The sequence below is a fragment of the Zootoca vivipara genome, chromosome 3, assembly GCF_965207765.1.
Source record: "Zootoca vivipara chromosome 3, rZooViv2.hap1.1, whole genome shotgun sequence".
In the NCBI taxonomy this organism is placed as follows: Eukaryota; Metazoa; Chordata; class Lepidosauria; order Squamata; family Lacertidae; genus Zootoca; species Zootoca vivipara.
This window is the reverse complement of record NC_142586.1, coordinates 89,507,636-89,629,531: the sequence shown is the minus strand read 5'-3', so window position 1 is coordinate 89,629,531 and position 121,896 is coordinate 89,507,636. Positions and strand designations below refer to the sequence as shown.

The 121,896-nt window shown below is 41.5% G+C and overlaps 4 protein-coding genes across 9 annotated transcripts; 2 read left to right on the top strand and 2 right to left on the bottom strand.

Annotated features, from left to right (window-relative positions):
- The first annotated feature begins 273 nt into the window (after window positions 1-273).
- Window positions 274-7,452, top strand: DEGS1 (delta 4-desaturase, sphingolipid 1). Of its 2 annotated transcripts, XM_088667373.1 has the most exons (4): window positions 512-604; window positions 1,825-1,854; window positions 4,188-4,930; window positions 6,422-7,452. In XM_088667373.1, exons 3-4 carry the CDS (start codon window positions 4,214-4,216, stop codon window positions 6,566-6,568), a joined length of 864 nt encoding a protein of 287 aa, XP_088523499.1. In that variant the 5' UTR covers window positions 512-604; window positions 1,825-1,854; window positions 4,188-4,213; the 3' UTR covers window positions 6,569-7,452. The 2 variants fall into 2 exon arrangements, with proteins under 2 accessions (XP_034967317.2, XP_088523499.1); XM_035111426.3 differs by lacking the exon at window positions 1,825-1,854 and having other exon boundaries at window positions 274-604.
- Window positions 7,453-9,159: 1,707 nt separating this feature from the next.
- NVL (nuclear VCP like) lies at window positions 9,160-53,742 on the bottom strand. The gene is made up of 23 exons (XM_035111425.3): window positions 53,262-53,742; window positions 52,370-52,443; window positions 50,695-50,747; window positions 48,893-48,989; window positions 48,486-48,534; window positions 47,157-47,426; window positions 42,652-42,763; window positions 42,374-42,450; window positions 41,383-41,517; window positions 36,401-36,502; window positions 34,853-34,970; window positions 31,934-32,078; window positions 30,640-30,910; window positions 29,168-29,386; window positions 26,533-26,637; window positions 25,306-25,368; window positions 24,694-24,813; window positions 23,428-23,527; window positions 21,545-21,651; window positions 14,994-15,070; window positions 14,381-14,469; window positions 10,888-10,958; window positions 9,160-10,501 (listed from the first exon to the last, which is right to left on the bottom strand). Exons 1-23 carry the CDS (start codon window positions 53,322-53,324, stop codon window positions 10,457-10,459), a joined length of 2,562 nt encoding a protein of 853 aa, XP_034967316.1. The 5' UTR covers window positions 53,325-53,742; the 3' UTR covers window positions 9,160-10,456.
- A 205-nt stretch (window positions 53,743-53,947) lies between these two features.
- CNIH4 (cornichon family member 4) lies at window positions 53,948-64,762 on the top strand. 2 transcript variants are annotated; one of them, XM_035111427.3, is made up of 5 exons: window positions 53,948-54,050; window positions 56,816-56,884; window positions 60,161-60,273; window positions 63,421-63,561; window positions 64,586-64,762. In XM_035111427.3, exons 1-5 carry the CDS (start codon window positions 53,982-53,984, stop codon window positions 64,611-64,613), a joined length of 420 nt encoding a protein of 139 aa, XP_034967318.1. In that variant the 5' UTR covers window positions 53,948-53,981; the 3' UTR covers window positions 64,614-64,762. The 2 variants fall into 2 exon arrangements, with proteins under 2 accessions (XP_034967318.1, XP_060128958.1); XM_060272975.2 differs by lacking the exons at window positions 53,948-54,050; window positions 56,816-56,884 and adding an exon at window positions 59,270-59,385.
- Window positions 64,763-67,818: 3,056 nt separating this feature from the next.
- WDR26 (WD repeat domain 26) lies at window positions 67,819-106,656 on the bottom strand. Of its 4 annotated transcripts, none has more exons than XM_088667372.1 (14): window positions 105,537-106,656; window positions 103,606-103,705; window positions 103,334-103,390; window positions 86,872-87,053; window positions 85,648-85,745; window positions 84,872-85,028; window positions 82,883-83,021; window positions 80,831-80,971; window positions 79,554-79,673; window positions 78,502-78,647; window positions 78,142-78,220; window positions 77,509-77,638; window positions 74,599-74,784; window positions 67,819-72,303 (listed from the first exon to the last, which is right to left on the bottom strand). In XM_088667372.1, exons 1-14 carry the CDS (start codon window positions 105,917-105,919, stop codon window positions 72,278-72,280), a joined length of 1,944 nt encoding a protein of 647 aa, XP_088523498.1. In that variant the 5' UTR covers window positions 105,920-106,656; the 3' UTR covers window positions 67,819-72,277. The 4 variants fall into 4 exon arrangements, 2 of the variants coding, with proteins under 2 accessions (XP_088523498.1, XP_034967319.1); XM_035111428.3 differs by having other exon boundaries at window positions 86,872-87,008; XR_015949351.1 differs by having other exon boundaries at window positions 71,298-72,303; window positions 74,599-76,444.
- Window positions 106,657-121,896: the final 15,240 nt, after the last annotated feature.

Below are 121,896 nucleotides of genomic sequence, written 5' to 3'. Positions count from 1 at the left end.
GTACAGTATCATGTTAATGACAATTCATGGAATGAATAACAATTGTGAATACCGCTAACGTAATTTAACACCTGATAATTGAAAAGACACCTAATAGAAGTCGGGAGAGGGGGGATTGGGATTCATATATGCTTTGTGTGGTAATGATGTTTGTTTTGAATATGAAACTGTAAAATGTAATAAAAACTATAAGATAAGAAAAGACACCTAATATTATGCACCTCAAAAATGTTAACTCTTTCGAAATGAAGCCGTCCCCAACTTTTTGCCGGGGAGGCAGAAAAATGAAAGGCAAGGCGACGAGGGCAAGAAGCCGGCACATCCGAAAACTTTCGTTGCCTCAGGGCTGCTAATGGCTCCTTCGACGTCACCGTTCCCAGTAGTCAATGTTTTTTTGGGACGTGAGGGCGGTGGGCGGGAAACTATCCTCTCCTACCTGGCGAGCAGCGGCGGGCGCGAGTGTGTTGGGAAACGGCGCTGGCTTGGAAGGTCGTTGACGACGACGCCGGCGAGGAAAGAGCCATGGGGAACGCTGTGGCCCGAGAGGATTTCGAGTGGGTTTATACGGACCAGCCGCACGCGGACCGGCGCAAGGAGATCCTGAGTAAGCGCGCGCCTTCAGGCCCTCCCTGCACTTCGTGCTCTCCCTGCTCCCCTTTGGGGGTCTGGCCCCACACGATGCCTCGGTTGGCGAAGGCGCTCTCGAGCCCCCTTATCTCTCTCCACACATTGCTGCTGCCAGTGTACCCTGGACAAAATGGCTGAAGTAACATCCCCTCCCTGCTGAGGGTGGATGGGGCGACGTTTGCTTTTACTGTGTCATACAGCGGGGCTCTTAGTAAGAGTGCAAACTGGAATAAAATATTTTTTTGGGGGGAGGGGGAGAGCCCTGCCCACATAGGGCACACTATTTGAAGAGCAGTGTCCATCAACGTGGGGACGGACGGACAGACACTCAAATATTTTATTGGTTGGGGGGGGGGCAAAGGGACCTCACCTCAGCCCAGGGCCAGATTTAGGTTTGATGAGGCCCTAAGCTACTGAAGGTAATGGGGTCCTTTATAAGTCCAGCTTGTCACTGTTTTTTGTGTTGAATATATGCTATATGGTTAATAATAATAATAATTTATTATTTATACCCCGCCCATCTGGCTGGGTTTCCCCAGCCACTCTGGGCTGCTTCCAACTGAATATTAAAAACAATCTAGCATGACAGTATTAAATGACAATACAACAGAGAATTTATGGACCTAATAGGTATCTAAAGCCATTTGCACATAACAAAAAGGAGCCTACACAACACAAAACACTGTTGCTGTATGTAGGTTTTATTTTTTATTTATTTTTATCTTATATTTTGGAAATGTAGATCCAGGTTTTTTTTCCTTTTATTTTTTTTACGCCCCCCCCCAAGAGAGTGGGGCCCTAAGGTTGTTTAGCTTATACGTAAATTCGGCACTGTCTCAGCCCCTAGGAGTTGGTTCCAATGGCTCTTAGTTCCTTGGTCTTTCCAGTAGGATCACTCTCAGAAGTGAGGGGTGGGTGTAGGCCAGTGTGTTGGGCACACTTCGAAATGGTTTGCCAACAATCTGCCACAGGTGTAGTATCATAGACTCATACCGGTAGGATTGGAGAGCTGGAAGGGGTCACCAAGGATCATCTAGTCCAAGCCTCTGCAATGCTTTTAGTTAAACAGCATGCTTCTAGTTCTTGTGACTGCTGAGAAGCATCAGTAGGAGACAATGATCAAGTTTTTTTGCTGACAAATGCTATTCCCAATTACACATGTCTCTTTCCATTTTATCCTTCTCAAAATAAATTCAGAATCCTGGTCTATAAACTGAATAACCAACTGTGAGTATGCAAACTCAGTTTATTCTATCCAGCATGTGAATCTGAGTCTTATACAGAATCTCAATTTTTTTTCCTAGCGTTGAATAGAGAATCTCTAAGTTGCCTGCATCACTGTACTGTATACTTCTTGTTAGACACAGGGTGGTAGTCAACTACTTTTTACTAAGAGTGGACCTATTAACGAACATGACTAAAGTCCATTAAATTCAGTGGGTCTATTCTTCATGAAATTTAGATCCACCCCATGGGTGGAATTCAAAGTAGCACTAAGGAGATTGCTCTGTTAGTTCCATCAGGCAAGCAAAATGTGCTATCTCCCCTTTCTTCCTCCTGTGGTTCTTCTGACCCCAGAGCCAATTTGGGAGAGACAAAGGGGTAGGAGAGGTAGGAGAGCCTTATAGCATTAGTATGACTTGTTACTGGATCACACTACTAGAACAGTTTAATTGAATCTGGCCCAGAGAAAAGTTAAGAATTGAATGACCTCAAACTATATTAAAGCAGATCACCTTGGGACGGTTTTCTGTGTCTGCTTAGTTGACCATGCTGACTTTCATGTAAAAGTTAGGTCTGTGGGAAGTCTGCATATCTGATGCCATATTTGTTCATGTTCTTAGTCAAAGGCAGCTTGCTGGAAATGAAACTTAGTGAAATCATGGGAATAGATAGCATAGCATGGATTTCAGTGCTACTACTCTTGATGTGAATTATTAAAATCTCAAAGGAGTAAATAATTTTATTACAAAGTCATGTCAGTGGAAATTGCCCACACAGTGTTCCATTTACCACACAGAGGCAGCTTAAGGCCCAAAATAGTTCACTGTTACAAATGATAAGGCCTCAGTACAGTCATACCTCGGTTTAAGTATGCCTCGGTTTGAGTATTTTCAGTTTAAGTACTCCGCGGACCTGTCTGGAACTGATTAATCCACTTTCCATTACTTTCAATGGGAAAGTTCGCTTCAGGTTAAGTACGCTTCAGGTTAAGTACAGACTTCCGGAACCAATTGTGTTTGTAAACTGAGGTACCACTGTAATACAGTTCTGGGTGTTCATATATACATACAGTTTGCTGGCTTTGAAGATACAAGTAGGAAGTATTTCTGCTGCTCCAGCTATTCAAGACCTAACACAGACTCTGACTCACTGACTGACTAATAAGCTGACATGCCTTAATCATTTATATAGACAGCGCGAGGCCATTGCCATAGCAACTGGCTTGTCTGACCATGCACCTCTTGGCTTGTGGGGTTATTTATGCCCATGAAGGAACCGAACCCTTTCTTCCATGTTCACTTCCTCCAATAAGTCGCATCTTAGTTACAGACCCAAAACTGTTTTTAAAAATACCTGTCTTGCATATACCTCCTTAGTGAAGTACATGTCAACATGTAGCTTAACTGACTGTGTATTTACTGCCTTGTAGACCTGTCTCAAAAAGAGACTCACACAAGAGCATGTTACAGTAATCCAGTTATGAGTGGTGATGAAGCTGTCCTTTTCTAGGAAAGGCCATAATTAGTGTAACTGCTTCATGTTATGGAGGCTACCTGAGTCTCCACTGAAAGATGAATCTAAGATCACCCCAAACTATGTGGTGTGTAACTCTCCAGAACTGGTAATTTCTCAAGATCCCATACCTGGAAGCAATTTACCCACAAATTCAATTTCAGTTGGTTTGTCACTCAGCCCACCACCATCCAGAAATATCAAAACCCCCTCTGATTTGGATGTAACTGAGAAATAGAACTGCATGACATCAACATACTCTTAATGACCACTCCCAATAGCTTAATGATTGTAGATCTTAAATAGTACTGGGGACAAAAGCTGTCCTGTGACACAACAGCTTGTGGTGGACACACATATAATCTCCTAATGCTGTTCTCTGAATCCTGCTCTTTAATGAGTAGAACCAATGTGGAATTGTGCCCCAGCTCATGAAGATGATCCAAGAGAACAACATAGTTGATTGTACCAAAAGTCAGTGAGAGATCAACAGGGTCGCAGTCCCCCTGCCTGTCTCCCAAATATGGACCTCTGTCAGGGGAACTAAGGCTGATTCCATCCCCAAACCATTCCATCCCCTGAACCATTATGGTGGTGGTGCTGTTGTTGTGCCTGTATTTCATTCATGTGGATTTTACACTTGACTGCAGTGTTGCACTAAAGCATCCTGTATGTACGGTATGTATGCAAACTTTTAACATGTATATGGGCGTGTTTAGAAAGTAGAATCCAAATATAGGAGTCGATTGTGGCATAATCTTCAAAGAGCATTTGTCTATTGACAGCAGTTATTTTAAACTTTTTCTCTCTTTTTCTCCCAACAGGTAAACACCCAGAAATAAAAACCTTGATGAAACCAGATCATAACTTGATCTGGGTGGTTACACTGATGGTGCTTGCACAGCTAGTTGCTCTTTATCTAGTTAAAGATTTGGAGTGGAAATGGGTTATATTTTGGTCATATGTGTTTGGCAGTTGTCTTGATCATTCCATGAGTCTGGCTGGTCATGAGATTGCCCACAACAGTGCCTTTGGCAATTGTAAACCTCTGTGGAATCGATGGCTTGGAATGTTTGCCAATCTCGCACTTGGCATCCCATACTCTGTATCCTTCAAGAGATATCACATGGATCACCATCGTTATCTTGGCGGTGAAGGAGCTGACGTGGACATTCCTCTTCCCATTGAAGGATGGTTTTTTTGTACCCGTTTTCAAAAGCTCATTTGGGTTATTCTCCAGCCCCTATTCTATGCTATCCGGCCTCTCTTTATTAATCCCAAACCAATCTCTCGACTTGAAATCATGAATTTGTCAATTCAATTTCTCTTTGATGTTATGGTATACTATGTCTTTGGAGTAAAAGCACTTGTCTACCTGATAACAGCAGCTCTGCTTGGGCTAGGCTTACACCCTATTTCAGGACACTTCATAGCCGAACATTACATGTTTTTAAAGGGACATGAAACATATTCCTACTACGGTCCACTTAATAAGCTTACATTCAACGTTGGCTACCATAATGAACACCATGACTTCCCTAATGTTCCTGGGAAAAACCTTCCTCTGGTGAGTACATTATAGTGTCCATTTACAACTAGCTACTTTCCTGGAGTGAAGCAACTCCCTTATAATTGAATGGATTGATATTATTCCACTTCTGTGCCGTCATTTGCTGATGTGGGTGGGGACATATATTAAGACTGCACTCTATGTCCTCAAATTTTAAGTTTGCTCCTATGTGGGGTAAACTAGTTATTTTCCTTGCTGATTGCCAGAATTCAATCCTGGGTTGCCATTGTGAGCTGCCAGTTTTTTGTAGACTTCTGCAAGAAAGTTGCCTTCAATTCAGTAGAGCTTCATCTTTGTGGTGCTTTAGGGATCAAAAGCACTACTATTACTCCTCCTCCTCCTACTATTTATACCCCACACAGGAATTGTACCTCATGCACATACCAGTTAGCTTTGCTTCATCTCTGTAGAGAGTGTTTTCCATTCCACATTGTTCAAGAGGCATTCCTGACCAATGTGCAAGTGAACAGCTTCTAAAACACATTATGAAACATTAACTAACTATGCCCAAGGAGCATGTCAATGTTCCAGAGATCCTGTTCTAGATTGTACTCATAAAGTTATAGTTCAGACCGGAAGAGGCTTTTAGGGTGTGGAGGAGTGGGTAGAAAATCTGCATCCCGTGAGCTTACCTTGGGAGCTAACCCTTTGTTTCTAGAAAACAGGGTCAGTAGCTGTCAGTGCTCTGTTCCTCCTCTGAGGCAGCATGCTTTGTGTACCTGCTGTCTGGTTAGGAAGTTGCAGACTGAGTGAATGCTGGGTATTTACTTGTATGACCGGCTCCTAGATGTTGATTCCTATCTTCCTCAGCAAGCATGGCCGATATTTAGGGGTGATGGGAGTTGTAGTAACATCCAGGGGGGCACATGATCCCAATCCCTAATTTAGACCTTTTAAAGTTCAAGAGGGATAATCATTTTACAATTCAAAATTTTGTGTTTATTTTACTTTAAAACACTTATATATTGCTTAATTATTTGCATTTCTAAACAGTGTAATTAAAAACAATCCACAGAAAATAGAACAATAAAATAATACTAACTACCATAAAAGCAAACACTATCCTAAAATTCCTGCTGAAACAAGAGTGCTTGTCTAATCTCAATTGGGGTAAAATTCCCAGGCTTGGGCCCACTACACTAAATGCATGGCTAATTATAGTTAGGGGCTGTGCATCTGAGCCATGGGGAAGCATCGAAGATTTCAGTGATCAGGCCAGGATATAAGGAAGCAGATGGTGTAGTTCTGTGCCTAGACATGCATACAATTAGTTCCTAAATCTGAGATGAAATTACTCACCACAACACTGGCTATTTAATGTTTAGGGAAGCTTTTAATATCTGAAGGACTATTGTATTTAATATTTTGTTGGAAGCCACCCAGAATGGCTGGGGAAACACAGCCAGATGGGTGGGGTATAAATAATAAATTGCTGTTGTTGTTGTTTTCTGCTGCCAAACTTTAATTTCTTTCTTTTTTTTATTATAGCTGAAGAAAATGGCCTCTGAATACTATGATCATCTGCCACAGTATAACTCCTGGGTAAAAGTGCTTTATGACTTTGTGATGGATGACACTATCAGCCCCTATTCGCGAGTGAAAAGGCATTTAAAAGGTGAAGTGATACTGGAGTGAAAAAAACAACCCACTTCCGTAAACACCAAGGACAGCCTGGTAGCTGGTGGAAGGTTTTGTTTGGTCAAGATGAATTTGCTTTGAATCTTGACCTGGTTTGAACTATGAATATATGAGTACAATCTAGAACAGGATCTTTGGAATTAAACGTTTTCATGTTCTTTTGCCATGTAACTATGTTTCATAATGTGTTTTAGTAGCTGTTCACTTGAACAATGGTTTAAAGCATTTTAAGCATTTTATCTTATGCTTTTAAGCATTTTATCTTACATGCAGTATGTACTTGTTCAGTTTTTTACATATGCTGCCCAGGACACTAGCTTTTGCTGACAAACCTTCCAAATTAACTTCTTTTAATACCGCAGAATTGTTTTAATTAGTGTAGTAGCTGAACAAAATGGCTGGCTGGAACTCCTCCTAGATTGAGTTGACCTAATTGATGGATTTACAACTGTCACTGTAAAGTATATACCCACTGAAGAAGGTTAGTGTTTGTGTAACTTCAAAATGGACATGGATATGATCTCCTGCAGCAGACCCATTTCCCCAAAACCAGATCTGCATTCCCTCTTGTATGCATCTGTACGTAAGAGCTATGCCCTGCCATCAAATTGATGCTTCTTTGGAAACAGACTAGATCTCCTGAAGTTTAGAAACAGAATAGTAGAGCCTATGTGTGTCCTGGTAACCATATTGTGCTCTCTTAGCTGGGGCAAGAGCTGGAGTGTCAGTTGTTGACAGCAGGTAGAAAGTTTATAAAAGGTATAAAACATCGACTGTGAGAATGCAAGTACCTCCTACAAAGGAGTATATGAAAGCTGGGTTTTTTTAAAATAAAAAACAACTCTTGGGCACTTGAATAAAGATGATATTAGTGAAGTTTATTTAACAAATGTGTGGAATGTTCTTGAGATCAAGGTTGAAATAATGAAGTAGGCATCACAATTCATTTTGGCCCCAAGACTTTAACGCGGCAGTCATTTTGGTATTGTTTTGTAAATCTCTTGAATAATTGCTAATAAAGGCCTAGTGTCAATAAGGTTTCTCATTGAATGTGGGGGCCTTAAGCCCACTCCCTTCCACTTTAAGACCACACCTTCAAACAGAAACTAGATTAGCAAGATGTGCTGTCAAAAATTAAAAGATAAACCAGTATTTTAGGCTACTGTTCATGCTCGCTTTTGGTTAGCAGAGTATTGAGAGGCTCATGAGATTATTTTAAAATAAGGCAATTTAAAATGGCAAGAGAAGACCCATTCAAATTTTAAATATGGTCCTTTGTTAGCTGATCTCAATCAAGGAGGCAGTTTAACCACATCCTTGTGTTGCACATGCTGAAAATTATCCATCAAAACAGGACAATATGGCATACCGTTTCTATGGAACTGGAATGGAATAATTGCCTATCAATGTGGCTCATGTTGGATCATTATTAATGAAAAATTAATTTAAAAATATTTTTTTAAAAAACTCCAGGAGCTCCACTTCACACCACTGGTGGTGGTGTGAAGTAAGATTTCATTGCTACATGAAGACCACCAATGGGGTTTTATATGTTCAGTCACATTGACCTTGTTAATTCATTGATACCCACTCCTCCAAGTACTAAGGGACTGACAATGGCTCTGACAATGTGCCAAATGCTTAGGAGCTGTTGTGGGGCCAGCTTGACTCCTTACCTCATTCCAGACAATAACTAGAGCTCCAGCAGGATTACCAGCCAGTCCTGCAGGAAATTCCCCAAACACCATCTGGAATTCAAATTTCGTTGGCTTTTGAAGAGAGTACTGAATCGGGTTCTTTACTCTTGCAGGTTAAATTTATAATCTGTCCATGACAAGTGTCACATATGGCTTCCACACCCAAATCACTATTTCAAAACAGAAGATGTGGCCTAAAGCCCAATGTGTACCCTAATACATGTGCTGGCCAAGATAAAATAAGAGAGACGTCCTTGGTTGGCTTGGAGGCCATAAACTGCTGAGCCACAGCAGACAAGACCACCATGGCATGCATGTCTTCTCACAGAGAACAACCCACTTTGGACTCCTCAGTCCACAGCTGTGATTGCTTCTATAAATTCAGGCAATGAGAATTGCTTACTGGGGTGGAAGTAATCCAATAGAATCCTATTCCCATCCTGGCACCCTAAACCAAGATACAGACACCAGAACACAACACTTGGATACCTGGTCAGGCGGAATCAAATCGCTAAAGACGTGTGGGGAACCATTGGATCTCCACTGGCCAAACTCTTTCCACTTCCTCTTCTAGTTCTATGTGCTTTCCAGGATCCACATGAGCAGAAGCAACTGACAAGGATGACAGGAAGAAAATGAAGTACCAAAGGTATCTTCCAGGAAATAAATATGATCTCTAAACAAATTATTCAACAAACTCAACAACTGGCCCTAATGATGGCTGATGATGCACTAAAAACACCAATACATAAGGAATTCATAACGTTCCTTCTAACAACAGCTAGCATTATACTAGAAACTGGAAGAATGTGAGGACAAATAACAGGAAGTATGGAATATAGCAATCATGGAAAAAACCTAAGCATAAAATTAAAGCAATGCAGAAGGGAGCAGTTTTTATGAAATGTGCTTTATTATGTACACAAATGCACTAAGATGAACACTGAACCTCTTTGAGGAAGACATTACAGATGGCTGTTTCTCTGTAATACAAGCTCTGTATTATTCTCGAGTTACTTTTTTTTGTTTTACTGTTTTGCTGATGCTTGAAAACAAATGCATTTTTTAAAAATCCGATCATATCTGACTTTCACACCAGACCACATGGAAAAGCAACGTCTGTGTGCTTTCTATGTGTGGGAAGCAGAGGATTTTGCAATAATAAAGCCATGTTCTTGGGACACCTATGCAACCGATTAATGGTTGCTATTTAAAAGTCCTTGTACACTGCTGTGAGGATCTCCTTTGCATTGTCTGGATTGGTCATGGGTGGATCAAATGACAGATCCTACAGACACTTGGCTTTAGTCTTGCTTCTTCAGCCACTGCACCCAAATTTTCCTAATATCCCCTTGTTTTAAGTCATACACATAAAACTAGTATGGGAAAGAATGTGGTATTTTTAAAGCAAACATGCAGAATTCTTTAAATAATGTGAAGCTTCCCCAGAGAGAAAAGGCTGTTTTTCCTTAAGTTTTCAATGTAGTTTTAAGGATATTTTTCTGCCAGTGAAAGCATTTCTGCTTGCCCAACAGCACAATTTCCCCTCTTCTCAGCTGGGCCCTGTTGTCCACTTTGTGTCCCCCTGCAGCCCAATGTTGGATTACAACTCCCATCATCTCTGAAAATTGGCCATGCTCTCTGGGGCTGATATCCCAACATCTAGAGCATCACAGGTCCCCCATCTGTGCTATCTGGGCTAGGCTGACTTGCTATTGTTTCTTTGTGTATTAACCGGTTCAGTTTACAGGCAGGACACTAACAAGATTAATCAAATGTCTCATAGCGCAAAGAAAAATGTAACATCTGAAGAGTGATGGGGAGACGCCCACGACAGCTGACAGCATATATTTAAAAACAACATTTACACCTTGCACTTTCTTCCATCATAGAATCCATGGCATATATGGGGTTTCTGACCAGATCCAGGGCTGCTTAGCTTCAGCCGGATGGCCACATCATGTATCTTCTGCCCATATCCTGGAGACCAGTTTGAAAGTGTGGCCAAATGTTAATTACTAAACAATGTGATAGAACTTCTCTCAGAAACGGAGTCCAGCAATGTTGAGATTGGCAGGCAAGCAAAACCAAGGTTAAGTCCAATCCATGAAGATGCCTCTAGAAAATAGTCCACCGGGAGAGCTTCTCAGGTTAAGCAACATGTTGGGTGTTAGGAATCATCCAGCTATCACCTGCTCAGTGACTTGCGCAGCTCTTCATACATTATTTGGTCCTAAGGATGCCAGTGAAGGGAGGAAAAACAGAAACAAACTCATTCAGTAAGGCTTTTGAGCTGACTGTACCATAAGGAAAACTTTTACCTAGTGGCAAAGATTGTGTTTCAACATTTACAAGAGAAACCTAAGGAAAGGCAAAGTGGCTAATTTACTGGCTTTTTAAAGATCCCAGCCGCTGAGGAGGCAGTGTCCACTTTCTTCTCCATGTGCCAGTAAGATTCCCTCCCACTAACACCAAGGCAGATGCGTGGTCTTCCCCCAGATCAGACTTGTTTGGGCAAGAGTGAAAGGGAAATTGGATGCCTCATATTCCTTTGTAGAATCCTTAGCATTCTGTGCCACTCTTAGCTTAAGTCACCACCTGGCCTAGAGCACTTCTCACCTTTCTTGATACAGAAGATTTAACTTTCTTGAAAGCAGCTTCAAAGTGTTTTCTGGCAATCTTGATTTCTCCTGCAAACAATACAGTGCAACAGGAGAAGGTTAACATGCTTCCACAGTATACATAATGAACTGTAATGAAATGAAAGTTAAGGCTATTAACATAATAAGTTGTGGGAAGAGGATAATTAAAGCATCAAACCGCCTTAGCAATGAAGATTGCCCAGGGATTGAGCTTCCCACTACTTACCCTCTAGGCACTTCCAAGCGCTCTGCTCAAATGGATAAAAAGGCTCCTAAGTTTCCTACTCTCAACAGTAGGAACAGATTGCTAAAATTTTAGAAACAAAGGGCTGGATTCAACTACCCTGCTCCTCTGACGGGAGCCAGAATAAGGGCTCCTGCTGGCATAATGGGATTTACGCCCTTCCCCCCATGGCTCCCCCAGATCTACTCTGGAGGGTCTGGAGAACCCCCAGAACAGCATTCCGGGGGCGGGGGCGGGGATGGACTGTCCCACCAGGTGAGCAGAAATGCTTGTCCAAAGGAACAATCTCCTTAGTGCTGTGTTGAAGCCCACCAAAAATCTGACTTCATTTTTACGGTTCTTCCTGGAGTAAGAAGATGACCCGCGCCTCTCTGGCAAAGCAGGGACAACTGGAAAAGACCATCAGGCTCATGAGAGAAATTGCCTCTGTTCAGCAAATGAACCAGCAAGAAACGGCACAGACTATCAAGGAGGAGGGAAAAGATAGAATCAGCTTGCCCTCAGACTATTAGCTGGATTTGAGAAGACAACCTAGGACAGCTTCCTTAGAGACAGATTCCCACAATGATAAACTGGGCAATAGATACTGTATCGGTCATAATATAGATATGGGAACAATTGTGGAATTTGGATATGAAATTTACAGCGTGTTATGGTTGAAGAGAAAATTATATGAAAATGATGTATCATTGGTATCTAACACCAAGTAAATTGGCCCACCCAGGTCTTCTTTAGAAATACGGTAGGTTTTTAAAATGAAGAATGGTCGAGCTCCACTATTCTGCTCACAGGAAGAACAGTTTTGTAAACCTACTGCCTTGAAACACTTATGTAACTAACTAATGGTCTACATCTCCGGAGCCATGCATCCAGCCACAAACTCTGTGTATGCGAGGATTTTCTCTGAACTGTCAACTTCACAGGCCACAGGGAGATCAAAGCACAAACCTTTTGGCTTGAGTTCTGCACTTCTAATTTACCAGTGTTATGCGACAGAAGGCATCATACAGCTTCACAATGCTATTTCAGCACCACCCTCAGCTAAAATGTGTGAACCGGGGCTTTGGTGTCCACTGAGGGGCATTTGCATTGCTCTCCTTTTTGGCTATCGGGCCAGAGGCTGCCAAGCCTAGAACTTCTCACCAGCATAGCCCCTGTCAGCTAATCATTGCTGAAGTGCAGACAGGGCTCGAAGAGTCAAAACAATTAACGGATCCTTATTGATTTATCTAATCTGACTCAGCTTTTCCAGCTACCATCTCCATTGCACGCCTTCTCTTGCAAAGCATTTGGAAGGTACAACAGAACCAGCTCCATGAGTAGTAGAACATCCCAAACTACCAATTAGTTGTAATTTGCTGTTCCTCATCAAACTCTGCCAAATCAGAGAGGGAAGCTGGCACTCGTAACATACTCCAAAAACATGCAGTAATTCATTTTGTTTCAGCTCCCAGCATAACATCTGACATATTTGCATCAGCACTGAAGGACTTCATTCTATATTTATGGGCAAGCACCAACCACAAATAAAGAAAAAAAACTATCCCTCCCACCTGCTTCCTGATAGTTCACTAACCTAATCTAAATGGTAGTTTTAACCTGAAATATTCATATTATTTTGAGAGCAAACTCCTGATGTAAACAAAGCATTTAGGTGAGGAGAGCAATAGCTGCCATTGATTCTTGGCTTCTCTACAAAGTCAGTGAACAAAGGCTACAATTACATTGCTGTGATGTGTCTCAGTCTCATTTCACAAATTCTCTAACCACATGCAGAGGAAAGGGCAGAGAATATTCGCTGCTCAATCGTGCACTGCCACTTGAAATAATTGTTACAGCTGCTTGAGTGTGAAGCAGCCTTTCTGTATGGACAAGGATAAAGCCACATGGATCAGCTGCTCTCCCAGGTAGCCCCTTCAGTATATTTAAATATCTTTTTTTATTAGTTTTCTATTCACTCCCCCCCCCCCCCGGTACCCTTTACATGGTTCCGTGTTAACATATTTTACAAAATATTCTTCTTCCATCATTAAAACAAATCTTATTTCATACATTGTATTTCATAAATCCATCCAGTTACACGTTTGTATCATCAAATCTTTCCTTTAGCTTCCATTCTTCCTTTGCTGTCTTTTTAGTTCGAGATTTTCTTGCGCCTTTTTCTTTTTACATATTCATATAATTTCCAAATATCAACACATTATACCATTTGTTTCCATTCTACTGACCTTATCTTGAGTTTCAAGTTAATTTCTCAATATACTCCATAAATTTTTTCCATTCCCTGTCGAATACTTTGTCTCCTTGATGCCTAATTTTCCCTGATAATCTTGCTATCTCTGCAAATTCTGTTATTTTTTTGCAGCCAATTTTCTATTAAGGGTATTTGGTGTTGTTTCCACACCTGGGCTAGCAACAATCTTGCCCCTGTTGTGGCATATAGAAAGAGTTTTTGGTCTTCCTTTTTACATCCTCCGCTACCATCCCCAGCAAAAAGGCTTCAGGTCTTTTCTTAAAAGTGTACTTAGATTTTCTTTAGTTTGTTATATATTTTATCCCAGAAATCCTTATCTTTTTTGCACCTCCACCACATGTGAAAAAAATTTCCTTCTTCTTTCCCACATTTCCAGCCGTTCTTATTGCCTGTTTTATACATTTTAAACAGCTTAGATGGTGTAAGGTACCATCTATACATCATCTTGTATAGATTTTCCTTTAGCAATGTGCATGCTGCAAATTTTATTCCAGAGGTCCATAATTTAGTCCACTTATCATACTCGATGTTGTACCCTATGTCTATTGCCCACTTGGTCATCACTGACTTAACCTCTTCATCTTTAGTGTGCCACTCTAATAGGAATTCATATATTTTTGATATAGCCCTTCAGTATAGTTGCTCAGTCAGTATAGACAGGAACCCCAAAAGAATCGGCATGCAGCAGAGGGAGTAGAGGTTATCCCGGATTCAGAGTTCTATATTATCACTCCCTCTCATAATAGCAAACACAGTGACAGTAATGGAGCTGCCAAAAGGGGAGAGCTTCTTTGTGACACAAGGTTTAAGATCTATCTTTCTCTTTCTCTTTTAGTTGGATTATTTTATTTAGTTTGTCTTATATTGTATTGTATGATGAAAAGTTTCAATAAGAAATTATGTCCAAAAAGAAAGAAAATCTTTCAACTTGCTCTCTCTTCAAGTCATTCTGTTTAATATCCTCTTCCTTACCTTTCCTGTTTGTGGCATTCAGCACTGCCATCTCCTCTTTCAGGGCACAGACAGAAGCCTCCCGCACTAGAGCTGAAAGATCTGCTCCCCTATAAAAACAACAAAAGGCCAATGAGTCATTTTAGGGAGCATTCTTTATCCCAAAGGAGAGTTGTAACAGCAGCAGCGGAACGAATATGGGCATTAAAATGTCTCTGAATAGACATTTAAAATAAAATTATTTCCATTCAGCAAGGTGTGCCGGTTAGTCTGAAGATGTGCTCTCTTTATATATTTGGGGGGCAAATTGGGATTAACGTGTTAATTTAGATTCTGTAAGCATATGCTGAAACCCTCCTTGACACATTTTACAGAAGTATACTTGCTTTCAAAATAAATGTAAACTAGGCACAGAGGTTTTTGCTATGCAGAACTTAATGCATTTCAGTGTCATAAACCGGAAGATTCAAAGAAATCTGGAACAATAGTCTAGGCAGATGTGTTAATGGAGATAAAAAGGCAGGAAGATGAGGATTTGATGTGTTTATTTTCTACTACTAATAAGGCGGTATCATAGAAGGACCAACACCACCTGCAAGTGGCAATGGAAGATAAAAGAGATAAATTTACTCACGTATAACTATCACAGCAGGGATTATGAGCAATTTCTTCAAGGTCCACATCAGTGTCAAGCGGGGGTCGGGTTCCATCCTATAAAAGGTGACAACCAGGAAATGTTTAGAGACATAGGGCATCAACTGCAACCACCCACCTAGCAATCGTTTCATCCTACAAGCAGGGATGGGGTACATTTCTCAGCCCAAGGACTGCATTATTCCATTCTGGGGACAGGGGTGGATACAGCAAGTGGTTGGTGGGGGCAGGAAGAACAGTGCAAAGAGAATGTGAATTTTGTGTTTGTATGGTAGGCTAGTCTCGACACATACTCCCATGCTCCTCCACCCAGGCAAGATCACACCTGGGGAGAAACACTCAAGGAGGATGCAAAGCAGGACTGGCAAAGGGTGTGGCCTGGCAAGATTGCTAAGTGCCAAATGGAGAAACCAAACTGTCAAGCAGAGGGTCGCTTTCCCAAGTCCTCCCTCCAAGCTACTAATCAATCACACAAACTATTCAGTAAGTTTCTCAGGAACACCAACGGCTGGCTTGGGGCACTCACAGGTTCTTAACCCGGGTTTCTTGATTCGATGCCAGCAAGATGTTACTATTTGCCCCCAGGGCTTTATGAGGTTCTAAAATTACTCACTGTCCTCAAGGATTTAAAATAGGAAATATACAACAGGAAAAACACTGAATCAAAAGCCTCACAAAGAAGTTAACAAGTCAATGATGTTGTTTTAAAAAATACAAACGCTAGTACCAAATGGCATGACTATAGAGAGAACTGTGTGAAATATTGTTTGGTTGTTTCCGCATAAAACAGAGAAAGAATGGGATTTTATTCAGCAGTGTTTCTCTGCTGATGGAAGGCACTTTGACCCAGTGGAGGCCACCACCAAGCTGTGTAACAGGGAGGAAGGCAAGTTCCTCTTCAGACCCTGAATCTGCTCCAGGGGGGTGGGGGGTGGGACACTTCAGAACAATGTGGCATGTGGTTCTGCAGAGGGTACGGTAGTATGAATTGGGGGGGGGGGAGATTGTCACCCTTTCTGTTCCACTGATGGAAGCGTCTGCTGGATCAAAGAGCCCTCTGTCAACATGCATGACATATCTAAATTTGCAGACATAAGGGCACTGGCTTAGGCAACAGCTAAAAATCCAAAAAGCAATGGGAAGAATACAATCACCAGACTTTCAATAAGGAAGGAAAAATTTGGTAGTCCTCAAACAAGTTTTACCCACCCAGGCACCAACTACTTGCGGTAAATGCTTATGCATCAGAAAGGCAGCTTGAGAAATTGTTTGGCAAATTGCCTGCCTGAGAAACATTTTTCAACGACTAAATTTCAAGACTGCATTTAGACATGTAGGAACAAGCCAAAACATGCTTTATTCCATTTACAGCAAGACAAGCATTGTCTTCTCCCACCTTGCACAGAACCAGCTTTGAATGCAGTTTTGCTAATTTCCTTAACACAACCTGAACTAAAGAGCAGCACACACATTCATTGACCCAATGCCTTCACTTTTTTCCAGCAAAACCTTTCATTAATCTCTACCAGTCTAAGTTTGGCTCTAGGCCAAACTTGGCTCAGTCCTAGAACCAAAACCTGCTTTAAAAAACACCATTCTGTACTCAGATACAGAACATACAAAACACACTCATTGTGTCAGCTCTGAAAGGGACAAATATGTGCACATTGTGTTTAAACAAACTGAGTTACTTGCAAAGTGGTGTTTAATCATTTTTCACTCACGACTTGAGAGCATTTTGAACAGAAAAGCAATTAATAGGGTTGCTAGCACAACACATAATGTTCCTTTACACAAGTACAAATTGCATCAGAGATTTGCTTTCTTCAAGTTTCCACAGAAGAAGTGATCCAAAGAAGTCCAGATCACAAACTGTTGAGATAATATGGCCACATGAAGTCATTCACTCCATTTGGACATGCTACGAAAACTCAAGCTTAACTATTAGTAGCTGTGAAATCCACTGAATTAAGTCTCAGCATAGCCTAGCTCACAGGGTTATTACAAGGATAAAATCAAGAGCAGAACCATGCATGCCACCTTGGATCTATTTGGAGGAAAAGTGGAATATATATGTAGCAATCAATCAATCAATCAATCAATCAATCAATTGATTCATTCAGATCACCTAATTTTATTCAATTCCCACCATTTGGTGGCTGCAGATAACCACTGGGAGCTAAATTCAACCTGGGCTGATTTTGAACATGTGTATCTTGACAGCAATTAAGGAAATGAATTCATCTTTAAATTTTGAAGTGTATCCCCTAAACAGATTACTTACAATATTTAAAGTTTGCTGATCCAGAATTTTGGGGAAGCGGGTGGTGCTGTCAGGGCCGGTGCTAGGGTTTTTTGCGCCCTAGGCGAGATCACCTTCTGCCCCCCCAATCATATTTCAAACACAGATGTATTTCACATCCAACCTGTTCCTTGTAACCATGATTTCTGCTACATGTTCCAAAGCAGTGGCAGTCCTGCTACCACAGAATAAGAGTGCAGGGTGGGGAGGGAGGGGGAAGAGAGAGAGAAGGAAGGAAGGAAGGAAGGAAGGAAGGAAGGAAGGAAGGAAGGAAGGAAGGAAGGAAGGAAGGAAGGAAGGAAAGAAAGAGAGGGGGGGAGGGAGAGGGAAGGAAGAGACAGAGAAGGAAGGAAGGGAGGGAGGAGGGGGTGAGAGGGAAAGAGAGAGGGGGGACTTTTTATTTTTGAAATATAAAGTGATTTATAAATCTCAGTTGCTTTTTGAAGAGATGATTTGGTTTGTCAATAGCTGATTAAAACACATTAACTTGATCAAATTCTTTTGCTGTAATGTATGCCTCTCCCACAGCTTTACAAAGCAAGCAATGCCTGAAACTGTGATTTGGCTGAAAAACACCTATCAGTTTGAATTCACATTTTTTTTTCTTTAATTTACTGGAGAAATAATTAAACAAGAAATTAGGATTAAATCTGAATTCCAGACCTTTTACAGTCAATAGTTTTAAGCAGGACCAAGTCAGATAATTGACCACTTCCACTAAGCATTTCATATAAACATACCTGCAACTACTTAATCTTTGTTTTAAAGCAACATGCATGATACTACATGATAATACATAATGAGAAGCGGTCACGAAATACGAAAACCAACCATGTCAACAATGTAACCTGGTTCACTGAACCCTATGGAAAGAAGATCATACTAGGAGAAGTTCCCTTTAAACTGTTATGCAAAAGCTTTGTGCAACCTTCCAAAGTTGCCATATGCAGAGTTGTTCTGCAATCTTACCCCTTCCACTTAATCATTTCCTTCTCTTAAAACATGACTAGTAGTGTGACAGGCAGAACTTGCTATACACAGATAACTCTTGGGGTTTTGTATTTTGGAGCCCTGACAAGCTGCATTAAGGATCATTCTCATCTTAAAGTGTTTAAAATGCTTCATCACAGGCTTGTTTCTGGAGCTCACTCTCACCTCAAAACACTTTAAAAGATGACAACTACCGGTATTTAGTTTTGAATATACACACTTGTTTTAGAATCTTATGGTGTCAACTGCACACTGCATATTAAATAACATTTCCATGAACAGCTAGGCTTTCAGGGCTTACTTGCAACTATTACACCATGTATGATTTTGAGATATGGGTTTTCCATAAAACTTGCATCTAGATGTTTTAAGATTACATATACTCTTGAATAGCTCCCTTGTCAGAGAAGAACACAGCTTCACTCTTGACAATATGTATTTAATTGCAACAAAAGAGGGAAAGCAATTCCCTACATTCCCCCACCAACCTATAATGTCCCTAAATTAATATTGGGGTCAACCCTCTATGCATGTTCATGCATATATCAGCCCTGCAAGCTACAGTGGTCTGACTCTAAACCAAATGCGTACGGCTGCCCAGTTCCCATAACCATGCCCAGAGTTTTTGGGCAGAAGCCGCGCTGTATGCGAATTAGTCTTTTAATAGAGTGTACAAGAGTACAGTAGGCAACACTCCTTACTTCATGTTATTCGGGGGGGAAACCAAAAATTGACCATCTAAGAGTTTTTGGATGCCATGCTTCTGTGCTGGTGCCTAGGGCACAATGCAAGAAAGGTGATCCCAGATCTAAAGAAATGATTTTCTGTGGTTATCAAGCAAACACAAAAGGTTGGAGATTTGTAAATGTAGCAGGTAATCAAACCAAAATCACAATCAGCAGAAGTGCTGAATTTTGTGAACAAGATGGTTGGAATAGAATCCATGGAAATTCTGCCATACTATTTGATGTGTCAAATGAGAAAGATCAGACACAGGCCCCAGGGCGAGAATTAGTTCCAGAACAGGCTGAGGAATCTGAGGATGAGGGTGAGAAACCTTCTAGTTCACCCAAGTTAGTAAAGTCAGAATCAGAAAGTCCTTCAACTGCTAGTGACAAACAGGTGACGACCAGTGATTCTGGGTCAGAGGGGGCAACTGATGGAGCATCGCAGGAGCTGCCAAGGCGTTCCAAGCGTACCAACAAAGGAAAACCTCCAGAAAGGTATCAAGGCATTAGTGTTTGGGTAGGATTGGCGAATTGCGAACCTGAAAGTTTTGAGGAGGTTGAGCAATTACCCCATGAGGAGGCCAGAAAGTGGTGCGAGGTCATCAAGAAGAAGTTGAATTTTATGAAGGTACTTGGTGTGTTTTTCATCTGTATATGGGGTTATATTCAACAATGTCTTAAATTAGCACAGAATGGTCAGTTTAAAGGTCGTACAAAACATTTGGATATCCGCTTTCAAAATATTTGTCAAACAGTGAGAGCAGGAATTGTTAAATTAAGTTACTGTCCCAGTCATGAAAATTTAGCTGATGGATTTACAAAACCGCTTGGGTTTCAGCGTCATGAAGAATTTTGTGAAGAATTGGGTCTGAAATAATTTTGTAGAACTGTTTATTTTTTGCCAGTGAGAGGGGGTGTTAGGACTTTAAACCTAAGACGCTGGCAAATTAGCAAGATCATGTGATTTAAGTCGTTAAGTTGTTAAGATGCTCAGTATATATAGAGCGTTTGTTTTGTTTGCCTGTGGGGTGTGGAGCAGTCATGTCTGAAAGCTCTGGAGGTGTTTCTGTTATTTTTCTGCAATAAAACTGTCTTCGAAAGTTGGGCTTCCATGGGTCGTTTCTGCTGCAAAGCCAGAAGGATTTTACCACAACAAGAATCCAGCCGCTGTGCTTAATGCTCTGCAAAGAGAACTGTTCCTGGTCTGTACAGCGCAGCTGAAGCGTTTTACTGGATCAGTGCAGAAAACCTCTTATATACTGCCATTTTTGCCAGGTGTTATTTCTTCATCTTTTAACCCCATCTTTCCACCACCAATTTTATCTAGGCAGCAACCTTGTAAAGCAGGTTAGGCTGAAAGAGTTTCAGAGCTAAACAGGGCTAAATCCTTCAGTGGGAGTTTGCGGGAGAAACTGGCATGATGTTTCCCGGCACATCCTTCCATGTCAACATGCATAACTTTTCTACATAATTATCTATAAAAGGATTTGCCTACTGCCCTCTCATAAAATATCAGAGTAGTGGACAGCAATACAAAAACCATTAAAACTATTAAAAGCAGCACAAAAAATAATAATTAAAAGGACCGGCTAATCTAGAACATTTCAAACAACTGCATGGGCCTGTAGAAGACACCTGAAAGCAAGGATGTTTCTACTAAACGAGTCATCCACAGCATGCATGGGACTGGCAATACAAAATCCTCTTCTAGCTGAAGCCAGTTAGGCCTCTTTAATGCTGGGCACTGCTTTTCTGGAAAATCTCAGTGATCATGCTGGAAAATATGGACAAAGGCGGTCCTTAAAGTACAAATTGTTCAGGGCTTCTGGTTCAACTCTGCCTTAATGGAGGCAGCCCCCATGACAGCAGAAGACTGTTGACAAAGGAAAAACAAGGATGATTGAGGGCAATTATCCTTGCAAATTCCCCCCAGGGACGGGGGGTGGGGGCAGGTTTCACTTGCAGTTCGTCTCGGTACCTGGCTCTCGCTCTGGCATAGAATGCGGGGGGCAGGGAGGCGCCGAGTGTAAAAGCACTTCGCCTGGTGATTGCCTCCAATGCCGTCATTAAGAAATGGTATGAAATGTATTGGGGGGGGGAGAGAATATGGTGCTGCTTTTGCAATGCATCTCTTGGGAACCTGTGATCCTCCAGACATTGTTGGATTCAAACTCCTATCAGCTTAAGCCAAGATGGGCAATAGTCAGGGATAAGTTCATCAATATCTGGAGAGTCATAGGTTCCCCATCTCTACATTATGAGATGAAGAATGTCATGATCTTGTACCAGGTTCTGCACCATTGATTAAGGAGCAGTAGATAGTGGAAATTAAGATTAAGGAGTGTAAAAGATTTATTTATTTAGCAGTTGAACAATGCTATTCTTATGCATTCAGTTTAGGTTTAACTATTCTGAGTAAGGTAAAGCTCTAGTGAAAATTACTTTGTTTCATGCAACTTTCAAGGACATCGTTTTAAACACACACACTCTCTCTCTCACACACACACTTACTTTAGTAATAGTCTTTAGAATGGCAAGGCGATCCAAAGGTGGTGGCAAACCGACAAAGAGTGTTTTATCCAGTCTTCCTGGGCGCAAAATAGCTGGATCTAGAATATCTGATGGAGAAACGATAAAACCCTATTTAGACTCTGGATTCAAAATTGGAAGCACACAAGGAAAACACACCCCGAAGGCACCACCACAGGAAGCTTTTGAGAACAGAAAACTGTTTCTCAAAGTACCTTCCCTCTGGAAAGAAGGCACGCCATCATTTACCACAACTACATAGCTCTTCTTTACTGCGAAATTATGGGTTTATGCACTTATTATGTTGATTACCCAGAGGCAACTGGTGTGTTTACTTTAGGTAGCTGGCACATTTAACTCTTTAAAAAAGACTCTAGATCAGGCATAGGCAACCTTGACTCTCCAGTTGTTTTGGAACTACAACTCCCATGATCCCTAGCTAACAGGGCCAGTGGTCAGGGATCATGGGAATTGAAGTTCCAAAACATCTGGAGAGCCAAGGTTGCCTATGCCTGATCTAGATTAGTAGTAGACATCTGATGACTCAGAATCCTGACGTCAAAAGCAGGACACAGGAGGCTGACCACTCATTTCTGCCTTTCTAGATGTTAAAAGGAGTCCCCTCATAGCTTGGTAAAGATTAATATGGCATAAACACAGTGGCCCAGTTCTGTTGTAACAGGAAACAATTCCCCCCTAGGTATAAGACTCATGGTGAACCTTGGACTTGTTTGCTCCCCTACCTTCCCCTTTCATGCCCATGAGGATTTTCATTGATTTAATTCCATTTAGGAATAGCTGTTCTGCACAAACAAAAAGAGGAAAGGGTAGATTTTATATTAGAGAATATTGTGACCTTGAACAGCCTGGTTTCTTGACTGGGTCACATGAGTTAATCACAGTATAGCCTGTAGGTATATCCACTGAGTTGCTCCCTTGCCACTGCTTCCAGGTTAAACCTGCATAAGCTATGGAATTACTTTCTTTATATCTAGTCAGATCACTGAATTTCTGCTTTGAGCCGACTTCATTTTTACAGTTCTTCGTGGAATAAGAAGACGACCTGCGCCTCTCTGGCAAAGCAGGGACAACTGGAAAAGACCATCAGCCTTTTGAGAGAACTTGCCTCTGTTCAGCAAATGAACCAGCAAGAAATGGCGCAGACTATCAAAGAGGAGGGAAAAGATAGAATCAGCTTGCCCTCAGACTATTAGCTGGATTTGAGAAGACAACCTCGGACAGCTTCTCTAGAGACACCCCACCTCAGGGGTGGACCACCAACCCAAGAGGCCATGGGTACATCTAGCAATCTCCAGGCCTCCCTCCTGGCTGCACATGGAGTCTTTTTATGTGAGCCAGCAAACGACCCAGGAAACATTCCATTAACTATGGTTTCACATTTCATCCATGCTGAGAAGCTATGGTTAATGGTTTCAGAACAAGTCACAATATTAAGCTGTTGACTTTGTTCCAAAGCTGCTGACCATAGTTCAGACCCCAGCTTCTTAAGCAGGGGCACCAAAATTCAAATGCACACAGTGTGTTGCTTCTCAAACCCCTAAAATAACTGCTGCCTTACACACACAATTTTCCGGTGTTGGTGTGTATAAACCACGTACATTATTATTCTTTACTCTCATTATCATTCATTGAATTTATATACTGCCCTATACCCGGAGATCTCAGGGCACCTCACAGAACAAGATCAACATAAAAATCACAATATATATAATCAAAATAAAAACAACAACCCAATTAACATATGCCACACTTAAGCCGCTGATTCCAGACATGTGTACATGTGGCAGGACAGACACCCACACAAGGCTCCTAAGGAGGAGCTACAACTGCTTAACCATTCTTACCTGGCCTGTTGGTGGCTGCCATAATGAAAACCTGACGACGAGATTCCAGGCCATCCATCTCTGTTAGCAACTGGTTCACGACACGGACACTGGCACCTGACTAGGCAGTGAATTGAAAAGTTGACCAAGATGTTAAAAAGAAACTGATTGATGCTGACAGTGCATCTTAGCTGACTCACAGCACTGATCAGCTTAGGGGAACTGAGCTAGTCACAAGTCATAAAGGGGTGGCCCCACCCTGCTGTCAAACTTGGAAGGGGGGAGGTCGTAAGGATACAGTCCACCACCCACGTTCTAGGGTCAACCAGCATTTTCATAGCCTTGTTAATATTATTACTGGTACCAGTGTAAGATGTTCTGGGAGCTGTTTCAAGTGAACGATGGAGTAAAAATACTAAGCACTAGTTTAAGCTCTCGTTTGTCCCATGTAAACGAATGAATCCCCCCACAAATGAGCCCTTTTGTTTCTCTTAAATGCAGGTTGCTGTTTTTATCCAAACTGGGGATTCTGGTTTATAGTAACTATGGTTTAGTTTACACAACGGAGCTTCAAAACCAGTGGGTTAAAGTTAGCCTGCTTTGAGATTGAATGTGTTAAGCAGTTGCAGACCTCAGAATACACTGAGATGGCTGTGGAAGGTACAGTGTATAAAATTATTCCTGCCACTTCCCAGAGAAAAAGAGATGGGGTGGTGGTAGATGACTCCCTACTCAGGGGGCACAGAGGCAGCAGTTTGCAGAGGTAAAGGGATGTCCCGGAGGTCTGCTGTTTTCCTAGCGCAAAGAGTCACAATGTGACAGAGAACCTGGCAAGACTTATAAACAAGAGCGTCTTTGCTTGAGGCCATCAGGTCGGGATCGCACTTTTAGGCCTTCAGGTCACTAACTATGGTGAATATTTTGCATCTTGTGCGAGACCACTGGGCCGGAACTTTGGTTCCCATAGGATTTGTATTGGGATGTTACTTTGGCAAAGGGAAAATAAAAGAAGCTGCTGTTGTTTAAAAATTTAACAACTTTAAAGCAGGAGATGAATGAATCAGTGTGCAGGTGGGTTTAGGTTTAGGTGATGTAGCCTGAGGCCTCGACTGTGCCAGAAAGTAATTATGGTGGTCTGAGCAGGTTACTTGATTTCTTTTCTAGGAATAGTAGCCAGTTCATAGGATTATTGCGAAAGCAAATAAATCTGACAAAAGACACCTATTTACCTGTTCCCCCAATCCTCCTGTGGATCTAAGCTATTGGTGGAAGCGTTTTTAGGCTCACCTCACGGTCTGATCTCCGAGGACACAAAGCATCAACTTCGTCGAAGAATATGACACAAGGCGCCGAATTCCTTGCACGCTGGAAAACCTGACGTACAGCACGTTCGCTTTCCCCCACGTACTGGAAAAGGACAGAGGAAGGGGGGGAAATCACTGTAAGATCTTTAAGATAAGTAACATATGCCCAATCATTTGAACAGGCTTGCCAAAAGGGCCTGTTCAGATACTGCTTTACCCTCAAGATCAGTATTCTTCAACCTGGTGCCCTCTAGATATTTTGTGCTGTAATTTCCCTCAGCTTCAGTCATCTTAGCCATGCCAGCTGCAGCTGATGGAAGTTGCACAAGGCTGGGGAAGGATGCTCTAACCACAGTGCATGCAGAAAGCATCCTCCCACCCTAAACCGTTAGAGGTGCAGAGAATTAGGCTAGAATTAAACTACCAAATTCAATTTGTCATTTCACTTGCAGGCCAGCAGCTCTAACAGACCACTGTAAAAACACATTCTAATAGTATGAATCTGGCAAAGTCAAATTGGGCTAAGCATCAAAGCATTTCACGTTCTCTGCAAACCCCAAATTAGTGACAACTGAGCACAACAAATAGAACTTACCATATTCAACAGTTCAGGGCCTTTCACGGATATGAAATTCAGTCCAGACTCATTTGCCACAGCCTGGGGAAGGGGCAAGGAAATAAAGAGATGCATATACTAATTTTATCAACCTATTTTGCCCTCACTTTGCATACATGAAGACCCTTCCGGCATCTAACAATACACCGAACATTAAAAACGCACAAAAATATAACCCAGGAATACAGGGTGCTCCCTTATACAGAATCAGAACATTTGTCCATCTAGCTCAGTGTTATTAAGAATGATGGCAGTGGCTTCCAGGAATCTACGCCAGCCCTGTAGGAGGGGGATGTAAGGGATTGAACCTGGGATTGTCTCCATTAATGGAGCCGGAGTCCTTTCCCTGAACTATAATCTCCCTACAAAGAAAATGAGTAACGCAATTCAGAAAGAGGGGCAGCAAACCACTTATATGACTGAAAGCTCTGCAGACCGAGCTGGTTAAAAATTGTGTGACCTGGTACAACGACAGGATCATGAATCTTTCCAGGAGCAGTGGGACGGTATAGATTTGGAACAGTGGTTTGCAGAGGGACATAGTTCAGAAGACCAAAGTTGGGAAGAACTGGGTGGTGAACAGCTAGGAGAAAAAGAACTGGGAGAGAGAGAGTTAACTGACTCCCTTTTGCTGGAAAGCATCCATCCGCTCAGTCTGAAGTCAAGAGCAGATAAGTTGCAGCACAGAAAGCACAGTGGCTGTGAGATCAGGTTGCAAGACACGGAAGTGATGTGGGTGACGAGGGGGGCGGGGAAGTGTATGGAATCCTTAATTGGGTGCACACCTCCATTCCTAGAGATGGATTCTTTGTTCTCTCCCTATGATCATTAAAATGTCTAACTGGTAAGACACTCCTTTCGCTTTGTTCTGCTTATCTACTGCCAAAGGGGGGGGGGAAAGGAAGCCAAGTCCCCGAAGCCTGACAATACCCTTTCCAAGTCACATAAATTAGTGGCCACCAGTGTATCTTGTAGGAGTACTTCACACAACTACTTCGTAGCAATGTTGTACTTGCCTGATTGCGTTACGCTTGCAGCACAGAAACAAGTGCAAAATGAGCTTCAGGAGAGACCCACAAGTCCAAAGCACATTCAAGAGGCCCAAGCTGGTTCTGACGCAAGACACGCAGTGGGCCCCCGATGTGAGACACCCATTTAATGTGATTCCATATCCCTCAGTACAAGGTGATACTATATCAACATTACCTTAGCAAGTAGCGTTTTGCCGCAACCAGGAGGGCCAGCAAGCAGCACACCAGCTGGAGCCGAGAGGCCAAGGGCTCTGAATTGCTCAGGATTCCGCACGGGTGCCTGTAACAAGAGTCGTTGGTGGGTGAAAATGGAAGCACCAGCTATTTATAGAATCACAGAGTTGGAAGGGACCCAAGGGTCATTTGGTCGAATCCCCTGCAATGCAGGAATCTCAGCTAAAGCAACCATGACAGATGTCCATCCAACCTCTGCTTAAAAACCTCCAAGGAAGGACAGTCCACAACCTCCTGAGGGAGACCCTTCCACTGTTGAACAACTCCTACTGTCAATACAGCTCTTTCTGTTGGCAACTGACAGCACACCTTTGGTACAGATGAAAGATTCTGAAAAGTCTCAACAGGACATCAGGGCTGGGGAACCTCGGGTCAATCCTGGCCCACCAGAGTTCCAATTTTCTGAAGCCACACTCACCTGACAATCAGGTGGTATCACCTCAATGGGCAGGTGACGTCAGCTGATGGGCAGATTGGTTATGGCAGAAAGTAAGATTGATGCGACACCCCCCCCCCCCGCAGCTCATTCGCTGATTGTCCAGGGGTTCTACCCTGCTTGGTCACTACTTCCCCCCACATTAGGACCTCAGGTGATTGGCAGGTGAATGGTTCTGCCCAGCTGTCAAAGCTAGCCCATGGGTGTGGGAGAGAAAGATCTGGCCTGCTGGGCCAAAAAGATTCTCCACTCCTGCCCCTAGCCTGCAAATGATCATGCAGTGTGTTGTAAGATCTTCAAAGGAAATATCTTGGAAGGAACACTTTGAAAAGTCAACCTTCCATACTTTTGCTGCTGGGCCTCAGCACCATCAAACCAGCGTAAGTCAACACAGCATGCATACTCATACTACTCATACAAGTACAAGCAGCCAACTACCAGGCCAAAAACTGCGGCTACTCCAGAGATGGCATGGTGGAATGCCTACCTGGGGGTAGGGAAGAGGAGTCTGGGCTCTGACATTATCTATAAAGGATGCTTGCAAAGATGGCCAAGGCATGGGTGGAATGAATCAGCTTAATTATTAGTAATAATAGTAATAGCACCATCATCCTCATCATCCCTTTGCCATAAGGTCTGAGGGTAGGTAACAATTTAAAAGACAACATCAAAAGCAGTTTTAAAGAAATACAGTCACCACAGGGTGGGTCCTAAAAAAAATTATCTTGTGTGTCAAAGAGGTCTATCTTCAGCATGCAACATGTCAAGGCTTAAGGGCAAGGGGAGGTGGCAGCAAGTGCTGATGCAACTTGGGAGAAGTAGACTCTGCTCCAGCCTTGTCTAGGCCTGTCTGTCTGCTTTTTAAAAACTTCTTTACCCAGCTTTTTAGCTGAAAAAGGCTTCCAGGGTGGCATTCATAAGACAGTCCCTATCCACAGGCTTACAATCTGCAGAAAAAATATATATTGCGCAAAAGATTAAATAGGATTATAAGGTGAAGAGGAAAAAGAGATAAACTCAGACACTAATTTAATAGCAGTCCTTGTATAAATGAGCAGCTGGGACGAAAACAGCGCAGAGAGAGGAGAAGCCAAAGTAGAACTTTCTGGAATGGTCCTGCTTCCCAACTTGACTGTAGCCTTTGGAGGCGGCCACTCAAGATGAAAGAGGTTTCAAAACTTATACGATATATTTAGCTCTCAAAAGGCCCTCTCTAAGGCAGGGCAGCCTATACCAATAGTTGACGGAAGCACAACACAAGACACAAACACTCAGATAGATAGGAAGCCTGAATGGGGATATGGAAGGTCCTATAAAAACCACAGCAACCAAGCTATTGCAAAAGAAGAAAATCAAGCTGTCAGTTTTGCAGGGCTTTTTATTAGGAAGACAAGCGAGCTCCCAGCAGCTGCTGGTTCTCTGATGTGGTGCAACATGGCATCCCCAAGCCTGGTGACCAATTTGTAAACCATGGGATATAGGGAGCCAGCGTTACACCTACACGTCTCAAGCTTAAATTAAAAAGGGCCTGTTTGTTTTTATGTATTATCAACTCAGGGTGTGCCTGTCTTCCCCCCCCCCATGCAAATCTCTGATAACAGCTGTCTGCACACTGCAGTTACTCTTTATAGCACTTGTTTCTCCTTTAAAAAAAAGGAATAGTTCAGTCCTCAAGAGGACTATACTATAGACAAGTGATGGGGAGCCTGTGGCCTTCCAGCTGCTGCAGGACTATGGCTCCTGTCTCTCTGAACATTAGCAAGGCCTGGCCAAGACTCATTGGAGCTGGAGTCCGACAGAAAGAGTTACCCGGAACTGCAATGTCTCCTTTCTATGTACTGCTTCCTCTTACTGTTTCCTTAAACTACATTCTGACTTGACTGGAAAAGGAAGCTTCTGACTAATTTAGTCTATAAGCCTCCATTTCCAAGTGAAACCACTACACAATTTCTTGCTTCCTGCGAACTCAATAGGCCAAGATAAGGAATGCAGCTCGTTTCCTCTCGTATTCTTTCAAGCAAAAAACCCACAAAAATGCCCTGGGAACAGAACGGCTGGCAGAACCGCACAGCTTAACCTCCAGAAGCTATTTCAGCCTCACGTGCAATAACGGAACTTTGTAGAAGTGTCCAGCCCCTACCAGTATTGCCATGGTGAGCTCCTCCCGAATATCCTCCAGGGCGCCCACATCGGCCCACGTCACATCGGGGACTGTAACAAAGCCTTCTCTCTTGGCAGAGGGTTGCACCGATGAGAGCGCAACAATGAAATCATTCAACTCAATGCATAGCCTTTGTAGCTGATCCTCCCCAAGGGGGTCTGGTTCCTTTAGCAACTGGAGTAGCCTCTGCAATTCATCCTAAAGAAGAGAGATCAGGAGTAGCAGGAAATACAAGAACAGGTTAGAGGGAGAACCTTCTAAAGTTTAATCATATATGGATCAATAACAATGAAGGCGGGAGTTTGATTACAACCTGCTTGAAACTGGCCGAAGACTACTGTTACTTAACAGCTTCCTTTTGTAGTGAAAAGTTGGAGGCACATTGAGTTCAAGAGAAGCACAAACAATTAACTTTAGTAGGCAATTCACTGTCTTGCATTCCATTAATGTGTTTATGTATTCCAAGGGAATGTCAGAGATTCATGTCTTATTCCAAGATCTGTTCTGCACATTTTTGAGAATTACTTTTTATTCTGCGTAATAAGGAATTCTGGTGGATTTGATCATGGTTTTACTGCATGCGTAGCAACTGCTGTTTCCCCCTCCCCTTCTTTGGATGATGCCATGGCCTTTGGCTAGCCCAATAAAAGTTTATGGTTCTGGGTTTTTTTGCTTATGCATGACCCTTAGAAGCCAAGGCCCTTTTCTAAAAAAAATAAAAATGAAAAAATCTCTTTAATTGAACGTATTTGCACTGCTCCTTGCACTTTTAAGGTTTTGCCATTTATTCTTGCCCTTCATTTCAACACATCTTTATTCTTCCGAGAATAAATGTACATAATTGTACTTTTATATTATTGATTACTACTACTGCTTAGGTTTTTTTTTCAAAATAAAGTGACTCATAAATTCTTCCTAAATAAGTAAATCAAATAAGCAAATAAGTAAATAAAAGTTTATTCATCATCAACTGATCCCACCAGCCCTGAAAATTGTACACTACAAGGAGAGGGTTAAAGGAGTTTTTAAAAACTATTATTACTACATTTTAATCCCACGCTTGCTCCAATGAACTCAGGGAAGTATATCTGGTTCTCCCTCATCATTTTACTGAACATCCAGTCCAAGAATGAGTCCTGGAGAACTCAAAAGTTTGCTTGCTACTTTGTGATGTTATAGTTCAGGGCTGTGAAACCCTTGGCCCACCAAACGTTGTTGGACTACAACTCCCAGTAATCTTAACCTTTGGTCATGCTGGCTAGGGCTGATGGGAATTGTAGTTCAGCAACTTCTGGAGGACCACATGCATCTCCTAATAGACCACTGTCAGGCTTTTGCAATGTTTGCCCCAATGAAGGAAATACTTGCATGTATATACTATGTGGAAAATATTAAAAGTTATGGAAGAGTTATAGTATGATACAGGGAAAGGATACAAAGAAAATACATACCATAGTGGGAAGATCTGGCTCTTTGCTATCCTTTCTTACAAGCTCTTCAGTATCCTTTTCCATGTCTTGTCCAGATGACCTTTCGTTACTTCTTAGGACTTCGTGCTGCTCCATCTCCAGCTTAATGAGAACTCTATTCACAGTGCACATTGCGGCTTCACGGCACAGTGCCATGAGATCAGCACCGACGTAGCCTGGGGTCAAATGAGCCAAATGACCAAAGTCAAAAGATTCCTGCAATCTAAGTTTTCTACACAATGTCTTCAGAATTCTGGCAAAGGGAAGGAAAAGGAAGAAGTTACCACAATTTTAGTTTTTACGAAAGAAAGAAAGCAAGAAAGAATCATAAGTTCTTTGATTATTTGCCCCAGAGCGTATGAAAAGGGCGGAGATATTTATAATTTATTAAACTTTGGTGGATTTCTACATGATTTGCAGCAGATCCATAAGAATGCTCCATTTTTTCATTGCTTAAACTTTAAACAATACCAGAAACAAAATTACTGTTCTCCCACCCACTCCAGTACCCCAAATTAGACTGCTGAATAGATTTTTAGTCTGGAAGGCCTATGATCTCCATTCAGTTCTGTTACTCAAAGCAAGTTCCTGGGCTCAGAGTTCTTTAATTCTATTGTCTTTTGCACCAGGGTGAGTCTCGAGGTCCTAGTAAAAAGTGAAGTTGATCCCACAAGTCCTTAATCTGCTCACTCCTGTAATAGGTGAACCAAAACTAAAGCATCTGAATAGAAAATAAACAAATCTATGAGAAAACATAGCATGAAGGCATCAACTTCTCAAAAAATCCTAACAAGTCATGCTACTCTTTCCGTATTATTGCATTATTGGCCAAATGTCTGAATTGGGGTTACCAGGGAAGGCCTATGCTACAGGGAAAAATCTGACACAGACTTTTTTCTGCACTACAGCAGAAGAAGCAGCTATGTTTACTTATTCTTCTTTTAGTTAAAAGTATAGTCATTCCTTGGGTTACAGATGCTTCAGCTTGCGTCTTTTTGGGTTGCGCACCGTACGAACCTGGAAGTACCCGAACGGGTTACTTCTGGGTTTTGGCACTTGCGCATGCGCAGAAGCGCTAAATTGCACATTACGCATGAGCGCCAAATCGCAACCCGTGCATGCACAGACACAGCACTGAGGGTTGCGAACGTGCCTCCTGCACGGATCACATTCGCAACCCGAGCATCCACTGTATAAGAGAAACTTTTGGATTCAAGAGCTGGTAAGCCATAATTTGAACATAAAAAAAAACCACTTTAAAACAAAGCTCACACACTTCTCTCTGGCTGCTTCACCCGGAATCCCCAAACAAATCTCTCGATCAAATCTTCCTGCACGTCGCAGGGCTGGGTCCAGTGAGTCTGGTCTGTTGGTTGCCCCAATTACTAGGACCTGAGCAGCAGTAGCCAGATTATTCAAGTCTGAAAGATGAAGGAAAAACAATAAACTCACAGGGAACTGACAAAAGAACGTACGCTTTGCTGTTAGGAAAGCATTATTTGTGCTATATACCCTCAGTACACAACTCGGATGTGTACACAACTCAGATGTGTACCGCCAACTTTTACTAGCCATGATGCTACAGGGAATGCTGGGACCACAACAGCATGTCTGCTATAGCTCTTTGGCATTGATAATACTGGGCTAGAAGAGAAGAACACATAAAACAGGTAAGGAAACTCAGCAGGCTAGATCTCTATCAGGATTGGGCTTATAAGCCAAGTATGATGGGGGGCACCTGCCTGTCAACCACCCGATTTGACATTAAAAGTCCAAACACCAGGACTTTGAAGCACCTCTCACACAGTAAGGCATGCATCTCCCAAAAGCAGGTGATGGGCAAGAGATCCAAGCTTGCTTTCTGAAGAGTGTGGGGGCTCACCTTGCTCCCGGAGCAGAAAGCAGTTTCCATTAAAATGAAATGGGGCTGGGGGACCTTTAGCCAGGGTTTCAGTGCAAAACCCTTTCTGATCAGGATTGAACTCCCTGCCCATCAACTGATGCACAGATAATTCAATCCTGTTTCCTGCAAGCTACACCAGTCTGGGGAACAGGGCCTCAATGCAAGACGGCACGAGAACCACTTCTGCCCCGTGCCAAAGCTATAAATTTAGGGTCCCACTAGCACTGACACCAACTCACCTTCTACCATTTGTCATGTTGCGGTTTTGCTCATTATCTTGCTATGGACAAATGTCACTTGCCGAGGCTGGGAAGGAATTTTATGCTCTCCCAGTTGGTTTCACGAAGTGGACCTTTTGCCCTTCCCATAGCAACAGCATTTGTTGGGTTGTTATAGCTTTCTATAATTCATCACAACCGTTTGGACAGGTGCTGGAGGTATTGGGCTGGATTTACAACAGCGGTAATGGGGTGGGGTGGGTCCCAACTCCCTTTTCTCAAGAGTCTTGGGGTGGCAAGCTCAAGGCCCAACCAAGCTTAACATGGGCTGACCTGCTAGTCACACATCCAAGTTGACAGAAATAGTATCTGTCCATGTTGTGGTGTAGTGGCTAAGAGTGGTAGACTCGTAATCTGGGGAACCGGGAAAGGGAGGCGTCGAAGGTTACACCCAAGCTCTTGACAGAAGGCGCTGGCATTAATTGAGCTTAAACTATGCAAGCTAGATAAGTGTGTCTGGAACCCTGTGTTCGACTCCGATAACATTATGATTTGTCATAAAATAGACAATATATTGTTTTACACATTATGTGCTGCTTTCTCAAGCAACATGAGAAGAACAGGTAATGGGCTAAGTAGCTGTAGGAGCCAGTGTGGTGTAGTGGTTAAGAGTGGTAGACTCCTAATCTGGGGAACCGGGTTCGTGTCTCCGCTCCTCCACATGCAGCTGCTGGGTGACCTTGGGCTAGTCACACTTCTCTGAAGTCTCTCAGCCCCACCCACCTCACAGGGTGTCTGTTGTGGGGGAGGAGGGGAAAGGAGAATGTTAGCTGCTTTGAGACTCCTTCAGGTAGTGATAAAGTGGGATATCAAATCCAAATTCTTCTTCTTCTTCTTCTTCTTCTTCTTCTTCTTCTTCTTCTTCTTCTTCTTCTTCTTCTTCTTCTTCTTCTTCTTCTTCTTCTTCTTCTTCTTCTATCCCTTGGGCAGAGCAACTGTCTCTGTCAATAGCCCAGCTGTCAGAAAACTGGGTCCTTGCCCTGTATGATGTCAAACTCTGTAAGCTGTGGCCATTTCCTGTTGTGTGGGAACCCTTGCTCTTTGTGAGTAGAACAGTCGCTGGTAATGTATAAGAAGTCATAAGAGCAGTAAACACTTAAAAAGAGGGGCAGTTACAATCTGTCATGAGGATTGACATGCCTATAACTTGTTGCCCCTCTTTTAAGGATTTATCTGCACTATTGATCTGAGAACACCTACTTAAGTCTCGCAACAGCTTAGAAATTAACAAATCTTATTACTGCAAACACTTTTGTGGTCTCAGTTGTCAAGCAGACACACAGTTACAATTGGAGCGGGAAGAGAATATAAAGGAGGAAGTTTTGTGAAAAATATAACCAGTGTTTTTGTGTATGCAAAGTGACCCTTCAGAGCAGCAACGATAGTGTTAATTTACTCTGAAATGCTGATTGGTGGTAACACCTCTTACTGAGTTGCTCTTTCGAAAGTCATTACCAGGCTGACTAGTCCTTGTGCATTCAATTCACTGGATTCTGTACTCATCTGTGCTCTCTGCATAATACTGTGACACAACCAACTGTTGCCTTTTGCATTGCTTAACATTGTGGTCTCCTGGCACATTTTTCTATCTATACCAGAGATACAGATGTTGGTGAACTTCAGCTCTCAGCATGTCTGATCATGCTGGTTGTGGCTGATTGAATTTAGAGTCCTTCAACATGTGGAAGGTTAGAGGTTTAACATTGGACCTATTAGCATGTATAAGCACAGTTGTCATCTGAAAGTTATCTAATGCATCTGACAAAGTGAGTTCTGGCCCTTGAAAGCTCCTGCCACGACAGATCAATTAGTCTTTAAGGTGCCACAAGATACACACCCCACTTTTTTGTGCTTTCGGTAAAGATTGTCACAGCTACCCCTCTGTAATTTGCTGATATGGTACTTGGAAATCTGCAGCTGACATGATATTCAGCTGAAATTTCACCTAAAGAGCAAGGTCCAATTTAAAAAGCAGATCTGATAGAGCACTTTTACTACAATAAAAAGCCCTGACCGTCCATGCAAGTCAGAAGCTGCGCTACAATTCTCCGCTCCATGTCCTTTGAGGCAACTTCTCTCTTGGGTGTGATAGCATCAATTTCATCTATGAAGAGGATGCATGGAGCATTGGCCTAGAAATAATAATGATAAAAAAGAAATCAGTACAAACACAGAACACGATTAAGTAACTCTTAGCATATTATGATTTTTTGTTTTATAATTTCAAATTAATATTTGTTGGAGGAGCAGCAAGGTACCAACTATTAAAAAGTTAAAACAAAACTTTTCACCCAACCAAATACATATTAGCAAGTGCTCTGTGCTGGAAAGAGGTCTGCATAGGGTATCTACCACAATAAAAGTGAATTGGACATACACACATGAAAAGAAAGAGAGTCGGGGTGTGACAGAATGAATGAGAGTATCAGAATATGTCCCCACATTCTGCCTCCCCCAACACATTGAGCCACAATTAATAATTGCAGGTGCTTCCTTATTTTAATTTTTACCACATCCATTCAATAAACAGTTTTCCCCCTTATGCATGGACTAACAGCAGCACTAAGATAAAAATGCAAGATGCAGTATTGGTCAAATTCAATATCCCTCCCCCCCCAAAAAAGACACTGAGTTAATGGATTTGGACTGCACCCTTTTCTATGTGTATGTATAAGCCATCATTTTATTTCTATTACTACTGTATGGAGAAAAAAACTATTCAAAACCAGAATAGATTTTATCCTTTGCAGGAAAATACGGGTTTTAATAAGGTACATGATGGTGCAATGCTAAACTGGCATATGCACCACTTTTAGAGCTGCCTGACTGCGAATCGAGTCAATAAAAGGAAGTTGATTCTAATTACCAAAACACACCACTATGTTTGGACAATACAAAATGTCCAGCATTAAACTTTAAAGAGAAAGCGACCTTGAAACTCATAAGCACTGTGTATTGTCTGAATAGCTTCGAAAGAAGTTAATGTATTGCGAAAGAGCTAGAATATGACACACATTAAAACAACTTCCTCTAAAACTTTTGCATAACAGACTATATAAAGAAACAGGCACATCCTAATTCAAAGTAGAAAAGAACCTGGAGGAACTATAATCATAAAGATCTACATCCCTGCTGAATGCAGATCATTTGATTTTGGCAGCAATATTACTTAGCAAATAAGTTTCTTAAGAGATCATACTGGGGAAAAAATGTATAGTTGGAAGACAACCCTCATGGAATGTTAGAAAAACTAGACTTGGCAGCAAAGACAATATTTGGGTTTTAATTTTAATGTAGAAAAAGGTTTTTGATTCTATTCAGTGGAGATTTTTAATAGAAGCTGTAAAGAGGTTGGGTTTCAGCTATTATTATTTTTTAGAAAAATAAGTGGAACAATTTTACAGCCAACCCACAGCTAGTATTCTGATACATGGAAATTTGCCTTCCTGCCAGGATGTTAGATGAGGATGCACCTTTCTCCACCTTTAAATTTGTGTGTAGAAATTATTCAGAGTCAAGTGAATTAATAAAAGGCTTTAAGACTGTTTCCTGCTGGTCTTACCACAGCTTGCTCAAACAGTTCCCTTAGCTTCTGTTCCGATTCACCTGACACTCCCGACACAATCTCAGTAGCAGCTACTTTGAGTATTGGCAGTTCAAGCTCCTAGAAAAACAAACACAAAACAACATTATTGTAGGAAAGACACTTACCAAGGCTCAGGCATTTTACAGAAGCGTCTACCATGGAGGGCTGAATGGTGGAAGGGAGAGTAACACCACCCCTTGATTCAATGGGCAATGAACAAAACGACTTTAACAGATAACAGTGTCATGAGATCTTGCAGTTATCCAGGGTGTACTACACCCTTGTACAGTACCATTTAAAAGAGAAGTAAAGGCAAGCATTGAGGAGACCCTAGATTGCAGACCAATGACCTCCTGGGAGGCCTGGCCTGCAGGAACAGAAGAGAGAACATGTATATCAAAATTATTTCCCTTCTATTCAAAAAAAGTACTGAGCACCATAACATACAAAGCAGGAAGAGGCCCATGCAGCTTCAACGTTTTAAAGTGTTTTTCACAGTGCTTCCACTACTACTGTCATTCAAGATGTTACAGAAATGCTGTACAGAGGTTTGTTTTTTTGATGCAGATTTTGAGCTTCACCAGCTATTACCGTATTTTTCGTTCCATAAGATGCACTTTTTTCCTCCTAAAAAGTAAGAGGAAATGTCTGTGCGTCTTATGGAGCGAATGTGTGGTCCCTGGAGCCAAATTGCCCAGGGGCTAAAGGCAGATCGTGCTTTTTTAAAAAGAAAGAGCTAAAGGCTAACAAGAAAGAGAAAGGAACCGCTCAGCAGCTGATTGCAAGAGATCGGAGAGGGAGATAAGAGAGCTAGCTCTCTTTCTGGCCCCTCCAGGCCCCTCGCCTAGGCCTCAATTGTTGTCTGCAGAGGGAGATATGACTGGCTGATTAGATTATCTGTCTGGAAACTGTAGAAATGCAGAGAAGCTAGAGAAGCTGCAGAACTGTGGGTTGAACCCCATAAAAACTGGATTTTTTTCCCCTTTGCAAGGAAACTCAGCAACTTTGAGCTGATCCTAAAAAATGGAGCTTTCCCCCTTTGCAAAAAAGCTGCACAACTTTGAGCTGATCCTTAAAAAAGGTGGCGCTTTCCCCCTTTGCAAAATGTTGTTGTTGTTTAGTCGTTTAGTCGTGTCCGACTCTTCGTGACCCCATGGACCATAGCACGCCAGGCACTCCTGTCTTGCACTGCCTCCCGCAGTTTGGTCAAACTCATGTTGGTAGCTTCGAGAACACTGTCCAACCATCTTGTCCTCTGTCGTCCCCTTCTCCTAGTGCCCTCAATCTTTCCCAACATCAGGGTCTTTTCCAAGGATTCTTCTCTTCTCATGAGGTGGCCAAAGTATTGGAGCCTCAGCTTCACGATCTGTCCTTCCAGGGAGCACTCAGGGCTGATTTCCTTAAGAATGGATAGGTTTGATCTTCTTGCAGTCCATGGGACTCTCAAGAGTCTCCTCCAGCACCACAATTCAAAAGCATCAATTCTTCGGCGATCAGCCTTCTTTATGGTCCAGCTCTCACTTCCATACATCACTACTGGGAAAACCATAGCTTTAACTATACGGACCTTTGTCGGCAAGGTGATGTCTCTGCTTTTTAAGATGCTGTCTAGGTTTGTCATTGCTTTTCTCCCAAGAAGCAGGCGTCTTTTAATTTCGTGACTGCTGTCACCATCTGCAGTGATCAAGGAGCCCAAGAAGGTGAAATCTCTCACTGCCTCCATTTCTTCCCCTTCTATTTGCCAGGAGGTGATGGGACCAGTGGCCATGATCTTGGTTTTTTTGATGTTGAGCTTCAGACCATATTTTGCGCTCTCCTCTTTCACCCTCATTAAAAGGTTCTTTAATTCCTCCTCGCTTTCTGCCATCAAGGTTGTGTCATCTGCATATGAGATCATGGGAAGCAGACTGTCACAATTGCAGGAAAAGCATAAGAATAAGTTATTATTTCTCCACCTCCATCATTCTGCCCGGACACTGAGGTCCAGCACCGAGGGCCTTCTGGCGGTTCCCTCATTGCGAGAAGCCAAGTTGCAGGGAACAAGGCAGAGGGCCTTCTCAATGGTGGCGCCTGCCCTGTGGAACGCCCTCCCAACAGATGTCAAAGAGGAAAACAACTACCAGACTTTTAGAAGATATCTGAAGGCTGCCCTGTTCAGGGAGGCTTTTAATGTTTAATAGATTACTGTGTTTTATTTTTCTGTTGGAAGCCGCCCAGAGTGGCTGGGGAAACCCAGCCAGATGGGCGGGGTATAAATGATAAATTATTATTATTATTATTATTATATCTGAGATTGTTGATATTTCTTCCGGCAATCTTAATTCCGGCTTGGGATTCATCTAGTCCAGCCTTTCGCATGATGAATTCTGCATATAAGTTAAATAAGCAGGGAGACAATATACAGCCTTGTCGTACTCCTTTCCCAATTTTGAACCACTCAGTTGTTCCATATCCAGTTCTAACTGTAGCTTCTTGTCCCACATAGAGATTTCTCAGGAGACAGATGAGGTGATCAGGCACTCCCATTTCTTTAAGAACTTGCCATAGTTTGCTGTGGTCGACGCAGTCAAAGGCTTTTGCATAGTCAATGAAGCAGAAGTAGACGTTTTTCTGGAACTCTCTAGCTTTCTCCATAATCCAGCGCATGTTTGCTATTTGGTCTCTTGGTTCCTCTGCCCTTTCGAAATCCAGCTTGCACTTCTGGGAGTTCTCGATCCACATACTGCCTAAGCCTGCCTTGTAGAATTTTAAGCATAACCTTGCTAGCGTGTGAAATGAGCGCAATTGTGCGGTAGTTGGAGCATTCTTTGGCACTGCCCTTCTTTGGAATTGGGATGTAGACTGATCTTCTCCAATCCTCTGGCCATTGCTGAGTTTTCCAAACTTGCTGGCATATTGGGTGTAGCACCTTAACAGCATCATCTTTTAAAATTTTAAATAGTTCAGCTGGAATATCATCACTTCCACTGGCCTTGTTATTAGCAGTGCTTTCTAAGGCCCATTTGACTTCACTCTCCAAGATGTCTGGCTCAAGGTCAGCAACCACACTACCTGGGGTGTACGAGACCTCCATATCTTTCTGGTATAATTCCTCTGTGTATTCTTGCCACCTCTTCTTGATGTCTTCTGCTTCTGTTAGGTCCTTACCACTTTTGTCCTTGATTATGGTAATCTTTGTACGAAATGTTCCTTTCATGTCTCCAATTTTCTTGAACAGATCTCTGGTTTCCCCCATTCTATTGTTTTCCTCTATTTCTTTGCATTGCTCATTTAAGAAGACCCTCTTGTCTCTCCTTGCTGTTTTTTGGAAATCTGCATTCAGTTTCCTGTATCTTTCCCTTTCTCCCTTGCATTTTGCTTGCCTCCTCTCCTCCGCTATTTGTAAGGCCTCGTTGGACAGCCATTTTGCTTTCTTGCATTTCCTTTTCCTTGGGATGGTTTTCGTTGCTGCCTCCTGTATAATGTTACGAGCCTCCATCCATAGTTCTTCAGGCACTCTGTCCACCAAATCTAAATCCTTAAACCTGTTCCTCACTTCCACTGTGTATTCATAAGGGATTTGATTCAGATTGTATCTTACTGGCCCAGTGGTTTTTCCTACTTTCTTCAGTTTAAGCTGGAATTTTGCTATAAGAAGCTGATGATCTGAGTTACAGTCAGCTCCAGGTCTTGTTTTTGCTGACTGTATAGAGCTTCTCCATCTTTGGCTGCAGAGAATATAATCAATCTGATTTTGATGCTGCCCATTTGGTGATATCCATGTGTAGAGTCGTCTCTTGTGTTGTTGGAAGAGAGTGTTTGTGATGACCAGCTTGTTCTCTTGACAGAACTCTATTAGCCTTTGCCCTGCTTCATTTTGAACTCCCAGGCCAAACTTGCCAGTTGTTCCTTTTATCTCTTGATTCCCTACTTTAGCATTCCAATCCCCTGTAATGAGAAGAACATCCTTCTTTGGTGTCATTTCTAGAAGGTGTTGTAAGTCTTCATAGAACTGGTCAATTTCACTTTCTTCAGCACCGGTAGTTGGTGCATAAACTTGGATTACTGTGATGTTAAAAGGTCTGCCTTGGAGTCGTATCGAGATCATTCTGTCATTTTTGAGATTGCATCCCATTACAGCTTTTGCCACTCTTTTGTTGACTATGAGGGCCACTCCATTTCTACTACGGGATTCTTGCCCACAGTAGTAGATATGATAGTCACCCGAACTGAATTCGCCCATTCCCTTCCATTTTAGTTCACTGATGCCCAGGATGTCGATATTTATTCTTGTCATCTCATTTTTGACCACATCCAGCTTACCTCCATTCATGGTTCTTACATTCCAGGTTCCTATGCAATATTTTTCTTTACAGCATCGGACTTTCCTTTCGCTTCCAGGCATATCCGCAACTGAGTGTCCTTTCGGCTTTGGCCCAGCCACTTCATCAGCTCTGAATCTACTTGTACTTGTCCTCCGCTCTTCCTCAGTAGCATGTTGGACGCCTTCCGACCTGAGGGGCTCATCTTCCAGCGTCATAACTTTTATATGCCTATTGTCTTTGTCCATGGAGTTTTCTTGGCAGGGATACTGGAGTGGCTTGCCAGTTCCTTCTCCAGGTGAATCACGTTTAGTCAAAACTCTCCACTATGACCTGTCCATCTTGGGTGGCCCTGCATGGCATAGCTCATAGCTTCTCTGAGTTATTCAAGCCCCTTCGCCACGACAAGGCATTGATCCATGAAGGGGCTTTGCAAAATAACCTTCCTCAAATATTTAATTGGGGGGGGGCAAGGGCACCTAGACCTCTAGGAGTTGGCTGCTATGCCTAGGACACTTCCAGGTTTGGTGCGATGTGCACGTGCGCAGTCACATACATATCAGACATGCCTAAAACCATCTCTGCCTGCATTAAAAATACAAATACACCTGAGGTTTGAAGGCAGAGAAAGAAAAAAGTATACACCAATAGTCTCACCCCAGCGATTGCCTGAGCTAATAACGTCTTCCCACACCCTGGTGGTCCATGCAAGAGAAATCCTCGAGGTGGAACAGCTCCTAAATAGTTGTATACTTCAGGATGACAGATATGTATCAGCATCTTGCACACTTCCTACAGTGAAAATGGGGGGAAATTGTCCTCTCTTACTTTTTGTAACAGTTAACAGTTTCCACATGCATTCTAAATTTACTCCCAGAATTCTGTGTTCTCCTGCCCCGTCACCAAATGAGATCATACCCAAGGAGTGAATGGATTCCGACCGATGCAAATAAGTAAATTCTGCATTATCTCATCTTTGCAAATGTTATTAACAGCACTATGTGTCTTTATCACAAATGCAGAGATAGCACTTGGGTCACAGTGCACCTTTCATTTTAAGACACAGAAGTTTCTAACCCTGAAGATATGCTTGAAAGCCTGTGCACAATGCCTGGCGCAACTATAGCATTCCTAAGGTATCTAAGGCTAGTGCTTCAGTTTACCCTCCTACTGCTAGCAAAAGCAGAATCATGCAATAAAGCAAGTCTGTAGAATTTAGCTTTTTACAGCTAAACCGGGGTTAGCTCAGAATAGAGTTTTAATTTCTTTTACTGTGAGGCAAAGCACTCACAGTATTTGTGGATTACAGCTTTAAAAAATAGCCTTACACCTAAATAATGCTGCATGAAACAGCCCTCAGCAATATGTAGATGCTCATCTCTTTCATTGTTTAAGTGATTTTCTTGACAACTTTCATCCAGTCAGAATGAGGAATTCAATGTTGAGCTAAGGTGACTGTTCTGTTATGGCAAGCTTTTCAACTTGCCAGACACAGCAACCCCTCCTCCTATCCTGTGGGTTTCTCCTGAGCCACTCAAAGCCATTTCCGCGGAGTGCAGGGTTGAGGGAGAGCACTGTCCTTCTGCAGGGCTTCCACTGATGGGACTCATTAGTTGAAGCCCGCCCAGAGAGTTTAGTTAACTCTAACCTTCAGAGTCTCATCATTGCCTCCTATATCCTCAAACTTCACAGAAGAAGTTCTCAGCTCGAACCCTTTTTGTTTAACTGTAAGGAAAGATGGAGATGTTACTAGGACAGCGAGAACACAATCTGCGAGATATTCTCATCAAGTACATGGAAAGCACTGGGGGTGGGGGTGGGGAATTAAGAAAAGACTGGGCAGAACAATGTATAAAAGAGCCAGAGGAATAAGCAGTGGCTTTCTTGCTTCTTTCTTTAAATATTATTTAGTACAATGTCTCTTACTCTTCTGTTTTCTCAAAGCAGATTCTATTTCTTCATCTACTTCCTGAGACTCATTCCTCCTTTTATTTCTCTTCCTCTTGGGTTTCTCCAGAAAGGAAATGTCTTTTGAACCCTAGAGTACAAATAAGAGTTTCTAGTTATATAATAATAATAATAATAATAATAATAATAATAATAATTGTACCCCTCCCATCTGGCTGGGTTTCGCCAACCACTCTGGGCTGCTTCCAACAAAAAAATAAAATACATTAAAATGTCACACATTAAAAGCAGTATGATGGGAGTGGAGGTATACTGGGCCAAGGCCATTTAGGGCTTTAGGTCAACACCAACACTTTGAATTGTGCTCGGAAACGTACTAGGAGCCAATGTAGGTCTTTCAGGACCGGTGTTATATGGTCTCGGCGGCCGCTCCCAGTCACCACTCTAGCAGTCTAGCAAGCTTTAAAAAAGTATTCATTTAGACGTTCCTTTTCTAGCAAAAAAGATAGCGCACACAAGTCATTAGGGTTACCCCGACGGGGGGGGGGGGGGGAACGACACAAGCAGTAGTTTGGGTCTGACTAATCCCATTTTTAATAATATAGTACCATCAACATACGTTTCATCGGCTGCAATCTTAACCCCTGGGAAGAAAGCCTAATTGAATTCAGTACAACTTACTTCCAATAAGACATGGTTTGGATTGCACCAATAGTTGCACAGTATGAAGATTTGTGGATTTGCTGGTAACAACACATCTCAGCACATGCTATGTAACATAAATAGCCTACGTACAATCACATTATATAAGTGCATGATGGAGGCAGATATTACTTTTACTTAAGCATAATGTTCCTGTGACTGCCTCGCCTCCAAAAGGTTATTGCAGAGTTGGAAAAGGTTCAGAAAAGCGCAACCCAAATGATGAAAGGGATGAAGCAACTCCCATTTGAAGAAAGGATGCAGCGTTTGGGAATTTTAAGTTTAGAGACAAGGTGAGTAAGTGGAGACTTGACAGAAGTTGATACAATTATGCACGGTATGGAGAAAGTGCATGGAGATATATATTTTTTCTCACCCTCCCTCATAACACAAGAAATGCCCGGACATCCAGGTAAAATGAAAGTTGGAAAATTCAGGATAGATAAAAGCACTTCTTCGTGCAGTGCATGGTGAAACTATGATGCTCACTCTCACAGAAGGCAGTGACGGCCAACAACCTAGATGGTTTCAAAAGAGGAAATAACAAGTTCAGGGAGAAGAGGGTTATGAAAGGCTATTGGCCATGATGATAATGTTCTGCCTCCACAATTGGAAGAAGCAATGCTTCTGAAGACCAGTTGCTGAACTACAGGACAGGGGTGCTCTTGGGCTCAAATCCTGCTTGCAGGTTTCACAAACCTTCCCTTTCTCTTGATCTACTTGATCGACTTCCTTTCAAGTGCCAAACCTTCTTAAAAACTATAAAAACTGCCACCGATCATTCCGGATTTGTGAACAAGGCATTTCTGGTTTGTTTTATAACATGCCAACTCAGTCAATCTTTTATTAGCTATTTCCCAGTGGGTGGCAATGTGATGACTAACTTACCAGCTCTCTGTTGGGCTTAGATGTTGGGCCGCTTCCTTCCCTTTCTCTCTCTTTCTCTCCCTGTTTCTCTCTTCTCTGGAATCACAGCACAACCAAACTGTTATGCCATACCTTGTGGGTTTGGCTGGCATGTTGAGAGTGTATAAGCTTATCCTTACAGGGGGAAAAGCCAAGACATGGTCATTTAAGCGTACTTGACTTGCACCTATGGCTCAAGGTCACAAGCTCAAGGAACTTGTGAGTCTTGGTAACTTGTGAGGTGAGTCACTGAAAGGCCCTGAGAGCTGCCCTTACATCTGGCCCCCTGCCAAAGTGAGGATACCGATTGTCGATTAGAAAGTTTTACACAAAATGATGGCTGTGATTAGACAAACCCAGTCTTACTGAGTCACAAGGAAGGCTCTAACTGGTGGGAAATGTTTAATAATAATAATAATAATAATAATAAATTTTTATTTATACCCCACCCTCCCCAGTCAAAAACCAGGCTCAGGGTGGCTCACACCAACAGAAATTACAACAAAACATAAAAACAATTAATTAAAATACAGTATTAAAATTTAAAGTGCAGCCTCATTTCAAGTAGTACATGAATCCAAGCCATGAGGGAGGAAAACACAGGGGTCAGGCTGAGTCTAACCCAAAGGCCAGGCAGAACAGCTCTGTCTTGCAGGCCCTGCGGAAAGATGACAAATCCCGCAGGGCCCTGGTCTCCTGGGAAAGAGCGTTCCACCAAGTTGGGGCCAGGACTGAAAAGGCCCTGGCTCTAGTAGAGGCCAATCTAGCCATCGTATGGCTCGGGATCTCCAGAATATTGTTGTTTGTGGACCTTAAGGTCCTCCGCGGGGCATACCAGGAGAGGCGGTCCTGTAGGTACGAGGGTCCCAAGCCGCATATGGCTTTAAAGGTCAAAACCAGCACCTTAAACCTGATCCTGTACTCCACCGGGAGCCAGTGCAGCTGGTAAAGCACTGGATGAATGTGATCCCACGGCCGGGACCCCGTAAGGAGCCTCACTGCGGCATTCTGCACCCGCTGGAGTTTCTGGGTCAGTTTGAAGGGCAGCCCCGCATAGAGCGAGTTACAATAATCAAGCCTGGAGGTGACCGTCGCATGGATCACTGTGGCCAGATCAGGGCGAGAGAGGTAAGGGACCAACTGCTTAATATGGCGGAGATGGAAAAATGCCACCTTTGCTGTGGATGCAACCTGCGCCTCCATGGAAAGGGAGGCGTCGAAGGTTACACCCAAGCTCTTGACAGAAGGCGCTGGCATTAATTGAGCTTAAACTATGCAAGCTAGATAAGTGTGTCTGGAACCCTGTGTTCGACTCCGATAACATTATGATTTGTCATAAAATAGACAATATATTGTTTTACACATTATGTGCTGCTTTCTCAAGCAACATGAGAAGAACAGGTAATGGGCTAAGTAGCTGTAGGAGCCAGTGTGGTGTAGTGGTTAAGAGTGGTAGACTCCTAATCTGGGGAACCGGGTTCGCGTCTCCGCTCCTCCACATGCAGCTGCTGGGTGACCTTGGGCTAGTCACACTTCTCTGAAGTCTCTCAGCCCCACCCACCTCACAGGGTGTCTGTTGTGGGGGAGGAGGGGAAAGGAGATTGTTAGCCACTTTGAGACTCCTTCGGGTAGTGATAAAGCAGGATATCAAATCCAAACTCCTCTTCTTCTTCTAGATATAATGAGCAACTAATAACCTTAAACAGCATTTTGCAAAAATCCTGTTGTCTCCCCAGAACCTGATGTGCATGGTTGGTTTCTTATTTTTTGATTAATTCTCTCAGTCATTTAAATAGGATGCAAACTGAGCAGAAGAGCTGTAAGAATAAAAACACTGATTTTCGATTGGATAAAGGAAGAGGGACCCTGAAACACCATATAACCATTCACATCTCATCTAGGCTGAGGACTACCTAGACCATGTGAGTTGTGGGAGGCAGACACAGAAAAAGTTATATGGTTTCCGCCCCAGTAGCCTTGGGGTGCATTTTACACGTGTCGACAGAGGATCAAGGCCAATAAAGTCTGAACATGCGTCAAAAATTAAGCAATGGTGTTTTCTAGATGTGCAGCCAACCATATACTAAGGGCAAGGCTCAAAACAAAGAACAGGGCTTGTGCCAACACTATGACAAAACATAACATGGAGCTTGTTACTCAAGAGTGGGCGGCAATACTGAAAAAGAGGAGACACATAATACGAATAAACCCCAATCAGCCTATCATTCCTTGGCATGCTTAAGGCTCTATCAGCCTGTTTCACACAACTTCTGCATGGTAAGGCAAAGACTGAAAGGTGGAACTGCTGGTTTGGTGTCTTGGGCAACCAGTACACATCTACTGTCAAATCACAAAGCCAGCTCCTAGCGTAGGATGGGCTCTGTGGGCTACTGCCCTCCTGAAGGGGGTACTAGCCTCAGGGGAAAGCTATGCATCATCATCATACAACGCAACAAGAGGTGGAAATGGTCTCAGTTTTGGTGAGGATATTCCGTCTCACTGCAAACTCAGGAGAACACAAATGGAACCAAAACAAGGCCACTGAGAAACAAGCGGGGAAAATCCCCGTGCTCAAATGAATCTTGCGGTATGCAGAAATACAGAACATTCTTTAAAAAATAAATCAATGACTGAGCATGTTGACCGATCTCCAAGAGTCACTGAACTGTAAAATAATTTTTCATTCCCGTGTGTTTTTGAAAACAGCTGAAATGGGCTAAAAACAACAACAACTGCAATTAGAACTGCATTTAGCTGGTGATACCAGTTTAGGAGTTTTTGTTTCTGCAATAACGTAGCTTCTTAAAACTATTTTTATAGTATGTTCTAGATGTATGCTTTATTGTTATTGACCCTAAGTTTATGTGATGGGACAGGAAAGATGGAATAAATTCTCAGTAATGTCAAGACATTACCTCAGCCATCTGTTTAGAACCATCGCTTTCTTCTTCTGCACAAAGGTCAATAAAAAAGTTTTCCTCTTTCCTGTCTGGGGTTTTATCAATAAACCAGCCACCTTCTGAGATCCTGGTATCGGATGGTGCTTGAGTGGGAAGCCTATTCGATCCAGGCTTCTGTGAAGGAGTGCTGGACATTGTCTGTGCACTCTTGGGAGACGCTGGAAGAGAATCTGGATTTCCTTTCCGGTATAAGGTCAACAAAGATGAGTTCATGTGATTTGAGGGCTGAAAAAAAAATTATGAAAGAATCAATGGAAGGTTCTGATTTAAAAAAAACTATAGCTTTTTTCCCTAGTGTGCTTAGCTACAGAATACATTATGCATAAAATACTGAACGGTACATTATAAATATACCGGATCTGTGTAACCAACCCCTTGCCTTCTTGCCTACACAGGTAGGCAAGTGTTCCCCAGAAAGTAACTGAGTTAACAAATGATACTTATGCATTCTAGTCACATATGCACTTCTTGTTTCTGCCCAGGTGAAGGCAGACTTGGGACCAGCACATATATAATTGACTTTCACCCACCTTTTTTAAAAAATTAATTTTATTAGAACATAAAGAAAAACACAGAACATTATCAAATATCTCCCCCTAAACTAAAATATTAAATATCTTAACAAAGAAAAAATAGAAGAAAAAGAATAAAGAGAAAAAGGCTAGAAAGAAGAAAATTAAGAAAAAGAAAAAGAAGGTCCGCTTCTCTTATCTGCCAATTATATATAAAGCAATCTTTCAAAATAGTATCCAGCTTTTCCTCCTTCTGTAGGGTGTTATTTTCCCCAATCGCTCTCTCAGGCCTCCCACCCTAATTTTATCACTCAGGAGGTCCATTATAACACGTCTTTAATTCATATATTTATAATGTTCTGGATTAGTATTTTTCTGGCTCTTTGCAACGCCTTTCTCTTTAAGAGTTGCTTGCGCCCACCTTTTCCAACATCAACTTGCAATGTGAGTGTCACAAGTCACACAAGCAGCAGCACATGGCACACCTTGACAGGAGCGTTACTGTTGGGATTATGGCAAAACCAGGTCTCCTGCTTCAATAGATTAGAGGCAAACTGGCGCAGGCCACTAGATGGCAGGAGCTACGTATGTATGATGATCATGCACTGTACCAGGAGTGGCGCTATCCATTCCACGTAGGTTTGAAGAAAAGGCTGGCCACTACCGATTGAAGGCTTTTCATCTATATCCACTGCGTACACTTGGTTTCAGAACTACAAACAATGCTTAGAACACATTTCATCAGAGAACAGTCCAACACGAACACACTTACTGGGAGTCCTGTGTCAGTGTCCGAAGTATCCATGCAGCTCTCTGAATCACTTAGGAGAAAGAAAGGATGCTTTAACAACAATAAGTTTTACATTATTCTTTAAGACAGAGACCCTGTGGTTTTTCACATGCTGTTGGATGACACTGGCATCATCCCTGACATAGAAGCCCTGCTAGATCAAACTAAAGGTCTATCTAGTCTAGCATTTTGTTTCCTACATGATTTGTAATACTACCCATAGTTTGCTCGGAAACAGAAAGAGGGGTTAGTATCTGCTCTGCAGGAGAGAAGAGAATTGCCCGACTATGGTTTCAAGATCATGTGGTGTTACATCTGACCTGGACCAATTAATTTCCATGGCTTTATAAAAGGTTCTTAACTCTTGGAATTAAGTAATTTCAACTTACTCTTCCTCCCCTTTGTGTCTTGCTTTCTTCGCCAAATGTTCATCCTCTAGAGCAGCTAAATCTTCAGACTTAAGCTCATCATTGATTATCCCAAAAACTGTTGAAGAAAATTTAAAAACATAGATAAAAGCATAGAACCCCGTAATCTTGTTTGGCAATAGTGAAACCAAAAAGAAGAACAAAAAGTCTCAGTGAATTCAAAGCTCCTGAATAAGACCATAGCCTAAGTAAGTGTTAGATCTACCTAGGATCCACAAATCACATTGAATCTGGCCTAGATTCATTTTGATGAGGAGCAGGCAGAATCTTAAGATACTTTTGGATTACCCACAACTACCTCTGATGTAATGATTTTTCATTATAATTACGGTGTTTATTATATTTGTATACCACTCTTCATTTGAAGACCACAGGACACTTCACAACATAAAAATACAAAATACATAATAAGACAAAAACAAACCAATAACCCCCCCTCCCACAAACATATTTAAAAGGCCATAGAATCAGCTTGGTTATATAGAAACCTTTTCTCTTGTCACCTAAAGATATGCCATGAAGGCACTAGGAGAGCCTCACTGGGGAGAGCATTCCACAAATGGAGAGCCACCATAGAAAATGCACCACATATAACCTAGAGGTTACCGGAGCATAGACAGAAGTTAAGCTATCCCTGTCCAGATATGGGTGCAGCTGGGCTACCAGTTGAAGCTGATGGAGGACACTCCACACCACTGAGGTCACCTGAGCCTCAAGCAACAGCAAAGGATCCAGAAGTACCCCCAAGCTATGTACCCTCTTCTTCAAGAGCAGGCAACCTCCCATCCATCTAGTCTAGGGAACTACCCAACAGCAGTATCTCAGTCTTATCTAGACTGAGCTTCAGTTTGTTGGCTGCTGTAATGAAACCAAGGACTTTGCCACCAACTAATATGCGACAAACCCAGTCCCGGTGTTGTCACTAAACTTTCGGGGATCCTTCTTAATATGTGACGAAATGTCCTCCCTCTCTATTACTAAAAATGCGCCACAGGAATCCAGGGGTGAAACCACACACCCCCCCCCCCACTTCTCCTGCCGCCTTAAAATAAACCCGATACTTGGGTTCCTTAGTAAAGAGAGTCTTCCAGCTTACGTGGCCTGGTATCTTGATAAACTCTAGGCTGTTTGACGGAATAACCTCCTGCCTACAGTAAAGGGTCTCACTCAGTTTGATTCCCCACTGCAAAAGTTTGCCCTTTCCACTCTGGCAACTTTGTGGCACCCCAGGTTACCCTCCTAAGCCTCCTCAGTGTAACTCTAGGACACAAACTGTCGCCTCTATCCCCGAGGTAAGTTTTGTCCTCTATTGAGCCACCACTTCTGTGTGTTTAGATACCCAGCTGGAATAACTAAGCACATCCACTAACATTTAAGAAAGCTTTATTACTAGAGGTCTTTTAAACGCGTAATGGTTTCATGTGTACAGGCTCTTAGATCATATTCTTAGTTTCAATTAACAATGGCTAGATAATATAATTCAATTAAACTCCTCAGAACACTTTAAGATCTCCTACGCCTACCCACACTCTCTCTCGCTCCCACAACCCTCTCCCCCGAATTAACTGCCTCCCATTCCTTTTAAACTCCTGGCAGTCCCGCCCCTCAGGAATGGAATGCGTCATTTATCCAGGAGGTTGGGGTTTAACTCTCTGCACCCTGGAGTTCTTTTGCCCACCAGGTCAATCCGTCACAGCTGCCATCCAGCCCATTACCGAGGACTGAATTTTCATTTCAAATTCAATATTTAAAAAAGGACTCACCTTTCTCTACCTGTATTCTAAAGGCATTTCTTTTTCTGCGTCCATAATCAGCACTGGAAATCAATTTTATACATTAGTCTCAGTGAAGGCCTTCTTCTGCACATACTGCATTTCCAGCAAAGACACATAATCTAACTGTTGTAAGAAGAAAATTAGCCTTATCCTGAGTTAATTCGGGTCAAACACAGGGAAAGATTGGGACCAAAATTTAACAAAAGTGGTCTGTTTTCCAAATTACAATTGACTTGCAATTCATGTGTACTTCAACTTGCGTGAATTCAGTTTTAGAGTTTGGCCAGGGGAAAGGAAGGGGGTAACGTAGGCAATCTCACCCGCCATTACACTCACCCCCAGGAGAGATTGGAGGTGCAGGGAGAGTGTGTTTTGACTACATGCAATTTTTGCTGTACACGCTAACCCCAGAACGAAACCCCCACGTAAGTTGTTACTCGACTGTACATTCTTTATCAAATATCATGTCATTCTTCAGTCTGCCATGGGTTCTACAATGGGAGGCCCTTTAGACTCAACAGAACCATGCACAGGTGTAAGGTTCTCCTTATGAGAGAAAGAGAGGTTGGTTCACATTTTCCTTATCCCCCAATCATAGCTGTCAAGTTTCCCCTTTTCTCGCGAGGAATCCTATTCAGAATAAGAGAATTTCCCTTTAAAAAAGGGAGAACTTGACAGCTATGTCCCCAATCCAGCCTTTCTGTCCAGTACAGTATACATTATCCATGCTGCAGAGCACAAGTAACTTGCTGGCAGGGGGGGGGTATGTAAATGGGCCCTAAGCCTGGGTGAGCCCTCAGCTCTCCTCTTTCAGCACAGCCCTGAATAGGTGACGGGAACATTTTCTATTCTTTTTCCAACAACTGTAATCGAAATTATTTGTTTTTCCAAATCTGGGACTATTGTTTGTCATGGCTAAAGTCTTTGATGGCAAAAACTGGAAAATGCTGGAAGATTCTAGTTCATTCTAGAACAGGTATCCCCAAACTCGGCCCTCCAGCTGTTTGGGACAACAATTCCGATCATCCCTGACCATTGGTCCTGTTACATAGGGATGATGGGAGTTGTAGTCTCAAAACAGCGGGAGGGCCGAGTTTGGGGATGCCTGTTCTAGAATATTCATTTCTGTTGCAAATATTGTTTTGACTATCTCAAAGTCATGCTGAGCCAAGAGAGATATTTGTGCACTCAGTGAGCTGGTCATTCTCTCTCTTACTTTTGTTTGTACCTCGCACATTTGAAGTTTTTTCTCTGAAGTTTTTTTTTGGTAACGAAGCCTTTTTGCCTTTAGTAAAAAAAATTCTTTTACTCATCTCGCTTTACTGGCCGAGGGAGTCTACATACAGCTTCTGGGTCATGTGGCCAACATGACTAAGCTGCTTCTGGCAAACCAGAGCAGTGCATGGAAATGCCGTTTACCTTCCTGCCAGAGCGGTACCTATTTATCTACTTACATTGCGTGCTTTCAAACTGCTAGGTTGGCAGGAGCTGGGACGGAGCAACGGGAGCTCACCCCTTCACAGGGATTTGAACTGCCGACCTTCTGATCGACAAGCCCTAGGCTCAGTGGTTTAACCCACAATGCTAAACCACACTTTATAGTTATGTATAAACCAGGTCCTTGTGTTTATCATCAAGCAAGTGTAAGAAATCTGTATCTTACCTGTATGTTTTCTGTAGCTCAGCAGCTAAAACTCCAATGTCAACATACTTGCCACATTTGTTACTCTTCAGGTACTGTAATTGATATAATTTTTAAAATACAAAAAATACCTTTAGTATTTGCATACGTGATAGGTTTATTAAATTCAACTGTGGTTTTTATTTTTTTAGACAAACATCAAATAAATAATTGCTCACTGTATGCAGGTTCTAGCATTGCTTTTTATAAATGTAATTTGTGATATGTTAAGAGAAGCAAGGGATTTATTCACTCTTTCTCAGCTCAACCATTTGGAAGCCCATGGGCTAAAAGCATGGCACAATTACCTTCTACCATCAACATTTAACTCGTCCATCTCACACTAAAGACCAACAGCCCAATTCTATGCTATCTGACAAGGACATGTCTACCTGTTTTACTGCAGGTATAGCAATGTGCCTATTGATTTCAAAGGAGAAGGACGTTCAATGTGATTAAAAATCCACTCTACTCGGCAGACATGGTAAACACGCCTAGGTTGCATGACTCCAAAATAAACTCGCAAATCAATCCCGCCAGACACATTGGGACTTATTTCCAAACCGAAAATGGTAAAGATGAGGCTTTAAATTTATCCCACAACTATATATTAATTCAGTCCAAAGGGGGGCGGGAATCAACTTGGTCTGCAGAACAAAAGTGCTATGGACTTGATCGCCCAGTTCTCTCCTAATGCTGGATGTGGGAGACCTGGCTACGGCTGCTGGGCTGGCGTAGGGCGGGAAAAGCAATCGTAGTAGGCTCAGAGGCACGCTTTTCCTTGCCCAGAGTGCAAAAAGAAAGCCCAGGGGGCTCAGCTTATCGGGAGTCTACCCCATAAGGGAAGGACCAAGAGATGGAAACGAGGTGGTACCTGCTTAATCCGATGCTTCAGCCTGGGATCCCCTGCGGGGCTGCTTCGTCCGCGAATCCGCATGGCAGCTCCGCCACCGTCGAATTCCGCCCCTCAAGCGAAGCGGGAGCTCCGCCTCCCTCTGCTAAACAGGCCACGCCACGCCCGCCTAGGACTCCTCGAAGACCCCGGAAATCGCCCTCGCCTTGAGGCACGACCCCCTCGGGAAAGGGAAATGCAGAGCAAAGAGGCAGGCACCGCTTTAGACGCCTAACACCCACCCGACTCATGGAGGCCCACATTGGCGCCACCCTCCGCTCCCATTCCTGCTTTAAGCCCCCCACCCCCGTTCCAACCCTTCGACTCCCGGCGCCTAATATACTTTCTAGCTTCAGCTCTCTCTCTACGCAAGCATTTCGTATCCCTCGGTCCTCTGTGTGTGGGGAAATGAGCCCGCCTGATGTCGTTGGACTCCAATTCCCAGCATTCCTAGCCACCGTCGTCAACAGTCAGGAATGATGGGAGTTGCAGTCCAAAAAAAGAAGAAAAAAAATCTGGAGGGCCTCACGTTTGCCACAACTCTATTGAGTGACTGGATAAAGAGACTACAATTCCCAGCGTGCAATGCAGCAAAGCAGCAGGATGCGGGAGCTGTACGGTGGCTGCGAAGGCACGTGAGGGGTGTGGCGATATACGGTGGCTGGTGGGGCTCGCGCCGGAGGCGGCACTGACAGTGGCGGGATGGAGTCGGTGGTGTTCATTTTTTCGCTCATTGATTGCTGCGCCCTGATCTTCCTCTCCGTTTATTTCGTATCCTCTGGTCTCTTTTTTTTGGCGGGCGGCCTGGGAAGAGGGAGGCTCGAGCTGTCGAGGCAGCCCTCCGTGGTCTGTGGGTGGGCGTGCTGGGAAGGACCGTTGGGGCGGCGAAGGGGCTCTGTGAGGCCGGGGGTGGCGGTGACCGTCGGCCGTGGGGGTCGTGAAGGTGCAGAAGGAGCCGCTGCGGGAGAACGAAGAAAGAAGGGGCTCCTGGGAAGGAGACCGTGGGGAGGCAGCGAGGGGCTAGCTCCAGCTTTTGGGGGGCGGCCTCGAGAATATGTTTAAGGGGAAGAAAAAGTGGGGTGCGAATGTTTTAAACGCTGCCTTCAGGTGTTTGGGGCGAGAGGAAATGGAGGTGTGGGTAAAAAGAAATGAATCAGCGGACCTTAGCCATTCCCTTACACCTTCAGTAAAGGTTGGTATCTTGGCCCTGACAAATTGGACATTAGTGCTGCCCTCTTACCCCCTTGGGCCCATTGCCCATGGAGAGCCTAGCCCTAGAGGACACTACTGCTGGGCCCTGGCAGCCACCCAGTTTTGCTAAGCTATGGTACTAGCCATGGTGGTGGACAAGGAGACATGGAGGTAATATTACAGCATTTCCAGCAGAAATTTAAATGCACATGCAGTCTTCCTAACTCTGTAAAAACCCTGTTTTATTGTAGCTCTGTAAATTGTAGTATGGCGCTCAGGCAGTGCTTTCCGCGGATTGAGTATCTTGTTTTGTATGAGTAGGTTAAAATATTGAAAACTGTTGTCATGACATTTTAGCTGTACGCCTCATATGAGAAATTTGAGAGTTCTGCAGGAGTGCCTGCTTATACTTGGGTTGCCCCCTAGTCCTAGATGTGTGTATTTGGAAGTAAATTTCATGAATAAGAACTTATTTAGTGCCATGAATGGGAGCTTACTTCCAAGTATATGTGCCCTTTGTTTTATCATTCAGACTGTTGCAAGAATACTTCCGTGGTGGTTTTATGACTTCTTAGGTTACAAAGGCCTTAAACATGGCCTTCAGATTTTTTCTGAAGGCCAAAGTACCTTAAGTGTGTCTGCTCCTAAGATTAACATTTAGATACCTCTCATTTTCTAAGAAAATGTTCAGGTATTTTAGTTAAGAATTGTGTGATATGCTGAGTCTTTTCTTAAATATCTTGATTCTGCTGAAAATGTTGCTATGCTACATGGTTGAATATTTCCTTTTCATGCATCCATTATAAGTAAGGCATTATGGAGCACTGAACATGTCAGTATAATTATGCCCTGCTTCAGTTAAATTCAGTGTATTAAGTGGCATACTTAGCTCTTCTGTTGGTCACGGCCTGTAGTTGGGTCTAAAGTTCTAACTCAAAAATTTATTGTAACAGCACAAAGAGGGTGTATCTGTCATGGGTTCAGCGTGATGCCACAGTGGCCTTGTGGCAAGAAACCATACTTTCCTGTTTTATGTGAATTAACAGCTCACCCTTCCCTCTGTTCCCTTTGCATGCCTCTAGGCAGGGGATCTGAAAGTTTAGCTTCTGAATTTCAACAACAGTCCAGTGCACAAAAGGGTATGGAAGGGAAGAAAGGATGGGAGTGTGTAAGTCAGGCACCCCCAAACTCAGCCCTTCAGATGTTTTGGGACTACAACTCCCATCACCCCTAGCTAACAGGACCAGAGGTCAGGGATGATGGGAATTGTAGTCCCAAAACATCTGCCGGGCTGAGTTTGGGGGTGCCTGGTGTAAGTCTCATTGTAGCTAATTCACATAAAGGGAAACCATAGTTTTAATCCACTAATTTTTACTCAGAGTAGACCCAATAAAATTAATTGATATGGCTGAGTTGGGTCCATTAATTCCAGTGGTTTACTCTAAGTAAACTTAGTTGAATACAGTCCCATGGTTTCCTGCAGCATACGAATGTGACCAGTGTGTGGTTGTATGCTTCTGTTACAGCAGCTATTCTGCTGTAAGTGTTCAGTATATAAAATAGTTGTACACTAACAGGAATGAACACAAGCTGATGGAGAGGTGTTATCTATAGCTCTGCTGTGGAGATGCAATTATTTTATTTATTTTATTTGCTTTCTTGCCATTTATCATACGGTTCCAGGGCAGGTTACAATTTACAATTATAAAACAAAGAAAACAGTTAAAACCATAAAACAAGGAAAGTGTAAAAACAATTAAAAACAGTTCCTTATATAAAAACAGTTTAGAAAACCTGTCAGGCTCCTGCAAACTCCAGGTATAACTGGAACCCTTCGTGGCCAAGCCACTGTTCAGCTATTGCTGAAGCTGCTGTGACCCAACACAGTAATTGCAGCAATGGCCAGGGAAGTCTGCACTTTGTCTTGGATGTATGCACTTAGGTTGGCACCTTAGGTTCTCTGCTTCTGCCTTATAGCTATTATGATTGCTGTGGCCAGTCACGGTGGTTGTGTGGATCCTGGGGCTTGCACTACCTAGGATGCCAAGTATGTTGTAGCTTGGGGCTTGGCTGTGTGCACCGATGTTGTTAAGTCTATCAGCGTAACAGCTGGGTTGTGAATTCTGCTGTTACTAATCGATGAATCTTCTGAAATAGCCTCTTGGTTGTGAACATTCTGCCTGTTCTGTAACCTTTGTTACATTAGTAATCCTTTGCATGCAGATGTTTATATGAACTGTTTAACTCTGTTATAATACTCGGGAGTGGTGCAAAGCATTTATGGCTCTTGTGTCACAGGGTAGAGCGCTTCCAAAAGCATAGTAATTCCTTATCTTGACCTTCAGATAATTACACTATCAGATTTGGAATGTGACTACATTAATGCTAGATCTTGCTGCTCAAAACTAAATAAAGTAAGTTTTTCCCATTTTCTCTTTTTAAAGTGATGAAATTCTGTTTAACATTAGATTTAGAAGTGGTGTGTGTGTGTGTGTGTGTGTGTGTGTGTGTGTCATTTTCTTAGTATGAAATAATCAGGATTATGTAACATGTTACCTACCGATAGAGTCCGTTCCACTGTCAAACATCTTTTACTGTCAACCATTCCTAAAAGGGTTTGTCAATATCTTACTTAAACCGTGGTGCCCAGTACTGGACACAGTACACCAGGTGTGGTGTGACCAAGGCAGAATAGGATGGTACTGTTACTTCCCTTGATCTGGACACTATACTTGTGTTGATACAGCCTAGAATAGCATTAGCTTTTTTGTTGCATCACACTGTTGACTCATGTTCAGTTAGTGGTCTACAAAGACCTCTAGATCCTTTTTACATCTATACAGTGGTACCTTGGGCTACAAACACCTCGGGTTACAAACACTTTGGGTTACAGACTCTGCTAACCCGAAAGTAGTACCTCAGGTTAAGAACTTTACCTCAGGATGAGAACAGAAATCACACGCTGGCGGCAGCGGGAGGCCCCATTAGCTAAAGTGGTACCTCAGGTTAAGAACAGTTTCAGGTTAAGAATGGACCTCCGGAACGAATTAAGTTCGTAACCAGAGGTACCACTTTACCTACAAGACAGGTGTTTCCCATCTTATATTTGTACACCTGATTCTTCCTGCCTAAGTGTAGAACCTGACATTTGTCCCTATTGAAACTTTTAAAGTCCCTATTGAAACTTTTAAAAGACATCTGAAGGTAGGAGGCTTTTAATGTTTGATGTTTTTATTATGTTTTTAGATTTGCTATAAGCCGCCCAGAGTGCCTGGGGAAACTCAGCCAGATGGGTGGGGTATAAATATTATTATTATTATTATTATTATTATTATTATTATTAAGTTTGGGCCCAGTTCTCCTGTTTAGGTCATCTTGAATCCCAATTCTGTCTTACAATGGAATAACTAAGAAATGGATGAGTCCTTCATGTGTGGATAGTTTGCTGCCTTTTGCTTATTTGAAAATTCACCCACTTAGATCTAGATGCATTCCTCTGGTAGTAATTTGGATGCAGGGATTTCCCCAGCACTATGCTAGTAGTATTTTGTCTTTGTGAGGGAAATGGAATCCTCTTCCCATCCCACTAAGTCTCTTTGGGACCTGGTGTCTACATGTGGGTTGTTCAGTTAATGGGCCTTTTGGATCTCCCCTGATCCTCAGAACCTGCATTGCTCGAATTCCTCCACCATACTCATGACTATTTTTCTCCTTGTGTTTCCTGGCTTTGGGAAAGCAAGAGGCATGACTATTTTGGGGGGTGGGGGAATCACATGCCTTGTTTGCTAAAGGTCCCAGATTCAGTCCCTGACATCTCCAGGAACGGCTAGGAATAACTCCTGTCTGAAGACCTGGAGGGTATTATCCTGACAATACTGAGCTAGTTGGATCAGTGCTTTGACTCAGTATAAGGCCTCCTATGTTCCATAGCTCATCTTGTATACCCACATTCTGCTACCTTCTTGTCCTTTGCAGGCCATTTCTCTTTCCTTGCCCAGACCTGGCTATTTGCAACTTGCTGCAAAGTGCGCCTCTCTCGCCCATTCCTGTGTTTTTCCTCCTTGCTCTCCCCTTATAGCATTGTCACTGCCTGCATCCCATGGCTCAGTCCCCTTTCCCACCTGGTTTCTCCTCTGCTCTCCAAATCCACTCCCTTTACTGTTTGTTTACTGTTCAGCTGCATTAGTTCTGCAGTCAGGTTACCATCAATGGCTTTAAAGGATCCTTCTCATTAACAATTTGCTGAGGACTAGTATCCATTGCTAACAAATAGCAAAGATATGTGTGTTGTCAACGTCATCCTTTTTATGGCACAGTTTGGATTATCATCATCATTCTTTATTCGACCGTCAGTCAGCAAAAGTTTGGATTATTGTGTCTTAAGAATTTAAGAACAGAACACATGCAGCCCTGCCCTTTTGCAAAGTCCTCTTCCCTCTGTGGAGCCCTCACTAGAACTTTAGTCTTGAACTTTAGTCTTGAAGGCTTGACAGGCATATGTCAAGAATGCTTTGATGGTGTTTCCTGCTTGGCAGGGGGTTGGACTGGATGACCCTTGTGGTCTCTTCCAACTCTATGATTCTATGATTCTAAGTTAAAGGCAAGCATTTATAATTCGTTCCTGTAGAGCAGGGGTCAGCAAACTTTTTCAGCAGGGGGCTGGTCCACTGTCCCTCAGACCTTGTTGGGGGGGGTCTGGACTAGATTTTTTTTGGGGGGGATGAATGAATTCCTATGCCCCACAAATAACCCAGAGATGCATTTTAAATAAAAGGACACATTCTACTCATGTAAAAACACGCTGATTCCCAGACCGTCCACGGGCCGGATTTAGAAGGTGATTGGGCCAGATCCAGTCCCCGGGCCTTAGTTTGCCTACCCATGCTGGAACCTAGCAGACCATTCAGTTGCAAAAGTAAGTAGAAAGGAACATAGTAGTAATGCTGGTGCAAGTGGAATGTTACTGTTTAAGCTCAAAATTAGGGGTTTCAGCAGAAAAGCTTTGTGTGTGTGTGTGTGTGAGAGAGAGAGAGAGAGAGGAAGAAAGGAAAAGAAAGAAAGAATGTGCGTTTGTAAGGTGATATAAATGCCTCAGAGCCTGGGCACACTTCTCCATTCTGCTTCTGAAATCCCTACAGTAGACCCTCCAAGTGTCCCTATTTTCCGGGGACAGTCCCAGATTTACAGAAGGCATCCCAGTTTCTGAACTGATCCTGGAATTTCCGGCTTTTCCTTAGAATATCCCTATTTTCATTGGAGAAATGTTGTAAGATATGCGGCAGGCTACATGTTGAAGCCTGAGCTCAGCCAGAAGGCTTAGAAACTTAAAAAATAAGATTAAGATCCTTGGAATGCTAAATTATGCACACAAACCCACACCCCAAATCCTGCACACAACTCTGGAGTTGGATATGTTCCCAAATAGACCCAACTGCTTCTGTCTGCAGTACTTTTCACAATGATGATTCTGAAGTGCATGGCTAGATCCTGAAAGGAAGTTTGGACACTTTGATGGCATTGTGTGTGTGTGTTTTTTTTTTAAGTACTTGGAGTCATGTGAATTGGTCCAGTTCTGTGATCAGTTGGCAGACTGAAAATAGTGTTGACAGTGTACTTTTATCTCCTTTGCTTGTACACTCCCATAGTGTTGTATAAAGGCTTTTACTTTTCTAATCATTTCTCTTTTCCAGTGGGTGATCCCTGAATTGATTGGCCATACCATTGTCACTGTATTAATGCTTATTTCACTGCACTGGTTCATCTTCCTCCTCAATTTACCTGTAGCAACCTGGAATATATATAGGTAAGGGCCAGTGGGGTTGTTTGTGGGTCTTTATAACTGTTACCACTTACTTAAATGTGTTTCAGATGTGGAATGCTGTTATTGACTTGATGCCGATCATTCTGTTCCTCCTTTAGTCTGTCTGGTTCCACAATTTATGAAATTCGCCATCCCCAGCGGGAACTGCTCAAACCTCAGTGTTGCTTTCTCTACTCTCTTAGCAAAAGCAAAACACTCTTTTAATGTCGAGGTGTTTTGCTTTTGCTGAGGACTGTTGTGACTGCTCTCCTTGAGGGCATTTGAAGGGGCGGAGGGGAAAGCTCACTAACTGCATCTTAGAGCTTCTTTATCCCAGTCCAAATAAAAAGATTCATGGCCCTGATGTTGAACAGGCCCTGATGTTGTTTATGCCTGCCTCCCTCATGATGGATGGAAAGTTTATTTTACAGGAAAATGTATGGTGGGAATTTTTGCCATTACATAAAATTATCTACCCCCACATCGTTGCTACTGTGGGCACTGTCTGCTGCGAAATAATCTATTAGTTTGTATAATTGCTTTCCGCTTGTGCTCTTCCAATCTTGTTGGCATTATGTAATAATGTCCTAAATGATGCACATACTGAGCCACGAATTCCAATAGCGGTGGTGCTCTGCCAAGTGCTGCTGACAACAGTTGACACCACTGTTGGTAGAGTAGCTATTTATAAGGCCTGAGCTGCTGTTTTTCTCTAATATTGTGGTGAACTTAGCACACGGTTGGTTTTCTTTAGTTAGTCTTTCTTTAGTTGGCTGCAGTGAGATTTGTTTGCAGCCAACTAAAGACAACCAACCATGCCCTGCCCCTCCTAAGCTCTCACTACCAAGGAAATATAATAAACAAATAGAAAGAGAACCTACCCTAGTGATACTGACATAAAACCTCCTCCACACATCCACCAAGTATTTCCACCCTACCCCCCTCTCTCCTCTCTTCTTCCGCAACTTTATTCTGTACACACCACTAATGCCTCACTTCAAATGTGAAAAAGATTCTGCAACCTGAAAAAGAGGCAATGCATGTACTTTCGTAAACCAAGAAAATCTTAAATAAAAATATTTTTTTTTAAAAAAAAAACTTAGCACATTGGTTCAAACATTCGTGCTCCTCTCGATGACTTCTATGTGTGTATGACTCATTAGAGGGAGATTAACACAATAGATGAGAGATGGGGAATCTGTGGCCGTCGAGATGTTATTGGACTCAAACTCCCAACAGCCCCAGTCATCCCAGACAATGGGTGGGACAATAGGAGTTATAGTCCTAGAATCTAGAAAACAGAGATTTCCCATCCTTGACATAGCTGTTTTGGAGCAGAATTCCAGGTGCTGCTTTTGATCTTCTTCTACTTTATCATCTTAGATACCCTTCTCAAAAGTGCCCTGGATGATTGAGGCGTGGTTGGTGGCCAGAGGGCATTTTAAGTGATTGCCCCCTGGCTTACCTTCCTCAAAGACTCATCTGACACCTATATGGTTGTTATTTGCTGCCAGAGCAAGACCTCCTTGTTTTTCCAAGCCTTTTTGATGTCTTTGCCTGCAATATTACTATTTTCTACAAGTACTCCTTTGCTGTATTCATATTTTTATTGTTGACTTTTAAATAGTTTCATTAGCTTTTGTGGACTTGAATAATTGTTTAAATAAGCATGTCTCCTCAAAATAAAGTATATCCAAATACACAAGTCTTGTAGGCATTGCTGTAGGTGCTCGGTTGTTAATTCATTTCTCTTTAGAAGAAAACCACTGACCTTTTTGATGTTGAAATGAGTAACTTGCCTGTGCTTCCAGCAGAGAGAAGCTAAATGTGAAAGTGGTTTCTGAAGTACATTTACATATCAAAGCTGGTTGTTGTTGTTTTTTTTACTGTCTGTGAATCTATTTCGTGCATTGATGCATGTTTGTATGTGCTGATCACTAGAAAGTAAGCATTCATTTGGTTCCCTTGCCCATACCCCTTCCCAGTAGAAAGCTGCTTGCATTCTACAGTTTATATTGACAAGTGGATTGCAGATCCATTGTATGGTCTAAAATTTGGGTCAGAGAACATTTCAACCAGCTCTCCCTCACACATAAATTGCTTGTGTGGATCTACTCATGTGAATAGTATAAAGTCTAAACAAGGTGATGTATGAAAGATCATAGCCCTTCCCTTCGTAAACAGGACAACTTGCCATATGTTTTTTTTCTAATTGCAGGTGGGACGTTGTGATCTCACAGAAGTCTCTCAGATAATGCCATTCACATGAGTAGATTCTGTGTATGAGCAATTCTTTGCAAGGGTTAAGTAGCTGAAGTAGCAGCCAAATTACCGTATATTCCGGTGTATAAGACGACTGGGCGTATAAGACAACCCCCAACTTTTCCAGTTAAAATATAGAGTTTGGGATATACTCGCCGTATTAATAAAACGACCCGGCGTATAAGACGACTCCCGACTTTTGAAAAGATTTTCCTTGGTTAAAAAGTAGTCTTATACGCAGGAATATACTGTAAATAGCATGGTTCCAACACACGTACTGGAGAGGCAGCTTTCAACTGGCCAGGTTCTTAATAACTAAATTCCTCCATGTTCCAAATAAATATATAACCCTGCATTTGCAGTATTCCAGTTTTCCAGAATAGGGGAGTTCCCAGGGTTCTCCAGAAAATGAATTTGCACCATATTTTGAAATGGGAAATGGTTGACAATATAAGCATTTCTTTGTCTAGTGAAACTAATATTGTGCAAACACTTTCTTCACAACTGCCCTCCTTTGCACAGGCACAGTCTCCATATGCCCTCATTCTTTCCAGTTGCGCTGCTTCCATCTGCCCCCGCAAGTATTCAGGTTTCCATGTTCTCTGTCCCGTTTTCGTTTTGCTCTCCTGCTTGAGCCTTCTGATACCTGCCTTCCATCACATTATGTATTCTCTCTGGGACAAACCCTGCTTTTCCACCAGCCATCAATCCAGTTTTCTCTACAAAATCTGCTTCAAAAGTTGTCTTGCTGCCGCTCTGCTTGCCTAGACCCTTCTTCATGCTTTGATACCTTTTGGTCCTTTCTATTAGCACACTAAGCTTGAATTGTGTCTCCTCTGTGCTGGAGTGCTGTTGGCATTAAAACATGTTTTCCTTAATCCTTTTCAGGCACATTATGGTTCCTAGTGGAAACATGGGAGTATTTGACCCCACAGAGATCCATAATCGAGGGCAGCTGAAATCGCACATGAAGGAAGCCATGATTAAGCTTGGCTTTCATCTCCTTTGTTTTTTCATGTATCTTTATAGGTAAGTCTCAAGTCTTACAACTTGGAAAGAAGACCAGCAGTATATTTAAGATACCTGCTGCCACACCGGCTCTGAAATTAATAGGGTTCATCTATCTGCTGCGCTGTTTAAGCTTTCTGCTACATTCACAATTCGTAATAGTGGCCAAATGCTAGTTCTTCCTCTCTCCTCAAACCTGCCCCCCCATTTCTTTTTACTACTACTAGTAGTAAAATACTACTAGTTGCCTTTCAGTTTTGCTGCATGTTCCTATGCTAATATGTTTTCGTGAGGGTATATGGGAATATCTGACACTGTTTGTAACTGGGCTTTGGTTTAGACTGGGAGCCCAGCACATCATGTGACCCTACAGCTCATCCAGGAAAGAGATTCAAGACCTGGATATATCTAATGTAAAGCAAACCAGAAAGGCACTTTGCATTGATTTTGAAAACACATCCCCAAATTTTACTGCCGACACATAATCTTCACATAGCAACAGCAGAGGTTGTCACAACTTATATTGATCTTGTGGTTCTCGTGTAAAAAGGCAAGTAAACAAGGGCATGGTTCCTTTGTGCTTCCTTAGCTATTAATAGCTCTTTATTTTTATCCTGTGAACCACCCTGAGACCTGCGTGTATAGGACGGTATACAAATCAATCAATCAATCAATCAATGGATTCACCTGGTCCTGTTTGTTGTATGGTGTCTGGTTATCACACAAAGACTTCCATCACTGCTGGGTTTTTCTTTGAGAGCCTCTCTGTGGGTGAAGTTTATTTGTGGTGACACTCACTGTGCAATGAGGTGTGAGTCCACTCTTAACTTACACTTTCTGTTTGGATGCAGTATGTTTTTTTCATCCAGATGGATATTTCTTTTCACTCTTGTGGCTTTATACAAAAACATCCTAGGAATTGTAGTTTAGCTGGGTGTTATCTCCTGCTGCATCACAAGTACAGTTATCAAAGTTCTCTGGGAAGAGGGAATTTGTGTTTAATATTTAAAATTGTACCTTTAATATGTTTTCCTTCTTTCTGCAGTATGATCTTGGCGCTGATAAATGACTGAAGTAGAAGTGTTACAGTTGCCAAATTCTGAGTTGTCACTCACAGCTTTCAAGTAAACCTAGACCAGTGTCGTCATGCAGTATATTTTTCCTCTTTGAACAAAAATATTTTTGCTGTATTTTTTAACATAAAAAATATTTTAAAAACCAACATACTTAGTTTCTCGAACCATTGATTTGTCCCTTCTCCAGTCGATTTTCCTATTATATCCAATTCATATTTTTCTCAAGAATGCCAGCTAGCTAATGAATGGAGTCAGATGATGGCACCAATGCCAGGATGTCACCATCAAGAGTTGTTTTGTGAATTACCACTGTTATAAGTACATAACTATCAATTCCTGTATTTTACTGAATTTTATTTCCCTTGGACCTAACTTTTTAAAATCTTTCACTTCCTCGCTCCTCATGTATCCACAGAAACACACACACACACAGCCCTCTATAAATCAGGATAGCACTTAATGCAGTGCTGGCCAAACTTGGCCCTCCAGCTGTTTTGGAACTACAATTCCCATCTTCCCTGACCACTGGTCCTGTTAGCTAGGGATGATGGGAGTTGTAGTCCCAAAACAGCTGGAGGGCCAAGTTTGGCCAGCACTGACTTAATGCATCTGATGGAGTGAAAACATATACCATAATAAATGGTAGGTTTTTATACGAGCTGCGCTAGTGTTGAAGTCCTGTTGATAAAGAAAGACCCTTAGAGCTTGGCTAATCACAAGATACTACTGTGACATAAACCATTTCAACCCAAGAACTACATTTGATGCTACCCATATGGGATACGGAGTGGCACCCAAACACCTGCAATGTTTTTTCCCCTTACCCCAATCTGGGAGGCCCTGGAGTAGCTCTCTGTAAAATCAAATTTGCACCAGTACATGAACAAACTGCTGTGGGTCATAGGAGATGTATTTCTATACTGAGGCTGTGAAACCGCATCTGAAATACTGGAGCTATTTCTAAATGCATCTGGCCAAAAGACACAGGGTAGCAGGCTAATAAAGTTGGCTATCAGTCAAAGACTAGAATACTTAAGTGCTTTAAAGCTTTTTGTCAACATTTCTACTGTAGTTGCCCTCAACATAGGAGATCCCTATGGTAGGATAAATTCAACCCTTCTCTCCTGGTTTTGTGTGTGAATCTTCCCTTTTAGAGATAATAACCTTGTTGGGAGGGTGTAAAGGAGAGGATTAAGTGGCCCAATCCATCATCCTCCTCCCCAGAGGTATCTGAAGAAGTGTGCATGCACACGAAAGCTCATACCAAAATATAAACTTAGTTGGTCTTTAAGGTGCTACTGAAGGAATTTTTTTATTTTTCCTCCTCCCCAGAGTTGCTGTTGGTTTGGTCATGATGGCTTATTGTGACTCATGCCAAGGTAGCTTCATGAAATGCTACAGGATCAGGCAGTCTCGGCTCATTCACGGATGGTATTTTAATCTGATCACTAATAGGAGCAGGAAGTGTCCTCTTTCATCAGGCTTCTGCCGTTGAAGCTGGTTCTTGGTAATTAAGGGCTGCTTCTAAGAAAATACATCTCACAATCCTTACCTACAGTATTTTAAATATGTCTTAATTAGTCTGTTTGGCTCATTTCAACACCACTCTAACCTAAACCACTGAATTTTTAAGACTGGTTTTAAAAATGGTTTCTGCACCTTTGGGAGCTATTCTCCACCTAAACTGTAACTGCATTGTTATCTGGCTTGCTATATAGATGGAGTTTATTCCCTATCCTGCATCTGATTTTCCTTGGTTTAGAATCAGGTATAATTTTTCCTCCCATTAGATGACAGAGCAAAACACATTTTTGTCTTGTTCTGAGGTAGTTCCCTCAACTGCTCTCTCAGTAGTTTCACTGACTGACTTGGTACATATTGCTCCCCTTTTGCTACTAGTCACATAGCATACAGATGACATATGTAGGTTAGTCTATAGGTACCGCTTTGGCGGGAAGGTAAACGGCGTTTCCGTACGCTGCTCTGGTTTCGCCAGAAGCGGCTTAGTCTTGCTGGCCACATGACCCAGAAGCTGTCTGCGGACAAATGCCGGCTCCCTTGGCCAGTTAAGCGAGATGAGTGCCGCAACCCCATAGTCGTCTGCGACTGGACTTAACTGTCAGGGGTCCTTTACCATTTTATAGTGTAGTTAGAGGTTAAAGTAGTTTCTAGAAAGCTAGGCACACTTATACTTTGAAAATGCATGGAAATGTCTCCCTTCCTTTGGTGCAACTTACAAGGACAAGGGAGGTACACATATCCTTCAGTAGCTTGCTCTGTATGTACGTGATGCAAGAGTATCCCTATAAGAGGTGCAAGTTGTTGCAGCTGAAGCAACCTTTACTATATACTAGTGGCCACCTTTTGAGAGTCACTCCAGGGTACAGAGAGGCAGTGTGGGGAAAATATATAGAGTGGAACCTCGGTTTTTTAATGTAATCCGTTCTGGAAGTCGATTCGACTTCTGAAACATTCGAAAACTGAGGATCAAATGGCTGGCCGCAAAGTCAATGGGGGAAAAATGAAAAATGCACCTCAGAATAATAAAAAATTAACTGTACCCCGCCCATCTGGCTGGGTTTCCCCAGCCACTCTGGGCGGCTGTCAACAGAGATTAAAAATACATTAAAACATCAATCTTTAAAAAACTTCCCTAAACAGGGCTGCCTTCAGATGTCTTCTAAACATCACCTACCGTAGTTGTTTCTCTCTTTGACATCTGATGGAAGCAGTTCAACTTCCGAGGTGTGTTCGAAAACGGAAGCATTCACTTCCAGGTTTTCGGCATTCGGCTTCTGAAATGTTTGGCAGCCAAGACATTCAAAAACTGAGGTTTGACTGTACACATATACCAGCTGGGTGCGTCATTTAGTTTATAATGCAGCCCAGCACAACTCATGATCCTCCAAGCTGAATATAGCCCTGTGCATAAACAGCCTGGTCTTGAGTCCCATCTGTGGTTATAAAGCAGGAATGGCTGTCAAGCCATAACGGATGGCTGCTAAGCTGTTTTTCTGCTCTGTGGATCACTCTTGTAAACTTGCTCTTATGTAATGAGCAAGAGTAGCACTGGAGGATTAACTATCATAGCCTAAAGCCCAGGCCCTGCTGCTCCTGCATAAAAAGACCACAAATGCTCATGCGATATACCAGGGTTGGCCAGAAATAGCACTGAAGCTTAGAAAGCTAAGAACTATTCAAGTCCAGTTATTCATTCTGTTTATTGAATTGGAAAGAAAGGGAATACAAATATTTGTTAAGTGCTGTGCACTGACATGGAAAAGTGTATTTTTTTTAAAACCCCAATAAAAACAAAAACCAGTAATTAATGTAGTTTGAATGAACATTTTAAAAGATATGTTTAATATACTACATATTTATAAAATAAGGTGTTCTGTAAATAATTAGTAAAACAAGTGAAAATAAATATGGAGACCCAAAGTTCTTATGTTTTAATGTAATATAGTAAAGAAACTTTAAACTACTTAATATAATTCAAGAGGAGTAACAAAAATCCAGAAAGTTTAAGAACGCAATCCTTTGAAACATTTAATATCAGTCCATAGCAAATAGTCATTACATACCAAAAGCTCTAAGTGTTAACTAGTTCCACCACAACTCCATATAAATCTTGACAATTTAGAAATTTGAGAATAAAAGTTCTTTTCTTGATCTCTACAGCTTGGTTTGTAAGTACACACATGCTTTGAGGATCCGTTTCTTCCTCATACATTTTCAAGGAGCCGACAACTTTTTCCATCTGTGCCGAGAAGTGTTAAGAATTAAATCTAGTACATTTATCCTAACAATGAAACACTTAAAAGATGGAGCACACTGAATTTCAAATTTATAAAAATATATTGGTATTAACCAAAATCTTAAAGTTAGAGGACACTTCACATACACACAACATGACTTAAAGTATGCAGTAAAACATGACATGTACCTAGAACAGTTGGTTCCATGACTGTTTTGTGTTTCACGCACACACATTCATACCACACGCACACACACTTTGCTGAATCCAGATCATCCAAAGTCAGCAAACAGGAAATGGGGTTCTAGTTTGTGTTCCAGCAACTAGAGCAGCTACTGCAGACAACACTGCACAAGTTAAGTCCACCCTGTTCAAAAAGTGTCAAAGTGTTTCCAAAGTTCTACTAATTGTCAAATGAGCGGTTTGTTCTATGGCAGCTGAAAATGGACTCAAGCCAATGCAATATACATTTTAACCATATATAGGATTGATACTCCAGTTTAACAGTTCCATTTGAAATGCATCAAATTGAGGCAACATGTGCTTTGGGGGTATTGACAAAGGGCACCAAGTTTTACTGAAAATTGGTTCTCTTCCCCTTCTGATCCTACCCCAAAATTAGAAACTAGACATTCTTCTGCTGTTAACTAAAATAAAAATTACAAGAACTCTCCCAATGTATCTTTTGCCAGCACAGGACTGGTTTAAGAAAACATTTTAACTTAAAGCCATTTTTCCCTTTGGGGTGGGAATTAATTTTTTTAATTAAGATGGCACTAAACACCTAGTATTAAATTACATTCAACAGTATCTGCTCGGGAGCCAGAATGAGACTATTGGCAAAAGTTGGGTAGCTTTCACTGGTGACTTCGTATCAAAACTTGTATTATGATCCCCTAATTTTAAAACTAAAAACTTAAATAAGGGAACTAAGCCACACATTTACAAGGTGATTTTAAGGGCTATGTAAAAAACTGTTTCTTCTTTTGTGCTCCTACTTTTAAAATCACTTACCTGATCTGAGAAGCACTGTGGCAAGATACTGTAGTGATTTATAGCCAGTGTGCATATTTTGGAGTTGATGGGTACAAAACCTAAGGCAAAATGCAAACTACTGTATCCTCTTTCTGCTCATGGTAAGATATGGCCAGTAATCAGTGATTGCTCTAGCCTAGAACAGAAATGCCTTCCTCATATATAAAAAAGAATGTTGAGATAAGCCTATTCCTTGACTTCTTCCCTAACAACAGTGTCAGTCTAGGGTTCTTTTTTATCTGAGATGCAGAAGTGGTGCTTTTCAATCTACATATCAATAAATTTAGGCTCCTCAACTATTTAAGGTCACTCACAAGAAATCCTAGCATTGTTATTGCAGTTAAGTTTGCTTCCAGACAGATCTTGACTTTATTTGGTTCAGTTGTATGTCAAGAAGCAGAAATTAAAACCACCTCAATCTGAAGAGCTTCCTCTTGAAGTTGCGTAGTCTGTATTATGCAACTGAATTTAGAAATGGCACTCTCAAAACACATGCTTCTCGTTCAGCTCCACACTCAAGTGCTTTTTTATACGTTGGTTTTTTTTAAATCCAAGAACTCTTTCATAAGAGGTGAGGAAGCATAAGCAGTAGTGTGTCCACTTTATTTTGCTCTTAATTTGGTTTCCTGCTGGTGTTATGCGTTTCAAAGAAAAGGAAACAAACTGGTCAATTTTTTTCACCACAACAGCATCCTTGCAGGAAGTCTTAACTACAAGCATCAGATTGAATAACCTATAGAAATCTAGTAGCACCAAATCAAACTGATTAGTGCACACTTCATAATTCATTTCCAATTTCCTTTCCAATCTCCTAGGGTAGTTTTGAGTTTGCAAGCAGTACCACTAGCACCATATCGGTAATACAGCTGTGAATTTTTAAAGATACAGAATGAGGGTATCTGCAAAAGTAAGATTTTATACAGGCTCAGAGATAAGACTACAAAAATGTTCCAATTAAAAAAAAAAACCTTAATGTCAAATGAACAGAATACATGTGAACGGACAATTGTAATAAATGTAAGGTAAAATTACACATAAAAAGCTGAAACAGAACAGCTTAAATGCATTGAAGACTGGATGTAAATTTCTTTGCTGCTCCTAAATCCATGAGGAAGCAAGGCAGCGGCATTCTGTTGTTTAAAGATTTCTCTGTAAACCTGGTCTGCACATACATTTTAAGCGAATTGGGTAATTGTAATAGTGTTGTGTGCTTGTTCAGAGACAATCAAAGTTAAACAACTGAATTACTACATTGATTGGAATACCACTTGTTCCAGTCGGGAGGTATTTAAAGAAATTCAATCATGAATCTCTGATCAAATTAGAAGGCTCTGAAGGAAAACTGTAGCAAGTCTGAGTTAAGGGATACATGCCAAGTGCAATAGCAATAACTCATATTCCTCATCACAGAATCTGTGCCTAAAAAAACATGCACAAGGGAGCAAATTTCCTTCTAGTCCTGTGTCTTTCCTAATGTTAAGACCTTTTCCATCTGTAGCTTCTATTTTAGCTGGTACTACAAGGATGTGTTAACTGTTCTTTTATTGTGAGTTGCTTTCTTTTCTGTTCTTTTTAAACTTAAGGATGGCCCTAAGTGCATTTTCACCCTTTAACTATAAGAGAAATTCTGAAACCAACTAACTATGTCAAACACCTGGTTAGTTCTCTGAGTTTTAGTATGTATCCTCTGCACAAAGATAGTTAACAGCACCTACTCAGAAACAGTTCCTGGAGAAAGAATGATCTGGAAAGTTTGTACAAGGTATGTATTTAATTCACAGCAGACAGTAAACTCATTGATTTATTTATTTTTAAGATAATGCTATAAAGTACTATTCTCATTTTTAGGTCTTTACTATGTTTTAAATAAGAACCATTGCACATTAAGGCCAATTTAGAATTTTCATTTATTAAATTTCAGAAATTACATTGTATTGGTTTAGTTGGCGATTCTGAAAGTTCTCAAATTGTTTTATGTTGGTAAACAAAGTTTCTTTTTAAAATAATACTTTATATAGCCTGTGTAAAACTGTTGCCAGCCAAATGGTCTTACACAACACTCCAGAGGAGCACCAATTATACTGCAGTTACTTGTAGATGACACTTTTTAAGCTGGTTTCAATTCCAAATGTATACAAATGAAGTCATTTTAATGCTATAAATTATTTATTCATTTATTTTTCTTAAAAAAGAAGATTGTGCTGTTAACCCATTTACAGGGCAACAAGCTAGGTGAAAAGTACAAAACCTTTTGTCAAGTGTGATACTGAAGAGTGCTTTTCATGTCATTCACTGGTTTAAACATCTGGGTTTAGATATACTGTGCAACGGGCAAGGCTTAGAATCCATGAACCAAGCTGCAAAGATCTCAAGCTAAATAAGGCGGAGAGACTCACAGAAAGAAGAGAAGGAAAGACTTTCCTATCCAACATGTACTCTTCAGACTACAGCACTCTTTCTATCAAGCCTTCTAAACTGTTAAATAAAAGGTTTCCAAACAAGCATTTAAACTTCATTACACAGAAGAAGAGCAACAATAACAGTAGTCTGCCTGACAAAATGGCAGAAGGGAAAATGTATATACGGAGTTCAATGGTTAGCCTGAATGTAGCACAGTTCTTCACAACCGATGGGGGGTTACTTCAACATGGTGTCCAACAACGTTCTAACGACGTGCTTCATCTCAACTGTTTACTATGAAGCAAGGTGGTAAAATGTTTGGCCCCAGTTGGGCTTCAGAAATGGTTCTTTTTTTCATGACGAGCATGTCTGTCCAGCTATCAATCATGTTTGTTTGCACCAAATCCCAAGCCATTTAAAATACGACTAAATTTAAGTTAAACAGAAGTCGTCTGCTCCAAATTCACCATCAACTATCCATGCTACTGCATTCCTCTAAGGGGGGGGGGAGATGGAATGTAAAAAGAAAAAAAATAAGACATATCTTTAAAATCATAGTTCACCTCAGCCATGATATAAATATGTTTTCTTCAGATTTACAAAAGACATACACACAAACCCATTTAGGGCAACCCAACCCAACTGAGCAGCTACAATTGTCATCATATTAGTTCTGAGAGTCCAGCAGGGGCTTTTAAGCAACTTGCTTCACTCTGGGAGGTACAGAAATCATTTCTAATACAAGGCCAATGGGAACAGGGGCTTTTCGTGCACAAGAGACCACCTCAATTGAATTGATACTTCCCCGTGGGAGCAGGCAGCTGCCAAAACACACATTTAACAGTGTGATAAAGTAATTAAAAGGTTGAGAAAAGTTGTAGTAAAATCCATTTTAGATACAGTACTCAGATGGAAGGAATAAGAACTGATACATGGGGCTTTAATTTTCCCCAAGATTACTTTGCAAGCAACTTCATGAAAATGTATTCTAAATCAGAATAAAGCAAGCATTTCTAAAAGAATGGAAAATGTTTTGCAGACTGGAAGCCAAATTAAAATTTTGATACATTAAGAAAATAACATTTTTGCACCATGGTGCAATGTATTGACTTACACCTATAGACACAAAAACTTCTACAGCCTTGCATATTAGAAAGTGTATACATCTAACAAAAAACTGTTTGTGAAGCACTTGTTTACTACAGTCTAGTTTTCACATATGATTGTATCTCTTTATGCTGCACCAGCTTTGCAAAAGAAGGGCATCTTGACAGAGCAACGGAAAAATTAGTCCTGGCTTGGACTAATACCCAGATAGGACTTTTCCATTTCTGAGATAGCAACTGGAACTAATTCAAAACCTGCAGAACCATTGGCAGTAAAAGGTTCCAGGTGATACCTAAGAAGCAGTCAAGAATTGAAGCTCAGGTTTGTCTCAGCTATTGAAGCTCTCTCCTTCTCATGTAACAGATACAGCTTCAATTAACAAAATGAGCAAGATACCCTTTCATTTCAAAGCAAAGAAACAGCTACATCATCAGTTTCAATTGATCTTTATTCTAGTTTGCTAGGGTCCAGATTTCTTTTCATTTCATGCCAACTTAAAAAAAACACAAAACTACCAGGTTCAATAACATTAAAATAGCTTGCTGCAGCTTCTAACGGTTCACACAAGGTGTCTCCATCTGATTTTTGGCAATCCCCTGCCTCTCTATGCAGCCCCTCTAACGCTGCAATCCATATTGTTCAACATGCTTCTTTTGACTCTCAATAGACTTTTTAGGGGGCACAGGGAGAAGAGATAATAAAATTCATTATGTTTGTGACCCAATATTATTATTACTATTAGTAGTAGTAGTAATATCCCACATTTTTTCCAGACCTGTACTCAAGGCAGCTTACAGATAAAATGCAGAAAGTGCACACCATACTTCAGTAATTTATCTCCTCTGTTATTTCCCCTCAAGTCTCATCCTCTATGTAATCTTCCTTTACATTTCTTTCTTGGTTCATTGGGCTATATTGCACCTCACTTATCATTCTTGTTTTTGTGCTCTTTAACTTAATTTCTTCCCAGTCCTTAGGCATCTTGTGAGAGGTTATAGTTCAAGCCAACAGGTACTACCACCCTGTTCTGAACTTTTTGTAGTTTCACAAGGTAACGAAAGGAGGTACTAATACACAGTATGATGTGAATCTGACCAAGTCCCTTTACCCAGTCCCATTTACAGTAATAATACTGAGGCAGCCAGTTCCTCACACACTGTGGTGTACAGCTTAATTATTAACCAAGGCTGCGGAGACCCTGGTTCAAATCCACTCTAAACATGCTGGGTGACTCCAGCCTGTCATTAACTTCCAGCCTATCCTATCTTACAGATCTATTGTGAGGACCAAAAGCTTGGGTTGGGGGGGGGGAGTGAAGAATACTATTTATGCTGCCTTGAGCTCCTTGAAGGAAAGGTGGCATACAAATAAAATAAATTCCCAAAATAAAATACAGGTGACTCTCGGGCTTACGCTGGAGTTACGTTCCGGGGATAGTGCATAAAGCCAAAACCGCATATAGTCAAAACACATTTGGTTCCATGGTGAGTGGAGTGGAATTGCCAACATCGCTCCCCCGACCCTGACCCACAACCTCTTTCCTGCCCCATTTTTATTCTTTTGCCAAGTGTGTAAAGCTGAATGCACACACATTAAATGTGCATCAGTTGTGAGTTACCTGATTACAAGTAAGTAAGTGCAGCTTACCAAATTCCTCTTCTATAAAAATTAGATTTGATTTACCTTCAATATCCTGGTTGTCTACAAAAGGTGCTGGTCCCCATATTCTAACAGTGCCATCGTCAGAGGCGCTGGCCATCATGGATGGAATTTGTGGGTTCCAGCTCACACAGTTGACTGTGCGTGTGTGCCCCGTCAGCTCCGCAATTGGCAGCTCGCTACGTTTGTGCCAAATATATACTTTGTGATCTAAGATGAGACAGGAGGGAAGAAACATGAGGCATCCCAAAATTTAAAACATGTTCCGGCACTTATCCATGTATTAACTGTTTCCATGTTAAAATTCCATGTTATGTCCAAGAACTGATATCTGCTGAGTAATGCATCCAATAGCTTCAAGAAGCTTCTTTTATGGCATTTAGAATCCTGTATTTAAACTAACAACAAGCACTCATCTTCTCTGCAGGTTGAAAATATTTGTAGGTAGCTGGAACATAATACAGCTTTAAGTAGGCTTCATATTATCTAAGTAAGAGTGTGAGTGGTTTGGGTGTTAACTCCTTACTCTAGACTTCTACATGCATCAAGACTGGAATCAAGCTCTAGTCTCCCACACTTCCTTCATATTCTTTCTGTCCCCCCTCCACCTCTACAGGTGGTATGGGCAACTTCCAAAAAGAACACAGCTATTTCAATGTGGGATCCCAACTAAAACTGGGTATTAAAAATCCCTTTCTCTAACAGGTTCAATATGTAGGGCTATGGAAATTATGTATTCAATTAACTACAGGAAACTCTTTATTCACTGATTAACTTTTGCCTAAGAACAGAGAAGTGGGCAAACTGCAAGGCCCACTCTTCATCTTTCCAAATGTACAGGTAAGGGAAAGGGAGGAGCAACAACCACACAGTTGCCTTTAAGTATCTTATCCTATCCGAACAATTCTATCAATGGAGGCAACAAACTCCATTTCAAAGGCTCCAAAACACCATGTTTGTGTTGTTACAGAACAACATATCCACATAAAAAGTGTACAAATCTGAACAGTAGCAATGTGACATGAGACAACTTTGTGCCATTCTTGCGCCAATTGCTGTACTGACTGCGCCCATCTAAACTGTAGATTATACAGAGATAGCTGCAGATCAGATGTACAACTCTCTGCAAAACACAAGTCACAATGACTACCAAAAAGTGAGATTTCTGCTAAATATTAATATTCCATGGAAGCAAACTTGTGACTTGGGAGTTAAATACTTGATAAGGCAGAAGCAATTACATGAAGAACGTCAGGTAGTACAAGAGTTATTTTAAGTTTTAGAAGTTAAACAACAATGTTTGAAAATTAAAACATGACAGTCCATTTCCAAAAGTACTCACTTATTTCCCAACCCCTATAAATCGTGCTGTGACCTACTTGCTGAAGTATTTTATAGAAGTGCTGTCTCTATCATTAAAAAAATCAAATTACCATGACATCTAAATTGTATCAAAGACTCCTACTTGTATTTCCATTTTTAACCTACCAATTTTAAACTATACTGTGTAAGCTTCAAGTCATCACACATTTACCGTAAGGCTGCAACACACAGCACTTACTCATACGGTAGAAAGATATTTTCCCCTCTACTTTATGGATGTTTATGTACACACGAGTTAGACGTGCATTTTACTCCCAGGGAAGACCCTTTGATGTTTGGGGCTGGTAGGTGGAAAGCCTACCTAGCTGAGAACATACCTTTACACTTAAGAGCTTATGACATTTAAATCTGTTACTTTTTTTGTACATAGAGACTTTCACAGCAGCCATATTTGCAACAATTCAGTGCAAAGAGGCAACAGCCTCAGGCAGTCGGAATCTAAATTAGGTGCCATCAGCTTCAACTACAGCTGGGTAGTTTTTAGACACTGAAAATGAAAAAAATAAAAAGCTTTTCTAAGTTGACCTGGATAAATTAAATTCACATTCATGTCAAACAAACAGTAGGCTGTAACTAAGTGATTTGTTTATGCAATCCTGTGTGGTGTACAGAAAAACTGATACACCAGAGAGTTAATACAGTTGATTAGACATTCCCGGGGCGAGAAATTATCTGGAAGGGGAAGGGGATTAATGCATGCAATAGGAGTGGCACAACTACATACAATGGCAATACAGTTAAAATACAAGGCATCAATAAACAGGCTGTTCTCAGGTGAAAAATTCTCAAGTTAGTAGTAAAGAAGAAGCACTGTTTCAACATACTTTATGCAGAGCCCAACTATAATTGACCTCTTATCCATACCAAAACCACCTTCTCCTAAAGTTTCTGTAAGCTACAGGACAGGAGTACTGTTGTCCACACTGTATATATCACCATACTATTACCCTCACAGAGTGAGAGAGTAAGCTCCTTAATGCCTAGAAAAGCTGTCAAACAGGCCACTCACAGAACCAACAATAGAAAACGCTAAGATGACAGTCAGCTTGCTCATAGCCAAAGTTACTGAACATGCTAGGTCTGCTACAGGATATGAAACTTGTTTCTCTCACTATAATTAGTAATTATCCTTGAGATGTCAGAACTCATCTGGATTTACATAAGCACACCTACCTTTGGAAAAACAAGCCTACATCAAATAAAAATTGTATCCCTGTACACCACACTCATTCTACCAATACTACAAGCTGTTGCCATGAACAATAGCCTCGTACATTCAACCTCCTGTGCTACTAGATGACTTTTATTCTTTCAGCAAACAAATCATTTTTATGGAAATAACTTTTTATATGGATTGGCTTGGTCACTGTGAGAATTGGATTAGATGGGCCTTTGGTCTGATCCAGCAAGACTCTTCTGTTGTTTGTGTGAATTGTTGCTAGCATATTTACTTTACTTGTTAAGTAGAATACTACATCATTCCCCTACATAGGAAGAATGTGCTTGAAATATATATAACACACAGAAACAGATCTTAAAAGCAAGAGTTACCTTCACTGCCACTAGCGATGAAGTCTTCATTATGGCCTCCAAAACATGAGTGAATCGTGTAAAACCCTTGTGTAACACCTTGGTACTTTCTCACTAAAACTCTGTCTTGCAAGTCCCATAAATGAACTCCCTAAGAACAAAGAACAGGGTGGAGGTAATGTAACATTACACAACCTAATTCAGAACAGAAAAAGCAATCCATTTTATGTGCACAAACAATGGTTTATACCCCAAAGTTACATGAGCAGAAGGTCACTTGCTCAACAGAGATTTCTTGCCTACTCCTCTTCACTGCAGATTGCCTGCACCTCCAGACAGCCTCTGCCTGGCATTGAGGGACCTTCAGAAAAGGCCCCTGAGGCTCAAGTGGGAAAGAGATGCAGTGTGTACAAGCAACTTCCCATTTACACAAGTGGCTTCAAGAGGATACGGAGGTTGTGATATGCAGCACTAATGGGTACTTGTTCCCCTTCTGCCCCCCAGAAGAATAGACTTTAGAATCCGGGAGGAAAGGGAGTGAGAACATGTGCTTGTACAGTTTCCATGGCAATACAATGGAGAATGTAGGCAGGACTTTCCCTCTCATTCATGAGTATGAAAGGCATAAAGCGAAAGGCCAACTGAACCACTTACCTGAGTTGCTACGTTTAACAAAGCTAACCGGCCATTTTTCGAAATCGTAAAAGACATAATTGGATGATCTTCTTGTACTCTGAAAAATAAAACATAAGATGAGAGTCATGACTTTGTATTCAAAATTAGCATTTCTACCCAATTTAACTCGTCTCATTATACAGTGCCTTGCAGACACATAAGGCCCAATCACATCTACACCATTTGCCTATTTAGGGCCTTTAAAAAAAGCCCAGTTTTAAAGCAGGTGTATGAACAAGAAACCATATGGAATTTTAAATCATCTTAACTCAGTTTCAGTATTTGGCAAAGTGTACAATGATCTGTTTATGTAGCACAACATGAAGAAGAGGTAGTTACATGTTTCTGTCTGTAAGGTCCTCAAAGTTATAGCCCCGAATTCGCTGGTGTGTGTCTGATGCCAACACAGTCTTCCCGTCACTCAAGCACCACAGGCATTGCACTCTCACTCCTTCCCAGGAGTCAAGGAGATTACCATCTAAATCCTAGACAGGAAATGCATGCAGTGAATTAATGAGAAAGGTTGCCTTCATTTAAAGCAAATTGTAACATGAAAAATTTGGGTTATAAAAGCAGTTAGCAGTATGTAAGTATGTGCTCACACAGGGGAAAATATATTCCAAGACCTGCAGTTCATATCTGGCAGACTTCAGAGCCCCTTAACAATTTGACTGCTAACTTGGTTTTCTATATACAGTGGTATCTCAGTTTTCGAATGTCTCCGTTGACGAACATTTCAGTTTTCGAACACCGAAATGTTTCAGTTTTTGAACGCGCCTCGGACGTTGAACATGCACATAACCTCCGTATTGAGTTTTTTGGTTTTTGAACATTTTCAAACGTTTTGGAACTTAAACAGCCTTCTGGAACGGATTATTCAAAATCTGAGGTACTGCTGTATCTTCATCTAAAAACTTCCCTTTTTCCCCCCAGGCAGTGCTGTTGACTTCGAACACACTAGTTTCAATCTCTCCACCTAGTCCAGCATAGCAATAGGGGTACAGATCTTTCCCTGCATAGTTTTTTGTTTGGGTTTTTTTTAATACTTTGTATAAGGATCCTTTCTTATTTCCTATGTCTTACCACAACCTAATAATTGCCGGCACTGCACCAGAGCAAGAAGGGGACCTTTTCAAAGAGGCTTTATTTTTGCTTCAGATAAGTATGCTTAGTATTTCACTGGAAGAAAAACACTCAGCAAATTCCAAATGGTAGGTTTCTACAACAGGTTATACTTAAGAGGCTTTTCACTGTGAAAGAAACCCTTACAAAATATATTCTAGTACAGATATACACAGCTACTCATGCAGAACATAGAACCACAGAGACAGCATTAAGTGCAAAGTCTACAAGAAACTGATGACACTTTGCATTGTAAAAACAGTACTTACACACTGATAGAACTGTCCACGCTGCCCTCCAGTCACAAAACGTTTTCCATCTGGATTCCAGGCCACACTTGTTAAACTATCTTCATGAGACTGACTCATCTTTGTCCTCAGCTCCCCTGTCTGTAGGTGAAGGAGTATAAAGTCAGCTTTGAAATGTTAACTACATGAACATTAATGCCAATGAAAAATTTGCTTAAGAAAGCAAATTTCTAACATTTACTTAAATTTTTAACCTGCTTCATAAATTCAGGGTAGCTTACAAATAAATAATAGACACTAAAATAAACATACATACATACATACATACAGTGGGGGCTGCCACCCCTGTTCACACTCTATCAGCAGCCACACGAACTGCAACGTGACAACAGCCTTACATTGTTATGTATATAGGATATATAAACATACATAGTAACTGACAACATCACTGGAATACTGTTGGTAATAATGAATAGAAATCAATTATCTGTTTTATATAGATAACCATGTATTAAGCAGATTTTCATGTCTCTCCAGAGTGGTGCATGCTCTAGTTATCTCTCGCTTGGACTACTGCAATGCGCTCTACGTGGGGCTACCTTTGAAGGTGACCCGGAAACTACAACTAATCCAGAATGCGGCAGCTAGACTGGTGACTGGGAGCGGCCGCCGAGACCACATAACACCAGTCCTGAAAGACCTACATTGGCTCCCAGTACGTTTCCGAGCAGAATTCAAAGTGTTGGTGTTGACCTTTAAAGCCCTAAACGGTGTCGGTCCGGTATACCTGAAGGAGCGTCTCCACCCCCATCGTTCTGCCCGGACACTGAGGTCCAGCTCCGAGGGCCTTCTGGCGGTTCCCTCACTACGAGAAGCCAAGTTACAGGGAACCAGGCAGAGGGCCTTCTCGGTAGTGGCACCCACCCTGTGGAATGCCCTCCCACTAGAGGTCAAAGAGAACAACAATTACCAGACCTTTAGAAGGCATCTCAAGGCAGCCCTGTTTAGGGAAGCTTTTAATGTGTGATGGATTTCTGTATTTTAATGTTTGATTGATTTCTGTATTTTAGAATTTCTGTTTTGTTGGAAGCCGCCCAGAGTGGCTGGGGGAACCCGGCCAGATGGGCGGGGTATAAATAATAATTATTATTATTATTATTATTATTATTATTATTATTATTATTATTATTATTCCATACTAAACATCAAGAATAGTATCAATACTTCAATTATGGTTCCTGTGACCACACTATTGATTATCATACTCTAGCAACGAACTTCAGATTAATAACCCTTACCTGTACATTCCATAGCCAAAGCTCAGAGCAGTCATCTGGACCACAGGCAACAAGGTAGTTGTCATCTGGACTCCAAGCAATGTAGGAAACACCATATGCATGGCCTTCCAGTGTCTTGAGCAGTTTTAGCTGGTGTGTATCCTTTAAAAAAGAAAATATTGCAACAATGTCTATCTGGGTTGTTACTGAGATCTACCTGCAGTTTTAAGCAGTTGTCTTTGAGGCCTAATCTCTCGCTGCCTCCTCCCAAAACAGTTTAGCAAACCAACAAACCAAGTCTTGTTTACCAGTTCCACCTTACCTCAGGGTAGACACATGCTCATTTTCTGCCTACTCGACAGAACAGAAGTCTAGGAAAGGCTGTACCAGGGCAAACCAAGAAAGGAGGTACACAGGAAGCCTTACAAAGCAACACAGAACCGCCTCTCCATTCTGGTCTAACAACATTCTTGGAAACCAACTAATGAAAAGCAAAATACTTTCAAACACAGATAGACATTAGGGCGATAAGCAGAAGTACTAGTGAAAGGAAGGCTCTGGACTAGCAAATGTAAACCTTGGGCACAGTAACTGTTTGCACCTTTTGCTCCTCAAAGAATTTTGCCTAGCTTTTGTATGTTCTAGGGCTGGGCGATGTTAGGTTTTCAACATTGTGATGTATCACTAGCCAAACAGCGCAGTTTGGCGATAAACCGCAATGTTGAAACAAGCTGCATTGGCACCAGTCGGCAAGGTGTGGGGTGAAACTGCCTTAGCTCTCACTGCGGCAGCTGAGGTGCTTTCACTTGGCAAGGCTCCTGCCCCCAGCTGAGCAAGCCCCAATGTCCCTGCTGGTTGCATGCGAGCAGCAGGGACCTCGGAGCACCTTTCTGAGGCTCCCTTCACTGGCTTGGGGGGCAGGCGTGCTACCCCACTTGCTTGCCCCCCACTCCCAAAAGACAGACCAGGCGGTGGTAGCCAAGCGTACAGAGACTGTCAGGACTGGAATTGTATAATGCCATTCTATGCATGATAATACAGCGATTGTGGTGGCCACTAACTTAGGCAGCTCTAAATGGGAGTTAAAGACATATATTCTATTAAATTGTCTATCAATAGTCACAAAAGCTACTGGTATATAGAACCTCAGATTCAAAGGTGGTATACCTCTTTGTACCAGTTACTGAAAAGTAACAACAGAAGAGGGTATTATCTTTCCACATTGCTTGTGGGCTTCCTAAAGGCACCTAACTAGCTACTGTTGAAAACAAAAAGCAGGATCTGATGTATTCTTGGTCTGGTATGCATAGATTTCAGTCTAGGTAATGTAATTCAGATTTTGGAAGGAGCTATTATTTAGTCCAGTGGCGGAGAATCCTTCAGATCAGGGTTTCCCAAACTTGGGTCTCTAGCTATTTTTGGACTACAACTCCCATCAGGACTAGAGGTCAGGGATGATGGGAAATATAATCCAAAAACAGTTCGAGACCCTAGTTTGGGAAACACTGCTTCAGATGTTGCAGGACTTCCATCAGCTCCAGCCAACCTGGCCAATAGTTAGAGATGATGGGAGTTTGAGTCCAGCAGCACTATCCAACATTTCAGTCAAATAACCATTCATCAACAGGCTTCATCAATTAAGTTATACAGAGTGCAAAAAGCAGATACAAAGTAAAAAATGTTGACATTTTAGCAGAATTTCAGAAGACACAAAAGGAGCCACATTACGGGGAAGAAGAACACATCTATCCAAGACCATTGGCAAGTCTCACCATGCAAGAGACTTACTGACTTTTAAGATTTCAACAGACTGACTGAGATAGGTATCTCCTATTCTAAGCAGGCTTTATTTCCAATACAACCCGCTCCAGGAAACTAATCAAAAGTATTGGTTGAACAATTGAGCAGAGCATAGCCTAAAACACAAAACTGATGCAAACAGAAATACACCAAGAAATACATCTAGGAAATAAAGTAATGCACTAAAAATTAAAGCTTAATGACTAAGGAGTGATGTGCCAAATTTTATGCTTATGTGTCAGAAGATTCTGGCGCACAAATTTACAAACTTACTGGATCAACCTGCCATATAATAACAGTTGTATCCTTAGATCCTGTTGCTAGTTTAGTGCCGTCATTTGAGAATTTACAGAACCACACTTCATTACAGTGCTCTGTAAGTATCTGCTGCGTGTAACATGGGAACTGTTTCCTAAAAATACAAACAAAGAAAGGATTATATAGTAGATTCATAGTCAGTTTACTTGAGCTAGTACATATCCCAATAAAGCATGGATTTGAGAGTAGGATTTTACAAATACCGTATATTCTGGCGTATAAGACGACTGGGCGTATAAGACGACCCCCAACTTTTCCAGTTAAAATATAGAGTTTGGGATATACTCACTGTATAAGAAATATGACCCGGCGTATAAGACGACCCCTGACTTTTGAGAATATTTTCCTGGGTTAAAAAGTAGTCTTATACGCAGGAATATACTGTATACAATATGAAACTTCTTTTGCTATAGCACCTTAGTTTTTGAAGCTGTCATGCTGGCTCCTATTTGCATGATGACTATAATGACCAGGTATCAGTCATGAACCAAATAAACATGCAGCTAGTTGCATGCATTTAAAGAGCCTTTGGGTCAAACAGCAGCCCTCCAATGGTGCAAAGCAAACTGGATGCAAAATTGATTAGACTTTCAAAAGCAGTTTGCAATATGGCATGAGGGTCTGCTTGACACCAAACCCTTGTATATGTCTAAAAGGAGCTCTTTGGCTCATGGCATTATAAACAGGACCCCAACCCTGACTGGGCATTTGAATGCTAATTAGTACTTGCTACCCAATATTTTATGGTATTTTTTTAGGAATTGAGGGAAAGGATTCTTAAAATGCAAGAACCAAGGATGTTAGGGACAAGCAATAAATTCTCAATTGTTATGTATTAATTGAAAAAATATTTATAGACTGCTGTGTCATAAAAATATATCACAGCAGTTTACATCAATATAAAACCAAACAATAAAATCATAACAAGTTAAAAACAAGCATCAATAGGCCATTGTGTGGTGTGTGGGGGTGTACTTTTAATTGCCTACATAGGCCTGGCAGAATAGAAGTTTTCAGCAGGCATTTAAAAGTTGGAACAGAAGGGAGCTGATTGAATGTCTATTGACAGGGTGTTCCACAGGGCTGAGCTGATGTCATTAAAGGCTATCATTCAGTCTGATACTGGAACCTATTACAGTGGTGCCTCGCTTAACAAACGCCCTGCTTAACGAAATTTCCGCTTAACGAAAGGTTTTTTCTAGCGGAGGTTGCCTCGCTAGACGAATTCGTTTTACGAAAAATTCGTCTAGCGAATCGCGGTTTTCCATAGGAATGCATTGAAATTCAATTAATGCGTTCCTATGGGCAAAAAAAAAATTCAAAAAAATTCAATGCATTCCTATGGGATTCGCTACACGAATTTTTCGTTATAAGAAAAGACCCGTGGAACGAATTAAATTCGTCTAGCGAGGCACCACTGTATTGCAATCCTGCACACAACTAGTCTGCTTAGATCTCGGAGTTCAGTGGGATTTAGCACAATAACTGTGTAGAATGGCAGTCCAAGCTACCAAATATATTGAATCCCATGCACACTTATCTTTAAGTAAGCCCTGCTGAACTGAACAGAGCTTACTTCTGAATAGATATGCATAGGATTGCAGTTAGGACTGAAGCCAAGACCATCAGCAGTAAGTTCTGAAACTGAAAAAACTGCCAGAGATTTGAAATTATTTTGACTATACTATATCCTTACACCTAGTTTTACTGCTATATAAAGACTAATTCTCTGTTTATATCGTTAACATGTTTCTAAATTGACTAAGTACTTTCACAAATGTTCCAAACACCCCCTAACACTGCAAAAATACAACATTCTTAACAAATCAGCTGCCTAAGAAAATTGCTCTTTATATCCTTCATAAGAGAGCAAAAATTATTTAAAGGAATGTTGTTACATTAAAAGATATTTCCATTCTCATTAAAATGCAGCAGTTCTCTTACCTACTGCAAACATGGTCTATCAGCAGTGATACAGAATCTAGATTATTATCTAGTTTGGTATTGTGATAGAGGCACCGGTCCCGTTGTAGCTCCACAGCCTGACGCAGTAAATTCTGCAGACGCCTTGGGGGGAGCATCACCGATGGTGGTAGGTAAGCTTCAAAGAATTAAAGACAATATTTCAGAGCAATCTTATAAGAAACAGCATGTAAGAAATCTGGTACTGTATTCACATAGTGGCCAGTATCAGATCTAATTTAAGCTAAAAATTACCCATAACTTTGGGACATTAATAAAATCCTCTCACATTGATCTTAACTCAACCTTTGCTGTTGCAAAGAAGCGTAAGATTGTTTAAATGCCAATAAAATTATTAAGAAAATGCTAGTTACTACAAGGCAGCTCCTAAACTCTATCACACAGTGCCATGGTATCTTATTAGGTGTCACTGGTATGGAAGTAAAACACAGATAATAGCAGAGTACGTTATACTTTGATTTTACGAGACACTTAAGTCGCCATTATGCAGAATTATGCTATCCTAATTACAGCTAACAATTCTTAAACCATTGCATTTCCCCCTTAAAAGTATTGTAGGTCTCCCCAACCTATTGCCCTTACTATGTTTTGACCTACAAATCACATCAACCTCAGCCAGGAAGGATCCAACACATATGATGAGCACCCAGTTAGGGAAGGAAGATTTAGAGTGAAATATACTAGATAAACAGATAAGCAAACATTGCATGCCCAGTGGAAACTAAGTTTTTTCTTACTCTGGAGTTTGTCCAAAAGTCTAGATCTGGACGTTGTGCCTTTCCCTTCCCATTCTGCTTTTGCACGCAGGTCTTCTGCATGACTACACATCAGATATCTGTTTGCATATAAAAGACAAACACATGAGATTACATATTTCAGAAATATTGACCTTCCCCAACTGCAACAGCATTTGAACCAAAACAGCACATTTATTCTTCTCTGGAGCAAGAAAAGGGGAGATGGACTTAGTAGAGAAGCTATTAATACCAGACTATGTTAAGTCTATATGGCTTAAACTTCTGCTTTCACTGTTTAATAAAGCTCTAATACATGATTTTTAAAGGAACTTAGCATATCTAATTAAAGACGCTGCTCAAGTATGCAGTTGGTGAGAAGGAAGCAGAGCCATGAGAATTCAAAGGCATGTTCCTGAAACTGCTTTTAAAAACTGTTTGACAGGACTTCCCTTATATAGATCAATGAAAAAATCCCACGGCGTCCAGCACTAATCAGTAACTGTCTACACTGTCTACACAACTGATCAGTCTGTGTTCTGGTACACACATTTCCCCCTTGAATCTCCCTGAGAAGTGTCGGGATGTAAAGATAAAAGCACATTAAAATCTCAGAATGCAAATGATTAAAGATTTTTATGAAGTAAAAATGCAATTCTATTTAATAAGAATATATAATTTCACATTTAATTTAGAAATAATGTGAGAATTCTGAAAGGAGGCATCCAGGAAGGTCTTCTTTCTAGGTGGATATTTACTTTAATAAAGACTAGTGGAACCTGCAACAAAACACTGCAGTGCTGAGTACTCCTATTCACAGTTCCTGACACGCTCCCCACCCCACCCCACCCCAGTTTTCTGTTTCTTTCACCTCATCAATTAGCATTCTGTGCAGACTGAGCATGTTCAGTCCTCAGAGAGCTGTTTGAGCTTTTCACCTTTCCTTTAGAGTAAATAAGTTTCTTTTACACTTCTGCAAATATTGACGTTCCTCTCAGCCTCTTGTAGGTGGGTGATGCCATTTTGGTTATGCAAGGATCAATGCTTGGATAATAAGTTTACTATTGAGATATATTCAATAATGTAAAAGAATATCCTTTTGGTATGCCTCTGCTTCAGGAGTCCCAGAAAACACTAGCACTGGTGTATGCAATTCAAGTCAAAAGTTATTTAGTTCAATGGGATTTACTCTCGAGTAAACATGTGATTGCAACCCTAAGTACTTACCCACTGAGAATGTGAATGCGCTCTGTGTTGTATTTCAGTGGTGTCAACTCACAACGCAGAACTTGAAGTGCCTCCAGAACCTTACCATCCTCCAGATATTCTAGGTACTTTTGCTGCAGCAGTAAAAACTTCATCCTCTGACATGACAGAAAGCAGCAGGTCAGGTGGGGAGAAAAGGATGACTGAAATTTCAGAAAACATTTGAGCCTAAACAAGGGAGTATACACCATTCCAATTTCCCCTTTCAATACGTTTGCTCTCATGACATAGGAATGTTTTGAACAGCCTTTTAGCATTTGCAATACACACTGATTCGTGCTGTTTATTATAAGTCATCAAGCTGCAAGAATACACACTTGATGGAACCCCAAATTATCTTCTCAATCTTCATCCAGTTTCCCAAGTACCCATACTCTCAAACAATCCTATTAAGCTAGGGATGGAAATCCTGCCCCCTCACATCACTCGAGGTACAATGATACTACAGAACACCAGCCCAGTAGGGATCTGCCCAGAAACTAGATTTATACAGAGCATGTAGGACCTCCAAATATATTATATGCAAAAGCAAACACTGCTTGTTTGCAAAACAAAACAAAGAGCATGCTTAACTTGATATATGTATTTTGGTCTTCATGGAAAGCAAAGATTATCCACTCTCTACATTCAGAACTCACATAGCAGGCATATCCATGAAAAATATATGCACCTTCAGTGGCAATGCAACCTTCATATATTTTAAAAATTAGACCTCTGATTGATAGCCATGACCAACATAACAAATTCATGAATTTAAGATAAGGGGGAAGAAAGGAGAAAAATATTTGGCACAGATTATCGAAAGCTCAAGTGGCAGTAGTATATCATTCGTAGATGGCATTGCAGTGTATTGTGTCTGTCTCTCACCTGGTACCATACCAAACAATCCACTGTATATGGCCAGGCCCTACATTACAGCCGCATCTGTTCCAACTCTACAGAGAGAGACTCTCGCTTAAGAGATCTACAGCAAACCTTTTTAGAACTAAAATATCCACCTGATGAAGTTAAACAACAGATCAACAGAGCCAGACTGATACCCAGAGAGAACTTGCTGCAAGACAGACCCCAAAAAGAAAATAACAGAACACCACTAGTAATCACATACAGCTCCCAAGTTAAAACAGTTCAACGCATCATGAGAGATCTACAACTCTCCTGACAATGACAGTTCTCTTCCTCAAGCTCTGGGAGGAAGACCTTTCATTGCCTACAGACAGCCACCCAATCTTAAACAACTCCTCACCCACCATAATACAACCAGACTTAACATGGACACTGGTACCAGAGCCTGCAATAAACCTAACTTTGCTGCCACATACACCCAGACAACACCATTACTGGCCCCAACAACATCAAACATACCATCTCATCTTCTAACATTGTGTATGCCATCAAATGCCAACAGTGCCTTTCAGCTCTCTATATTGGACAAATAGGCCAAACCATATGCCAAAGGATAAATGGAAATAAATCTGACATCAGGAATCACAAGACAGAGAAACCAGTAGGAGAACACTTCAATCTCCCAGGACATTCTATACAAGATCTCAAAGTAGCTGTCATATTACAAAAGAATTTCAGAAATAGACTGGAAAGAGAAGCTGCTGAATTGCAACTTATTACCAAACTTCTGAATTCCACTTTTGATCCAGGTGCAAGGAGAGTGGGGAACATGAGGAATGAGGGACAAAGAAGTTTATTCTGTTACATATACTTAGGCTTTAATACCAGTGGTGTTGAGCATCAATTTTTCAATATTTGTTTGTGTTTTAAGTTATTGGAAACAATTCCTTACGACCAGGTTCTTGTTCTTTTTATTCACACTTCCTTTATTTAGAGAAATTTATACATCACTTTATTGTAAGAAAATCTCTAAGTGGTTTACAAAAACATATACAATGAAACATCAAAATAGAAAACAGTTAGGAACAGGTTTTAAAACATCCAAAATATTATTAAAATCAATAGTAGTTAGAAAAAGATGTAACTTCTACATGTCTGGATAGGCCTGCCTAAACAAGAATGTTTTTTATTTTTTAAGCAGGTGCCAAAAAGACTATAGTGAAGGTGTCTGCCCGATGTCACTAGAGAGGGAGCTCCAAATGGTAAGTGCTATCATACTATAAGATCTCCCCCCCCCCCAAGTGTGGAATTAGTATTATGTGGCACCGGTTTACACTGCCAGTTCTGCATATTGAAGAGATAAGAGTGCATATATGGGTTAGGCAAGTAAACTGGTCCCAAACTGTTAAGGGCATTATATACTAATAGTAATGCTTTGAAGTTGACTGAGTAGCTGGATCCAGAACCACTTCCAAACTGTATACCTGTTCCTTCAGAGGAGTGCAACCCCATTTAAGTTGCATTGATTCCCTCTGTGAGAAAAGTAACATAACAAATATAATACACTTTCCAGACATGGGACCCACTCACTGTCTCTGTCTTACTAGGATGCATCCTCAGCGTATTTTTTGTCATCTATCACCATTGCGTCCAGGCACCAGGCACAGCCTCTCTTGATTCAGATGTTATGGAGAAAGAGCCAGGTGTCATCAGTGCAATTATAGCACCTTGTCCCCAAACTTCTGACCGCTCCCAGCAGCTTCATGTATATATTAAATAGTATTTCTGATATACCAGTGCCCTCCTCTTCTTCTTTGGCGATCACTCATAGCCGAGTAAGATTGTCTTCCATAAACACGATTTTAACAATGGGTCTGTAAGTGACTGTGGAGGCCAATTCTGGATCCACACATCCTTCCACAGTGGGGACATTGGTTTCCAGGCGGGAGTTGATCACGGTGTGGATTTGCCAAGCATGTCTTCCTCTTAGCATGTTTCTCCCTTGCGTTCTGAGATCGAGTTTCTTCAAAACCCATGACACCTTTGGTAAAGGCTGTTCTCCAACTGGAGCACTCACAGGCCCATGTTTCCCAGTTGTTGGTGTTTATACTACATTTTTTTAGATTTGCCTTGAGACAATCTTTAAACCTCTTTTGTTGACCACCAGCATTACGCTTTCCATTTTTAAAGTTTGGAATAGAGTAGTTGCTTTGGAAGATCATCAGGCATCCGCACAACATGACCAGTCCAAAGAAGTTGATGTTGAAGAATCATTGCTTCAACACTGGTGATCTTTGCTTCTTCCAGTACACTGATAGTGTACTAGTGCCCTACGGCACCCAATACTGTGCCTGGAGATCAAAAAGCACTCTCCCAATACTACTCTCTGGACCTGGTCCCATCGGTTGGACCAGAATCACTGTGACACAGTGCCCCCATTTCCTAATGCATAGAGCTGGTCCATGAGGATACCACAATCAAGGGTATTGAAAGCCATGGAGAGATCAAGAAACAGGAGCAAGATTGCACCTAGATTGAAACGAACTTAAATAATCTCCATTAACCATGCTCTGGACCCAAGCAGTCAAACTTCCTCTGCTAGGTTTAATAAGCCAGGTGGGACAGGGGTCAAGAAGGCACAGGGGTCAGGCGTATAGCTGCAAGCACTTTATCCCTGTCATCTGACTGCATAAGCTGAAACCGATCCCATAACACATCACCGACGGTGCTACTGGATACTTCATCTGGAACTGCAATAACTGCACAGTCAAGGTCACTCTGAAGTTGAGCGACTTTATCCTCAAAATGTGCAGCCAGTTGGTCCAAGTAGGTCCGTGAATGATCCTGTTAACCACCCATTTTATTTCACGATTTCATAGCAAGACCAGGGCTCCAACAGGATCACCAGCTTTTTCTGCTGGAACCCATCAAGTTCCATCCATCTCTAAGGGAGGGCCATCCAAATGGGCCCATCACCCTAACAGAGGAATTTGCTACTATTCCAAGCTTCAACATTAGCTGGTGAAATGCATTGCAAGGAAGTGCACTGCTCCCCACTATCTTTGGGTCTATCGACCACAATAAAGCTGTGTGTGATAAACAAACTATCTCCAGTTCAGCCCTCATATCATGTGGGGTAAAGACTACATCAAGGGTGTGCCTTTCCCAATGAGGTTGACTAATGAGTATTTGAGACAGCTCAATGGTTGTCATGAAGACTTTGAAGTTCTGAGCCAGTCAAACAGCAGTCTCTGCATGGATACTAAAGTGATGCAGGACTACTGTCCTGTAATCTACCAACACCATCATACCACAGATCACCTTTGTCTGGAATGCCACTGGGTAACACAGTGGTTGATAGACCAGCAACATTCCCTGCTTGTCTCTCTGGCCCAACACTAGGTCCACACCCTTTAAGCCTATCTCAAGATAAAGATGTAAAGGAAATCATGCTTCTACGAACAATAGCAACACTTTGCTCAATCCTTAGGTCTAACCTGGTGCTTGTGTGAGTACCCAGTGGGCATAGCTGAGTTGCATGGGGGAGCTTGTTGGCTATGACCCAAGTCTTGGTAATGCATGCCTTGACCATCCATGTTCAAGTTGTGGATTAGCCAAGTCATCCCTTGATCATCCATGTTCAAGTTGTGGATTAGCGATGGACTTGGCATACAATAACAGCACCACCACACCAGAGGGCTCTACAAACCAGACTCCTAGGTCTCCATCCCAGAATGTGGTCAGCCACTCCACTAGAACTATACCTTCCCCTGCCAAACACCATTTCTGAAAATAGGACAGCATATTTGCAATTCCCTATTACCTGCCTCCCCAACACCTTCTAGCTCTATCATCCAATATCACGCTATACAGCTTTGAGGTTAGGGCCACAAGTAATAAACAAAGGCCCAGCTGTAGGTATATTCCACTGTTAGGTGAAAGGCAGTAATTTCACCATCTCTCTCTTTGTATCTCACTCAGGAGAAAACCCCAAGCCAAACCTCCACTCTCCCAGGCTCTCACCCTGGGTAATGGTCACATGCCTGTCTCCCATAGTGCATGGCCTACAATTTCATATCCTGATTGACAGGAGACACCCCCTCCCTTCAGTGATAACCTAAGATATAGATTCATTTTTATGTCAACCCATTTGGGGACAACCCCACCACATGTGGCAAGAGTCTGCTGTAATAAGGCAGGCTATGAACCACACCCTAACTCAGCCAGCAATCAAGCAGTATTACTCACTGCAATCAGTACAAACACTCTCTTACCTGCAGGCAGATATGTAACAGGACAAACAAACTGATGCAGGCAAAACTCCCCCTCCCTCTCTCTGTCTTGCTGTCTGGGAGAAAAACCAGAAAGGGCCAACCAGTCCCTCTCTGCTTAGTCTTCCTGTTGGTCTGCTCACCGATTGTAGTAGTAGTAGTAGTACCGGTAGTAGTAGTAGTAGTAGTAGTAGTAATACAGTAGTAGTAGTAATAATAACAATAACAACAACAATAATAATTTATTTCTACCTCACCCATCTGACTAGGTTTCCCCAGCCATTCTGGGTGGCTTCCAACAAAAGATTAAAAATACATTAAAACATCAGTCATTAAAAACTTCCCTAAACAGGGCTGCCTTCAGATTGTCAAGCAATTGTGCCATACTCACAGGAAGATTACATGCTTATTTTTATGATATACTAACATAAAAAGGAATATCAGTATTTCAATAATTTAATGAAACAAAGCAGAATTTAACTATTAAGTGAACAATGTAATTTGCTATTAATCTTTCTATTTACAAAGCCACCAATTGTATCCTACTAGCAACTAATTATTTATAAAATGAAATAGTGACCTCAGTTTTTACTTCAAACCTGCAAGAATCACAATGCCACCAGATTACAGACAATTGCATATTTGATCAATGCTAACTACTGTCATCCTTACTTTGGCAGCCCATAAACCTATGATCATTTGCCTTTCAACTCCCACATTGTTTACACTATGGCCCCATGATGAAACTGCAGAACTTTATGCAAGAGTTTTGTTTAGTTCCTGAATCAGTAAAAACAAAAAGGCTCCACCTGACATACTTTGTTCTGTGTTAACATCACCAGACACCATAACCCTTACATTAAAAGCAAAACATCCCACTGTTTGCTTTATGTCTCATGTATACCACACTGTGAGTGAGAAAAACACAGAATCAGTTTATTCTAAAGACAGAAGGGTTCCTTCTGTTCTCGGAACAGCTGGTGATATAAAGAGTTAAACTTCTCATGTACAAGTTAAACCATAGCATGTGGCATAGGTTCTTGAATGTATGGGCATTTAGGCAAACATACATATGTCGTATTGCTGAAAATTAAATATATCACACCTTTAAAATGAAAGGGAACACCCACTTCAAGAACCACCATCATGCACTCTCAAACACCAAACCACTTCCTCCCCTAAAACTGAACTAATTATTTCAGTCAAATGGACAAAAATAAGGGTATACTCTGAATCAGGATCCATAGCATTAAATACCCACTGAGCATGTGCACAGTACCTCTCACCACCAAACAACCAGCCTCCTTATATCTGGTATCAAGAAGAGTATCTTTCATGTTTAGAGGTGTCCAAGTATGACAACCAGACAGGTTTGACACCCCATTTTAGAATATTCACTAAAAATGTCCCCTTCAAAAAGCCCAGGCTTGCTTTCTACCACTGATATATCACAGGCAGGCTTGTTTTGCACAAAAAAGGAAGAGAGGGGTGTGTGTGTGTGTGTTTTTGTGTGTGTGTGTGTGTGTGAGAGAGAGAGAGAGAGAGAGAGAGAGAGAGAGAGAGAGAGAGAGAGAACGAACACACTGCATCTCCCTTTACCTTACAGTCTCCTACCATCCTTTTATAATATTGAAGTAATTTTTCAAGATACTATTCCTGCCTCCAAGTCAAACTCAATCCAAGCAGATATCCTTTCCTTTAAGATACCCACTGAAATGTTTAATATCTAATTTTTGCACACCCCTAGCATTTCACAACACCACGAAAGAGATAACAGATTGTGGACTGCTGTTCTGTGCTGTTTTGTTATCTTGTCATTGCTTGTTCTGTGGTTTTATTTTATGCTTTCAATGTAACCAGTACTTGTTTTGACTGTGACTTTTTGTAACCTGCCAACACTGGGACCATGTGGTGAAATGTACATATAATAAATAAATTACAGAAGAAAGGGAAGGAAATAGAGGAATGTCACAATTAAAACAAGTACAAAGTAAACAGGGGAGGAATGTGCAATTATTGCAGCGACATGTACAAATGATCTCATTTATCAAGGTGGAAATGGAGGTGCAGCAGCACAACACAAGGGAGCCAAGTCCAAGACTGAGACAAGGCCTGATATGCCATTCAAACTCAGACAGTGGAGGGTGCAATGGGGGGGGGGAGGTCACAAAATGAGGAAGGCTCCTAGTATAGGCTCCTAGGATTCTAACCACAAAGCTTGAAGTTGAATACATAGACAAATGAAGTGCAGGAGGTAAGATAGAATTCTTTTTTTTTAAAGGAAAAAAATAAAATTGATCATAAGGAAAGCTTTATTTTATATGCAAATGTAAGGCATCTTCACACTGATAATTGCTAAAAATTACACCCATAACCCTCTTGTTTGAAAGAGAACAAATCAAAAGTCAGTTTTAAAACAAAAAGTCATATACAACAGATTTTATCATTGTACAAGCTATGGACTATGAATATTTTTAGATTAATGAGAATTGCAACATTTATTGTTTAAATCAGTAGGAGAAATTGACAGGCAGATTTTGATAGACTAAAAAGTGTCCTGGTTAGCAATTTTTTAAAAATCTGATTTTTTAAAAAAATATATTCTTGCTACATAAAATGTGTGCATCACCTTAAAAACATGCACCTGCTTTAGAACTATTGTTTTTTCTCATATGCAGATTTAATTAATTGCTCAATCAACACTTAAAATTAACTAAGATTTATTTAATGAGATCACAGCTGTAGCACCAGCAAAGGTCCAGTACAGTTTGCTTCCTAACACATGGAAACAACATTGCACTCCCTAGCTACTGGCAGTCCTTATTTCAAAAATTCCAGATACCTGATCTGCCATTGAGTGTTTTTGCTTCGTATCCTTGCATGTCCTGAGTGTAAGCCAAACAGAAATCTTTTAATTTCACTACTGATCTCCTGTCTCTGGGCAGTAATAAATTCTGGACCATGTGTACTGGCTCCTACCCTGTTTCTCATATTTTAAGACATACCCATAAAATAAGCCATAGCAGGATTTTTAAGCATTTAAGGAATATAAGCCATACCCCGAAAATAAGACATAGTGATAGGCGCAGCAGCAATGCCGGCCGTGGCAGGAGGAGGAGGAAAAAAATAAGACATCCCTTGAAAATAAGCCATAGTGTGTTTTTTTGAGGAAAAAATAAATATAAGACATGTCTTATAATATGAGAAACACGGTAATACATTCCCAGGACCAATGTAAAAGATTGGCTTTAACCTTCAATGCCTTATACTGCTTGAGACCCCAGTACTTTATTGAACACCTCATCTCATATGAGCTACCCACTCAGAGGTCAGCTTCAGAGGTCTTTCTCAGAGTGCACCTTCCCATAGACATTCAGAGTGGCAAGTGCTAACCCCCAAAGAGACAAACCAGGTGCCAACATTAACATCTTTTATTCTAAATATTTGATTCTTAACAAATATTGCCATTATTGAAAGGGAATTATTTAGTAGTTCATGTTTTTGAAGGTGGGTTTTTTATCACTGTTCTGAAAACCATCATATGATCATTTGCAGCGTTTTAGTTTATTACTTTGTTTATTGTTTATGTATTTTTGAATTGTATTATTTCTTCTTCTCCTTAAGACTTTTTGTACAAGGCAAGGAATCATTAATATTTCAGTAGTGAAAAAGTCATGGCAATTATGCAAACAAAGTTTTGAATTTTGCTTTGTGACAATATAAAAGCATTTAGTTATAAACATATGTTTAAAGCAAGCCATTTGTGTGTATGTTAAGTTAGGAAATATCTGAATTTCTATGTGGAAAGAGAAACTTGATTTCATTATATAAATTCAAATTCATCAGCTGACTCATGGGAAGGCCCCGTATGGTTGCATTCCAAAGGGACAGCCAGTGGCTCATGTCATCATACAGCTCACTCTACAACTCCCTACCTCTGACTCCTGAGTGAGTCGAAGAGCATTTGTTCTGGTTCTTCAAACTGGAACGATACAGTTGTCACTAACTGTATCCTCTCCCCCATTTCCTTTGCTGGCGGAAAGAGCTCCGCCCTTCATTCCAGAACAGTATAGTCTCTCTTCAAAAATTAAACATCCTTGAGGTCCAACCTGGTTAAAATGATTCCAGATACACAATATACATGCACGTGTGTGAATTCAGAAGTGATTATTCAAAATCGAATACAGACGCCCTCCCATTTACACATGATCAACTCACACACAACTGCATCATAGACACACGGCACTGGGAAATAAATAATCGGATTCAAACCTGGAAATGGTGCGAGAGAGAGGTGGAAAGTCCTCGTGGCTCGCAAGGAGACCCTCCCTGGAGCCTGGTGCAGGACATCAGTGAGGGCAGAGGAAGCCTTGAAGAGACTGAAGTGCAGCAGGGCTTTGTTTAGGCTCCTCAGGCTCCCCTCCTAACAGCTGATGTGTACAGTAGCGCAGCAACCGCCTTTCCATGCATCCTTCAGCCGGCCCCAGAGATACAGTATTTTTCATGGGATTTTATTTCAAATAGTTTAGTTACAGATTTACATGTATCTCTCCCCGCACCATCGACAGAAATGTTGTTGTTGTTTAGTCGTTTAGTCGTGTCCGACTCTTCGTGACCCCATGGACCATAGCACGCCAGGCACTCCTGTCTTGCACTGCCTCCCGCAGTTTGGTCAAACTCATGTTCGTAGCTTCGAGAACACTGTCCAACCATCTCATCCTCTGTCGTCCCCTTCTCCTAGTGCCCTCCATCTTTCCCAACATCAGGGTCTTTTCCAAGGATTCTTCTCTTCTCATGAGGTGGCCAAAGTATTGGAGCCTCAGCTTCACGATCTGTCCTTCCAGGGAGCACTCAGGGCTGATTTCCTTAAGAATGGATAGGTTTGATCTTCTTGCAGTCCATGGGACTCTCAAGAGTCTCCTCCAGCACCACAATTCATCAACAGAAATATGATTGCCATTTCAGACTGGGTATGATTTGATATGGTTATGTTTTATTTGCCCTGCCTTTAGTTGGATATACAGTATTACTGAATTCTGTAAATTGCCTGTGGTTCCCTAATAATTGAGAAACTAATAAAAATAATTTTAAAAATATGGATACATATCAACCATTTTTAAAGCATTGTGTACACTGAATAGCATTCTGTCAGGGCCTAAACATAGGTTCCCAGGGAATTTTAAAAACTTGTTCTGTAAGCATAAATCAGAAAGAAGTATGTGCCAAATGGTACACATACATTTAAAATTATCTCTTGGCAATTACAACTTTAGTCTCTAAAACCACTTCAGCCTGTGAATAGTTACATAGAATCATAGAATTGTAGAGTTGTAAGGGACCTTGAGGGTCATATACTCCAACCCCCTGCAATACAGGAATCTCAACTAAAGCATCCATGACCAAGTGTCAAATCAAGGTTGAAATAAATGAAATGCAAGCAAGGACAACACAGGCGCCCTTTAGTCCACATGTGTTAGTTAACTAACCTTCTACAGCAGGGGTAACCACTGTGGTGCTCTCCAGATGTTATTAGAGGCCATCAGGTCGGAATAGCATGGCCAATCGTCAGGGAAGATGGAGACTGCAATACACCAACATCTGAAGGGTACCATGTTGACCCTCAAGATGTAACCCTTTCTAGAATAAGGAATTTTAAAATGTAGGCTTTATCCCACAGTACACAGAAAGCCTGTTTTTCCAAAATTAAGACAAAAACCTCCCATATCAAAAGCTCAACTTCAAAGAATGAGGGTAATCCAACCTAATATGCCACTGCATTTGGAGGCACACCCACTGCAGAATCTCTCCCAATACTGTCACCATGCACAGGAAGCAGCATATGTCAAGTGTCAGAAACCTGTGGCTGTCCCAATGACCTCTCTTCTAGTGTAGTTCACTTCACTTCACACTCGAAGACTACAGAACATGAAGAACAGCCGCTACAATAATGTGTAAATGAGCAAGCAGCACAGGACTTTTGACGCCACCTAAATTTGGCTTGGAACTAGTCACCTACATCCCTGAAACATACTATACCCCTGAATACACTTGGAGACTGTTCGGCATTGATTACAAGTTTATTAAGTTTTATACACAATAAAGCACAATGTCTTTCAGAAGAAATTATTTAATTTGCGATAATTATTAGATTATATCTGAAAGATTATTAATGATGAATTGGAATAGAATGAAGATATTATCAATATTGTATCAGTAACATCTTAATATAAGAACAATGCATTTTCTATTTCGTTATTGCAATCCAATTACAGTCATACCTCGGTTTAAGTATGCTTCGGTTTGAGTACTTTAAGTTTAAGTACTCCGCGGACCGTCTGGAATGGATTAATCCACTTTCCATTACTTTCAAGTTCACTTCAAGTTAAGTACGCTTCAGGTTAAGTACAGACTTCCAGAACCAATTGTGTACTTAAACCGAGGTACCACAGTAATAGACTTGGATCAAAGTAGTATAACTGAATATCCAGATCAGGTATAGATTCATGAGGTGGCTTTGGGTAAGAAGTAGTTCTCCATGTTAAATCCACAGATTGCAATGATCAACCTCAGGGGCATATATGCTAAATAATATACGATACTTAATACAACATTGAAAATGATGAACAGAGATGGCTACTTTAGCCCTTTTCTGCCATGCCATATCCATCAAGTGGCATCCAAGTAAGTCATACTCAGAATAGACCCATTAGTCTGAGTCAATAATTTCAATGGTCTACTTATTGGATCAATTCTGTTTCCAACAACAATATGGGATTTAAAACAAAATATTAAAATAACTATTCAGAGAAACAGAGGAAGTTAATAAACTTCTCTCAGATAATCTTTTCTATTGCTATAGAACAGGCACAGGCAAACTCGGCCCTCCAGATGTTTTGGGACTACAACTCCCATCTTCCCTGACCACTGGTCCTGTTAGCTAGGAATGATGGGAGTTGGGAGTCCCAAAACATCTGGACGGCAGAGTTTGCCTATGCCTGCTGTAGAAGATGTATTGGGTCATATATAGCAGTGGTCTTCAACCCCCGGGCCACGGACCGGTAGCGGTCCGTGGATCAATTGGTACCGGGCCGCCTAAGGATCATTAAATACAATTAAATTAAAATTATTAAATCAAAACAATCTAAATAAAATATAAACAATAAACGCCCCCCCCCTCAGCGGGCCACAGTAAAATTATCAAACGTTGACTGGTCCGCGGTGATAAAAAGGTTGGGGAGCACTGATATATAGGACCCATGATCACCCTGATTAATTCTGGATTGCCCTCTCTACAGTCTTGCTTGTCATTTGTTGAACAAGTGGTCATTCAGCTAATCCAAAAAAGCAAATGGAAAGAGCTATCATTTTTTTCTGGAGTCTCTCCCAATCCACCATTCAGCCTGGGTATGACAAATGCTAGAGTGAATGATAAGCACTGCTTTGCTTAGAGATCAAGAGGAGAAATGGAACCCCATCAATCTTGTTAGTTCTTTCTGTAGCCTTTGATACCAAGTCATCACTGCGGACATGAATATGGGGTCTGATGATTCTGTGATTCTGCTCAAGTGTTCCATTTTCTTTTGGTTTTTATAAGAACATGTAAGAAGGTGAAAGGACTATTAGTTATCCCCTTAGAGGTTTTCCAAGTGGCTCCTGCAAGGTAACTGGGCAAATTGATTTGGAGACACGATGTCATGGGTTATAAACATGAGCCAACTCATGGAACCCCACTCAAGTCCTGCAATCTTATTGCTCTGTTGGCCATGACTGAAAACACACACATGGTAGTATACATCTGAATACCAGATACTCTGAATGTTTAGCAGGAGGAGGACGGCTGTATTCATGTATCACTATTAAGACTGTGCACGGAATTCTGGCTGGAAACTTAGAAATAGGATGTTGGCCTGATTGCCTGCTCTGGGATGGCTCTCTTCATGATACTGGATGTTAGCAAGTCAAATGAAAAAGAATCTACACAAAGCTGTAATGACCACCGTTGGCAGATAGTACAAATGAGGCGGTGTGGAGAAGAAGGAGAGACACACTTCACTGACAACAATTCAGTCTCCCTTGGTCACTTAAGGCTACAGCCTGGATAGCTTTTAGAATTCTAAACTGTAACCTGCCTAGGGGCCTACTAGTGATGGGAAGTTAATAAATATTATTAATAATAATATCTATGTTGGCCTTTAGAGCCCCAATAATAATAACAACAATATAATAATAATAATAATAATAATAATAATAATAATAATAATAATAATTTAGTTATACCCCGCCCATCTGGCTGGGTTTCCCCAGCCACTCTGGGCGGCTTCCAACAGAAAAATAAAACACAATAATCTATTAAACATTAAAAGCCTCCCTGAACCTGGATGTACCTGTATGTTTGAACTCCATTGTATAATACATTCACACGTTTTTGGCGTGAACCTAAAAAGTGGAACATATGAAGTAAACCCTAGTAACTTCTAGCATAATTTACTAAGCATTTAAGGCTGCTGTCCTATGTGCACTTATTCTGAGAAAGTTCTATCGAACTCAACAGGACTTATTTCTAAGGAACCACCCACAGAATCAGGCTGCAGAGCCCTAAGCAGCTTGACCCAAAACCGCAATATAAATTTTCCCCAATCTCACATGAGATTGTTAGTTTGAAAGGTCAACAGAAACGCAAGCTATTAATCATAATGATAACTTTTTGTTTATTATCGGATTTGTTTGCATATACAGGGGATTTCTCTGTAATTGCTCTAATTTAAGATTCCTTTCCTTAAGATCTACTATCTCCCAGCCCTAAACATCTTTTGAAAGTATTGTGAGTGTATATATGTAGCACGTATGCATGTGCATGCACACACACAAACACAGGCTCTGATGCTAACTTTGCTTGCAGGAGGAGTTCGTTTTTCTTTTTCTTTTATATTTTGAAAACATATAATCTATAGTCTTCTAGATGAGGTGTGTACAAATTTAATATAAGAGAAAAAGAACACAGCTCCTAAAAACTACTTTTTAAATAAAGTTTACTAAACATCTTCCCATATTAATTCTTATTTTGATTCACCAGCAATTATATAGTACCATAGGACTGTTCAAAGAAAGGTCCAGCTTGAAAACACATTTCAAATTCATTGATTCTTTTATCAATGTTTTGAGGTACATGGAGCATCTCTCCCATTTGTAAGTGACATGCTTCTCATAGTTATTTCATATTTCAATTTATTGTGAAGGCTTAGCTGTCAGAACAAATAAGCAATACAAAAGTTTTATACAAAAGGAAAAGTGATGGCACAATGTAAAATCAAAATGTGCCATCATGAAAACAATATACTAGATATTATCAAAAAGACCCAAACATTGTCCAACTGCAGCATTTGCTAAAACAGCTACTTTAGCAGTTTCACCCCTGTTGCCTGCATCTAGCAGATATATAGTTTTAAATTGGATTGACCAAAATATAATCCAAATATAAAGACTTAGTCTTGTATATTTTTGGGTGTTCTATTACAAGCATAAACACATAATGTGAGAAGTATTCCACCCCTTAACTTCTCTCTCTCTCGTCTTAACATCTATGGATTTCCCCCCCTAAAATGACCCATAAAATATCACCAGAGGCATCAGTTGAAATCCCAATAAATTAAATGTCTTTCTGTTGTGAGTTCTAATGAGAAACTAGTTGTTCAGAATATAAAGGCAAACACCTATTTTCTAGGAAAAATACTCTGGATTTCATTCTCAGAAGTTTATTGTGAAATTATCTGAATAAGATTTAAGGATAAATTTTATTCTCAGAAATCTGAAGAGGACAAAGGTACTACAGTACAGTGTCTTTTAATTTTTTAAAAAATGTATTATGTATTTCTTATTCATCTTATCTACATTTGTACATAAATAGAAATACCAGTCTCTCCCAATTACTTCAATACACTTTCCCAAAATTGCTTTTTTGATATATGAATGGTGAAAACACTCCTTGCTCCAATAAAGGTAATACTCAAAAAGAATGCCAGTCCACTTCTATGCAATGTGCTCAATAAAAACACAAGATTTTACCTCAATTTATATTCACCTCAGTTACATTTTTTATTCCTACACAACTCTTGCACTTTATAGCATCTGTTTGTTCTGTTTGGTTATATTATCTAAGTACTGACTATCATATTATCAGCTGTCCATTCTTAAAGTGACACAGTTCTACTTGTCTGAGAGGAAAAGTTTATGCATGATTAGACTTTGATTTGATTAAAAAGAACAAGATACAAATACTTCCAGGCAGCAACTGAAGTTTAACAAAACATCTGTTTTTCCATACTTCATTTCCTGCCTGATGGGGGAAGGGAAGAGAGAACAGGAAAATATCCTTTTGACAACAAATAAATCAACCAGAAGAAAGCTAAACCAATATCAACCTATTCCTCACTGTTTTCATAGTCACTTTTGTAGTAGCGCTGTATTTTCCACTTGAATAAGAGGAAAAATACAGCACTATAATGACAGGGCAGCTGAATATATGAAAAAATCAGGGTTTTTCCAACTGAACCATACTCTGAGAAAAGCCCCTGAAATCAATGTACTTACATTACATTAGTAATTTCCATTTATTTGAATGGATCTACGGTACTCAGAGTATGACTTAGATGCATGCAACCTTCAGTACAGAAGAGTTTGGATGATAAGAGTGGTCGAGAGTATTTCATGTTTCCCGTAAACACAATACATTGTTTCCCTTTTGTGTGTGTGTGTGTGTGTGTGTGCGCACACACAATCGTTTTAGTTCCCATGTATAAATTTGAGCTATATCATCTCAATGATCAGAAGACTGCCTTGTTTTAATTAAACAGACAACTACAGAGAATGACCCAAGTTCTAGACAGCTACATAAATGCAAAAGTCAACTGAAAAGAGTCATTGCATTTCACTAATGTTTATTCAAATATGCCACTTCACAGAGACCATATATCATCCCCTGGAAGGCATGCCCAGAACAATTTCACTCAAGAACAAATTAAAGAGTTGAACACAAAAATGTATATATTTCTCACCAGTGACTTACAAGAGATTACTTATATATCTATGCCCACATTGCTGCAGGGTGTTCAAATACACTCATGACACGAGAGAGACATGACACTTTAAATTTTTTAGGCTTTTCATTACAAATATCAGGTGGGCTGGTGTATATACTTATTTTTTTAAGACACATGTGTACCCCAACACAAATTTGGGGGGAGGGGGAGGCATGGTATTACTACAAATAAAATAAACTATATCTGAAACAGTTCAATAATCTCTCTTACCACAATTGCATGAGGAGAGTGCACTAAAGGCTTGAGTTCATTCAGGTCGTTCTCAGCCTACAAGTAGCAGTTTTTAAAATAGAAAGGGAGAGAAAAAAGAGATAAACCAAGGATTACGAACAGCACCACACAACCAACAAATCTGCAACTCAGACCTATGGAAGCTTATTCAAAGTTAAATTTCACTAAGTTCAATGGATTTACTCTCAAGTAACTGTGTATAGGATTGCAGTTCTAGTGATAATTAGGCAGTTGCATGTCTCTTCCATTACCTTATCCCATTCTCCTTCCATGACATGATTGCGGAATTTGGTAGCAGAAGGATGTTCTAAACGACATCCTGACTCTTGCATTAGAAGATCAACAGTCTGGCTGCAGGAGAGAGGTACAGTATTTTAAAAAAAGCTGACCAATCTTATTCTTACAGTGAAGCCATCCATGTAGCCGTAAATCCAAAATATTGTTTAAAAAATATGTTCCACCTTAAGAAAAATAAGATGCTGGAATGTGTTCTAATGAATTCCAGCAAACAAACTTGTGCCCTCACATCCACAAGTTACATATGGAGTATAAACTTCACAAATATAAAGTTATTTTTCCTCAACTATTTTGATGATCAAGAAAAACATGGCTCCATAAAAACACACTGTTTTAACAACATGTTATTCATATGAAAACACAAACGTTGACTTTAGATTATAATGTGATTAGAACTACCTACCTATAGCAACTGGAATTTTGTTGATGCAGCGAGCACCATGTTATTCCCTACCAATATATCATCTGCCTTCAAGTCAGTTGTCCGTTAGGCTGGGATCTTAATAAAATAGACTATTCTATAACCCACAACCCTCCCCTTCACATTTTAAACTAAAAATAGCACATTTACTATGGTGTAGTCTATGAACAGTCACGAGTTGTCACCTGCTGCTGTAAACTTGCCCTATTTCAGTGGTGTGCTTGTTTCGTGCACCAAGTTAATTAAAACCAATCCATTCCCACAATAACACAAGCTCTTGGCATACAAGGGGCCATGATTTTCCTATAGTACATATTCCTACACGTCCACATCTCAATATTCTCTAGCTGTTATTATATTGTACTATTGTTGGGTTTGTTTTGTTAATCCAACTGCTGATGTCCTGCATTTATTTGCTTTTCACCCTCCCCCACCCCAGCTGCATGCCTATTACTCAGCTCAAAGTACTGCAGTGCTGCAAGCAACAGAATAGTCAACACATTTGACATTAATTTTCTGAAGTACTTATACACTGAGTATATTCAAAGACTACATTAGACATAGTTATATCCAAATTGCATTTTAAACATACTGTTCATCTTAAAGCCAATGACAGAGACTGTACAATCATAAGTATTTTGATATACTGGTTTGCTTTTTTTAACTCAACATACTTGTTTTAAGACTATAGACAAAGAGATTTCCGTACGCTGTTGTGTTGAAAATGCTATTTTATCTGTACCATCTTTGCACCAATTCACCTTTATTACTATGTTCTTGGGCCTTCGTACTGTCATAGTTGACAGAAGAATCTACCTGTTCTCGAGTAGGAAGTCCACACAGGACTAGGCCTGAAAAAATAGGCCCCATAGTTTCACTGCCTTCATCCCTTCATTCCCTGGATTTATCTCCTCCCCCCCACATCTCTCTTTGATATTAAACTGCGACAGAATAATCTGTGACAAAAAGTGCCCCTCCTTGGGATAAATATGGGCTAAGGCAGCCACACAAAAGTGTTGGATTCTCTCCCATGGGCATATAATGTGCCCTAAAATAAACAAGTCGGCCATGGCTATTATTCTCATCAGCACAAACCCTCATCTATTTTGTATCCTCCTCCCCCTTCTCAAAGATTTGGATGCAAAAAAGGCATTTTACAAGAGCAATACCCCCGACCCCACCCCAAGAGCTGGGTCTCCCTCAAACGTGAGCCTCGCCGTGATTCAAAAGGGGGGAAAGCACAAACAACAACGAGAAATCCAAAGCCAAAACAGAGGTTTCGGGAGATGGGTCAGCCAAAACGGTGTGTGTGTGTGTGTGTGTGTGTGTGTGTGTGTGTGTGTGTGTGTGAAATCTCATCTTTCGGGCCCACTTCCGCACCCCACGGAAGATTCCGCGCCCCACATAGCGCTGAGTTGGGAAGGGCATTAATGGAGACTCTCATCCTCAGCTTGCCCCACTTACTTGAGGCCCAGCCCGTGGAGGTGCTGCCCGATGAGCCGGATCACGTCCTCGTCGGACTGCGAGAGCCGCTTCTTCTTCTTCAGGGCGCTGCCGCCGACCCCGACGCCGCTGCCTCCCCCCATCTCGACGGCGGACCCCCCGGGGGCCGAAACCCCGTTGTTGACACTCGGCCCGCCGCCACCCCCGCCGTTGTTGTTGTTGGCCGACGGCAGAAGCCCGTTGGCGTGAGCGAGCTGCTCCCCGGCGCTCGAGCCCGAAGAGGCCTCGCCGTTTTGGGCGCTGAGGCAGCCCAGCTCCGGACCCTGCGACGATGACGGCGGCGGCGGCGGCTGTTGTTGTTGCTGCTGTTGCTGCTGACCCCCTCCTGCCCCGTTGGCCTGCATGGCGCTGCTGCTGCTGCCGCCGCCGCTGGCTCTGAGGGGGTTGGCAGCAGGGGGGGCGAGCCCGGCGGAGAGCGAGGGGGACGGGGACGAGGTGAGGCCTGCTCTGCCCGCGGAAGCCCCGGGCTCTCCTGCTCCCTCCGCCGCCGCCGCCGGGGAGGCCCGCGCTTTCTTCCGCGGTGGCGGGGAGGCTCCGCCGGTGTCCGAGTCGGAGGAGGAGGAAGCGGAGGCCAGAGTTTCCTCGCCGAGAGCGGCCGTGGTGGGAAGCCGGGGGGGAGTGAGGAAGGGGAGGCGGGGGTGGGAGTGGGGTGGGGGAGGTGGCGGGGGTGAGGAGCGGGGTGGGGGGAGCCTTGGTCCCTCTTCCTCGACGCCCCTCAGACAGCAGCGGCCGCCGCCGCCCGCTCTAGGGTCCCTCCAGCTAACGCTGCCCGAAGCCCACCGCCTGGCAGCCCCAGGCGCCCGGCCCACTCCTCTCCACTAGCCCGCTGGGTTTGTGGCTTCTCTGCCTAGCTGCAGCCTAATGGAGTCCGGGCCGGGACGTCACAGGAAATTCCTATACTGCCCCCTACACTCACTTCCGCCGCCGCCTGGGGTAGGCTCTGGGGGTGCAGAGTGCAGAAGGGGCAGCCTAGGGCCAGTGGCGTGAGGGGCTCCGGCTGGCCTCCACAGCACCACCCGCTGGGCGGGCACAGACCCTGCTTGGGGTGGCTGAGGTGGGCGCTTTGTCACCGCACCTGACTGTTTGCGTGAGGCTGGCTGGCTTGTTATGATTCTACCTTGCTTATCTCATATGCCCATATAGGGCAAGGCTGGAGGTATATGTAAATATATACACACCCCCTCATTTCCCCGTGCTCTGAAATGGCACACATAAACGGGAACTATCATGTTGATGTGCTCCGAATTTGTTTGACTGAAACATTGTTTTATAGTTACCAATTACTTTTTTTTTTAGAAGTGAGTTGAATCTTTCTATTCGGAACAGCAAAGAGCCTTGTGGCCAATGTGTTCATCTTTAAAGCGCCGCAAGACTAATAGGGCTACTGTTGTTTCAGTTCTGAGTGGGTTTCTTCCCTTTCTGGCATGTATGTATATGTATATGTACTGTATATGTATATGTATATGTATATGTATATGTATATGTATATGTATATGTATATGTATATGTAGATAGATCGATCGATCAATCCAGTCCTTTTTTCTGGCGTGATGCAGGGGGGTACGCATACCCCTAAACATTTTGTGAATCTAAGTTTGGTTTCATTGAGGGGCAGAATTACAATAAGAGTAGGAAAAAGAGTTACCCCTAAATATTTTTTTTAGAAAAAAAGCACTGGATGTTGGATAGATGGATATACCTTTATCATCAAAGTACAGTAACAGGTGTTTGTAAGAAACACAAACATATTTGCATAAAGTGTTTTCAGACTAAAAAATATCCCTCCCCCTTGTTTTTGTGCCCCTACCTTGAGCTAGAACTTCAATATTATTTCCCCACACAATAGAGTAGGAGTGGCAAGCCCTGCCTTACGGCAGGAATTACAGTATAGCCTTTACCATTTAATGGGGGAAAATGGGGCTCTGGTGTTAGGGGGCAGTTGTGTATAGCTTTTGCATAACAAAATATACATGATAACAATATATATATAATAAAATACTCCCCCCCCCCTAAAGAGCAGGGGTTAGCTTTAGTACTGCCTTCTGTTAAAAAATACTAAATGTTGTAAAATGCTTTAAAGTGAAAAGTATTTCAAGGGAAACAGAACATTGAGGGAGGGAGTAAACCCTATGACAGGCCAGTCACTATCCAGTAGATGCTTGTGGCTCTCATGCCAATACATTCTATGTAGCGCTAACAATCACAAAAGGATATACTGTGGGCAGGAGTTGTGTTTTTCTCAGTGACAAAATATTGTAGCTTGACGCATGGAGAAATATTGCAGCTTGGTGTATGGATCTTCCTGGTTTTGCAGAAATCCACACAATGAATGAATAACAACTGCTTATTGATAGTGCTGAAAACTCGAAAGGACCCAACTACAACTGGGTCTGCCTTTCCATTAGGCATCTTGTAACTAACCCTTGCCATCTCATACCTACAACAATACCTATATAACTCAGGGTAACAATCCATGCATCTAATTATATGGACTCCAGTTCACAAAACCTTGTGCCATAATAAATTTGTTTTTAAGTCTTGGAGGTGCCAAAATAATATTTATGATCTTTGGCCTATAATGCTGGTGACTGGTAATTCAGATATGAAGCTTCTTCATATGATGCTGACCTCCCAAGTGCACTAGGTGAGTCTTGTTTAGTTTCCATCTTTTTGGAAGAGACATCAGAATACAATTATGCTACTCCTTCTCAACAAAGATCCTATGGTACTTTTTACAAGGCATGGGCGTTGGCCAGCCTTGTGCCGTGCCTAATGCCGATTTATAAAATGTAATTATCCGAGCATCCTACCTAAATAGTACCACCAGCTCCCACAGAATACAATGCTATTTCTCACTTCCTGCCATTATATTGATGTGTAATGTCGCTGAGTAGCAGTGAACAGCCAATGTATATACATATGTAATGAACAATAATTACATTCAAAATGCCTATGGTCTCTCACTATAAATTGTTATTATTATTTATCAAATTTCTGTACCACCCTTAATCCAAAGATCAAAGTGTGGCTTACAACAGAAAAACACAGATATACGTACCACAATAACAAACAAATATAATAACTCAAGACACAGCATTATTATTTATTAAAGTTCTTATTTCTAAAAAATTATCACATATTAAATTATTATTATTAAAATATTATGGATTGAATTTCTAGACCACCCATAAATGTTATGAAGCGGCAACTTCCCCTCCGCACAGTTCTTCAGGTAACAGCAGACATTTAGGCTGCAATTCTAATGGTATTTACCTCAGTATATATCTTTAGATTGCACTGGTAGAGCACTTCACTCACAACAATTATCAAACAGAAATAAAAATGTATAAAGGTTAATACTGAAACATTGTTTAGCTAAAGCATGCCACTACTCCTCACTGAAGGGGCTTACTGTGCCCGTTGTTAAATACACATTTGTTACTATACCATTTATGTCCTGCTAAACTAACCTAATCCATTTTCTTCATAAAATATTAGAGGGATATTTATTGAGGTTGATGGTGGGGAAAACCCTGCATCTTCTGCATTTATCTGCAGTTTCAGGTGTTCACACAGTCAAATGCTGATATTTCTCCACTTTTCAGTTTTTCATGCAAAAATGTGTATCTCACTAGAGAGGAAAACATTTTGAGTGACTGGTGCATACTGAATGTAATATTGACTCTTTCCTGGCTGTTGTCCCATCCCTCCTTCACTATCAGAGCGTCTTCCTTTCTTTTAGGGGTGTGGCAAGGGTAAAGTTGCACTATCACTTCAGGCCAGTGAGTGACTAAAAAGTAAGTTGAATGTGGCAAATGTGCTGAGAAAGACAGAATTTTTTTCTAACTGCAGCATAAAAATACGCTCTTTCAAGATCTGTAGAGATGTGACCAGAAGAAAGGGCTTTATTGTACTTGATCACATATCTTTCAATAATAAAAATAAATAATTTATAATTTAAGTTTCCCCAGCCACTCTGGGCGGCTCCCAATCGAGTGTTAAAAACAATACAGCATTAAATCTTTAAAACTTCCTAAACAGGGCTGCCTTCAGATGTCTTTTAAAATAAGATAGCTGCTTATTTCCTTGACATCTGATGGGAGGGCGTTCCACAGGGCGGGCACCACTACTGAGAAGGCCCTCTGTCTGATTCCCTGTAACCTCACTTCTCGCAATGAGGGAACCGCCAGAAGGCCCTCGGCGCTGGATCTCAATGTCCGGGCAGAACGATGGGGGTAGAGACGCTCCTTCAGGTATACAGGAGTGAGGCCGTTTAGGGCTTTAAAGCTCAGCACCAACACTTTGAATTGTGCTCGGAAATGTACTGGGAGCCAATGCAAGGAAGATGTTTGCAGTTTCTCTAAAACGGGTGAGCATCCTCTTTTCTGTTTTAGTCGCCTCATGAGAAGAGAAGACTCCCTGGAAAAGACTCTGATGTTGGGAAAGATGGAGGGCACAAGGAGAAGGGGACGACAGAGGATGAGATGGCTGGACAGTGTTCTCGAAGCTACGAACATGAGTTTGACCAAACTGCGGGAGGCAGTGGAAGACAGGAGTGCCTGGCATGCTCTGGTCCATGGGGTCACGAAGAGTCGGACACGACTAAACGACTTAGCAACAACAACAAGAAGAACATATCTCTGTATTCCTAGTCACATTCCACTACTTTTCAAATATAGTCAAACTGTAACTGAATCTGTTTGAGGAATTTAACCACTTAAACAGAAATGCTTAGGGTTAGAGTTCTTTCCAATATTTTTTTTAAATCATCAAATATTGTGGTTTTGTCAGTGAAATGCTCTTGTGTGTGGTCTCTGCGTGTGTTACACTACAGCTTTCCTTTCAAAAATAGTTTGAGTTTATGTTTGCTACTCACATATAACAATATTGGATCAGAGCTGTTGCTTAGAATAGCAATGATCAAAGACACTTTTTTAAAAAAAGATTTATTTTTAAAGACAGGGAAGTGTGCCTCACTCTTTGGTATGATGCACAAACTAGTCGTTAATGCTGCAACTTGTAAGGTGTTAATTACATCCAATTATAACCTGAGTAGCCTGCCCTGGTATTACAGTGCATCCTGGCACTCCTTTTAATTTTTATTTGCTTATGAACTGGAATTGTCATGGTTCCCTGGATTCATATAGAAAACATAATTGTAAACATCTGGAAGCTTTGTCTGATAAACATCAATTGAGAACAACTTTTTTTTGGTTACAGGTAGGTAGCCGTGTTGGTCTGACACAGTCAATACAAAATAAAAAAATCCTTCCAGTAGCACCTTAGAGACCAACTAAGTTTGTCATAGGTATGAGTTTTCGTGTGCATGCAGGGCCAGCTCTAAGGCAAGGCTGGGTGGTGCAATGCGCCAGGGCACCGGGCCGCCAGGGGGGCGCCGCGCTATGCACGGTGCCAGACAGCCGCGCTGGGAAACGGGGCGGGGGGGGGGCAGAGGGATCTTTGCACCAGGGCGCCAGATACGCTTAAGACGGCCCTGTGTGCATGCACACTTCTTCAGATATGCACACTTCTTCAGATACTGAAGAAGTGTGCATGCACACGAAAGCTCATACCTATGACAAACTTAGTTGGTCTCTAAGGTGCTACTGGAAGGATTATTTTATTTTGTTTTAACTTTTTTTTTTGTTTCTATGATTACAGTACCATCAGGCTATTGATGGGCTATTTCTCTAGAAAAAGAGGTGCTGGAATTCACCATGAATTCTTTTAGAATCGCAGTGGAGTTCCCATGAGTTCCAGCTGGAAAAAAAGCCCTGAGTACCATATAGCTAATTTTCAAAATAGGTGTTTTATAAGTTAAAAATGGTACACAGTAGAAATGAGAAGAACTAGGAAGCTCCATAGGTTTGATTCTAATCACACACACACATTTCCACTGAAATGAAGAGAATGAACTTTTGTGTTACTTAATACTATCTGAACACCTTACCTTTTCGCTACTGGTTGTACAGAGTGGTTTATTTAGGCTGTGTCCACACCATTTACTATGTACAGTACTTAATGAATTTCAAGTGCTGGGTTTTTAATCCATGTTCACCTGATATTAAGCAAAATGCACATGTATCCTATACTTTGTTATTATATACAGTCATACCTTGGATCCCAAACACCTTGGTACTCAGTCATTTTGGCTCCTGAATGCCACAAACCTGGAAGTGAGTGTTCCAGTTTGCAAGCGTTCTTTGGAACGTGAATGCCTGATGGGGCTTCCACAGCTTCCGATTGGCTGCATGAACTTCCTGCAGCCAATCGGAAACCATGCTTTGGTTTCCAAATGTTTTGGAAGTCGAACAGACTTCTGGAACGGATTCCATTTGATTTCCAAGGTACAACTGTACTCTTGTTTGATGCGTTGGTGATCAGAGTGTTGGACTAGGACCTGGGAGGCCAGGGTTCAAATGTCCATTCACCCATGAAGAGCATCTTGGACCTGTCACTGCTTATTAGTCTAACCCAGGTTTCCTCAACCTCAGCCCTCCAGATACTTTGAGACTACAATTTCCATCATCCTTGACCACTGGTCCTGTTAGCTTGGGATCATGGGAGTTGTAGGTCAAAAACATCTGCAGGGCCAAGGTTGAGGAAGCCTGGCCTAACCTATTTATTTCTATATATTTTATTTTTATAAAAAAATTAATAATTGACTATAGATTTGGTACCTGTCATAAGAAATGGATCGTGCTGTTGAAGGGAGGAGGGGATACAAAGGAGGAATAGAAGGCTGAAAGCAGGAGCAGAAAATTATAAATGCAGTGGAGTTAGAAACATGTCAGCAGGAGAAACAGCGCTGAGTATCATGACACATTGCCATTGACACAAACCTCCAGCTCAACTTCATTATCCACCCACTACCATCTTATTGTGCATTTGCTGTGTGCCGTTATATTGAATATGCATGATACAAAATGGTGCTCAGGATGGTAATGCTTTGGTTCAAATTGATCATTTGTAACCTTAAAAAACAGCCTCTTTCCAAAATTGATTGAAAATCAGCATCTAGTGATGAACAAGTGGCAGTGGAAGTTTAGTTTAAGAAATTATTGTTGTTGTTGCCACCTGTCTGTCTCAAAAGAGAATGGAGCAGGGGTCAGCAAACTTTTTCAGCAGGGGCCGGTCCACTGTCCCTCAGACCTTGTGGGGGGCTGGACTATATTTTGAAAAATAAATAAAAATGAATGAATTCCTATGCCCCACAAATAACCCAGAGATGCATTTTAAATAAAAGGACACATTCTACTCATGTAAAAACACACTGATTCCCGGACCATCCGCGGGCCGGATTTAGAAGGTGATTTGGCCGGATTTGGCCCCCGGGCCTTGGTTTGCCTACCCATGGAATGGAGTGTGCCTCCAGGGGTGAAATCAAACCAGTCTGTTAGTGGTACCAAAGTGACCGCCCAGGGTCTCAAGCCTGGGCAATGTGTATAGAGGTCCTGGGATACTCAGACGACAAGAGCCCCTCTCAACCTCACCGTTGTCGTCTATCAACCTCCAGACACTATAAATTCACTGCCTTCACTGGTTCTGATTTGAAAGAAAGGTAGAGCTGGGTATCATCCGCATACTGATGAACACCCAGCCCAAACCCCCTGATGATCTCTCCCAGCAGCTGCATGTAGATGTTGAAAATTATGGGGGAGAGGACAGAACCCTGAGGCACCCCACAAGTGAGCACCCAGGGGTCTGAACACAGCCCAGGAGGAAGGAACAGAACCACTGTTAGTGTATATCCCTAACTAGGTTTTTTAAACAATCAAGTAGTATATAAGCTTACTTTGTGGGCAGTTTGCAGGCGTGGACTAGCATTGCACACAATTTTCACGCAAGTTTCTCTTTCAGAGAGTCCCAGTTTGTAATCTGTTCTCCAGCATACATTTTAACCCAGAACACTACTGGATCTCTTGAGTGAGGGATAAAGTTCTGAAACAAGGACTGCGCCTACTTTTTTTTGAAATAAACTGAACACCACTCTAATCCTCCATTTCCCAACTACTGCTCTTCACTAACCCACACTTGCAGACTACCGCGCTACTGGGAAATGTGCAAAACTTAAACTGAGCCTTTCAAGATATACAAAGCAACCTGCCTCAAAAGGGAAGCAGAGCTAATATGCAACAAAAAAGGAAAAGGAAACATAAGCAACTTTCTCCTCCAACACTGTAAAAACTTTGGAAGCCACAACTTTAAACAAAGACAGTGTAACAGAATAGGGGTGTGTGTACCGTATATTCCGGCGTATAAGACGACTGGGCGTATAAGATGACCCCCAACTTTTCCAGCTAAAATATAGAGTTTGGGATATACTCACCGTATAAGAAATACGACCCGGCGTATAAGATGACCCCCGACTTTTGAGAAGATTTTCCTGGGTTAAAAAGTAGTCATACACAGGAATATACAATATGTATGTGTATGACTGTAATTGTGTTTTTGTTTTGTTTTTAAGGGAAGGCATTCAATTTTGTTGTACTATTTAAAGTACAATGACAATAAAGTGTCTATTATCCTTAATGCTTGAGCTTCCCTGTTAATTCTACTTATATTTCTATTTTGCACCAGAAAACTGTTTAACTTGCAGATGCTTCCAGGCCAGTCTCGAGCATGTCGCACACCCTGGTGCTGAGGGGCGGAGATCGCTCCGGCGCCCTCGCAGGGCGCAGCATGGTTTCCGCGTGGCTTTGCCACGTGGCGCCCTGCCTACCGGCCCGGTGCCCTGACACACCACACCACCAGGGGTCTACCTAGAGCCGGCCCTGGATGCTTCGTGCAGTACTATAGGCAAATGATTGGCACCATACATTCACTGAAGACATTTGTACCTGTGATGCAGAAAATGCTATTAAATGTAACACATCCATATGACCCACACACCATACATTTAAAGCACATTATTCTTCTCAAAGAAGTGTGGAAAACTATAGTTTGTTAAGGGTGCTGGGAATTATAGCTTTGTAAGGGGCAAACTACGCTTTCCAGGTTGGTGGTGGTGGTGGGAAATGTACTTTAAATGTATAGTGTTTACGTAGCCAACATCATAAAACACCACCAGTTTTAAAATGGAAGAGGTTAAACCCTCAAGAAGGTGCTTTTCAGTCCTTTTCAAATCAATATCCATTCATAGAATCATAGAATCATAGAATCATAGAGTTGGAAGAGACCACAAGGGCCATCCAGTCCAACCCCCTGCCAAGCAGGAAACACCATCAAAGCATTCCTGACAGATGGCTGTCAAGCCTCTGCTTAAAGACCTCCAAAGAAGGAGACTCCACCACACTCCTTGGCAGCAAATTCCACTGCCGAACAGCTCTTACTGTCAGGAAGTTCTTCCTAATGTTTAGGTGGAATTTTCATCCTTTACCAAAATAGCACATCCAGGGCCAAATACAAATTTAAATTTAGTGGTGTACTGTACTGGTAAATTTTGAACTGCAGGAGCTTAGTATGGCAGTGCCAATAGACACACGCGTAAGCCGAGAATAAAAATGTAGACAGCTTTGCTGATCCTTCATTATAAACGCACACACCCCAAATAGCATGAGTACATAGTACAATATCCAGTTTATTAGGATTAGTAAGACTGCAATCCTTTGCATAGTTACATGGGAGTGAGAACCATTGAACTCAGTGGTCCTTCTGCCTGTGGAAGTTCAACTTGTAAGACCCATTGAACTTTACAGTAAGATCTTCAGACAGCTAAAACACAACCCTTAGCTTTTAAGTAGGGTTACCTTGTCAATTGCTAGCACATGAAATGAAAGGGAGGTGCTAAGCTGCTGATTGGTTACTTTTGTCATTATTTGACTTCCTCTACGCTTAATTGGTCATAAAATTTGAGACCCACAGTATTGCTTAATTCCTTGCCATGCAAGATGTGTCAATTGCAGATTTTCTCCTTTGCATTTTCCACTGTGTAAATCTTTTTTCCAGACAGACATCTTCACTAGATCAAAAGTTAGTCTCATTCACACAATGAACTATATAGTGGTCATTCACAAAAGAGAAGGTAAAAACACCTCTTTTAAAGCTGTGAGAGTTGGTAAAATCTTAATAATGTGTGTAGAATGTACTGTTGGAAATTATGACACCTAGTGGTCTTTCACAGAATATGCCTAATTCAGAAATTTCCACTTTTGGAAGTATGATTTTAATTAAAAAATTTTTTTTAAGTATTAAGATTCTCTGTCTTATATATCTTATATAAAGTGCTTTTTTCCCCTTAAAAATGTTTAGGGGTACTCTCATTTTGACTCAAGAAAACCACCATTTTATAGTTACAGGTAGGTAGCCGTGTTAGTCTGACGTAGTCGAAACAAAACAAAAACATTCCTTCCAGTAGCACCTTAGAGACCAACTAAGTTTGTCATTGGTATGAGCTTTCGTGTGCATGCACACCTCTTCAGATACATGCACACAAAAGCTCATACCAATGACAAACTTAGTTGGTCTTTAAGGTGCTACTGGAAGGAATTGTTTTTTTTTGTTTCACCATTTTACAGTTCAAAGTGGGAAAAATACAGTAAATGGACAAAAGTACAAAGATTCACAAAATGTTTAGGGGTGTGCATACCCTGGCATCCCCCCAGAAAAAGCATATGTGATTATTGGAAAGATATTCTCTTTGCTTTCCATAAAACTTAACTGATTTTTGTGGTAGTGAAATATTATATGTGTTTTAGCATATACCATATACATAAAAGCATTTGTTTTAATATTACTTGTGCGAGAGAACACACTACATTGTAATCTTATATACCAGGAGTGGAGAACCTCAGATCCTGGGGCCAAATGTGGCCCTCCAAGTTTCTCTGTTTGGCCCTGAGGACTCTTCCCAACCATACCCGCCTCGAGTCAGCTGCCTACGGAGATCATCTGTTAGGGCGACCACAGCCGTCTTGGTCCCATGACCAGAGCGAAAGCCGGACTGGAATGGATCCAAAGCTGATGTTTCATCCAGGAATCCACCAAGCTGTTCAGCAACTGCTCTCTCAATCACCTTACCCAGGTATGAAAGGTTTGAAACTGGGTGGTAATTGGATAGATCTAAAGGATCTAATGATGTTCAAGAGTGGATGCAGCACTGCCTCCTTCAACTCCCCTGGGAATGTCCTCGTGCCAAGGGACAAATTGATGCTGTTACCGGGGGACCCGCACCTCACCTGGACACGCTCTAATCAGCCAGGACGGGCACAGGTCAAGAGGGCAAGTGGTGGGCTTTCCGGCTTGGAGGAGTCTGTCCACATCGGCTGGGAGTACCCGATCGAAGTGGTCCAATACTGGACCTGAAGACAGTCGAGGGGGCTCCAGTTCCATTATTGTATCCAGTTCCATTATTGTATCCAAATTGAATGAACATGTGGGTGTGGGTGGTGGGATCACATACACTATCCCTACCCCCTAGATCAGGCACGTCCAACAGGTAGATCGTGATCTACCGGTAGATCACTGGACGTCTGTGGTAGATCACTGGTAGATCACTGGCTCCCCCCATAGAAGCTCAGCTACTCCCTGCACCCCCCAAAACGGGGCTTTCCCCTCCCTAAAAAAGAGCTCAACAACTCTTTCACCTGAAACCCAAAAAACAGGGCTTTCGTTCATTAAAAAAGCTCAACAACTTTGACCTGAAACAGCTCCCCCCTCCAAAAAAGGGAGTAGATCACTGCCAGTTTTTAGCTCTGTGAGTAGATCGCAGTCACTTGGGAGTTGGACACCCCTGCCCTAGATGATTACACCTATGCTTTTTATTGCATAGATCATTCCCTAGGTGCCTATTGGTGTGCACACCTGTACTTCCTATGCAGACTTTCAAATGAATGTATGCGGGTCAAAGTTGGGGTAAGCTGCCATGCTCCTATTTCACACACACACTGTTTTTCATCCACTGAGTTAGTTCAAAGATTCAGTCAAGTCCCACATTTTATTTCCCTATCTATAACTTTTGGGCCCTAGCAGAAAATAACTTCTAAGGATCGTGGCTCCCCCCCCCCAAGCTGGAACTCAAGTAGGCCCCATAGCCATTATAAGAGAACATGGGAGGTGTTCATAGTGAGTTTCGGCACCTCTTTTTCTAGAAAAATAGCACTGAGCATGTGTAAACCTAACAATTGTTGTTGTTGTTTAGTTGTTTAGTCGTGTCCAACTCTTCGTGACCCCATGGACCAGAGCACGCTAGGCACTCCTGTCTTCCACTGCCTCCTGCAGTTTGGTCAGACTCATGTTGGTAGCTTCGAGAACACTGTCCAACCATCTCGTCCTCTGTCGTCCCCTTCTCCTTGTGCCCTCAGTCTTTCCCAACATTAGGGTCTTTTCTAGGGAGTCTTCTCTTCTCATGAGGTGGCCAAAGTATTGGAGCCTCAGCTTCAGGATCTGTCCTTCCAGTGAGCACTCAGGGCTGATTTCCTTCAGAATGGATAGGTCTGATCTCCTTGCAGTCCATGGGACTCTCAAGAGTCTCCTCCAGCACCATAATTCAAAAGCATCAATTTTTCGGCGATCAGCCTTCTTTATGGTCCAGCTCTCACTTCCATACATCACTACTGGGAAAACCATAGCTTTAACTATACGGACCTTTGTTGGCAAGGTGATGTCTCTGCTTTTTAAGATGCTGTCTAGGTTTGTCATTGCTTTTCTCCCAAGAAGCAGGCGTCTTTTAATTTCGTGACAATAGGTACGGTAGTCCTAATTCAAAGCATTTGGATTTTTCTTCTGAAGGGACATTTTTTTAATGGACCTGGAGGAGCAGGCAGGAAGACTGCAAAATAAAAAGGGCAAAGCAGTGAAATCTCTGTAGCAATTTATTTCTACATGCCAAATGTTTCTTAAGATTTTCAACGGGTTGTTTTGTGCAGTTAGAAATCTTTAGTGCACCTTTTCTGTTAGTCGATGCTCCTATAGTTAAAAAGGACAGCAGGGGGCACCAAATCTGCATAATTCTTCTGAAATGGTTTCTTTCCTTTCTTTTTTTAAAGGAGAAACCCGAACACCTCCACTCACAAACTATAGTTTTAAGAAAATGCTGAATGGCAAAAGTATGGTTGCTTGGGTTCTTTGAATAGATATCTGCAAATTTCCTTTGCAAAAAACCACTCTGCAGTTTAAGCAGATAAACTGGGAGAAACTACCAACATTTAACTAAAAAAAAAATCATCTCAAAATTCAATCTTCGTTTAAATAATAGGAGGAAATGAACAGGTGTTTAAGCTGATGGAACCTGTCTTTCAGATATTTGAGATTTGAAGATTATGAAACTGGATTTGTCAAACAAACCTGACGCAAAACCCAGGCTAGTGTTTTCTTGGTGGTTCTGATGGTGCGCTCAGGGAGTAAAACTAATCCTGTCAGGTAGTAAACTGCCATCACTCCTGTTTAGTCCACCCAGCTTGAACCAGGATATCTCAGGCTGTAGTGTGGACTCCGCCAAGACTCCAAGGAACAAGAGCTAAAGAACCACTCTCTGCTTTGGGGGTCCCAGGCAAAAGAAGCTAAATTACACAGCCACTGTGTAATTACACAGCCACCCCAGAGGTCCAAGGAATTGGCTTAGAACCCAGGTTAAATTCAAATAAACACCTCAAAGTGAAGAGGGGTGTGTGTGTGTGTGTGTGTGTGTGTGTGTGTATACACATATAATGTAATTAAAATAGCAGCATAGCGTAAAACCTGTCTACCAACCAGGAAAAACAAGGAAAGAAACACTGTTCCGAATATAGGACCATTTGGGAAATCACAAAGCAACAACTAAAAAAAAAAAAATTAACCTAGTCTAGCACATTACCAACAAATCCATGACCCCCTAGAGATGTAACGCTGGTGTTAGTCAGGAAGGTAAAGACAAAGGTGAGGCAGATCATACCAGGCATATGAGTAACATACTCTTTTGCTTAGTAACCAACTGGAATTTCTCCAGCCAATCGGAAGATGTCTAAGCTGTAACTTTCCAGAGCTGAGAGTTAGTATGTGTGACTCCACAGCTGTGGATTTTTCCCCAATTAGCAAATTGGCCATCTTCAGCCTAGAATTCCTGGCACAGGCAAGATAACACAGGTGCAATTAATAAGAGTGCTAACAACCAGCAGAGAGGAAAATGTCTAATCTCCTGGCTGAACCAGCATTTGTGGACAAGGTTTCGTAGAAGACCCCCCAATATCTTGACAGATTTATAGAAAATAATAAAATCCTAATTTAGGTTAAGGAATTCTGTCTTCTTTTATTATTTTCCTCCTACCAATAGTGCAGATTTGTGTAAATGTCTTATATGCCTTAACCAATTCTCGATGAAATCAACAAGCTGCTTTTAAATATGCAGCCTTTTTAAATAAAGCTACCAAAACGTTCCCCAAAGCTACCAAAACATTCCCCATAATCTGTTTTAAGATTAAAATGGTAAAGATAAATATATATATCTGAAATGGGAAAAACTCTTACTTTTGCTTGGGAGGTCTGAACTTATGCCCGCAGAAAACCATAGTGAGATCGCCACTGTTAAGACTAGAACAGTCTTAAGTACTTGGAGAAGTCATAGACATGTGGCATTGAATCCACTGGATCCAAAGCACACCTGGATGTTAAGTATAATAGATTTAATTGACACAGAAATGGAAAATGTATGTGTATTAATGAAGGTTTAAAATGGAAAATGGCTAAATATTTATTGCTGAAGATTTAATATGGAGATTTTCCACGGGGCTATATTAAAGCTAAGGAGAGCACTCTGAGCTCTTGCTGAGTTGATAATTAACTAGTTGTTCTCTGGTAGCTAACATGTGAGTGTTATAACCTTAGATCATGTGATGAAGATATTTGGTTGCAAATCTCCATTTTGAAGGGAGTTGCCTTTGTGTCTTTTGTCTCAAGGTTCTGTGAAGTAAGGACATGTGAAGTAAATGACATTGTCTGGCTGAGAGACAGAAAACAGGCCCAGGCTAAAATGGATACTGTGGGAAGAGACAGACCTCTGCTTCTAGGTCTGTTGGAATTATTTCATATTTTGTAAGATGCTGAGCCTGTGCTGGGCAACACAAGACATTGTATGGATATTTTGGATGTATCGGTTAATGTTTCTGTTTTGTTTTGAAGAGTTCTGCTAGTAAAATTTGAATAATATTTTTATGGACCTGGACAATGCTTCATTTCCAAAAGGAGTCAGTTTCCATGCATCCAGTCACTTCAAACTGCACAATATTAATATTTGCATCACTGTAACCCTGAGAGGCCCCACAATTGGGTTTCAATTGAGGGGAAATAATAATAATGAGCTGCTCGGGGAGGGAAAAGTCTTGTTCCACACTTTCTGGCCTGGTGACACCAAACAACAGACTTTAGAATTGGTGAACTGCTTTTCATTTCACTCCTCCAAACCCCACTTAGAGTTGCACATTTACTGATATGCTTTAATGAAACCTGCAGGTGGCAAGCACAATTTTAAAAAAGACATTCCCTCTGGATTGTTAGAGAAGGCGGGACAGCTATTCTAAGATGCAGAGATACTTTCATATTCTAAAAAACACAGGAAGTTTGCTTTTTACAGTTTTATGCAATTGCAATGTAAAATTTTGCAGACTATTGATTCATCAACTACGGTAAAACTTATAAAAAATAACTGACTGAACTACACATTATGTTAATGATATGATAATTACATATATAAAAAAATGAAATACTAGGTTGGGTGGCAGGGAGAGTACTCGTCAACAACACATTTGGGGAGGAGAGATTTCAGCTATGTTCCCAAACTGCCACTAGTACCAATGAGAGTTCATTCCCATTTTAATTAGGTGGGGAGGGGGATTTTTATTGACATCAAAGCTGAGGAGGAAAGTTCTCCATCCCACATGCTACAGTGTCGATGGCTAATGCTTCCCCTATATATTTTTTAAAAAACATGGCCTTGTTAATAATTTTATTAACGTAATATGTAGTTAGGTTTTAAGTACAATCCTATATATGTCTAACATGAAGGAGTGTTTCCACCCCCATTGTTCAGCTCGGACAGTGAGGTCCAGCTCCAAGGGCCTTCTGGCAGTTCCCTCACTGCAAGAAGGGAGGTTACAGAGAACCAAGCAGAGGGCCTTCTCAATAGTGGCACCCACCCTGTGGAATGCCCTCCCATCAGATGTCAAGGAAATAATCAACTATCTGACTTTAGAAGACATCTGAAGGCAGCCATGTTTGGGGAAGCTTTTAGTGTCTGATGTTTTATCACATTATTATTATTATTATTATTATTATTATTATTATTATTATCACTACCACCACCACCACCATTATTATTGTTAATTCTGTTGGGAGCCACCCAGAGTGGCTG

What these genes read in the sequence shown, in the direction of transcription:
- DEGS1 (XM_035111426.3), top strand. Translation starts at nt 523, where the DNA reads ATGGGGAACGCTGTGGCCCGAGAGGATTTCGAGTGGGTTTATACGGAC. An exon ending in CCGGCGCAAGGAGATCCTGA is followed by an intron (nt 605 to 4,187) that starts GTAAGCGCGCGC and finishes TTCTCCCAACAG; the next exon opens with GTAAACACCCAGAAATAAAA. An exon ending in CTGGGAAAAACCTTCCTCTG is followed by an intron (nt 4,931 to 6,421) that starts GTGAGTACATTA and finishes TTTTTATTATAG; the next exon opens with CTGAAGAAAATGGCCTCTGA.
- NVL (XM_035111425.3), bottom strand. Translation starts at nt 53,324, where the DNA reads ATGCGGATTCGCGGACGAAGCAGCCCCGCAGGGGATCCCAGGCTGAAG. An exon ending in GTTCTAAACAGATGGCTGAG is followed by an intron (nt 42,764 to 47,156) that starts GTAATGTCTTGA and finishes TTTGTACTCTAG; the next exon opens with GGTTCAAAAGACATTTCCTT. An exon ending in GAATGCCACAAACAGGAAAG is followed by an intron (nt 10,959 to 14,380) that starts GTAAGGAAGAGG and finishes TATTGTTTGCAG; the next exon opens with GAGAAATCAAGATTGCCAGA.
- CNIH4 (XM_035111427.3), top strand. Translation starts at nt 53,982, where the DNA reads ATGGAGTCGGTGGTGTTCATTTTTTCGCTCATTGATTGCTGCGCCCTG. An exon ending in GCTGCTCAAAACTAAATAAA is followed by an intron (nt 56,885 to 60,160) that starts GTAAGTTTTTCC and finishes TCTCTTTTCCAG; the next exon opens with TGGGTGATCCCTGAATTGAT. An exon ending in TTTTTCATGTATCTTTATAG is followed by an intron (nt 63,562 to 64,585) that starts GTAAGTCTCAAG and finishes TTCTTTCTGCAG; the next exon opens with TATGATCTTGGCGCTGATAA.
- WDR26 (XM_088667372.1), bottom strand. Translation starts at nt 105,919, where the DNA reads ATGCAGGCCAACGGGGCAGGAGGGGGTCAGCAGCAACAGCAGCAACAA. An exon ending in CTCCACGGGCTGGGCCTCAA is followed by an intron (nt 103,706 to 105,536) that starts GTAAGTGGGGCA and finishes TCTCTCCTGCAG; the next exon opens with CCAGACTGTTGATCTTCTAA. An exon ending in AGACAACCAGGATATTGAAG is followed by an intron (nt 72,304 to 74,598) that starts GTAAATCAAATC and finishes CCCCCCCCTTAG; the next exon opens with AGGAATGCAGTAGCATGGAT.